The sequence below is a fragment of the Leucoraja erinacea genome, chromosome 19 (assembly GCF_028641065.1).
Source record: "Leucoraja erinacea ecotype New England chromosome 19, Leri_hhj_1, whole genome shotgun sequence".
Classification (NCBI taxonomy): Eukaryota; Metazoa; Chordata; class Chondrichthyes; order Rajiformes; family Rajidae; genus Leucoraja; species Leucoraja erinaceus.
Window position 1 is genome coordinate 26,130,000 of NC_073395.1, and position 144,179 is coordinate 26,274,178.

Below are 144,179 nucleotides of genomic sequence, written 5' to 3' on the forward strand. Positions count from 1 at the left end.
CTCCTCTACTGGATCTCACTTGTCAACTCTTCCCATCATCTCTTTCTATCAGCTATCTCCCCTCTACATCAGCCTACATTAATGGTCCCGGTCCAAAAGGTCTTCTGTCTATATCCCTCCACAGACACTGCCCGACTCACTTAGTTTCCCCAGCAGTTAGTTTTTTAGTTTTTTCTTTAAATATCCACCACTCCGTGGACTTGATTAAACTCAATTGGTGCACATGGGACATCAAAATACCACATGAGCGTAGGCAAAATGCCAATGTATGTCTCTGGACCATACCCAAGCAGTCAATAAATTCGAGAAAGTAAATTGGTGAAATTAAAGGCAGCATCTGGAAAGAAATAACATTAATGACTGAAAGACTTTATAAAATATTTGGCTACCTTTAAATTTATTGATGGGGTAAAAAACAAACCTGTAAGATATTGAATATTAACCTTTAAACTGTGAAGAATATAAATACATGCTCATGACTTATACAAAAGATGTATTTGAAGTGCTGGTACATCCTTGAGGGTGCTTGCATTTGACTTATGCCCCTGTCCCACTTAGGAAACCTGAACAGAAACCTCTGGAGACTTTGCGCCCCACCCAAGGTTTCCGTGCGATTCACGGAGGTTGCAGGTGGTTGCCGGAGGTTGCAGGTAGTAGAAGCAGGTAGGGAGACTGACAAAAACCTCTGGGAACCTCCGGGAACCGCACAGAAACCTTGGGTGGGGCACAAAGTCTCAAGAGGTTTCCGTTCAGGTTTCCTAAGTGGGACAGGGGCTTAACTCTAGTTTTAAGGCAACTTATTGCAGATGGGTTGTCTAAAAGTACAACTAATTACTTTTTACTTCACGAATGGGTGCAACTGATCCTAAAGAAAAACAGAATTGGGTCTCAAAGAAGAAAAAATAAATTTGAGACTAACAATGTTTTGCAACTCTGCTTTCTTTTCATTTCTTTCTGTAAATCTTTAAACATTTTATATAGAATGGGCAGTTAACTGAATTGAACTGTAATTGTACTAATTTTCCTTGTGGGTTTTGGAATGCTCACCAAAATCCTGCTCCAATTAAACATGCTGAGGTCCTGTTTCTCCTTACCTCAAAAAACACACTGGGACCCCATTTTCTATGACTGCTTTAAATATACCAGCATTTCAATTCCCAAACTCCCTTTAAACTCATCGGGGCCGTATATCCTCGTCTATCTTTCAACACATTTGGGCCCTGTTTCCTATGCTACATTCAATCTCACCTTTAGACATTAGAGATACAGCATGGAAACAGGCCCTTCAGTTCACCAAGTCCACGCCGACTAGTGATCAGCCCATACACGTACTATTTTTCACACTAGGGACAATTTACAATTTTTTACCAAACCCAATTAACCTACAAATTAACTCCATTCCGACAGTACCTGTAGTCAGCATCAAACCCGGGTCTCTGGCGCTGGAAGGCAGCAACTCTACCACTGTGCCACTGTTCCCACCTGGAAAGTAATTGGAACATTTATTTTACTACTGTCTAACATCCAAAAAGAATGAATTGAAAGTGTGTTGAGGAATTAATAAAAAATAACATTCATCAGTCCAGGAATTCTGCCCATCCGGCACCACCAATTTCCTGAGGGAGCTGGATTATCACAAACCAGCCTCTCCACTCCCCATCAACTCCATCTCCATGCAGCCTCGGGAAGGCAACCAACATAATCAAGGACTGTTTGCACCTTGGTCATTCTATCTTCTCCCTTTCCAATCATAGTTATGTAGCAGAGAAATAGCCGCTTCAGCCTAATTTGCCCACACTGACCAAGATGCCCCATCTATACTAGTTTCACCTGCCCGTGTTTGGTCCATATTCCTCGAAACCTTTCATATTGATGTACTGTTGTGTCCCCACTGTTATTTCTTTATAATGGAATGTTTAATTGATTCCATTATGAAGAAATATAATTATTGTTTATGTCACCTTGTCATGTTAGTGTAACCCTAGTTTTTGGTGTTGAATTACTCCAGTCACTCAGGGCTGTGGGTAATAATCGGGCTACTGTTGGTTTCTGTACTTTATTCATGGGCAATCACGGTAGCTGGTAACTCAATATACCGTCTCTACATATCCTCCAGGGAACTTCCTGTGCTACACAAAATAAGTCCCCAAAACAATTTCTGGGTTAAATAAAAGTTAATGTGGAGTGAGACTGACTCACAAAAATCCTATACAACAATAATAATACAATTAGTTATAATATAACGGTAACTACAGCAACAGTAATGCTATTAATAAATAATACTGCACAATAAACAACAAAAATGCAATAAACTAAGCTTACATTAATTTAAGGACGACCATATAGAAAGTCCTGGAGACAATTCTTTGCCAAACCATGGGTTGAACTGAATGGTTAATGCCCCTGTCCCACTTAGGAAACGTGAACGGAAACCTCTGGAGACTTTGCGGCCCACCCAAGGTTTCCGTGCGGTTCCCGGAGGTTGCAGGTGGTTGCCGGAGGTTGCAGGTAGTGGAAGCAGGTAGGGAGATTGACAAAAAAAAACCTCCGGGAACCGCACGGAAACCTTGGGTGGGGCGCAAAGTCTCCAGAGGTTTTCGTTCAGGTTTCCTAAGTGGGACAGGGGCATAAGAAGCTTTGGTCTGAGTGAGACAGACACAAAGAGCTGGAGTAACTTAGCAGGTCAGGCAGCATCTCTGGACAAAAAGGACAAAAAGGATGGGTGAAGTTTCATGTTGGGACCCTTCTTCAGGCTGCCGTTAGTTAGCAACAAGCTTTCTTGTTCATGAATGGTGTTTAGTGATGTTTTGCTCATTAGTATTCAAGTCAAGAATGTTTTATTGACATATGTCCCAGATAGAACAATGAAATTCTTACTTGCTACAGCACAACAGAATGCGTAAACATAGTGCACTGTAAACAATATAATTAACGAGAGAAGTGCTGGAGGATCTGCCCATGCCTTGGAATGTGCCCTCAATTCTCCACATTGGAGAGATAACAGGGGAATCAAATCAAAGACTAATTATTGCGCGGCAGAATAAAAATCAAGGCTTCTTCTGCCTGCCAAGATGGATGGTCAAAATCACCCGGCACCAATTTGAATAAAAGGTTATCAAACATTATTAAATTCAGTTGTCTCCTCCTTACTTAATATCAGGCCTTGCTCTTTTTAAATTGGCTGCTGGTTTTTTGTACATAACAATAATGATTTATTAACAATGAAGTTAGCCTTTGACTAGCCTTTGGATGTGAAATCATATTAGAACAGAATGTTCCTACAATTATAAATCATCACAAATAATCCATCAAAACACAGCTATTTATTATTTTTTGACAAAGAAAATAACTATTTAGAATTTTGATCTTCCCGACGTCGTGATCCCTATAAATAATCTTCATATGACCACACATATAGGACTAATAACTGATAGGAGCAGAATTAGACCATTCAGCCCATCAAGTCTACTCCACCATTCAATCCTGGCTGATCTATCTCTCCCTCCTAACCCCATTCTCCTGCCATCTCCCCATAACCCCTGGCACCCACACTAATGAAGAACCTATCTATCTCTACTTTTTAAAAATATCCATTGACTTGGCCTCCACAGCCTTCTGTGGCAAAGAATTCCACAAAAAATTCTTAAATACATTTAAGTCTTCCCTGATAGACACAAAAAGTTGGAGTAACTCAGCCGGACTGGCAGCATCTCTGGAGAGAAGGAATGGGTGACGTTTCAGGTCAAGACCCTCTTCAGACTTCCCTGAATCCATTCCATTGATGTCTATGTGTTATTTGAAGTAAGGAATACTGTAACAAATGTTTATGTCATGCACTTGGAAGCATTTTCCACTCATTTATCCTTGTAAATAAATGCTGAGGGAATTGGAAAGGAGCAAAAGAGCTATTGATCTAAGTCATTTTAACACATTACAGCCGATTTCTGCCAGCTGCTATATTCTTGGCTTAAGTGCCAAGTTCCAAAGTTGTACACACACACACAAGAGGATGAAAGGATCATGCAGATAATTACAGATCATACATCTGACATACTCCATTTTAATATTGTTTATTTGAAATACGCACAATCTAACTTTTAAAGCTTTGACTTGGTCATATGTGTGCTGAATTGTATTCAATATGCCGATTCTGCCTGATGGTTGAATGATGGATGTTGATAGCAAAAGCAGAAACTGCTGCAAATGTTTAACATTTGTGCTCACAATGACTCTTCCATGATATTTTAGGGCAGTTTGATGTTTTCCATAGGTTCACCACAGATTTTCCGGCCACTGATGGTCTGACATCTCCTTTAATCCAGAGAAAATTGTGAGTGCGCATTGTGGCCACTGATGACATTGCATGTGGTGCTCGCTCTATTAGCACGTGTGCCTCTGTCCCGAAAGAGTTTGTTGTTTCTATTATTATTTAGGTTCCCAGCAGTCCATGGTGCTTTATAGACATGGGAGGGGTCTAATTAGAGTGTCAGAGGCGTATTGTTGAATTATTATTGCGTGACCTCTTTTGGACTCACAAAACGGATAATCAGGCAAGGCTCTGGTACCAAGGATGCCGGAAAATCGGTGGTGGATCTGTGTATGTAACATGTATCAATGAATGGTTCTAGTTCCAGTTTTCCCTGGGAAAATGCCTTGCAATTTTCAGAAACTTGTCTTAGTTTAGTTTAGTTTATTGTCACCAAAACCTAATCCGTATCCAGTCTGTTTCATCCATAAACGCTGGACCCATTCATCTACAATGGCAATAACTGTACTTTGAATTTCTTATAATAATAATAATAATAATCTTTATTTATATAGCACTTTTCAACAAAACCAGTATTTGAACCAAAGTGCTTTACAGAGATTGATTAAATTAATTGAACAGATCAAATGCCAATAAATCCATACAAAACAAAAAGAGAAAAAAAGAAAAAAGACACAGAACAGTACACTATAGAAATCAACATGAAACGTCCCCCCACAGCAGAATTCACTGTGAGGGAAGGCACTAAAAATATCCAGTTCTCCCCCTCATAGTCCACCCAAGGTCGGGGTCTATATGTGGCCTCCTCAGCCAACTCGATGTTCTCAGGCCCTCTGCCGCGAAGCTGGATCATCGGCGTCGGGTGTACATTCTTCAGCAGCCTGGACTGAAGCGGCTGCTTCCTCCCTGAAGACTGCAATGTCCAAAGTTATTATCCCTCATAGTCTCTTCACTCCCCCCCCCCCCCCCCCCCCCCCCCCCCCCCCCCAGGTCACAAATTCCAGCTTTTGTGCGGATCACAGATTATCAATAATGCCGTGTTGGTGATTTTATAACCAACTGTGTAAAACCAACATCATGTTAACTTGCATGAAGGTTTGCAGGGCAGCATGGTGGCACAGTGGTGGAGTTGCTGCCTTACAGCGCTTGCAGAGCCAGAGACCGGGTTGGAGCCTGACCACGGGTGCTGTGTGTACGTTCTCCCCATGACTGTGTGGGTTTTCTCCAAGATCTTTGGTTTCCTCCCACACTCCAAAGACCTACAGGTTTGTAGGTTAATTGGCTTGGTATAAGTGTAAATTGTCCTTAGTGTGTGTAGGGTAGGGTTAATATGCAGGGATGCTGTGTGGACTTGGTGAGCTGAAGGGCCTGTTTCTGCTCTGTATCTCTCAACTGAAAATTCACTTATGTGGTTTAGCATCAAATCTTGCTTGACATCATTTCTGTATTGTGCCATTAGATGTATTGGATGTATTGGATGTATTGGGTGTATTGGATGTATTAGATGTATGGATGTATTGGATGTATTGGATGTATTGGATGTATTGGATGTATTTGATGTATTAGATGTATTGGATGTATTGGATGTATTGGATGTATTTGATGTATGTCTTAGATGTATTGTGCCATTAAAAGAATTATATGCTTTTCTATAATGGGTTTATTTTACATTTATTTAAAGTTTTATTTTTGTTTGGTGGTCAAACATAATTTGTGAAAAAGGGTTCTTAATTAAAAAAAATAAAAACAAACATGCTGAAGAACACAGTAGGTAAGTGAAGCAGTACGTGTGGAGAGTGATTCAGTGTCAACTCTTCAGAATTCCAAATCTGACCTAAGGTTGTCAGACTGTGATTAGGAATGCATGAAAATGCTAATACATATAAAAATAAATTGGTGGATTATTTTGAATGCTCGAGTTTCCTCCCACACTCCCAAGACATACAGGTTTTATAGGCTAATTTGCTTAGTAAAATTGTAAATCGTCCCCAGTGTGTGTAGGATAGTGTTAATGTGCAGAGATTGCTGGTCAGTGCAGACCCGGTGGGCTGAAGGGTGTTTTTCCAAACTGTATCTCCAAACTAAAGTAAACTAAGCTAAATCAATATCCAAACAACTAGGAACATTGTAATGTCAGGTTTCATTTATAGAGATTACTGATTGCAGCTTCTGGATGCTTTTTGATTAATTGAGTGATCAATTTAGGAAATTGTTAACAGTCAGAAGACTGAAAAATTCTCAAACTGATACTCTCAAGATAATAGAGTCATAGAGCATGGAAGCAGGCTCTTTGGCTCAACCTATCCAAGCTGACCCCAATGCCCCATCTGAGCCAGTCCCATACCTCTCTAAACCTTCGATAGAAACTTCTTCAGACTGAGAGTCAGGAGAAAGGTGAACAAGAGATAAAGACGGTGATGTAGAGATATACAGTGCCCTCCATAATGTTTGGGACAAAGGCCCATCACTTATTTTTTTGTCTCTGTACTCCACAATTTGAGATTTGTAATAGAGAAAAAGAAATCACATGTGGTTAAAGCGCACATTGTCAGATTTTATTCAAGGGTATTTTTATACATTTTGGTTTCACCATGTGGAAATTACAGCTGTGTTTATACATAGTCCCCCCCATTTTAGGGCATAAACAATTCTCACATTGGTTCACAGGTATTTGTAATTGCTCAGGTGTGTAAACACAGCTGTAATTTCTATGTGGTGAAACCAAAATGATAAAAATGGCCTTTATTAAAATCTGACAATGTGCACTTTAACCGCATGTGTTTTTTTTTCTATTACAAATTTCAAATTGTGGAGTACAGAGGTAAATAAATAAATTATGTGTCTTTGCCCAAAACATTATGAAGGGCACTATAGAACAAATGAATTAAAGATATGCAAAAAAGTAACAATGATAAAAGAAACAGGCCATTGTTAGCTGTATATAGACACAAAAAGCTGGAGTAACTCAGCGGGACAGGCAGCATCTCTGGAGAGATTTCAGGTGACCCAAAATATCACCCATTCCTTCTCTCCAGAAAAGCTGCCTGTCCTGGCTGAGTTACTCCAGCTTTTTGTGTCTACCTTCGGTTTAAACCAGCATTTGCAGTTCCTTCTTACACATTGTTAGCTGTGTGCTAGATGAGAATGAGTATGGACAATGTGACTCAACAAGATGACTTTGAAGCTGATACGACTTTGGTGTGGGAGAGATGTAGAGAGAGGGAATGCAAGGGTTACTTGAAGTTAGAGAAATCAATATGTATATGTGCTACTGGGCTGTAAGCTGCCCAAGCGAAATATGAGGCTGCTCCTGTAATTTGCATTTGGCCTCACTCTGAGAATGGAGGAGGCCTAGGACAGAAGGTCAGTGTGGGAATGTGAAGGGGAATTAAAGTTTTTGGCATTCAGGAGATCAAGTAGGTCCAGGCAGACTGAGTGCAGATTTGGAATTGGCAGATATAATCGCTTGCCCTTTGACTACTACAATTTAGAAATTAAAATCAGCCCGTGGAGTTTATAGCATTGCAACAGCCCATTGCACAAATATTTTGCCTTATTAATGCAGAAATTCCCAAGAAACTGAGGAGCAGAATGGGAGATTTAAAAAAAAGATAAGGGCTTGTTAGCTTCAGACTAAAGTGGGATCAGTAGGGTGGCCATTTTGGAGCAGTCATTGCGAGAGTGAGTATGTTTGGGTTTCAAGTGCAGTGTTTGGATAATAAATAGTTCGAGTAGCGCCACAGTCCCGAGTTCGATTCTGAGTACGGGTGCTGTCTTGAGACCGCCGACCAGGTCCCGACTCAGAGCTCACCCATACAAATTCTCCAGAGATACTGCCTGAACCGCTGGGATGCTGCCTGTCCCGCTGAGTTACTCCAGCATTTTGTGTCTATCCTCGGAGTTACTTCAGCACTTCATGTCCTTCTGTGCAAACCACCGTCTGCAGTTCCTTGGTCCTACAAGAGAATTGGTAAGGCGGAAAAGAATTGGTAAACCCTTTTAATATGAGAGATAGCGGCAATACCAAATACTAAGTGTGTTGGTATATAACAAAGCCACAGAGTGTTGGAGTAACTCAACGGAGCAGGTGGCATATCTGGAGAGCATGGATAGAACATGGGCACATCTGGAGAACATGGATATAACATGGGCACATCTGTAGAACCTGGGCACATCTGGAGAACATGGATAGAATATGGGCACATCTGGAGAACATGGATAGAACATGGGCACATCTGTAGAACATGGGCACATCTGGAGGACATGGATAGAATATGGGCACATCTGGGGAACATGGATAGAATATGGGCACATCTGGGGAACATGGATAGAACATGGGCACATCTGGAGAACATGGATAGAACATGGGCGGGCACATCTGGAGAACATGGTCGGGATCCTTCTTCTTCAATGTAGGATATTCTGGTTTAAGATAGGCATAAAATAAAACTCAGGTCTGAAGAAGGGTTCCGACTCGAAACGTCACCTGTTCCCTTTCTCCAGAGATGCTGCCCGACACGCTGAGTGACTCCAGCGCTTTGTGTCTATCTTACGGGACCCTTCTTCTGACTGGATTCCTTGTATCCGCATTTCTCTGTATTATTATTTCTTTACAAAGCAATGAGTTGCATCTTCCAACAGAGCCGGGATGACTTGCCAGAACTCGGGGGCACCGAACTCCTTTAAGAATGTCACACTAGTTCAGGTCGTATTGGAAGTGTGCCTGGGTCTCTGTGAAGGGTCTGCCTTGAAAGAGTTTGCTTCGATTGGTGGATCCCCGAGTACAGGGCGTGTTCCGTCATTCATGAAACCTGAAACTGTTTGCATGCTGAGTTCACATGGTGGAAATTTCCACTATCTGCTGTTAAATATCTCTGAAATTACAATTCTCCGTTGCTCCCGTTTTTCTTACTTGGTTCACATTGCATTTCCAAGGTGGGTTTAATTTTTTGTTAAACTGTTTATCAATTTAAAAAACATCCATATTGTCTTATTCTCCAATGTATTGTAACGCAGTTTATATGGTTTCAAACTGAGTTGTGTGTTTACGCGGGAAGTTATTGTGGCTTGTTTTTATTTCTGGGTCCGTTGCTGTTAAGAAAATAAGCAGTTTTGTCTTTTATGTAAAGAGTACAAGTGGATGTTCGTAAACAATTGCAAAATCAGGAAACATAACTGGTTAAAGTCATGCTGAACTTATAAATGTGTGCGTTGGCAAAGGGAGAATCATTGAGTCAATATTACATTGGCGTTGTATTTAAAAGCCGGTGATAATGGGGAAATCATCTTGGGACAATCGAGGAGCTTCATTTCACTTCCAACACATCCTTCTCCATGTGTGAAATGCCCCTGGATTGTGTTGCTTTCTTCCCCGGCATCTGAAGAAACCCTTTTTTTTGCATTAATTTCGGCCAGAACAGTTTAATTTGTGAGGAATGTTTCGGCATTGTTACTGTTATCGTTATTATTGCACATGATGACGGGGCGTTGCTTTTACTTAAACAAATTACCCGGTGTCTTCTACCCAGAACGAGAACTGTTCATTGTATCGTGAGCGGTTCTATTGTGGCTTTGAGACAAAGTGCAAGGGTTGCCTGCTGAAGGCGTGGGCTACTAATGTGGCATATCGCACCAGTATTAATCCACTGTATCCGGCTCCAGAAACACTGCAGACTGATTTTACCCCCCCACGATTAATATTTGTCGATGCCGCCCAGCAACTAGCATCCTTGTGTACCTTCCTGGTAGCAGAACTGGTCGCTGGACCGGGTACTATTGTCATTCTAACTCAGGGGTAGGGGAGAGAGGCGAACAGGAAACCCTCCTCTCGACGGATGTCTCAGCCCTCGGGGTCCAAAGAAGGTTACGGGCTTCTGCCTCATTAAAAACAAAGGGACTGCCTGCAAAGCCCAGATGGAAAGGATTAAACGATCAACATGTGTTGACTGAACCCCACTCCCACCCGGATAAGCAACACGCAAAGTCTTCATGCAGGATTTAAATCCCTCTCCTTCGCCACCAACGCCAAGCCCTTCTCCAGTCTTCTCTGGCTATTCCAGTTCTGTTCTCTCCATCCTCTCGTGTAACCCGCAGCATTCTTACCAATTGTCAGGCTTAATGTCCGCCTGTTCCCAGCTTACACCCCAGTGGTATGAATATTAACTTCGTTAACTTCGTGATCCTTGCTCTACCTCTCTCTCCATCCCCCCTCCTAGTTCTCTGGAAACCGGCTGTCCTCGATTACATTTTATTACTGTTTGCTATGTTGTTACCTTCTCCTACCGAACAATGATCTATTCTCCATATTCTTTGATCTCCATCTCCTTTTCTTGTTTTCACACCTTACACTTCTTTATCTCCACATCTCCCTCTCCCCTGACTCAATCTGAAGAAGGGTCTTGACCCAAAACATCACCCATTCCTTCTATTCAGAGATGCTGCCTGTCCTGCTGAGTTACTCCAGCCTTTTGTGTCTATCCTCCGCAGGCCTCTCCATCTTGCTTTGTTCCTTAAAACCAACACCTTCTGATCGGACTGAAGTAGGGTCCTTGTCCATTTCCTCCATAGACACTGCCTGACTCGTTGCGTTCCTCCAGCTCTTCGTGTTCTGCTCACAATTCCAACATTTGCAGTTCCTCCTGTCTGCTTGATCATACTTCTTTTGCCTGCCCTAATATATTTTCAAAGAAAATAAAAATACAAAAGAAAATTGCAATTGCTGCTAATGAGAATTAAACATAGAAAATGGTGCGAACATTCAACATAAGAGAAATAGAACTAATATTTCAAACCCAAAGCCCTTTGGTCAAAATATAGATCTCAGGCCTGAGACATTAGCTCTGTTTTTCTCTCCGTAGATGCTGCCTGACCTGCTGAGTGAGTGTTTCCTACTTTTTTCTGCTAATGCATCTCCATGTCACCTTCAGTCTGAAGATGGGTATTCCAGGTAACAACTTGGTAAATCTCTTCTGCTCTCTTGCTAATGCCACCACATCCTTCCTATAGCGTTGCACCCAGAACTGTGCCTAATTCTCCAAATATGGCAGAACCAAAGAGCATAGAACAGTACAACCTAAGGACAACCAACCAAAGAACAGTACAACCCAAGGACAGTCCCATGGGCCCACAATATCTGTGTCAAACATGATGCCAAGACCAACTCTTATCTGCCATAATCCATATCCCTCCATTTCCTGCATATCCATGTCCAAAAGGCCGCCATCGTATCTTCTTCCACCACCGCACCTGGCAGTGCATTTCAGACACTCAAGAACAAAGGGGGACCTGGTGCGGGGTGTTATTAGCAACTTTGTCAATGTCCTTTAAGGGTGACTATTTGCATACTTTGGGTGTGCAAGCAAAGAATTTCACTGGGACAATAAAGTATTCAATTAAATTCAAAACACTTGCCCCTCTCCTTTAAACCCCATACACCCCTCTCACCTTAAAGCTATGCCCTCTGGTATTTGATATTTCCATACTGAGAAAAAAAGGTTGTGACTTTCTACCTTATCTATACCACTCATACTTTAATATATTTCTGTTAGGTCTCCACTCTGCATTCTGGGGGAAATTATCTGTCTATCCAATCTCTCCCTATAGCTAATCCGGGCATCATTCTGTTAAACCTCCTCTGCACCCTTTTCAAAGCCTTGCATCCTTCCTGTAATGGGGCAATGAGAACTGTACCCAATACACCAAATAAGGCCTAACTAAAGTCTTATGAGGCTGCATCATGACTTTCTGACACTTGTACTCAATGCTTTGTTTTGTATAGATGCAACATGATGTCCCAGCCCTTAAACTCAACGTCTTGTTCTATGTAGGAAATGCATGTCAAATGTCTTCTTTTCTACCCCATACACCTAGATGCTGATTTTCAGGGAACTATGAACTTGCACCCCAAGACTTCTCTATACACCAACACTCCTAAGATCCTTGCCTTTTACTATGTATGGCCTGTCTGTAAACTGCATTATCTCGCATGTCTGGATTAAATTCCACCTGACGCTGCTCTGTTCAATTTACCAGCTGCTCAATATCCTTGTTTATCCTTGGGTAACCTCCTTAAATATCCCTGATCCCACCAACGTTCATGTCCTTGGCAAGTTGACTGATCATACCAGTTGCATCCATGTCATGAACATATCACAATCAATAAAGTTCATATATTTAAATAGATTTTCTGCACGGGAGTCCACTGAGTCCATCGTAATCAAAACACAAATGATCTAAGGCTGGCACGTCAGTAGATTTGTTGGGGTGAGAGATTGCAACCTTCACGTGGTCCGCCCTGTTTCAACGAGTGCAATCAACCTGGCGTGCACAATCAAATAAGATCAAATAGAACAAGTTGTGCTACAACTTTAGGCAGTGCACGCCATACGCAAGAAGAAGAAGTAGATTTGGTGCTTTATAGCATCTGAGACCCGGGTTTGATCCTGACCATGGGTGCTATCTGTACAAAGCTTGTACATTTGCCCTGTGACTCCATGGGTTTTCTCCAGGTGCTCTGGCTCCATCCCAAAGACTGAAGGTTAGTAGATTGATTAGCTTCTGCAAATTGTCCTGAGTGGGTGCAATATATCTAGTATATGAGTGATCACTGGTCAGCCTGGACTTGGTGTGCCAAGTTTCCACACTATATCTGTAAACTAAACTAAACTTCTCCCACTTCCCAGCTCATGGCCATTCAGTTGCAGGGCTTGTTGCACTTCTGCCTTTTTTAAAATGTAGTGAGAATTTCTTCCTCTATCATCCTTTCAAGCAGTGAGTAATACTGACCTTTCCCACCGACCTTTCCACAATTCTTCTTGCTTTGTTCCATTGACTTCTATCCATGGCCATGTCAGAAATAGGGTCACAACCCAAAACATCATCCATCCATTCCCTCCACAGATGTTGCCTGACCTGCTGAGTTCTTCCAGCATTTCTTTCTAGCATCTGCACTTCCTTGTATCTTCAAACCATGTGCATCAGTTATTGACATCTCCGCTAAGGGTATAAGTCTTTCCTGGTCATACTGATGTGGCTCTCATAATTATATATACCTCCATTTTTTTGTATACCTTTGATCCAAAGAAATACATTCCAGCCCAGTTAGTGTCTCCTCATAATTTGCTAAACCTGACAACAGCTACGCTCAGTCCATCAGGGTCGACGTGATCTCCTAGTTGCCAAACAATTTAACTCCCCTTCCCACTCCCATACTGACCTTTCCTTCCTGGGCGTCCTCCACTGTCAGAGTGAGGCCACACGCATATTTCACTTGGGCAGCTTACAACCCAGTGGCATGAATATTGATTTCTCTAACATCAAGTAACCCTTGCATTCCCTCTCCCTCCATCCTTCCCCCAACCTAGTCTTGATAATTTCACCATGTGTATCCTTTCATCATCACCTCTTCCCCAGCCAACAATGGACCATTGTGGGCACCACCTTTCTTGAGTCATCGATGCAGGCTCTGCTTTGCTCTGTACCTTCCATATCTTTAGTTTCCCCCTCCATGATGCTCAGTCTGGTGAAGAGTCTCGACCCAAAACGTCACCTATTCCTTTTATCCAGAGATGCTGCCTGACCTGCTGAGTTACTCCAGAATTTTTTGTCTATCTTCTGTGTAAATGAGCATCTGCAGTTCCTTCGCAAACACTTTTGTAAATCTCTGCATACACTCTAATGCTATCCCATCCTCACAATGTGCTGATCAGACTGTACACACCATAACTGTCATTTTTATTCATCTCATTAAAACTCTTCCCACTCTTCTTGTTGACTCATTGGTTATCACCAATGGGTTGATATCCACTGGGCATTTACCAGAGTAAATTCAAATCTGTTACCAACAGTACAGTGTTCCCCTTCCTTTCCCTAATGCATCTTTTCTCCTGGCAAGCAGATTCTAAATTGATCTAGATTATAGTTCCATCATTTAACTCAAGATGTGAAAAATGTAAGTAGCAATTGGTTTCCACTTCTGCCAGTACCTTTTCCCCCGACACTGGAATCTGAGCACATAACTAGCACATCACTCCATTGGTGGGAAAGTGCTGTCTTGTTGCCGAGGCACTCATTAAGATGAGACATCACATTCTGAAGACAGACACAAAATGCTGGAGTTAAACCCCTATCCCACGGTGAGAGTTCATTCCAAGAGTTCTCCCGAGTTTGCCCTGATTCAAACTCGAAGATTTATGGTAATGGCCACTCGTCGGTACTCGGGGCTCTCGTGGGCATTTTTCATCATGTTGAAAAATCTTCTCGAGTCTTCCCGAGTACCTGCCGTTAGCGCTAAGAGATGTCCCGAGCTCCGACGTACCCGCTACGTTCATTCTCCGTGCTTACCACGAGTTTGATTTTTTTTTAACTCGGGAGAGCTCTTGGGATGAACTTGTACCGTGGGACAGGGCTTTAACTCAGTGGGTCAGGCAGCATCTCTGGAGGAAAGGAATGTGACATTTGGGTCTGAAACCCTTCCTCAGACTGAGAGATGGAGAAGGCCAGAACAAAACAGGGCTGGCAACAGATGACTTCAGGAAGGGTGGGGGAAATTCCGTCTGTCTCTATGGGTGGATATAAAATGTCCCACAGCACAATGCCTACAAGACCAGGAATTGTCTTGGTCTTTCCTGGCTAATATTTTTTTCCAGTCAATAACAAATTCAATTGGTTATATAATGCTGTGGTCATAGCTGACTGTGTGAAAATGATTTGTCATATTTGCTCATATAATAGGAAGTAGTTCCACTTTCAAAATAATTTCGGACATCCTTAGAATTTTGAATAGTGCCCTCGTTTTCTCATTCTGATATTTTGCACAGTGTTGACACTGCTTGTTAACACGATTAAATCCCGCACTCAATGACTGCTATACCTTGATTGCCTATTATACTTCGCTCTTGATACTCATCGCAGCAAATGACTAACAGGAAGCAATGCCCTGGGTGGTAGTTATCATGAGGTGTTGTAGTTCTTCCTGAATGATGCTGGATTAGTTATCGCCAGAAATATCCACCTGTCAAATGCATCAATACCACAATACTCTCAGCTTTCACACAGTTAATTTCCGAATCCCCCCACGAGTAACGAGAATTTTATGGTTAAAGTAGTGCGGGTTTGAAATATTGTGTGGTTTCTTGAATAATACATTAGAAAGTCGCTGATACTGTAGCTCAATAAGATTCTGCCAACTTGCAAAGGAAAGTTTATGTAAGAGTTTAAAATTAACAGTGAATTAAAAGAAGACCTCGGGGGGGAATCATCTCTGATATTAGTGCTAAAAACATGCATAAATATTGACAACTGGTTATGTTCACACATTCACATTCGGTTCCATTGATTTCAGTTGACCAGTGGGAACGAAATGTGTGTAAATAATACAATCCGCTCTTACCTGCTCTCTAATGTGTGCTTTATTTGGACCAGCTATCCTGGAAGTGTCTGTGTATAATCAATACTGTTTTAGTACAATACAGGATTTAAACGGATTTGTTTAGAATGTTATTGAATATTTAAGTATCTTCAGTGCACAGCTCCATATTGGTATCTGCTCTTCCATCATACACTGCTAAACGCTCCCAATGATCACCTAGAGCCGGGATTATGTAACTGCTGTCCCAATGGCTTCTAATACAGGTGCACAACCTTTTATCCGAAAGCCTTGGGACCAGACACTTGTCGGATTTCGGACATTTTCGGATTTCAGAATGGAAGATTTTTAGCGTAGATTAGGTAGGTAGCACGGGCGGCTTGAAAAGTCTGGAGCTGCTGCCTCCTCCCGGGTGACCAGGAGACTCACTGCATAAATGTTAGTCAGTTAGTTTGGAGGGATTTTATGTGGTGGTGGTGGAGTCGGGGTGAAGGGGGAAACTTTAATTCTTAGTCCCCTACCTGGTCGGCGACTCCCAACCTCGCGGAGCTGGGGGCTCCGTCCGGCCGCGGGCGGCGCCGGTTGGAGCTCCGACCCCGGCAACTCTACCCCTGGCTGCGAGGCGCTCCAAATCCAGCGCCGCCCGCGGTCGGACGTCCCAGCTCCGGGAATGTCGGGAGTCGGCGGCGTCGCAGCGCTGGGATACCAGCGGGGAGCGGGCAATGCCTTACCGGGTCGCCGTGCGGCAAGCTCCGGAACGCTGTGGCCGCCGACAGACAACATCGCGGAGCGTCGCTGGATTTGGAGCCGCGGAGTTGGGGGCTCCGTCCGGCCGCGGGCGGCGCCGGTTGGAGCTCCAACCCCGGCAACTCTACCCCTGGCTGCGCGGCTCTAAATCCAGCGACGCTCCGCGATGTTGTGTGTCGGCGGCCACAGCGCTCCGGAGCTTGCCGCACGGCGACCCGGTAAGGCATTGCCCGCTCCCCGCTGGTTTCCCAGCGCTGCGACGCTGCCGACTCCCGACATTTGCGGAGCTGGGACGTCCGGCCGCGGGCCGCGCTGGATTTGGAGCGCCTCGCAGCCAGGGGTAGAGTTGCCGGGGTCGGAGCTACAACTGGCGCCGCCCGCGGCCCCACCGGCCACAGCGCTGCGGAGCTTACTGCACGGCGACCCGGTAAGGCATTGACCGCTCCCCGCCTCTCCGACCAGGTAGGGGACTAAGAATTAAAGTTTACCCCTTCACCCCCCTTCACATAAAAGCCCTCCAAACTAACTGACTAACATTTAAGCAATGATTTACAGATGTTTAAGCGTCTCCCGGTCTCCAGGGAGGAGGCAGCCGCTACAGTAGTACAGACCTGGGTTGATCGTGGGTCGTTTTGGGTCAAGTTTGGCGCCAAACGCGAGCTTTGGTGCGCAGACGACATCTGGAAAAAATGGCCGGTTTTCGGAGCTTTTCGGTTTCTGGAACACCGGATAAAAGGTTGTGCACCTGTACTACACATTCCACCATCTCCATCTCACTAAAAATTCTGCTGCTCTTCCAGCTTCAAGATTTGTCCTCTTAACACTTGCATTCTCCCTGCCCTATGTCACCACAGATTTGAAACCATTGCACTCTTTGCATTCTTTACGTACTGGCTTCTCCTTCTTTAACAATCTACAGCCAATACCTATGGTTAAACATTTTCAGATGTGAATTTACCACTCTCTGAAAAGATGTCTTGAATTCCTTTCAGGCACTGACTCAAAGCATTGCATGACCAATGTGTACGTTTACCTGAATTGTTCTCAATCTTTTCACTTTTTGCACAATCATTTACTTTCATGACATTTCGTTAACATGAATTGCAGTCGTTTTATGTTCAAATTCTTGCAAAGAATTTTGGGTCTGCAATTAAGATATTAAAATTTAAATGTAATATTTAAATGTTTTTTAGGTACAAAAATTCAGTGCAATGCATGAATCTGATGCTCTGTGATTTCTACATTATGAACCTGGTTGGAATTGCAGGCTAGGGAATATGAAAATCAGGGGCAAGTACCCTTCTGTCATGTCCACGTTGCTTAATATTGGCACAGTATAAGTCAAAGATGTGATCACTATAGATGATGTTTTTAAAAAAACACGGTGTAAAATTCTGATTTTTAACAAAAAATGTTATCTGCCTTTGAGAACTGAGTAAGTAATCCATCTGGGATAATGGTTCTGGCTTTTAATGCGCCTATTTTTGCAAGACTGACTAAAATTGACTGACTGATTGAATGTTTCACATTATAAATAAATCGAACCCTAAAACAGTTATACCCTGGTTTTAACACAGGCTGAGGGGACAAGGATTTGATTTCCCCACCGATGTTAGACACAACCCATTCCATGGCAAGGACATCGGACGCAAAAACAAAACCAGTATCTGCCTGAACCTTATGGTGAGCTGTATGCGCCAGAGAACAGGTATCAGCTGGAGGAACTAAGCGGGTCGAGCCGCCTCAGTGGTGAGGGAAAGGAACTGCCAACATTTTGTGTCGAAACCCTGCATCAGGACTACACTGTTTCCGCCATCTTGAGGTAAGGAAGTCCCAAGGATGAATTCTGGATGACTCCTGGGTACCCTTTTGAAAATGTTCAGCAGGAATCTATGACCCAAGGCCCCATGAAATGGCCCAGCATCACACACACACACACACACACACACACACACACACACACACACACACACACACACACACACACACACACACACACACACCACACACCCACACACACACACACACACACACACACACACACACCCCCACCACATACACCACCACCCCCCCCCCCCCACACACACACCCACACCCCCACCCACACCCCCCACACACACACACACACACACACACACACACACACACACACACACACACACACACACACACACACACACACACACACACACACACACACACACACACACACCCTCACACACACACCAATCCTCCACCCTAGTTATGTTATTAATTCCACAGTTCTCCACATTGTATCCCTCTTGAGATCATATTTTCCCAAGCCAACAATGGGGTTACCAGGCACCACCCTGCCTGAGGCCATATGTAGCCAATCCTGGCTGATCCTGGCCTTTTCTTGCCACCAGTTTATTCATTCATTCGTTTGACCCACCATGTCTGTGCTGATCCACCTAACTGTATCCTCACAAACTCTTTCCTGGTACTCCTGCCACAAGGAGTAATTTAACAGCAGCCAATTATCCTATCACCCAACATTTAGTCAGGATTACAGTGTGGAAACAGGCCATTTGGCCCACCAGGTCTGTGCCTATCAACGATCACCTATAGACTAGTGCTATTCTTCACACTAGGGACAATTTACAGAAGCCAATTAATCTGCAAACCTGCACGTCTTTGGAGCGTGGGAAGAAAAAACCCACGGGGAGAATGTACAAACTCCTGGACAGATAGCACCCGTAGTCAGGATCATACTGGGTCTCTGGCATTGTAAAGCAGTACTCTTCTGTGAAGGAGGAGGACGCCATGCCGTAATAGGGAAATTATACAAATTTCACACATATAGCATCGGAGGTCAGGATCAAACCCAGGTCTTTGGAGCTGCAAGTTAGCAACACTAACAATTTAGTTTTGAGATACAGTGTGGAAACAGGCCCTTCGGCCGACCAGCGATCCCCGCACATTAATACTATCCTACACCCACTAGGTGACAATTTTCACAGAAGCTAATTAACTTTTAAACCTGCACGTGTTTGGAATGTGGGAAAAAAATCGGTGCACCCGGAGAAGACCTACACGGTCATAAGGAGAACATCCAAAACTGTAAACATGCACCCACTAGTCAGGATCTTATATTGTGCCACTTTGAGGTGATCTCCTGGCCTTGAAGTATACGATTAGCCAATATCAAATTGCTTTGATTCAGATGGGAGCAGTGATTCCAACAATGAATGTGTGAACACCATTTATCAATTGTTTTGCTCTTTCTAATTTTAGTAGGCTCATTATAGAGTTTACCATGTAAACTTTGGAAAAGCGGTAATGCTCTTTCAAATTCAGTCAAGGATTTCAGTAAATCTAAATCATCTTGTTTTAAAGTTTGATTATCTAGTTTTACAAACAGTTCCCATTTTAACTGCGGTAATTATTTTGCAAAATGTGCTGTAGTTATTCACAAATGTTGGTTACTACATGTGGTTTAGGAAATGTTTTTACAAGCAGACCCCCTCAGGAAGATTTATTATTGAATAGCCTATTCAGATGCCTTGACACGCGGGAGTTACCTTGATTGTCTTTGCTCTTCCTCTCCAAAGTAGTCTCATACGAATTGTGACCTTTTATGTAGAAAGGAATTTCCTACTCTGCTTCTCGGTGTAAATTGTAAAGAAAATGACAGATTGTTTTCCTGTTTTAAGAGATAACTTTCCTTCTCTGACGTCAAAACCTGCCACAGTGCTGCAACAGCTAATGAGGTGCTATTGAACTATTAAAGCATGGTTCATATTGTAATAGGAAACTGGCTGGTCCCTCTTCCTATATTAACAACAGTATAATAACATGCACTTCATCTGTTATGTTGATTGAGAGGTAAATATTTGCCAGGTTTGAAGGAAATATTTCAGATACAAAGCATTTTCCAGTTTTGATATTTTTTGAATAAAATATGGGCATCTCAAGCAAGTGCAGCAATTATTGTTGGAAAGTCATTCCAATAGATTTGTTGTAGACGCAAGGAACTGCATATGCGTGCGGTGTACCAAAAAAATGATACAAAGTACTGGAGTAGATCAGCAGGTCAGGCAGCATTCACTCTCAGCCTGAAGAAGAGTCTCGACCCAAAAAGTAATCTATTTTTCCAGAGATGCTGCCTGTCTCGCTGAGCTTCTCCAGCATTTTGTGTCGTAGGCCAGGCAGCATCTCCTGATTCCTACTGCTCTCCGGGCATGAAGAAGGGTTCCAATCTGAAACATCGCCCTTCCTTTTCCTCCAGGGATGCTGCCTGACCTGCTGAGTTACTCCAGCACTTTGTGGAGTGCTATCTCTGGAGAATATGGATGTTTCGGATAGGGATCTTTCTGCAAATAGTTTTTTTGTGTGTAGGTTTCAAGGATTTAATCTCATTGATGATGAAGGAACCACAATATAAAGATTGGACAGAGTGACTTGGAAGGGAACCTGCAGGTCATGATGTTTTGGTAATAACAACAGTGCCCTTTTTAAATGGTAGACACTGCGGCCACAACACGCTACTGGTGAGGATATATTTGTGTTTTACCCTTTATCCATAGAACAACATTAAAATTATATTAATGGAGGCAGAAAATCTGGGAGAGGCTGGCTTGCATAATGTCAAATGCAACTTAATGAGTAAATATGGAGATAAAATGTATTTGTGCACTGCACAAATGAATAGTCGGTTTACTAGCAGAATGTTTGGACACAAGAGGAAGGTAATTGGAAAGAATGGAATTTGGCAAACTGGTAAAGTGTCTTATTGTTGATTGATGCTTTGTTTCCTTGGCTATCTGCTCAAAGGACTGAGCCAGTTTAAAGTAATGACATAATTGTGTTGCATGTAACAAAAAGCTAAGCCAAAATAATACTATCTGAAGATTTTCATTGCGTTTAAAAGTGTCTGTAGCGATTTAACTTTGTTGTCAGACAAGTGAGGGTGTCAAGAAAAGTTGTGGAAGTTTAGAATTAAGTAGTATTATGGGATGGGTCGGTGACTGACGTTCGTAGTTGTACGACATACACAATGAAGTAAGCTGTCCTGCAGGTGACGTCCGGTCAGGTTCAAGGCTGGGGCTAGGGCTAGGGTTAGGGTTAGGGCTAGGGTAGGGTTTCCTCCCGCACTCCAAAGGCACACAGGTTTGTAGGTTGATGGGTTTGGTGTAAGTTCTAAATTGTCCCTAGCGTGTGTGGGATAGTGTAAGTGTGTGGGGATTGCTGGTCGGTGCGGACTTGGTGGGTCGAAGGGCACTGTATCTCTGAAATATGACACAGGGGCCCCAGGGGTTGGACACGAACCCCCAATGTTCTGCCTGCACCTCATGGGAACTAAACTGTTGGCCACGAGTTGTCCCAGAGGGCAGATCTCTCTTCCAATGTTCTCTCCAAACCCCCAGAGGCAGTGGGCTTTTCAACTGGGTACAGGCAATGTTGTCAATGTACCAGTGCCACCTGCCTGCTCCGACCACTGAGTCTAAATACCCACCGCCCATTTTGAAGCCAGGCGAGGGGGTGGAGAAGGAGGGGGGGGGGGGGGGGGGGGGGGGGGTGGGGGGTGTTGTTCCCAATGTCTGCAGTTATTCCATAGTCAATGTTACTAAAACAGAAGATGTGGCCTTTGTGCAGTACTATTAGTGGGATCTAGCTGTCACAGACTGGGTCCACAAATGGGGGCATCAGAGAAGGGGGGATGGAGAAGGGGATGTGAGGGGTGGGGGGGGAGTGGAGAGGGGGAGAAGAGAGTGGAGCGGGGAGAAGTGAGGAATAGGGGGTAAGGGAAGAATGGCGGGGGGAGGGGAGAAGGGTAGGAGGAGAGGTGCGGGGGGGGGGGGGGGGGGGGGGGGCAGTGGTGCGGGAGGGGAGGGGTGCGGCGGGGAGAGGGGAGTTCAGTCTACATTCACTAAATCCACATTGTAAGACTCTATGACTGTAAATGACTACAGGCCCCACAATAATCAAGAAGCTTGCGACCTTCCATCACAAATCAGCCCATCCTCTGGCAGTCACATTTATTCCCTTCACTGCAAGCACATAATGCCTGCAATGAATACCATCTACAAACTGAAGTGGTCTGAAGAAGAGTCCCAACCTGAAATACCACCTATTCATGTTCACCAGACATGCTGCCAGAACCACGGTCTTACTCCAGCAATCTATCTTTCACTGATCATCTACAAAAAGGTTTGGTGTTCCTCCAGCATCCCCTGATGAGACCAATATTAATAATAATAATAATAACTTTATTTATAAAGCGCTTTTAGACAACATCAGTTACCACAAAGTGCTGTACATGGGAAGTCAACAAAAAGTTATTACAAACTACTAAAACCATTAAGACGACAGGACTATAAAAACAGTAAAAATTAAAAGACATTAAAAGCACTAATACAGGAACAATGTCTCAGCCAGTGTCGAAAGCCAGTGAATAAAAGTGAGTTTTTAGGGAGGATTTAAAGATGGACAGTGAAGCGGCCTGTCTGATCTGCAGCGGCAAGGTGTTCCAGAGTGCCGGGGCAGCAACAGAAAAGGCTCTATCCCCAAGCATAGATCTGTCTCGTTTTGCAGAGCACCTGCACTCTGTCCACGATGGTCGTAATGAGTTTCCATTTGCAGGTCACTTCAACTCCTCTTCCCATTCCCACATTATACATTGCATGGTGAGGCCAAGTGCAAACTTGAAGAAAAGCACCTCATTTTCCATTTGGGTGGCTCAATGGTATGAAGATTAAATTTTACAATATCAAGTAACCCATTCCTCTGATTTTCCTTTCCTAGAGTTATACAGGTCCTTTGGCTCAACTTGCCCATGCCAACCAAGATGCCTCATCTACATAGTCCCACCTGCCCACATGTGGCCTATAATCGTCTGAACCTTTCCAATCCATGTACCTGTCCATGTACCTTTCCCACTCCCACCAGTCCGTTCAGGCACTATCTCCCTTTGTTCACCCTTTACTCCCCTGCCCCTCTCATTTCCAAGGCCCACTACTTTTTTCCAACTGGTTCATCTGCCTCTACCTATCTCTACCTAGGTTTTTTCTCACTTGGTTCACATTTCCTATCCCTTCCTCATCAGGTTCCATCTGCCCATCAATGCTCCCTTATCTGATTCTACCTATCACCTGCCAGTCTATATTTCTCCCCTTCCTTCTCCTCCACCTGATTCCATCCACCCATCATAGCCCTTTTTTCTCCCCCCCCCCCCCCCCCCCCCCCCACATGACACTTGCCAACCCGTGTCTCATCCCTTCCTCATGCTTCTATATACTGGCTATTTTCCCTCTACACGCTCGATCACGCATCATAAATTCATGTTCTACAGATGACACAAAGTGCTGGAGAGACTCAATGGGTCAGGCAGCATCTGTGGCAAGAAATGGACAGACAACCCTTCTTCAATCTGATGGAGTAGAGGGGACGAAGCTGAGAAGAGAGGAAGGAGTGAGGCAAAGCCCCTCAAGTGATAGGAGGAGACAGATGAGGAAGGGTGATTAGCAGATGGGTTGAGATAGGCTGGAAGTGATAAAGGAGACACAAGGATGTTCGATGAGGAAGAAAGAGGAAGAGTGAAATGTAAAACCAGAGGGAGTGATTTGGGTGGAAGGGGGTGGAAGGGGGGGGGGGGGGGGGGGGGGGGGGGGAGTGTGTGTTAAAAGAGAAATGAGGGACTCATAGTGTGTAGTGGTGAGAGATGAATGGAAGGATTAGGCAAAGGAAATGGGTGGTAGGTGTGGCAGGAGAAAAGTGTGTTCGGAGAACCTGTGGAATATGAGGTGCTGTACAGATCTCAGAAGTATCTGGGAGGACGGAGATCTCTGCTGCCTTGTAGTCCATCAGTTCTCTGACAGGTCTAAAGTCCTGATCTTGAAGTGTCCTTTTTCTTAATTGATTAAAGGGCGTGTTGGTGTGTTCAAAGATAAGATTAATTTAATCGTTGATATCAGCCATCACAAAGAAGTCACCCCTGATACTTGGGAAGTGGTCCACATTTCCAAGATCTTGCTATAAAATGTTATTGTTGGGAGACAGTTTTGTAACAGCAGGAGTAAGTTAGTAGAGGACCTTTCTTTAGCAGCTGTTGAGTTTATGACCCATCCTCTCGTATGCCTCAGTGAATGTGTTCATAAGATCTTAGCACTCAGTCTTCAAGCTTGCATAACTGGAGCATGCTATAACTCTACTACTGATGCGTGAATGACCTTGGATCCAGAGTGAAGTCATCGTGGATTCATCAATTTAACGATAGTTGTGAAGATAAGCTCCATTCCCACAAGAGGTTTGTTGAACGTGACATGCAACATTGTAATGAGAATAAATAACAAAATTGTTGGGACAATGGCACAACTTTGTTGCGCACCAGTCTTCACTGAGATAGATCCTGTATTGGTTGCTATCATGCATTGCATCCCATTATGATGCAAGTGCATGAAGGAGAAGGATTTGAGGAGGGTTGTTTATAATGCCATGGAGGTCCTATGTAGCTGCTACTTCTGCCCCCATAATTGTTCTTGCTATTGCCGTTCAGTGAAGATTGAGTCATTGTGCCTCTAGAATAACACGTCCATACCCCTGCGTTCTACGAAGAACTCCTTGGCCAGTAGGAGGAGACAGCTGAGGGGTACTTGACGATAATGTCCCTGTGGCAGAGAACAGGGAGAACCTCTACATAGTTATATTTGACTCCTTCCTTGAAGATGGTCATAATAATGGCATCCATGAGGTCTCCTATTATACAATCCTTTCCTGAGACGTGTACAGTGCCAGTACATCGAGTGCCAACGCACTTTGTAGGCCAACCTCACTTTGAACTTTGAGTAATGGTACCAAAAATAGTGGCGGCAGCATGTGTAATATACGCAAAAAGAATTTCACTGTGCAGTTGCATATGCGATGAATAAACCAAATGTTGAAATTGTGGATTTTTGGCCATAGGTTTTCTCGCTATGTTCTGCTACTGGCCCCTTGTTTTTTTGAGGATGCAGCCTTCTCAACCTTGTGTTGGTTAGGGGTGGCAAGAAATTAAGAGTTTCAGAATATTCCCATTCATTCTGCTGCCAAATATTGGAATTAGCATTCCCAGCTACGATTAAAAGAAAATCCTCCTATTTATATCCAACACTCTCATCCAAGAACACTCTTAACACTTGAGTTGGCGTGGCAAGCAATATGCATAACTATCAAATCTCATGTTGCCCTTGCTATATCAGTAAACATGTGAGAGTATGGACAGCTGCTCTTGGCAATAAACAAATACCTTCAGTAGAGAGAACCAAGGCAGCAGTACTGGTTCATCACTTCAGACGGAGAGAGAGAATTCTTGAAGGCTTGTGTGAAGTTTATCAACAAAAATTATCATTGAGAACTGAACATGTGAGATTGGACCTAATAGATGCACAGGTGAGTCCCTCATTTTGCAGATACTGATTTAGTTTTGGAGAAAGTGACTTTGTCTTGCCGACCAGCGATCTCTGCACACTAACACTATCCTACACACAAGGTACAATTTACAATTTTTACCAAGCCAATTTGTCTAGAAACCTGTACATCTTTGGAGTGTGGGAAAAAACCGGAGCACCCGGAGAAAACCCACGTGGTCACAGGAAGATCGTACACCACTGCGCTACACATGAATATCTCAGAAAAGACTGGTCAAAAATAGACTTGCTTCCTTTCATGTATGAATTACCCCTTTACCTTTGCAGCTTCTTTATTAAGGGACTTAAAGGATCTTTGTAATTGGATATTCTATTGTTACCAGAAGATCGGGGCCTCTTTTTACTCTGCTCTTTCCTGCTATTTGTTGTCGACTGCTTCTTGCCACCCAGCCTGTGGTTCTGTTTGATCTCTTTGGTCTCTGGTGTTGTTCCCCCTCATATTACCCCTAAACTGGGGGGGGGGGGGGGTCATGGTTTGGGGGGGGGGGTTCTCAAAGGGAAAAGCAGCAGGATCAAATTGCTGTGTGATTGAGTGTGAGTGCCAAGGATTTTCATTTGGCTGAACACTCATTAACCAGTTACGTTTTGTGACTCAAAAACTCAACTTTTCGCTCTTTTTGTCAAAGTTCAGCTATGAACCAAACAGAGTAAAACTTGTGGCGGAAGGAGGCGGAGGTTGAAGTAGTCGTGCTATCTGAGATAGGAAAGAAGAAAAAAAAAGGAAGAAACTAATCAGGGTGATCTGCCAATCTATTATTTTTGTCAAAAAGGTAACAATTCCATTTATTTTTGTCATATAATACTACTGTTCAATTACTAACTTGAACAAGGTATTTTTGAGACAAAGATGAAGGTGATCGATGAGGGTAGAGCAATGGATGTTGTCTACATGGATTTTAGTAAAGCATTTGATAAAGTCCCTCATGGTAGGCAGATCCAGAAGATTAAGATGCAAGGAATCATCAATGACTTGATCACATGGAATCCAAACGCTTACTGATGGAAGACAGAGGGTTGTGGTGGAAGGGTAATATTCAGGCTGGAGGTCTGACCAGTGGAGTTCCGTAGGAATTGGTGCTGGAACCTCTGCTGTGGGAAGAAGAAAGGAAGAGGTGGAGACAGTGGGCTGAGGGAGAGCTGTGAAGTGGAGGAGAAAGCAGGGACTACCTGAAATTGGAGGTCAATTTTCATACCGCTGTGGTGTAAACTGCCCAAGCAAAATATGAGGTGCTGCTCCTCCAATTTACGGTGGGCCTCACTCTGGCCATGGAGGAGGCCTAGGACAGAAATGTCGGATTCGGAAAGTGAGGGGGAGTCCAAGTGCTGAGCCACCGGGAGATCAGGTTGGTTATTGCGAACTGAGTGTAGGTGTTGTGCGAAGCGATCGCTAAGCCTGCACTTGGTCTCATTGAGGTTGATCATACGCTGAATAATCCAACCAGAATTTTGTTTGGAAGTGGAAAGAAATAATAGAAATTGCATTCTTTGCAACTTGTAAAAGGAGATGAGATACTGTATTGTAATTTTGCTGCATGTCAGTCTGGTATATATCATGTCTTGATTGGTGAATATGTGTAGTTTGTGACTTTATTTGAAGCAGAAATACTATGTGAATGCTTCATTGACCATAATTCTGACTGGTAACTACGCACTTTGTCCGAGCACATTATCGCACGTGTCATGCAAGCCGTCTTAAATGACCACCTAAACTGTCATTTGGCAACCTAAAAAGCTGCCTAGGTTGCCCGGTTGGCTACAGGGAAAAAAAGTTAAGCGAGAGCCCTGTGTTTGAAAGATGTGCTTTTGTATATGTGTGTGTATATATGTGTGTCACCCATTCCTTCTATTCAGAGATGCTGCCTGTCCTTTTGAGTTACTCCAGCATTTTGTGTCTTTCTTTAGACGTAGATATATTGGTTAGTAAGTTTACAGATGACATCAAGATTGTTGGGGTCGTGAACTGTGAGGAACGCTGTTAAAGTATACCGTAAGATCTGGATCAACTACAGAAATGGGTGGAGAAATGGCACATGGACTATAATCTGAGCAAGTGTGAGGTGTCTCCCTTTGAGAGGTCAAATGTAAGGGGAAAGTATACAATTAATCGCATGACCCCTAACAGTGTTGATGCACAGAGGGATCTTGGGGTACGTTCATAACTTCCCGATTGTGGCAAGTAGATAGAATAGTAAGAAGGTATATGGTATGCTTGCTTTCATAAATGAGGGGATTGAGTATAAGAGTTAGGAAGTCATGGCACAGCTTTATAGGACTTTGATTATGCAACATTTGGAGTATTGTGTGCAGTTCTGGTGGCCCATTAAAGAAAGGATGTTAAGACTTTCAAAAGAGTGCAGTAAAGGTTTAGCAGAATAATACCTGGATTAGGGGGATATTGGACAGACTTGGATTGTTTCTCTGGAATGCTGGAGGATATGGGAAAACTTGTTAGAAGTGTATATAATTATGAGAGGCATAAATAGGATAGATAATCATAACCTTTCCCCCAGGATAGATTAATCAAATACTAGAGGGTGTAGCTTTAAAATGAGAGGGATAATGTTTAAAAGAGATATACAGGGCAAATCTTCTATGCAGAAGGAAGTGGATGCCTGGAACGCACTGCCAGAGTTATGGTGGAGGCAGATACAATAGTGACATATGAGAGACTTTTGGATAGCTATTGCAAGGAATGGAGTGATATGTATCTATTGCAAGGAATGGAATGATATGGATTATGTGCAGGTAGATAAGGGATGATCTTGGTATTTTGTTTGGCCGACACAATGTGGGCCAAAAGCTCTGTTCTTGTGCAGCACTGTCCTATGTTCTAATACAGTGGTTCATTTAATGCACTATTATTGGAAGTAGCATTGACTCGGGAACATGCCTGACATTATAACTAAACCACTGTTTGATTTTCAGATTGTAAAAGTTTATGTTTGTCAGACACCAAAAGATGACAAATACGCTTTGCTTCTTGCTTATAGCAATCCAATAGTATAATATGAAGAAGGGTCGTGACCTGAAACGTCACCCATCCTTCTCTCCAGATATGCTGCCTGTCCTGCTGAGCTACTCCAGCTACTATTCATTACACAGAACAGGGCAAATGAATGCATCTTACCAAGGCAGAGCAACTTGTAATAAGATGACCAGAAGTGTTTAAATTCATTATGTGACCATTTGAGATTGAAACATGGAAAGAGGGTTAACACCTTTCCGATTTTTCTCTCAGTTCTTTCAGTATAGGCAGTAACATATTTTAATTTCCCAGTCTAGATCTGCAAAGCCTTACTTAGTAAGAAAGGTATTGCATTTTAAAAGTATTATTTTATCTGTGATGGTCAGGTCGGGGGAGTTTCGTCTGCCACGGGTACCATGTAATCCCGTGCTACCTACTCCATGGTCTGATAGTCAGCGGCTAAACCGTCTCCCCCACCTGGTTTGCCAGGTGATGAGGGGGCTGTGGACCCCCAGCAGGACCAAAAACAAGACCCGCCAAAGAGCGGATGATCTTCTAGCGAGCCAACGGCCATCCACACTTCAGCAGAAGATGCGATCACTGTCGCACATAACATTGTAAGGAATGATGATAAAGCACACACACCAAAATCCTATACTTCCAGCAGCGGAAATCCGCAGGAACTGGAGGACAGAGATGTGTGGTGCGTCCGTTACCGTTCCCGTTGGATACCAGCACCAATGCGTCGCTAATGTTTTCAACGATGATGAATGAATGAAATGAATTATCTGTGGTTTGGCTGTCACCAGGGAATTCCCATATGATAAGGGAACATTATTTCTAGTTTAGTTTATTATTGTCACGTGCACCAAAGTACAGAGAAAAGCTTTTCTTGCATGCTATTCAATGTAGATGGGACAGCAAGCTACTGTGTTTTATATGGTGGGTGGAAGGGTATGTCATCCAAGATTGGAACAGTTTTGCCAATTATGTTCTAGTAAGAAGCCTTGGATGTGGGTGGGCCACAGTAACAAGCTTGGGTATGCATGTAAATGCACAAAACAAAAGCTGAGGTTATAAAAATATGTTTATCTATATTTTCAATCATAGCTCTCTCTCACATTCAACCCACCTTTCAAACAGATTTTTTTACTGGTTAAATGATGGCCCATCATTTTCAACTTGCTATTGCCTAAAATAGTGGTTCCCAGTTCATGTGCAAGATATTCTATCTCTTTCTATTTCTCCTTCCCCCATCCTGCAATAAATGGGAGTGGCAGGGGCTCTAAAGACTGCAGAGGATACATGGGTTTTTTTATAATGTTGTGGCACTTTAGCTGGTATGTTCCACACAAAGGTAACGATATTTACTCATCACACCGACTTTAGAGTTACTGGTGGTCTTTTGAAGAGTCCCAACTCATTAAAGGGGCTGGGGTTCGGCATCAAGAAGTGGATGTGAGGGGTCACATTTCACCAAGTGTGTGTGGGTAAATGGGACTTTCATTCAGAAATGTTGGGAATCACTGACCTACGGTATTTCTTAAAAAATAACCCCATCCTTGTGAGAAATAATAGTACAGGGTATCTCGGAATGAAATGGAGAATGCAGTCTGTGCAGATACTAACTGTTCTCTGGTTTTTGGTTTATTTGCAGTGTTGTTCTGCATTATAGTTGTTCTGTTTATCACTGGACGTTAGTGTGTCAACGGAACTAAGTTGGAAATTGATTGACATTTAAAAAAAAAATGCTTTCCTCGTATAGTTTGCAAATATCAAATGCAGCGCATTCTTGCATGGCCTTTGTCAGTAGTAGCTGTACCGACTGTTTACTTCACAGCAGTATGGCATCACATTTCCTTTGCATACATTTCTCGAGTATACAATCGGACGAGCTTTTATAGAGGTTTCAGCATCATTTTTTAATAAGAATAAATGTAATCAATTAATACAATAATATGTACAATGCCAAACAAACCCATAATACAAAAACACTCAATTATCTCAAACAAATATTCAAATGTTACACTCCTGATACAATCCTTGTCAAGGATGCAATCCTTGCCCCATGGTGCTCAGCTGTCCCGGAAATCCCCCAGGGCGCCCATGGACAGCGCATAGTCCCTTACTAGTACCACCCAGGCGCAGATGTAAACCCAGAGAAGGGTCAGGCAGCCGGCTCGGGCAGAGCCCTCCTCTGCCTGGCCACATGACCCGCAGATGGCCTGCTTGGCCACAGGTTCCAGCCTCTCTGTGTGCATGGTGGGAGGGTCATAAGCTATGGGTTTTCTCCATTAAGCTTATGTAGAGGCTGCACTAAGATTCAGTGGTCCTGGACTGCAGCACCCCATCAAGCAGCAGATGATCACCAAGCCCTTGGCAACACAGAGGCTGTTTTTCACCAAGTTGTTAGTCCTTGAGCCGCGTGCGGGCGTTTGCCTCTATTTGTGTCCCTGGAAATAGCACAGAAGATAGATACAAAGTGCTGGAGTAACTCAGCGGGTCAGGCAGCATCTCTGGAGAAAAGGTGACGCTTCTGGTTGGAACCCTTCTTCAGACTCTGACCTGACCTGAAATCACCCATCCTCTTTCTCCCGACATGCTTCCTAACTCGCTGAGTTACTCCAGCACTTTGTGTCTATCTTCGGTATATACCAACATCTGCAGTTTCTTTCTACACAGAGAGCAGTCATGTATTGCACAGTTGTTCAGGAATCTCAATGACCAGTGTTTCTCTGACCCGATCCTCCTGGCAAACATGCGTGCAGAAGGAGATGCGCAATGTTGCCATCCCACCGTGGGGGACAATGTGCAGTATGTTGAGAGCCTAGTTGTATAGGAAAGATCTGACCAGAAGAACCTTCCTCAACATCAGCCAAGCAACATGGTGCCTTATGTTACTTTATGTTCAAATCAGTGATAAGATAACTGATCAATCTACTTGCATGCATTAGGTCATTGTTATCTAGTTCTGACTGATGAACGCTGCCAGTGGAGATGTTCATAGTTTATAGTTTTGACTAACTTTCCAGAAAGAATGCATATTTTGGTCTTGATTCATGTCATTGTACCGTTGTCACCCTCTTGTGCATTGCAAAATGCTCCTTATGCAATCTCTGCATAGTTCGAGTTTGTGAGCTGTGTCCCTATTCCAAAATCTGTTGATTTGATCACCAGGATGTTTTCTACTCCATCCCTTCTACCTCTCATCTGCCACTGAAACCTTTATTTGTCCATCTGAGATCCAATTCATTTAATATTCCATGACTAAGCCTGCCATCCACATTTAAAAACATTGTACTCGTTTAAAACGTCATTGTCTTCAGCCAAATCATTGCCAACTCCCACTTGCCGATTATTCAGCCCTTAATTGAATTGAAAGACACAGCATGGAAACAGGCCCTTCAGCCCACCGAGTCCATGCCAGCGATCGATCACCCATTCACATTTGTTCTTTATTATCCCACTTTCTCATCCACTCAAACTAAGAGCAATTTACAGAGGCCAATTAACCGACAAACCTGCACGTCTTTGCGATGCAGGAGGAAGCAGGAGCACCTGGAGGAGACCCAGATGGTCCCAGAGAGAACGTGCAAACACCACACAGACCGCACCCAAGGTCGGGCTCTAACCCGTGTCTCTGGCTCTCTAGGCAGCAGTTCTATCATCTGTGTCACTGATACCCCTTTGCCACAGAAGCTGAGAAACCACCAACACCTGACATTTATGTTTAATATTTTAAAGCTGCTTTTGCTTAATTTATTTTCTATATTTAACATAATAATGACTATAGGTTTCATTTTTTTAAATTATTTTAAAGTTGCTGGATGTCAGTGATATTCAGAATTCTTAAAACAACTGACAGCTGGCAAAGATAGACACAAAATGCTGCAGTAACTCAGCAGGTCAGGCAGCATCTCTGGAAAATGAACAGGTGAAGTTTCGGGTCGGGACCCTTCTTCAGACAGCTGGCAAAGCTGGGGGCAAGACTTTTCTGCTTGTCAAAGTTGTCTAGAATTATAGACCAGGTCTATCCATAGCTTTGTTCAAGGATCTGCAGCTGCTTATTGGTAGGCCTGGGACGTTGGGCTTGATGGTTCCTTTTACCCAGACTTGGTTCAGTTGGGGTACAATTGTGGGTACAGAGTCAATGGCTGCAAAATCCAGGCCAAAATATGATACTGCAATTATATTGCCAAATATATTCAGTATGAAATTTGAGTGAACTGGATTTTGTTTCGTTAACGCTGGTCCTGCAACCAAAAATAAATGTCCATACATTTGGTTATTTGATCATCTTCACTTGCACTCTGCATGTCACTGACTTCAGATGAATAATGAGACGTGTCATATCATTTATCAACCAATAATTCATCACACGAGCTTGGTCAGTTTCCAGTTCTTCTGACATCTGCAATTGGCATTAATCAAGGATTTGAAATCTCAAGAAGTCTAAACAGGATGAAGTCCCTATTAGCCATAGGAAATATTTTAACACTCCAAACTCTTGTTTATTCACGACTGCAATAAGTTGTTGAAAACACTTGACCAAGGGATCCACAGTGACGCAGTGGTAGAGTTGCTGCCTTACAGCGCCACAGACCCAGGTTTGATCACGGCCATTGGTGTTTGTACAGAGTTTGCAAGCTCTCCCTGTGTCCGTGTGGGTTTTCTCCGGGTGGTCTGGTTTGCACCCTCACTCCAAAGACGAGCAGGTTTGTTGGTTAATTGGCCTCTGTAAATTGGAAATTAACCCTAAAATATAAGATAGTGCTAGTGTAAGGAATGATCACTGGTCGGCATGGACTTGGTGGTCCGAAGGGCCTGTTTCAATGCTGTGTCTGTAAAGTCTAACGTAAAGTCTCATGCATTCACCCTTCTTTGACTTTCATTGCATCCTGGTTCACCAATAGCCTGATATTGAACATCCCATTCTTGTGTTCCAATCCATCTAAAGTAGTGTTTGTAACTTCCCCATGCCCTTCAAAGCTCTGATATGCATTTACATTTAGGTCACTTCCTTCACGCTATTATTGACAACTGTGCCTTAATCCAGATTGATTCTCAATGTTATAATTTCTTCCCTTCAGTCTCCCAACTCTTTCCCATCTTTATAAGACTGCTGCTTCAATGACATGCATTTTTTAATTGGATTAAATATGACACTGCAATTATATTGCAAAATATATGGCAAATTGTTGAAATGCCTTGTCTCTCAGTATCTCTACTCATACACTCCACAAAATGTCAGAGGACTACCCAGTAATTGAATCTAACACATGACTTTGTTAAAAAACGTTTTTATATTGATTACTTTGCTGAAACTGGAGATACAAGCGACTGCATATACTGGAATCTTGAACAAAAGAAACAAAGTGGTGGAGGAATTTGGAATGGAAGAAGGGTCCAGACCTGAATCGTCATTTGTCTCTCCCCTCTATAGATGCTTCTGACCCACCAGCACTTTTGTTTTTTTGTTCTTTGCTGAACCTTCTTCATAATAAGTAGGTGTCCTAATAGTGCAGTATCTACAGCACTAATAATGGAATCATAACATAAATCACCATTATAGTTAAAGTGACATTCCTGACCCTTTTGAAAACTGAGATTGGTCAAAGATGTATTAGCAGGACGGGAGGGCTTGAGTTATGAGAAACTCGATAGGTTGGGGCTTTCTTCCTTTCGGTGAAGGAGGATTTGGGGTGAACTTGGCGGATACAACATCATGGGAAGCATAGATAAGGTGAATGGTCCCATTTTTTCCCCTAGGGTTGGACGGTCTAAAACTTGAGTGCATTGATTGAAGATGAATGGGGAAAGGGGATCAGAGGGGCAACATTTTCACATAAAGGGTGGTGAATGTGTGGAACCAGTTGCCAGAGGATTTGGTGTAGGCAATTACAATGTTTAAAAGATATTTGGACAAGTGCATGGATTTTAATGGTTTAGAGAGATATGAGTAAATGCAGCCAATGCTAGCTCATATAGGCAACTTGGCGGGCATTGACAAATTGTTCCAAAGGGGCTGTTTCTTTCTCTATGACCCACGTTGCTGAAGCAGGTTGGTTGTGAGATGGTTTCTCCATCCTGAGAGAGGCGCTTGTGCAAATCTTTCTCTTTCCATCCAGTAGATGTGAGAAATTATTTTTTACTAGGAATGCAGAATTTAATAAGATTAGTTGTTTTTTTATCCCTTTGCTGCATTTCAAATTGAACTGAAGCATATCTATATATTATAGCAATAGTCTTGTCATGTTTGGATGTCTGTCTTTCTGCGTGCGTACGAGCAATCGATCTTAAGGAATTACGCCAAAATTGTACACTATGGTGTGAAACCTTTTGCAAAACATTACTCAGCTTTTTCTACGTCGTCGTTCTTACAAGTTTCCTTCAGATTTTATGTTATATTTCAAAATTTATTGTTATTTAAAGTTAAAAACAAAAGCAAACTTTGAAAATAATAACTGCCTTTGAGAGGGAGAATCTTCCAGCAGCTTCCAGTGATGATGTCACAATGGCATCTCACAGTCGTCCAATCATAATGGGATCTCATTTACATAAGCTGCCGTAAAGATTCAGAAAACCAAAAATGACATCACAATAGGATCTCTGCTGCCTATACACAAGCTATGAGAGTGTTTTTACATTGTTGTAAGGAGAGGGACGTAGTGGGGTAGATTTAACAGTTTTAAAGTGACATTTAAATGTTGTATCTCTTCAAATCTGCACTGGCAGTTAGGCAATTATGACGTCACAATGCCCAACCGGCTACAATGTTTCTATACCAGAACTGAGTCCTTCACAGCAAATGTCCTACAAGGCAAGAATCTGCCAGCCTAACCCAGCACACCAGCACAACAAAGTTTAATGCTTAGATTTGGATAACAAAGGGGAAAAATCTGCCAGCCTTACCCAGCACAGCAAAGTTTAATTATTAGATTTGGATAACAAAAGATGGCCTTGTCGGTGGCACCTACATCACATTAAATGACCTGCAAAGTTGGGGGCTATGTGTGAGTGGTGGAATATTGCATTGGGGGAACGGGTTGTGTTGGGGGAATGGATGAGTGGTGGAATGTTACGTTGGGGAAGGGTTGCTTTGGGGACCAGGCCTCCCATGTGACAGGGACCCAACGGGTGAGTGGTGGATTATTGCCATGGGGCAACGGGTTATGTTTGGGGAACGGGTGAGTGAGGGATTATTGCATTGGGGGACGGGGCCCAACGGGTCCCACATCGCTTAATATATAAAACCCTTTGTCAATAAGCATGATGTCCCAAGTTGTTATGATATTGATTTAAATGAAATTGCAAAAACACTGTGCTTCACCCTTTTTGTTTCAACATGTGATGGTGTTATTGCATTCTTAATTTAATCTACTCTGAAATATCTATGTGCAAATAGTGGTTCTATTGATTGCTTTAGATCAAAGGTGTTGACATTCTGCTTTAGATTTTGCATTTGCTTCAATTGAAGGGAAGCCTGTGGGAGGTGAGCTGCAAATTGAATTGAAAAGTAAGTTGACATCTGTTAAGATAACACTGTTGTAATATGGCAAGATATAATTGGGGAAAGTCATCAAAATATTGCTGGTGTAAACATCCCCAGTTAAAGAAATGGCACATCTGTAAGGATTGCAATGGTTATTAATTAACCTGCAGATATTAGCCCCTTATCATCACAACCGTTGTTAACCCATTGCCAGAAATCTTAAAAGTAATGAGGCATAGTGACACTGCCATTAACGATGGGGTTGTATTGAGCCCAATCGAACTGATTTCAAAGCAACAATTCTTATACATTTGTCATAGAGTCATACAGCGTGGCAACAGGCCCTTCAGTGATAAAGTGAACACTCACAGGTAGGGGATTCCAAAACTAGAGGGCAAATGTGATAGGTAAGAGGAATTTCAAAGCAATCTTTGATTTGGGGATAGTCCATATACGGAATGAGCTGTCAGATGGATATAATTATTGTAGGTACAAAGTATTGCAGATACTGGAATCTTGCGTAGAACACAGTGTGCTGGAGTAACTCAATGGATCAGATAGTATCACTGGACGAAATGGATAGGTGATGTTTTAGGTCTGGACCCTTCAAAATCTATTAGGGGAGAGAGAGCTGGAAAAGAGATGGTGGGAAGGGCAAAACCTGCCAAGTGATAGAAACATAGAAACATAGAAAATAGGTGCAGGAGGAGGCCATTCGGCCCTTCGGCCCTTCGCGCCAATACCGCCATTCATTGTAATCATAGCTGATCGTCCACTATCAATAACCCGTGCCTGCCTTCTCCCCATATCCCTTGACTCCACTAGCCACTAGAGCTCTATCTAACTCTCTTTTAAATCCATCCAGTGATTTGGCCTCCACTACCCTCTGTGGCAGGGAATTCCATAAATTCACAACTCTCAGGGAGAAAATGTTTTTTTTCTCACCTCAGTCTTTAATGACCTCCCCTTTATTCTAAGACTATGGCCCCCGGTTCTGGACTCGCCCAACATTGGGAACATTTTTCCTGCATCTAGCTTGTCTAGTCCTTTTATAATTTTATATGTTTCTATAAGATCCCCCCTCATCCTTCTAAACACCAGGATACTAAGGATACTATTGAGGGTGGGTGGGTTGATTGGCAGATAGTGGGATAAAGCCAGAGATGAGGCCAATGTGGAACAGTGGTGAGGTGGGAGAGTTGCTGCCTTACAGCGGGTCAGGCAACATCTCTGGAGAAAAGGAACAGGTGACGTTTCAGGTCGAGACTCTTCTTCAGATTGATAATCAGGGAGAAGGAAACTAGAGGTCTGAAAAGGTACCGAACAAATCAGCACAGAGGGAGAGCAGCGACAGACTGTGTTACAGAACTCCCGTTGGAGAGAGGAGGAGAACTTCTTCAATGTAGTCAAGTGGGCAAGATTCCAGTAATTGGAGGTGGCCGCCCGAGGTGAGGTTAGGTGCATTCACGGGCTGATGCTGAGGAGGCATCGGAGCGATCGAGTGTTGGAGCGGGCCGCCGGAGGCCCTGACGCAGCCTGGGGCTCAAGTGGATCGGATGCCGCTCCTAGAAGCTGAGAACATAGAATGGATGCAGCCTACAGTGGCATGGAGCGCCGGAGGTCATGAACACACCGCCTGGCCAGGCCGTCTCTTTCAGCTCCAACCCAGTGCCGCTACCAGGACAACAGGGCTTAATGGCCAAGTTAAGACCCAAACATTTTTTAAAACTTCAAACATGAAGGGTACACTCTCCGGAAGTGGCGGCGCTGCCCTGGCAGCAGCGGCTCGCCTGCAGTCCGTTGGTTTTTTACTTTTTTGTATTGTTTTTTTTTCGTTTTTGTCTAGTTATGTTTTTGGTTTTTAGGCTGTGTTTATGTGGGGAGGGGGGTGGGGGGTGAAACGGGGGCTGCTGTCACTCCCTTCGGGGGAATACGACCTTTTTGTCGTGTCCCCCTTCTTTGCCTCCGTCTACGCTGAGGCCTAGCGGAGCCGGCGACCTCGGGACTCTGGAGGCAGCTGACAGGACTCGTCCTGGGCTCGCTCCTGGCCCAGCCCGGGATGGAACGGTGCTCCCGTGAGAGCGGCATGGTGAGGGGCTGGAGTGGCCCAGCCCGAAGGAGGAACGGCACTCCCGTCGGAGTGGCCCAGCCCGAGGGAGGAACGGCACTCCCGTCGGAGTGGCCCAGCCCGAGGGAGGAACGGCACTCCCGCTGGAGTGGCCCAGCCCGAAGGAGGAACGGCACTCCCGTCGGAGTGGCCCAGCCCGAGGGAGGAACGGCACGGCACTCCCGCTGGAGTGGCCCAGCCCGAGGGAGGAACGGCACTCCCGTCGGAGTGGCCCATCCCGAGGGAGGAACGGCACTCCCGCTGGAGTGGCCCAGCCCGAGGGAGGAACGGCACTCCCGTCGGAGTGGCCCAGCCCGAGGGTGGAACGGCACTCACGTGAGGGCGATCCGGTCCGGGGGCTGGGACGGTGCTCCGGTGGCTGGGGCGACGTTCTGGCGGCGGTGTCCAGAGTCCTGGGTTAAGCCGCGGGCCGGCAGCTGTGTGTGCTGGACTGGAGGTGCGGCGGCTTCGACCACCCCGGGCCGCAGTGTTTGAACCGGCCCGTTCGCGGGGTTCGGTGAGCTGCGGGACTGTTTGTACCATCGCCCGGTGGGGAATCGCCTCAGCGCAGAGGGAGAAGAGGGAGAGACTGCAACCCTAAGATTTTTTGCCTCCACCACAGTGAGGAGGTGTTTGGAGGACTCACTGTGGTGGATGTTAATTTGTGTTTATTGTTGTTCATTATTGTATCATTGTATGTATGACTGCAGGCACGAAATTTCGTTCAGACCGTAAGGTCTGAATGACAATAAAGGAAATTCAATTCAATTCAACAAGATGGCATCTGAAACATTGCGCCTCATGTGTACTGGCTCAGTGTGGTGTTCTATCTTCCACTCTTGTACATAGAATGCTTGTGCCTAAAGTGTAGTAGAATCATCACTGAACTATATGAAAAATCATAATTTCACTGTCCTTGTGTACAAGTGACAATAAAATACCATTGAAACGATCAAAGGTGCCATTTGGGTCATCTACAGCTATTTGGACTGTGATTTAATTTCTAACCCAGAGAGTTAAAGGAACCACGTTAATCACTATGGCACCTGTTTATTTTTGTCATCTGGATCTTCCCAACAACCCATCCTTTAATTTTGACAACATCAAAGATGAAATTGCTATCAAGGATAAAAATGTCCTATTGTCAAATAGACATCCTTTGTCTTCCATGTTTTTGGAATTCTGAGCATCTACAGTAACTGTTTTGTAACAGAGACTTCTCAGCTCACTGAGCTGCCCCTTGACCTGACTGCCCTTTCAAAATCATGTGTATCCTTGCTGTACTCTTTGTTACTGCTACATTGAAAATGTTCAATGTAATTTGGGTTCCTTTGATATGCAATCCTGTCTCCATTGCACATTCTCTGGCCCTGTGACATTTTACAGTGTGTACCACCTACAAAATGAACAACCCATCAAGTCATCTTTCAAACATCCATCAAACTTGTAACTTCTACCACATAGAAAGACAAGGGCATGGAAACAATACCAAGTGCAACTTGCTCTCTAAGTTGTGCATCATTCTAAACCAGAAATACATTGTTGTTTCTTCAGCATGCATTATTTCTTTTCGCTATTGTCTACTTCAGGTTTAGGTATTATTGATGAATATACTGAGGTACAATGAAAAGCTTTGTTTTGACAATATCCACTCAAATCGGATAATACTATGCATGAATACAATCAAGCCAAACAGTACAATAGGTCTAGCGAAGGGAAATATACAGAGTGCGGAATATAGTTATCAGCTTTGCATCACAAGTTCCAGAGACAAAGTCCAATGTCTGCAATGAGGTAGAAGATGATCAGATTGTACCCCAGCTTATGGAATAACTGTTCAGAAGTTTGGTAACGGGGGAGAAGAAGCTGTTCGTGAGTCTGGTGGTGCATACTTTCAAGCATCTGTATCTTCTGAATGAAGAAGGTATGGCTTGAGTGCGAAAGCTCTTTGATTATGTTTCCTGAAGTGTAGGTAGAGTCAATGGTGAGGTGTCTGCTGTGTGTGATAGACTGGGCTGCATCCACAACACTCTGCAGCTCCCTTTTGTCTTTGACACATTATTTCTGGAACACCCTAAACAACCACGTTGTGTACATAATTACCCATCCACTTTGTGGGAGTATCATCAGCAGAAATACTCCCTACCTTTCCACACAGTGGAAGTATCTTCACCTGTTCAAGGAAGCAACTGGGCTTCTTCTACTTGGGATACTTTGAGCTAATACAGAAACAGGGAAGTTGTGAATCATTTAATCAGTAGAGCTCAACTCAACAACTCCCTGAAGTATGCATCCATTTAATTTACAAGGAGGGTTTTCTTTTAGCTGTGGTGGAATAGTACGACGTGACATTGGTTTGTAATTTTTTTTTCACCTTTTGACAAAAGGTAGGCTTTATTCTTTATTATTTTAATGCAAAGTGCTTACTGATCATGTGTCTGAATCCTTGGATTTCTCTCACTACATTGGCAGCTATTTTGGATCCTTCCCCCACAATCCCTTCCCAACTTAAAGTCAGAGAGTCATACAACATGGAAACAGGACCTTCAGCCCAACTTGCCCACCCCAACCAAGGTGCCCCATCTATGCTAGTCCTACCTGCCTGCATTTGGTTGATATCCTTGTAAACATTTCCTATCCATGTACCTGTCCAAATGTTATTTAAATGTTGTTATAGTACCCGCACCAACTATCGACCCTAGCAGATCGACACAAAAAGCTGGAGTAACTCAGCGGGACAGGCAGCATCTCTGGAGAGAAAGAACGGGTTGAGACCCTTCTTCAGAGCTTCTCTGACAGCTCGTTCAATGTACCCACCATCCTCTGTGTGGGGGGGAAAAAGTTGCCCTCCGGTTCCTATTAAATCTTTTCCCTCTGAAGCGTATGTTTAAAACTTTGTCCTTGGGTGACCGGTGCAACTGCTAACCTATTTCATTTCCTACATCCGCTGGCCTTAACATCATTCCTGCTAGATTTGTTGCTATAAGACACTGCATTTATTGAAACAAGCTGGGGCTTACTTCATTTCCATTCTCAGGGTTTAGAGTCATAGAGTGATACAGCGTGGAAACAGGCCCTTGGGGCGAAGTTGCCCACACTGGCCAACATGTCGCAGCTACACTAGTCCCACCTGATATACTAATATGACAAGCAATTTGATTATTGTCAAATATTGATCAAAAAAATTTAAAAAAACATAGGCACCTCTGAATCTTCCCAACATTTATTGACAAACTAAACATGAGATGCAAACTTTTTTCACTTTCTGTTGAATGAGTTTTAATTCAGATTTGCAAATTTTACACTGATGGTTTGAGGGCATGATATGAGATTTAACTAAGGAGGTCTTGTACCTGCATTTAATGCCATATGAAGGTTAAAATCTGACAGTCTGCAAAGATTATAAACATTGTGTTGAAGGTCTCGCGTTGGTAAAAGGATAGATTTCCGCTGACAGTATAGAGCCACGTTTGGTATGTGTCTGTGAAGCTTTGCTGTCCTTGACTAGAACATGTTGTGTTGCTTGCTAAGCAATCTGCTGACCTCCATATTGATTTCCAATCTATTCCCAGTGGTGAAAGTTTTTTCAACTCCAGGGCCAGCAGTACCAAACTCATACCTGTCACGTCAAAAACGTTTTCTTTGTCAGAATGCAAACAAACAAACTGTATACAGGAAGAGACCCATTCGTCAGTTCAGATTGTTCCATTTAGTTTATATTAGAGATAAAGAAATGAAAGAGGCCCTTCAGCCCACAGAGTCTACACTGACCATCGATCACCCATTCGCACTACTTCTGTTATCATCCCATTTTCTCATCCTCTCCCTGCACACCAAAGGCAATTTACAGAGACCAATTAAACTACAAACCCACATGTCTTTGGAGGAAAAAGATGACTTCCTAATAATTTACTTTGTTATAATAACGTAACAAAATAAGAGTAGGAAATAGGTTAGGTCCTCCAGCCTACCCTGCCACTGATTATGACTGTAATTGAGGCACCCCTCATCTCATCTCTTGGCCCTTAATGCCATGACTTTTTCAAAATACATCTACTTCCTCATTAAAGGCTTCTAATGATTTTAACTCTACAATCCTCCAGTGGACAACATTCCAAACCTTCACCACCCCCTGTGACAAAACATTCCTATGCACCTCGGGTTTAAATGACTGCCTCCTAATCTCAGTGCTATGTCCCCCCTTTGACATTCTGCCTTCATATAGAATGATCTCAACATCTAACCCTTTCATGTCCCTTCAGAATTTATCTTTCAATAAGATCGTTCCTCATTATTCCAAACTCCAAAGAATGCATTTCAAATGTCTTTAGAATGATGTGATTATTGGACATTGATTCTAGGAATTGGATTGGTGAACCTTTCTTGGGCTGTCCCCATTGCCAGTATGACCTTATCTAACTTTGTGGCTATTTCGTCTTTTCAACCTATTAACCAAAGCAAATTAGCTGCACATCAAATTATCTTCTAATATATTGGTCCAGTTTCCTCGGAATTGTCAGGAATTTTGTGTTTAGCTGCAGCAATCCCAGGTAATTGTCAGAATACTTTAACTGCCCAGGAAACATCGAATTCCGAACTTCCCGAGAGATTCTCAGGGGTAATTTGCCTATTGCATTCCGATATTGGCTTCCTGAGACACAAGAACTGTCATTGTGTGGTTTTTCGGAAGTTACATAGAGATTCTGCCCTTTGAATATGTTTTTTGCACGTGCCCAGTGCAAGTTCAGCAAGTCCATGTATTTGAACGGTTAGGAATGTGTACAAGGTAAAGAGGCAAATGACATGTTTTGAATTGATGAAATTAATTTAAATGTATTCAATTAAAAAACAATTGTTGTTGCATTCTCTGGAGTTTTAAGTGCTTTTATTTCAAGTTTTTTAATTTCAGGAAAATATTTGAATAGCGTAACTAATTACATATTAGAGATGATACAAAATGCTGTAGTAACTCAGCAAGTCAGGCAGCATTTCTGGAGAAAACAGATAGGGGATGTTTCGGGTCGGGACCCTTCTTCAAAGTTTATAATTGTTAAGTAAATATAAATAATTATAATTTTTATTATTATTACATCTTAGTTTTGATTAACTGAAAATGTCAGAGCACAAACATTGAAGCAATTTGACAGCTTTTACGTGGCTGAATCAGCTAAAGAAGCATCTCTGTGGGTTTCCCAGTTGAGGCCCCATGCACCTTTGATGGGCGCCAGCCTCTCGATCGAGGGGGTCATCTCAAGGTAAGAGCAGGTTTACAGGATAGGCAAGCACCGAGCTTCTCCTGAAAATTTTCTAGCCTATGGCAAGCCACATAAACGTATGACTGGACACAAAGTACTGGATCAATTCAGCAGGTCATGCAGCACCTCTAGAGAACATGGGAAGGTGACGTTTTGGATCAAATCCCTTCAAGACACATATGACTAAACCAGCAAATATGAAATCCCTTTTTTTCTCAGCTAATTTCACTAATAGTGCTTCATTATTTATCATCCAATTTGACTTTGCCTCTTTCAATTTCTCAAATCCCACATCCGTGCTGTATTCCCCATGTTAAGCCAGATGACGCCACGGTGACAAGATATTTTATTTCTATTCCCATTCAATTCACTCCAAGTTCCTAGATGGATTATTAAAAAGACGCACATTGTCTGATGGAGGTTGGCTCAGTTCTTTCATCCCATATCTTGACTTTTTACCATGTCCAATCTTTTGTTACTATTTTATTGATATTACCCTAATTAGCATTGTCATGATGATGCTCCTCTGAGTGTTCTTCTTTGTATCCCAAGGCGTCGGGTACAAACTCGGTGCATTGTCTGGCTTGCTGAGTCATTTTGCCTCAGGTCCTCGAATACATTGTCATTCTTCCTTCATGGTATCTCAGGAGTTCAAAAGTTGCTCTCATTTTCTATTCATCATTAAATTCTTGATTAGTACGGGTGTCAGATGTTAAGGGGAGAAGGCAGGAAAATGGGGTTAGCAGGGAGAGATAGATCGGCCATGATTGAATGGTGTAGACTTGATGGGCCGAATGGCCTAATTCTACTCCTATACCTTAGGACTTGCATATTTCCTCAGTAATCTTATTTTTAACTGTCTGTAAGCCTAGTTCTCTCTTCTGCTTTGGGCTTCAGCCTTTCCACGAGAGGTTTATAGTGAAATTAGAATGTGCAAGAAGAGTTTAAATTGTATGACTTCAGTGTAGCATAAACATGGCAAGGTAACTCAAGCAGAAAACGATCATTGAGTTGCATTATAGGAGATCAAAAGCTCGGTTTAAAAAAAGGTGTTTTAGGAATCTCTTATGGAGCAGAAGGAAAATGGAGAAATGCATAGACCGTGGGAGGGAGTTTCAGAGCTTGGGACCTTGGCAGCTGAAGGCATGGTTACCTTTGGTGAAGTGACGTACTTTGGACTCCATAATTGGAGAAGCACATATCTCGGAGGCTATTAGGACCGGTGGTTTTGGGAGCGGAGAAGACATTAGAGTTTGCTTGTGACTGTGGAATAATAATGGTAAGGCTGTATTATATGCAGGAGAATTTTTTTTACATGAGATCTGCACTAAACAATATGTCGGTTGTAGAATTCTGCTGATGGCAGCTTGATAAGATAAACAAAGACCGGCTTAATCCTGATTTTTGGATAAGATGTAGTGTTTTGTATCAATGACGCAAACAGTCCTTAAATGGAGGTGTTGGGTTTGGTGATTTGGTGATTGGCTATCATATGTATACTCCCCTCTTCTTTGGCCATTTGTTCACCTGTCTATGTGATGCAACCAGTTCAAGGTCTTAAGCATAAAAGTAACATAGTTGCTTTTCAGTGTTAACCTCAAAGCAACTGGCTGAAAAGGAATGCGTTAAGGTATAGTTGGTTTATATAACTGAACAAATGTGCATAATGAATATTGTATCTGTAATATTTAATATATATTATTTCTTATTTTTAGTATTTTAGATTATCATAGACTATTCACACATAATGTGCTATTTAATCTCTAGTTATTGGATGTTTATATTAATATTAGAGTTGAAATGTCAGAAAAATCCAATTCTTCAAATTGAAAATTTGAACGTTAGTTAATTTATTTGTGACAGGACTTTTGGGAAATAAAGGCTAATTTCTAAAAGGAAGATTCTATTGAATAAATCATACCCTCAGCAAGAATTTCAAGGAACTTTTGGATTGGGATTTCCTTCAGTTTATATTTTAAGTTGCTTTTACGAAGCAGCCCTTTCATCAAGCAGCACTCATTCGGAATTGTACTGGATAGTTTTCTTTCCTTTATTGTTTGTTGGAAGCATAGGAATGATGGAAATGGATAAGGTGTCAGAATGATGAAATGGATATTATAAATCAGTATATGCTTTTTTGTTATAAACAATAGTTTTGCAGACAGAAATGTATATAAAGGCATTGTTGAAACTATCTTGCACAAGGATGTACAGGTTTTTAGGTTAATTGGCTTGGTGTAAATGCAAAAATTGTCCCTAGTATATGTAGGATAGTGTTAGTGCAGGATCGCTGGTCTGCCGGACTCGATGAGCCAAATGGCCGGTTTTTCCACGTTGTATCTCTAAACTAAACTAAAGGAGGCGAGCACAAGTTCTTTATCTTAGAACACATCTGATAGACCAATACCTGTAATCACTGCATAAGAAGCTGCATGTTGTTTCTTTCACCACCCAGATTTTAGACGTTTATTCTCAAAGTATTTGCTATGGCTTGTCCAAACATTGTGAACCCAGTTGAGCTGGACATTGACATACTCGGCGCCTGTGGAACTGTGCCATAGAAAGAGCCAAAGAGAAAAGGCAGAGGAAGCAAAGAACTTTCATTTATGTGTCATCCTTATGAACACTGGGGAGTTAAAAACTTTCCACACAGCCAGTTCATTGCCTTTGGAATTAAATTACTATTGGAACATACGGAAACATGACAGTCAAAATATTATGCAATGTACACATTATGTTTCCACAAAAGGCCACGGGAGAAATGGACAATTGAACCTTTTATCCCCAGGATGGAAATGTCATAGACTAGAGCTTTACGGAGAGAAGGCCAACATCTAAAAAAGATGAGGGGGGAGGGGGGAGGGGGGGACAATTTTCCAGCAGGGTGCCTGGAACATGCTGGTATGGGTGGTGGTGGAAGCAAATATGATAGTGGCATTTAAGAGACTTTTAGATAAGCCCATCAACATACTGAGAATGGAGGTCTACAGATCACATGTAGGCAGAGGATATTACTTTATCTTGGCATCTTGTTTGTCACAGATGTTGTTTGCCATATACCTATGCTGTACTATTCTATGTTTTGTGAACTGTATCGGTGGTGTTGTGCGAATAATTAACACGGCCTAAGACAGTGGGAGATCTCACAAACTCCTCTTCAAATTATCGAAAATCTTGCTGCAATTCTCCATCAGGACTGTGCTGCTGTACTTTAAAGTGAATTTAGGGTTGAGATAATTCAAGGCTGACACCTTAAGGAAAACCTATCATTTCATTTAATTTAAGCAATTGATTTAAGTAATTTTAATAAATTAGCACAGAATGCTTTGCAGAAATTCACTTGAAATAAACAGCAATGAATGGTCTTCAAAAAGAAAAACTATTTCCTTTCAGCATTGATCTGTCTACAAACAAAATGTTTGTTAGCATCTATTATTAATTGAACTCCAGCAATTTTAAATGTACAGTGCCCTCCATAATGTTTGGGACAAAGACACATCATTTATTTATTTGCCTCTGCACTCCACAATTTGAGATTTGTAATAGAAAAAAAAGCACAATGTGGTTAAAGTGCACATTGTCAGATTTTAATGAAGGCCATTTTTATACTTTTCACTATGTAGAAATTACAGCTGTGTTTCATTGTTCATACCCCCCCCCCCCCCCCCCCCCCCCCCCCCCCCCCCCCCCCCCCATTTCAGGGCACCATAATGTTTGGGGCACATGGCTTCAAAGGCATTTGTAATTGCTCACGTGTGTTTAATTGCCTCCTTAATGCAGGTATAAAATTGCTCTCAGCACCTAGTCTTTCCTCCAGTCTTTCCATCACCTTTGGAAAATGTTATTGCTGTTTATCAAGATGAGGATAAAAGTTGTGCCAATGAAAGTGAAATAAACCATTTTGAAGCTGAGAAAGAAGAATAAAACTGTTAGAGACATCAGCCAAACCTTACGCTTACCAAAATCAATTGTTTGGAACATCATTAAGAAGAAAGAGAGCACTGGTGATCTAACTAATTGCAAAGGGACTGACAGGCCAAGGAAGACCTCCACAGCTGATGACAGAAGAATTCTCTCCATAATAAAGAAAAATCCCCAAATACCTGTCCGACAGATCAGAAACACTCTTCAGGAGTGGATTTGTTGATGACCACTGTCCGCAGAAGACTTCATGAACAAAAATACAGAGGCTACACTGCAAGATGCAAACCACTGATTAGCTGCAAAAATAGGATGGTTACAGTTTGCCAAGAAGTACTTAAACGAGCAACTACAGTTGTGGAAAAAAGGTCTTGTGGACAGATGTGACGAAGATTAACAGACGAAGATGGCAAGTCCAAAGTATGGAGGAGAGAAGAAACTGCCCAAGATCCAAAATACCCCCACCAGGTGGGGTATTATGGGCTGGGCATGCTGAAGGTACTGGCTCACTTATCTTCATTGATGATACAACTGCTGATGGTAGTAGCATAATGAATTGTGAAGTGTATAGTACTATCTGCTCAAGTTTAAACAAATGCCTCAAAACTCATTGGCCGGCGGTTCATTCTGCAGCAAGACAATGAACCCAAACCTACCGCTAAAGCAACAAAGTAGTTTTTCAAAGCTAAAAATGGTCAATTCTTGAGTGGCCCAGTCAATCACCCGATCTGAACTCAATTGAGCATGCCTTTTATATGCTGAAGAGAAAACTAAAGGGGACTAGCCCCCAAAACAAGCATAAGCTAAAGGTGGCTGTAATACAGGCCTGGCAGAGCATCACCAGAGAAGACACCCAGTAACTGGTGATGTCCATGAATCGCAGACTTCAAGCAGTCATTGCATGCAAAGGATATGCAACAAAATACTAAATATGACTACTTTAATTTGCATTACATTGCTGTGTCCCAAACATTATGGTGCCCTAAAATGGGAGGAACTATGTATAAACATTGCTGTCATTTTCTACATGGTGAAACCAAAATGTATGAAAATTGCCTTTATTAAAATCTGATAATGTGCACTTTAACCACATGTGATTTTTTGTTTTCTATTACAAATCACAAATTGTGGAGTACAGAAGCAAATAAATAAATGATGGGTCTTCTTCCCATATTCTAAAAGTATGTGAGTCAGTAGTTTATTTTAACTGCTGTAAATTGTTTGTAGTGCACAGATGAGTGGTAGAATATTGGAGGAGTTGAAGGCTTCCGCTGCTGGACATAGGGGGCACAGTATGGTGGAGACGCCCGTCAAATTAAATTAAGGGAAGGTATCCCACGCCAGGGGGCCACATGAGTGGCATGGGTGGGGGACATTATTTGTGGAAATGAAAATGTCAGATGGAATTTTCGCACTGTAAACACTGTATATATTTATTACTTGGACAGGGGGCACAGAGTGGCACGGGTGGGGGACTGTTTGGTGAAATTTGACAAATGTAAAAAAATTGTACTGAAAAAACTTGTATAGTCTCCGAAAATGGCGGATGAATTTTGTTTGTTTGAATAGTTCAGGAATTGTATATATTTATCAATTGAATAAAGTCTATTTTGAAATTTAAAAAAAAAAATTGAAGGAGGGGAGGCACGGTGGCGCGGCGATAGAGTCGCTGCCTTACAGTGCCAAAGGCCCAGGTTCAGTCCTGACTACGGATGCTGCCTGTACGGAGTTTGCCACCCACATTCTCCCTGTGACCATGAGGGATTTCCTCGGGTGCTCCGGTTTCCTCCCAAATTCCAAAGATGTACTGGTTTGTAGGTTAATTGGCTTTGGTAAAGATTGTAAATTACCCCTTGTGTGTGTAGGAGTCGCTGGTCGGTGCTGACACTATGGGCCGAAGGGCCTGCTTCCGTGCTGTATCTCAAAATTAAACAAAAAAAAAGTGGGGAAAATAAAATGAGATTAGTGTAGGATTAATGTGAGGGGTGATTCATGATTAATGTTTCAGTGGGCTAAAGGTATCGTACCATTCCGTATAACTCTAATTAATGGTCTTCCTAAATCTAGTCTAGACACGTTTTAAATTGTCACGTCTTTTAATTGATATTTAAGTTGTCTGATCTGGATTATTATCCTTTCCAACTGATTAACAAAACTCTCAGGCAAAATATATTTAGACCAAAGTACAAAAAAGTATTTTCTTGAATGTTTTATTTTGAAATTAATGCTTCGGTCATAATTACGCATGTTTGGAGGATACGCAAGTTTAATAACACAAACTGGCATCTTGTTAAATCTATCAAGAATCCATATACCTGCAGTGCACTCTATCAAGGCAGGTATGCTTATGGTGCTGGCAAGAAGCTAGAAATCTATTTCTCTTGCCACAGATGGAGACCTGCGTAATTCCAGCATATTTTGTCTTTATTTTAAATGTAATTAGCCAGGGTTAGAGGTGAAATGTTGAGGGAATCTGAAGTAGAATATGTTCACCCAAAAGGTGATTGGAATCTGAAATGGACTTTCAGAGGGGCTGGTGGAAGCAGGAATACTGTTTAAGAAGTATCTAGATGAACACTTGAATCTTAAAGCCAGGAAAACAATGGAACAAGTGCTGGTAAATGGGCAATACTAGGGTACATGTTAGTTGACATGGTCATACCGAGCCATGGCACCAGTTTCTGTGCTGCCTGGGTTATTAAGTAATATGGGACATCATATGGGCATAAAGTCACAAGAAAAATTCAAGTATATCTGCCTTTAATGTATGTTTTTTTTTTCCACAAGTACTATTTCCACTCCATGCCGTTCTTGTTGGAGCATAGTCATTATTATAATGTGGGAAATGTAATGATGATGATACTCTTATTATGACTTGTACTTAGGTACAGTGAAAGTACACAAATGAGTCACCACAAAGGCAGCAACAAAGATACAAAGAGTACTCATCCCTTTCTCATTGCCACCCACTACCCCCTTCCAGTGGGTTCTTAGTTCTATGGAGAGAAGGATTGGGTGACATTTCAGGTCGAGATCTGAAACATTTCCCATTCCTTCTCTCCAGAGATGCTCCAAAGACACTTTGTCCATTTCTGCAAAGAAAACTCCTGCAAGCATCAATAAGATTGTGATTACCGGTAAGTTGAGTCTACTCTCACTGGAGATTAAAGGGAAAAAAAAGTTATGTTATTAAAGTATACAATGTTCTGATGTGGCTTGCTAGGGTCGTTGCTGAGAAGATATTTGTGGAATCTAGAGCGATGGAGCAAGGTCTTAGAATAATAGGTCACCTATAGTCAAGAAGGAGCAATTTCTCTTCTGGAGGTGATAACTGTTTAGAATTAATGAATGGTTTTCAATCTGAAATATTAATTGTTTCCTTCAATAAATGCTACCTGACGCTATCCAGCATTTCCTGTTTTTATTTTGAGGCCTAGATCAAATTGGTCATAATGTGACCTGATGGCAGAGTTAACCATTCTGTCTTCCCACTAGCATGATGGGTGCACAGAAAAGAGAGAGGGGGCAGGAGAGTATTAACATTTAGAAAATTCATACAGTTGAGTTGTAAGTATTATCTCTTCCTGCTTTCTTAACAGGATTGCCTACAAGTGCAGTTAACATTAAAGTATTTTAAGGTAGAGGACTTTGGAAAAGTTAAAATTCTAACCCCACCTCTTCCTCTTGATTGAATAATTTCTTGTTTTGGAACAGACAGCGAGGAAACATTTTCACCACAACAGCTGAATACGTTAATGCTTCTTGTGTACAGACTTTAAGCCTGGGATCTAATCTCTCCTCACCCCCAACCTGGTGCAGATTCCTCTGGGAGAGTCAGGCACAGAGAGATCGTGTCAAAACTATCCTATTCACCTTCACACGTAGTGCAACGTGGATATCAGCAAGGTTTCTGCTAACCTCCCCCATCACTTCACCTATACATGCACGCACAGTTATTAAGGCATCTGTTATGGTGCTTTAAAACAATGTAAATGTCTGAAGAAGGGTCTCGACCCGAAACGTCACCCATTCCTTCTGTCCAGAGATGCTGCCTGTACCACTGAGTTACTCCAGCTTTTTGTGTTTATCTTTGGTTTAAACCAGCATCTGCAGTTCCTTCCTACACGTAAATGTTGTTACTGCAGGCTGGAATTGGTAAATATTTGTTGAGTTCTTATCTATTGCTTTGAGCAGTGAGTTGTTTTGAGTACTTGGGTGCAGTACGTTCTGGGAACCATAACACTGGTTACAGATTACAATTTAAAATATGCATGAAAGTTCAGATGTTCATTCATTCAATTCAGGTAGTTTATTTCAATGTTAAGAATACCAATCTCCATTCTCTCTACTACATTTAAAAAAAAAGTGGTATAGGCGATTCCCCATTTCCACCGCCTCCCAACAATTCTCTCAATGCCCCTCTCTGTATCCTTCCCCAGCCACCCCGAGCCCATTGCTTCTATAACTGTGTTCCATGTTACATACTGTTGTGTTGCGGCTGTCCATATAACTGAAGCCTTACACCATGATAAAGGTCCAAAGACGTTATTAACGACATAGCACAGGTAACTTCATGCTAGCACGTTGTTCTAATAATGCGGGAGCCTGGCAGGAAGGGTTACTGTAAAGCTAGTGGACGTAACTACAAATACATGACTCATAACATGAGTGACACTGATCTACATCCTCCCTCTTAAAGAATCAACAACAGTACAAACCCATTAATTAAGTCAGGCATGCATAGCAATCGACAATAAACCGGAGATAAACTGGAGGAAAGTCAAACATAGTCAGGGTACTTCACAACCAGTTTACAAACATGACCAGCACGTATACAATAGAGACCATCTCCGGTTCTTTCTCCGTGGGGACAGAGCAGGTGGCTGCACAGGTGAAGGAGACTGAACCAGCATTCCTGGAGACGAAGCAGGAGACTGTGGCACAGGAAAAGCCGTCTTTGGCAGAAGAGCCGTTGCAGACGCGGGTTGTTGTGCTGGCAGAGGCGGAAGACTGCCGCTAGACACAGACGGAAGTGCACTAGTACGGTCTGGATAATACGGAGGAGGAACTGGTTCGTTCACAGGCAGGATATCTTGTCTGTTATGCCTGTAGATGCCGCCACCAGCAATGACAATATACGTGTGGCTCAGAAGCAATTCCAGAAATCGGTCTGTAAACGGATCACCTGCCCCTCGGCCAATGGTGGCAGTGGCCTACTTGTTTTGTCAAACCATTGTTTTTGAATGTTACGTTTCTGTTGTAACCTGGATTGAACCTCCTCAGGTGGAATCACCTGTGAGATCAAAGCCTGATCCACCACAGACACCGTAGCACGGGTCTGTCTCAACAATAAACGTTGAGCGGGTGAACCCAAAATGAGGTCACGGGAGATGTTACGTAAGTTGAGCAGATCCAGGAATACATCGGATTCAGCTTTGTGTGAACGTTCCATGAGCTGTTTGGCACTTTTGACCGCTCGCTCAGCCAGCCCATGAACTATGGATATTCAGGGCTGCTGGTAATGTGGCGAAAATTCCAGCGTCTAGCAAACTTCCGGAAGTGTTTGCTGGTGAATTGACTGCCGTTCAGTTAGCAGACTGCCCGGAGATCCGTTGACTGAAAAATGGCGAGATAACTTCGAAATCACTCCGCTGGAAGTGGGACTGCTAAGAAAATCAATGACAAACCATCCTGAATACGAATCAACGAGTACCAGGTACTGCTTGCCATGCCAATCAAATATGTCAGCTGCCACTGTAGACCACGGGTACTGGATGTGAAAGAAGTGGTTGCTTTTGTTGGAGAGGTGCCAAGCTGTTACACACTGCACAGGATGCCACATTCTCGGTGATGTAGTCGGCCATGCCAGGCCAGTAAAACATGCTTTTTGCCCGTAGGGCAGTAGCATCAGTGCCTGGGTGCCCTGCATGGACAGTGTTAAAATACTGGTTGTGCAGCGAAGCAGGAACCACAGCCTTGTGTCCTTTTAAAACAATGCCATCCTGCAGCACTAGCTCATCACGGACGGCAAAGAAAGGCCGGACTGGCAGCAGAACGTTGTAATGTTTGGCTGGCCAGCCGCACTTAATGACGGAGGTAAGCGATCGTAGGGTGCTGTCTGCAGCTGTGTGGGCAACTAAATCCTCCATACTGGACGAGGGGATAAAAGACACGGCCATTACAATAAAGTCATCATTTGGCAAGGGCGGATACTCGCAGGTTTTCCGGGGCGCGCGAGAGAGTGTGTCAGTCAGGTGCATATCCTTACCGCATTTGTGGATCAGAACAATGTCATATTATTTAAGTTGCAGTAACATCCGCTGAAGGCGCGCTGGAGAGGCGTAGATCGGTTTGTTGAAAACGTTGATCAGAGGTTGGTGGTCAGTTTCAATCGTGACCGTGTGACCAAAGATGAAATCGGTGAATTTCTTGCAGGCGAAAACAACCACCAACAGCTCTTTCTCAATTTGGGAACATCATTGTTCTGTGTCGGTCATGGTGCGCGAGGCATAGGCAACAGGCTTATTGCCGAAGCCATCATTTTGAAGACATGCTGCGCCTAGTCCGTGTTGGGAGGCATCACAAGTCAGTGGAGCCGGTAGTTTAGGATCAAAGTTATCTATAGTAGGAGCACTAGACATCTGCTGCTTAAGAATGTCGAATGCTTACTGTTGTTGCTCGTGCCAAGTCCAAGCAGTGTCTTTGTGTGTAAGTTGGCGCAATGGGGCTGATATTTCGCTGAAATCTGGAATGAATTTGCTCAAATAGTTAACTATGCCAAGGAATCTCTGCAAACCTAGCACGTCTGTGGGTACTGGGAGCTCGTTGATATCACTGGTTTTTGCTGGATCCGTTTTTATGCCATCTTTGGTAAGTATATGGCCTATGTATTTCACCTTATTCATGCTGAATTTGCATTTTTGAGGGATCAGCTTGAGTTGGATGGCCTTGTCACGATCCAAGACCTTTGTCAGATTTGCATTGTGTTCTTCGACTGTTCGTCCAGCAGTGAGGATATCATCCACAACGATGGTGCATGAATAGCCTGCAATTGCTCCATAGCTTGTTGAAATACTTCACTAGCAGAACTTATTCCAAAGGGCATGCAAAGAAATTTATAAGGCCTGAACTGAGTGCTAAAAGTGGTCAACTTGGAGGAGTTATGTTCCAGCGAAATCTGCCAGAATGAACTCTTGGCATCCAACACCGTGAATACAGTTGCCTTGGCCATCTGCGCAGCAATCTCATCCACAGTGCCCATGGGATAGCAGGGTCATTTAATTGCTGTGTTTAAGTCCTTGGGGTTGATACAAATCCGTATCTCGTCATTGTTCTTCTTGGTAGCGACGACCATGGTGGAGACCCAGTCCGAGTGGTCAGTTATGGGAGTAATTACACCGAGAGACACCATTCTGTTAAGTTAACTTTGAACACGGTCCCGCATAGTGTGGGGAATTTTATGAGCAAGACGAACAACTGGAATTACCTCGGGGTCAATGGTTATCTGACAGGCAACCTGCCCAGCTTATCATCAAACAAATCATTGTATTGTGCTGGGATTTGATGGTTAAAGTAATAGTCTGTAGTCAGAGGACAGACAGAAGGGCTGAAAATACTCAGACCCATATCTAGGCATGCGTTGGCGCCCAGTAGAGGTGGTACTTTTTCACGTACCACATAAAAATCCAGGTTATGGACACGTGAGTTAAGACAGCAGCGTAACTCAACTTGACCTATAGGGTGCACTCGACCTCCAGCGAATGGAACAATGGATGCTGTCGTTGGAGAAACAGTCTTAGCTTTTTTCTTAGCCTTTGGAACACAGCCAGGCAAATTACATTGCAGCGAGCACCCAAATCTACTTTCAGATAAAGAGTATTGCCATTAATGAGAAAAGCGACCTTGGGGTCCAGTTGTTTATGCACTAAATCAGACAAAGCATGTAGATCGACATCAACACCTTCACCAGCAGCCTGTAAATCCAGGGGAGCTGGTTGTCAGAATTCTGAGATAGCGTTTTCACAGACAAGCGAATGAACACAGGTGAATTAACACATTTTCAAACAGAGAGTGGTGAATCTCTGGATCTCTCTGCCACAGAGGGTAGTTGAGGACAGTTCATTGGCTATATTTAAGAGGGAGTTAGATGTGGCCCTTGTGGCTAAGGGGATCAGGGGGTATGGAGAGAAGGCAGGTACGGGATACTGAGTTGGATGATCAGCCATGATCATATTGAATGGCGGTGCAGGCTCGAAGGGCCGAATGGCCTACTCTTGCACCTAATTTCTATGTTTCTAACAGATTGTCCTGTTTGAACTCTGTTGTTGCGTGAGCTACAGCACTTAAAAAAATGGTTACTTTTGTTACAGAATCGACATAATTTTCCATTAGCAGGGCAACGGTCATGAACAGTGGCATGTGAACGCCCACAGTTAAAACGATTGTCAATTAGTCTCAACTTGGTATCAGGCACTTGAGAAAAATGAGGAGAGACTTGATAAGACATACCGGCAACATTAACTTCATGAGCAGTAGAGTGCTCCAGAACTATGTGAGCATCAGTCATTTCAGCAATGTGACAGCGGTTTTCAGCAGTCTCTAGGGTAAGGTCAGCATCCCGCAATAGTTGCAGATGCCATGGATCAAACGATCATGAATAAGGCTGTCACATATATCTCTGAAATCGCACCGACTTGCGATGTGCTTCAGTGCACTAATGTATAACTCTCCAGGTTCTCCCTGTCTCTGGCACCATGAAAAAAACAGATGCCGCTCAATACTTAAATTAGCCCGCAACTCACATAATTGTCGGAATTTGCGCAGTAGGAAGTCAGGGTCTCTAATGGATTCAGCAGGAGCAACCTGAACACCAGCATCGTCAAGTCAGCCAGTGCAGAATGAAACCTTCTGGCACGATGAGCAGCTTCTGTGCCTGCCAAATGAAGAAGGATTGAGGCTTGAACACCTGGGTCAGCAATAGGTTAAGCAGCATCAATGTAGATTGAGAAACCTTCTTCAAATACACGCCATTGTTCTGCGAGATCCTCATCAAATACCAAGACCTCTGGTTTTCTGAGAGCAGAAGCCATTGCAAAACAGTTGAAAAACAATAAACTAAAATAAAAGCAATAGAATTAAGCAAGGAGGGAGTTCGTATACTCTGACACCATGTTGTGTTGCGGCTGTCCAAATAACTGAAGCCTTACACCATGATAAAGGTAAAGGTTTATAAACAACATAGCACAGGTAACTTCATGCTAGCATGTTTTTCTAATAATGCGGGAACCAGGCAGGGAGGGGTACTCTAAAGCTAGTGGGCGTAAACTACAAAAACTACATAACATGAGTGACACTGGTCTGCACATATATTCCAGCCATGGAAACAGTTTGGCCCTATCTATCCTTATCACTTCATAATTTTGAGCTCTTCCATTTTTTTTATTTTTCTACGTCAGGGATAGTAATTTCAGTTGCTGTAGTTTCTTCACATAACTTTAATGGCACGTCTCTGATATGGGTCATTTGGCAGCCGTACATTTCAGCTGGAGGTGATCTCTCCAAGACCTGGAGCAGGCATGTGTGAAATTTGGGGTCGAGACCCTTCTTCAGACCTGATTACTCCAGTATTTTGTGTCTATCTTTGGTGTAAACCAGCATCTGCAGTTCCTTCCAACACACAAGGTCCATACCTGTCCCTTGTTTAGATCTATCCTTTTCCAGGAGTTACTCAGTTATCTTTTAAATTGCGCAGTGCAAGTCTCTTGCGAGTATTTGTACAGCCAAGTAACTAGTTAATGGTTCTTAACTAGCCATTGGGAGACCTTTCTTTATTTATATGTTAATTTATAGCTTTAATCCTGAAAATACAATAATGGCTTGGAATTTGGGGTGAAAATGCTCCTACATAAATACCAGGGAATCTAGGATTCCAGTGCATATGTACATAAACAGTGAAGTCGCAAATATACTAGCTACACCTTGCCTTTTCCCAATTGCACTGAATCATTGGACAACCTATAATCCAATTGTGAATAACTGAATGATCAATCGCCTGATATTTACTTGAGAAGCCATTAGAACTGCAAAAACTGCTAAGTCATGTTGAATTTAGTTCGGCCTTTCTAATTGTTTTTTTTATTATTTATTAGAAGTAAGTACAATAATGTGGTACCTTTTTTCAGGTGCCAAATATATATATATATTGGCATGTTATATTTTCTGTACAGCTTCCTTTTTTTAAATTTTAAATGAAAGAGAGAAAGAGAGACTAGATAATAGAGAATAGAAAAACATGTGATGTATAGTGTGTGAAAAAGAAAAAGGAAGAAAGAGAGAAAGTGAGGAAAAGAAGTAAAAAAAAAGAGAAAGAGAAAGAGTAGAAAATAGGAGATAGGAGATGAGTATTTATATTCTTGACCATCTTTCACCCAGTCCTAAAACAGTTGGTTTTTACGTTTTGTTGCACCATATGCTTCCAAGAAGTTAATAAATGGGGACCAACTTGTTAAGAATTGGTCTGGTTTATCTGTTAGGAGGAATCGCATTTCTTCAAGATGTGCTGTGTCCAACATATTTATAATCCACATTTTAAGAGTTGGTATGGGTGTATTTTTCCAAAATTTAAGTATGTTTTTTTGCTATTATTAACCAATAATTAAAAATCGAAAATTTTGAAATGTGTTCAATTTATTCCAATCTCCCATCACTCCAAGTATAATCATTTCAGTGTTAGGCTCCATTTTTATCTTGAATAATTTTGTAAATACAGGTGCACAACCTTTTATCTGACGATCCAAATAACGAAAAGCTCCGAATAGCGGATATTTTTTCGGTCCTTGAAGAAAGGTCCTTGATGACGTTCACCGAGGGCTGCCCGCAGAGGTGACAGCGGAACCTCCGGTCGGTCCTCGAAGAAAGGGGAACTAAATCCCCATTCATGAAAGAGAAGGTGAGGGTATATTGTGCGGGAGGGTTAATAATTTACAATCTGCTGCTGCCTGCCCGCTGAGTTAAAAAGTTCCCACGGTAGACTCACAATACACAGTGTATCGTGAGTCTTGCGTGGGAACTTTTTAACTCAGCGGGCAGGCAGCAGCAAATTGTCGCTCCCTTCAGTTTCACCCCACCTACACCCCTCTGCTTCCCGGCCATATGTGTGACCCCTTCCCTCCCCTCTCCAGCTCCCCACCCATTGCACCGGCGCGGGGGCTTTGCACTGCCTTCACGTCGGAGCCAGTGCCAGTCACCGGAGACGTCAGGACCAACGGGACACCGGCCCCCAGGCCCACTGCAAGCACGGAGATCCCAGAGACCCACAGCCAGCAGCAGCCCAGCCACGTTCCAATTCCAGAGGAACACGCTCCCCGTAGGGACCGAAGCTGATGGTGTGCAAGGTGCGTCTTGGTCTTGAGGTTGCGGATGAGGGGGCGCAGCTCGGGCTGTGACCCCCCTGTACAGGAGCTGAGACTGGGAACTGTGGGGTTGTTTGCAGTTGCAGAGGGAGGGGGCAAGGGCGGTAAAGTTCCCAGTCTCAGCTCCATTCCAGGGGGGTGACCGGAGACGTCAGGACCAACGGGACACCGACTGCAAGCATGGAGATCCCAGAGACTCACAGTCAGCAGCAACTCTAGCCCAGCCCCGCTCCAACTCCAGAGGAAACCGGTTTGCGGATGAGGGGGCGCAGCTCGGGCTGTGGGCGAACTGCCACTTGTCGCTGTAGCGGCGCATCGGGGAGTGGGTTCCTGTTGGTCCTGACGTCTCCGGCCACCCCCCTGGACAGGAGCTGAGAGACGTCAGGACCACCAGAAGCCGCTCCCGGATGCGCCGCTACAGCGACAAGTGGCAGTTCGCCCACAGCCCGAGCTGCGCCCCCTCATCGGGACACCGACCCCCAGGCCCACTGCAAGCACGGAGATCCCAGAGACTCACAGCCAGCAGCAACTCTAGCCCAGCCCCGCTCCAACTCGGGTTGCGGATGAGGGGGCGCAGCTCGGGCTGTGGGCGAACTGCCACTTGTCGCCGTAGCGGCCCATCGGGGAGCGGATTCCTCTGGAGTTGGAGGGACAGGGAGACACAGCGGCTTTTGAGAATGGTGGGCAATCACTTCCAAAGTTCTGCCCACACAGTCAGTACACCTCTCCTACACTTGTCTCCCGCACTAAGATCATCTCGCAGAGAATGATCCCAGCCTAACCCTCCCTATTCTCTCCTATTCTGCAAGAAAAAACTACATTGAAGACTCAAACTCGCGATCGAGTAACTGCCGGGATCGAGGCGCAAACTCGCGACCTTGCGGATATGAGCCAAGCACTCTGCCACTGCGCCAGCCGTTAAAATCTACGCTAAAAATCTTCCATTCCGAAAGCCGAAAAATTCTGAATTACGAAAAGTGTCCGGTCCCAAGGCTTTCGGATAAAAGGTTGTGCACCTGTATATCAAAAATATCGCACCAGAATTTATGGAGTTTGATGCAGGAAACAAAAGAATGTGTTATAGTGGCATTTTGAGATAAACATTTGTCATAAATGGGAGAAGTGTTTGGATAAAATTTATTCAGTCTAGTTTTTGAATAATATAATCTATGTAAAACTTTAAATTGAATTAAGTTATGTCTTACATTAATCGAACATTTATGTATATATATCAAATACTTTTCCCATGTTTCTTTCGTGATTTTTATCATTAGTTCTCATTCCCAATCTTCTCTAAGTGCCTCTGTCGATGGTAGTTCTATATTTAAAATACTATTATATAGATATGATATTAATTGCTGTGAGTCAGCCTTAATATTCATTGTTTATTCCAGTGGGTCTAAAATTATAGTTTGATGTCTTTGTATATGTTTCTTCATGAAATTGCAGATCTGAAGATATTTAAAATATTGGTTATCTTTCAACTTAAATTTTGATTGTAATTGTTGGAATGATAACAGATTTCCCATTTCATACATGTCGCCGATCCTTTTAATTCCCATTCTTTCCCATTGGTTATATGTTTTATCGATAAGGGATGGTTTAAATGAAGGATTATTCACTATTGGCGTTAACACTGATAGGTTTCTTAATTTTAAAGTTAATTTTATTTGTTTCCAAATTCTTATTGTATTATGGATAATTGGATTATTCTTATATATTGTGTTGTTCAGTTTTATCGGGGAGAAGAGGATCGCTCCTATATCACAAGGAGAACAATCCTCTTTCTCCATTCTTATCCATTCTGTCTGTTGGGAAGAGCTGTCCAACCAATAAATTGTTTCTAATTGTTTTTAAATGTTTCAAGTTTTATTGTTTTTAACAATAGTTGTGCCGCAGTAGTGGTGGTGCAACGTTCGAGTTGCTGCCTTACAGTGCCAGAGACCCGGGTTTAATCCTGACTACGGGTGCTCTCTGTACAGAGTTTTTACATTCTCCCAATGACCGTGTGGGTTTCCTCCAGGTGCCCCGATTTGTTCTCACATTGCAAAGACCTGTGGGTTTGTAGTTTAATTGGCTTCTTGAGTGTCCCTAGGGTATATGGTGGAACTAGTGAATGGGTGATTGTTGGTTGGCTTGGGCTCGTTGTGCCAAAGGGCCTATTTCCATGCTGTATCTCAAAACTAAACTAAAGTTTGTGAGGGTTTTTGAATAGTTCATCAAATGTTAATTTTTCAGCTATACATTGGGCAGGGCTTACCCAGCACCCATGAATGATAACGTTTGCATGCGCAAAGGGGATCCATACAGCGCCTTGCCTGGCCAGCACATCTCAGGGTCCTCACTAACATTAAATTCAGACTTGACACTAGGGTTTTCCAAGTGTCCATTATTAGCCGGGACATCCTGCATATTGGGCTAAATTGGTTTGTTCCATATAGGACCACCCTTGTCCCGTATTTGACTGCTACTACTCGGGTCAAGGGGACTGTCAGTTCGGAGCGCCGCGACCGGCCCCGCCTCACCCATCCCGACGTAGTGCAGCCCATGGAGTGCAGCAGCAGCGCCTCGCCTGTGGCCCCGACGGTCGGCAACCTGCTCGACCTTCGGACCTTGGCTTACCGCCGACACCACCACCCCTCCTTCTCACGGTTCATTGGTTCATGAGTTGGATGGGGCGGAGGACTTTGCACACGATGTCACCGACCCGGGCCAAAACTCCTCAGCCGGCCCGCTGGCTGGGCTCTGTGTGCAGTCCAGCACCCGGGCCAACTCGCCATTCACCCATGGCCGAGTCGGTCAACGAATTGCCGGCGGGAATTTGTCCTTTATTTTGACCTTTTGCCCCTTATTTGGGAGTGAGGAAGTTGGTAACCCAACTTGATACACAAGTTAGTGATAAGCATGGGCAGCTCGCCACGTGTAGGAAATTATTGATATTGTCACAATAATGTTGCGTAGGGAAGTTGTTGACGTCAATGGAAAGATCAAGTGTCCTGACAAATATATGGTTGACCCGCTATTGATACTTTACAAAAGGGTAAATAAGTATGAGTAGGTGAGCCAGCTACTACGCAAAGCATATTGACTCAATGTAATCTTTATTTTTTGTTTCACCTGTCTTTTAACAGAACACGCTGTCCAGGAAATCAATACTGAAATTGACAGAATACATCGACTCCCCTAAAATATTTGTGCTGGTTTCTTTTTTCTTACTGACCTTGTTTTGACTGAAGATATGGATCGCATTGAGCTTAGTAAAGTCAACAATGAGGCTGATGATGAGACCATCAGTGATGAAAGTATGGATGAAGGCTATACCAAATTACCAAACGCAGAGAAATCTACAATCAGCAGGTAAACATGCGATGAATTAAGCTAATGTTTTATGGAAATATTACTCTCAATGTCTGAAGATAATTTATTTAATAACATTTAAACTTAAGTTCCTTAAGGGAATTTAAAATTAATTTTAATTGTCCAAAGCAAAAGCCCAATTTCTATCTCAATGTTACTGCTGCAAAATGGCAGTGGTGAAACTTTATATTGAGTTGGACACAATGTGCAGACAGGGGAACAATGGTACATACAGTAAATTCTAACCAAGGCATGGCAGGCTATAGGCCAAGTGCTGAAAGAGTGGATTAGTACAGATGGGTGCCCACTAATCAGCATAGACATGGTGGGCAGAATGACCTGCTTTCATACAGTATGACTCAATTTCTCTATATAATTAATAATAGAGAAATCAATGTACAATGTAAATGAAATCAATGTAAGAATAACATTCTTATCCTATAAGCAATGTTCATAGTAAAAGATTAGACTAAATGGAACAGACAGGGTAAATGCAGGAATAAATAGGATAAATGCACAGTCTTTTACCAAGAGTAGGGGAATCAAGAACCAGAGGTCATAGGTTTAAGGTGAGGGGGAAAAGATTGAATAGAACCCCAAGGGGAAACTTTTTTAAACAAAGGGTGGGAGGTGTATGGAATGTGCTGCTGGAGGAAGCAGTTGAGGCAACGTTAAAAAAAAAACATTTTGGGCAGGTACATGGAAAGGATAGTTTAGAGGGATATGGGTCAAATGCAGATAGGTGGGACAAGTGTAGTGTAAATGGGGCATGTTGGTCGGTGTGGGCAAGTTGGGCCGAAGGGCCCTTTTCCATATTATATGGCTGTATGACTCTAAATAGACTCCACAACATCCACCTACTTCAACATTCACTCCAACAGTACTCTGTGGCTGCAGTGCATGCCATCTCTGTCTTTCAGTCTCTCCCCCAGGTGGCTCCCAGACATAGAAACATAGAAACATAGAAATTAGGTGCAGGAGTAGGCCATTCGGCCCTTCGAGCCTGCACCGCCATTTAATATGATCATGGCTGATCATCCAACTCAGTATCCCGTACCTGCCTTTTCTCCATACCCTCTGATCCCCTTGGCCACAAGGGCCACATCTAACTCCCTCTTAAATATAGCCAATGAACTGGCCTCAACTACCCTCTGTGGCAGAGAGTTCCAGAGATTCACCACTCTCTGTGTGAAAAAAAGTTCTCCTCATCTCGGTTTTAAAGGATTTCCCCCTTATCCTTAAGTTGTGACCCCTTGTCCTGGACTTCCCCAACATCGGAAACAATCTTCCTGCATCTAGCCTGTCCAACCCCTTAAGAATTTTGTAAGTTTCTATAAGATCCCCTCTCAATCTCCTAAACTCTAGAGAGTATAAACCAAGTCTATCCAGTCTTTCTTCATAAGACAGTCCTGACATCCCAGGAATCAGTCTGGTGAACCTTCTCTGCACTCCCTCTATGGCAATAATGTCCTTCCTCAGATTTGGAGACCAAAACTGCACGCAATACTCCAGGTGTGGTCTCACCAAGACCCTATACAACTGCAGTAGAACCTCCCTGCTCCTATACTCAAATCCTCTTGCTATGAAAGCCAACATGCCATTCGCTTTCTTTACTGCCTGCTGCACCTGCATGCCTACCTTCAATGACTGGTGTACCATGACACCCAGGTCTCGCTGCATCTCCCCCTTTCCCAATCGGCCACCGTTTAGATAATAATCTGCTTTCCCGTTTTTGCCACCAAAATGGATAACCTCACATTTATCCACATTAAACTGCATCTGCCAAACATTTGCCCACTCACCCAGCCTATCCAAGTCACCTTGCAGTCTCCTAGCATCCTCCTCACACCTAACACTGCCCCCCAGCTTAGTGTCATCCGCAAACTTGGAGATATTGCCTTCAATTCCCTCATCCAGATCATTAATATATATTGTAAATAGCTGGGGTCCCAGTACTGAGCCTTGCGGTACCCCACTAGTCACTGCCTGCCATTGTGAAAAGGACCCGTTTACTCCTACTCTTTGCTTCCTGTTTGCCAGCCAGTTCTCTATCCACATCAATACTGAACCCCCAATGCCAGAGACTTCTATCACCAAAAAGACAAGAGCAGCAAATTCCTCTGGGTCACACACCATCATGACTTGGAAGTGTGTCACAGTTCCTTCACCATCACTGGTTCTAAATCTAGGAACTCTACAAGCAGGATTATGCAAGTCCTTTCACCAAGCTGGCAGCAGCAGTACATGGTGGCTCACCACTACCACCTCAAGGGCAACTGGAGGTTTGCAATGAAAGCTGTCCTCACCAGCAATGCTCAGATCCCAGAAAATGAATTTTAAATATTACAGATATTTTAATAAACTTTAAATCAATATTTAATGCATTCTGCGGGTTATTAAATCAAGCAAAGTCAAACTGTACAATTAAACCAGTCAATTTAGAGAATATCATGGTCATGACTGAAGGTCTTCTGGTCCAACCACAATGTGCATGCTTCCTCATCCAATGTTTCCTGCAACAAAAGTGGATATGAGTTGTGGCATTTGTGCCACTGGTTAAAAATACAGGGAAGAACTGGGATTATCCATAGAGTTAGACTGAGGAAAAACAAAAATGCCGCCTTCTCCAGATATGCGGTTGAAATTTTTTTATCGGGATGCATCACAGCATGGTTTAGGAACAGCTCCTTCCAAGACCGTAAGAAATTGCAGAGAATTGTGGACGCAGCCCAGACCATCACACAAACACATCACACACCCTTCCATTGACTCAATTTACACTACACGCTGCCTCTGCAAGGCCAGCAGCATAATCAATGACGTATCGCACCCAGACTACTCCTTCTTCTCCCCTCTCCCATTGGGCTAAAGACACAGAAATATGAAAACACACACCTACAGATTCAGGGACAGTTTTTTCCCAATAATTTTCAGGCAACTGAACCATCCTACCAACAACTAGAGAGCAGTCCTGAACTACTATCTACCTCATTGGAAGCCCTCGGACTATCTTTGATCGGACTTAACTGGATTTTATCACATTATTCGCTTTATCATGTATCTGTACACTATGGATGACTTGATTGTAATCATGTGTTGTCTTTCTGCAGACTGCTTAACATGCAACAAAAGCTTTTCGCTGTACCTCGGTACCAATGACAATAAACTAAACTAAACTCGACTCAACTCATGGGTGAGAGTTGATACTACTTTAGACAGGACATTAAACAAAATGGAATTTTATGAGGGATTGTGAGCTCAAACAAGCAAAAGCAGTAGTTCAGGCTGATGTTTGGAACTTTGTCTTCAGGTAAAGGTGATAAACTGGGCTTCTAGGTGGACTGGTGGAAAAAAAATTGAATATGCTAAAATACAATGATGAGAAGTAGATTAATGGTGAGAAATCCATTCCCAGTCTCTAGGACTAAATATTCTTAAGGGGCTGTCCCATTTGGGTGACTTAATTGACGAGTTTAGAAGAGTTTGGAAAAAATGACGTGGAAGACCTCCTTCGACTATGTAGAAGACCTCCTTTGACCTCCTTCAATTATATTGAAGACCAGCTACGACTAGCTACGACTAACTTCGGGAAAATTGGACACTGAATAGTGGATAGTGAAGACGACCTCCATCAATCTCCTTCGACTCCCTTCGACCTCCCTTCGACTATGATGAAGACTATCTATGACTACCTACGGCTAACATGCCGACCTACTACGACCTACTATGACTAAACTTACGAGTAAAAAAAGTATCGATTTTTTCCATGGCGACCTTTTTTTACTCGCGGGCATTTTTTAACATTGAAAAAACCGCCGCGACCTAGCTGAGGCCTCGAGCACACGGAGACCACTCCCGAGCATAAAGGAGAGTTACGAAGACCACCTATGACCTCGTGTCGACCTTGCTGCGAGTATGAGTCGAGGGCAAACTCGCCAGATCTCGCGGATTATGTTGCCCAAGTGGGACAGGCCCTTTACCTTCCACGCCTTCGCGGTCGGCTGTGGGAGCTATCCCCAGGGCACAAAAGTTGAAGGTGGCCAGGCGAGGAGAGGGACGGTGGTTTGCGGGACAACCAGATTGAAATGACACCTGTAATGGGCCTTTATGGCAAGCCTTAGCTGGGACTTTGAAAATGGCACCAACACCTGGCGACTCTTGTATATAGACTCAGAGGGCTGTTTCAATGCATTCTTTCCTTAACCCATAATTGTACTTATGGCAATTATCTTACTGATCTGTGTGAAAAAAAATAATTACCTTGGTACCTTGGTACACATGAGCAGAAAGAACAATTAAATCTATGTAACAGTAGATGCACAATCTGGTCTGCTTTTAAAATGTGGTTCCACAGAAGTCAATGGGAGTGAACTGGAACAAAGAAGAACTACTATCTGATGCAGATGGACCACGGATTAATGTTTGGGCAAATGCTTTCTGATAAAATGGCAAGGTGGGACGAATTACTGTCCTTCTTTGAGTTATCTCGGGGGATGAGGTTGGGACCATTTAGTGTTGATTTTACTTCCTGCAATTGGCCGGAAATTCCAGCATGCCATTGCCTTACTTTGATTTGCTTCCTATCCCCAGTCAATTTGCTGAAGAAGACGACGCTGAAAGTCAGAGGTTTTTAACAAGTGAATATTTAAGGAAAACAAAATATGAAGAATTTCAGGAAGAATGTGTGAGTAACTACATCTGTCACACGTCCAAGTACTTCTAGTTTAGTTTTAATTTAGTTTAGATATACACCACAGGAACAGGCCCTTCAGCCCACCGAGTCCGCACCCACCAACTAACCCCGCGCACTAACACTAGGGACGATTTACCATTTCCACCAAAGCCAATTAACCTACAAATCTGTACGTCTTTGGAGTGTGGGAGGAATCCGAAGCAAACCCTCGCAGTTCATGGAGAGAATGTTACAAACGCGCCCACCAGCAATCCCCGCACACTAACACTTATCCTCCACACACTAGGCACAATTTACAATTTTACCAAGCCAATTTCAACCCTGTACATCTTTTGAGTGTGGGAGGAAACCAGAGCTCCCAAAGAAAACCCATGCAGGGAGAATGTGCAAACTTCATACAGACAGTACCCGTAGTCAGGATCGAACCTGGCGCCATAAGGCAGCAACTCTACTCCTGCGTCACTGTGCACCCCAACACCCTTACTGTTTTTTATAAATCTGCTGATTGTTTCTTGTAACTGTTGAAAAGCATGCTTGTTTTAAATTGTGATATTGCAATGCATCGACTTGTGCATTGTGTTCTTTGCAGCATCCGGGGATGACGTCATTTGGAATGTCAGCATTTAACCTCAGCAATGCCATCATGGGCAGTGGTATCCTTGGCCTGTCCTACGCTATGGCCAACACTGGCATCCTTCTCTTTGTGTGAGTATTGCCCTTAATTTTCTGTCTAAGATTCAGTGGGAATATTATTTCACTGACCAAACCTTGAAGCAAAGCAGCTGGAACTCATTGGGCAGGGACTATCACAATGCTTAAGAGATAGACAGGTACATGGATGGGATAGGTTCAGACGAATATGGGCCAAATGCAGGCAGGTGGGACTCGTGTAGATGGGGCATGTTCATATCAAGTCTACTCTGCCATTCAATCATGGTTAATCTACCTTTCCCTTTTAACCACATTCTCTTGCCTTCTCCCCATTACCCCTGACACCCTTACTAATTAAGAATCTGTCAATCTCCGCCATAAAAATATCCACTGACTTGGCCTCCACAGCCGTCTGTACCAATGCATTCCATAGATTCACCACCCTCTGACGAGATAAATTCCTCCTCATCTCCTTTCTAAAGGTGCGTCCTTTTATTCTGAGGCTATTTCTCCACAATCACATTCATGCTGGTCATCATGGGCAAGTTGGGCTGTATGACTGAATGACTCTGACTTGTAAAACTGGATGACCTATAGAAGTAGAGTCATGGAATATCATGGACCTGTGCTAGTTTGTCCCTAGGATGAAGAAAAATATGTAGTAAATTTCATGATAGTTCAAATGCTCCATCAATGAAACATGACCATGACATATTTCAGTGGTAGTAAAGTACTTTGAAATGTCAGAAGAATTTGTCAATGTAGGAAATAAGATGGATAATTCTGCTCTATGATCTGCTTTGGTGATGGTGGTTGAGAAATAAATATTGCCCAGAGTTCAGGGGATAACTCTTTTGCTTTTCTGGAGCTCCCGGAGAAAACCCATGCAGGGAGAACGTACAAACTCCACACAGACAGCATCTGTAGTTGAACCGGAGTATTTAACGCTGTGAGGCAGCAACTCTACAGCTGTGCCACTGTGCCGCCCACACTTAGAGCATTGTGATGATCGTGGGCATTCATACTGCCTGTCAGAAGATCGAGACTATGGGATGTTTCTGAGATATTGGTGGGAGCGGGTAGGGGCTCAACCTTTTGGGCAGCACAGTAGTGCAGTGGTAGAGTTGCTGCCTCACAGCACCAGAGACCCGGGTTTGATCCTGACTATGGGTGCTGTCTGTACGGAGTTTGTACATTCTCCCTGTAACCGTGCGGGTTTTCTTCAGGTGCACTGGTTTCCTCCCACATTCCAAAAATGTACTGGTTTGTAGGTTCATTGGCTTCTGCAATTTGTAAATTGTCCCTTGTGTGTAGGATAATGCTTGTGTATGGGGTGATCGGCGGGAACTCGGTGGGCCGAAAGGCTTGTTTCTTTAAAAAAAAAGTACTATCCTCCACAACGAGATGATGTTAATCTAAGCAGGTAGGATCCGTGGGTAGAGTGAGATGCACAAGAGGCTTTAGATGCTGGAATCAGGTGGATCCCACTGAGTTAGGCAGCATCTGTGGAAGGGAATGAGCTGACAACAATATGGATCAGAAGGGATCTGACCCAAAGTCTCGTGTGTCCGTTTTCCTCTGGCTGACCCGCTCAGGCCCTCCAATAGTTTGTTGTTTGCTCTGTGGGTAGAGAGATCCTGGTCAAAAAATGTTCACCATAGGACAATGGCATCTGAAGAGTAAATCTCATAATATAAGGGTTGTGTGAACTACGGTGGTGGCAAGATTATACTTCTTGGTTAGAACTGCTTAGAGTATTATGAAGGTTATTCGCTTTCTGAAAAGTAGTGAGCAGATGCTATACGGGACAGGCAAGGAATGGAAATAAGAAATAGCACAGTAAGCAATCCTGCACTATATTAGATGGCACAACTTGATCATCAGCGGCAGCTGACGAACATTTCTATAAAGAGATCTACGATTATATTACTGTATATCAGAGCACTCCAAGATCAGTCCAAGCTAGTCTTTCTAAATACCTATATATGAAATGATTATGAATCATTGTATCTCCTGTTTCCACAAAACTCTCAGAGTGTATATTGGCAGACAGAATGATTAATTTAAGTATTAGAAGCAAATCAAAATATTATTGATTTGATATGCAATCATTTAAGTGTAAAATTAATAGATTTGTTGAAAATCAAAACATTCTCAAATCGGTTTTATAGTTTTGCAGTTCAGCAAATATTAGACAAAACCAAAACATTATGAAACACCAACAACATACAGGTACAGCTAAAGGAATCAAGGGATGTGGTGGAAAAACAGGAACGGGTACTGGTTTTAGATGATCAGCCATGATCATATTGAATGGGGGTGCTCACTCGAAGGGCCAAATGGATTATTCCCGCACCTATTTTTCTATGTTTTTTAACATGGTTTAAAAATGCCAACTCACTAGAGGGGTGACACAGTGACGCAGCGGTAGAGTTGCTGCCTTACAGCACCTTACAGAGACCCGGGTTCAATCCTGACTACAAGTGCTGCCTGTGAGGAGTTTGTACGTTCTCCCTGGTGACCATGTGAGTATTCTCTGGGTGCTCCGGTTTCCTACCACATTCCAAAGACGTACAGGTTTATAGGTTAATTGGCTTTGGTAAAATTGTAAATTTTCCCTAGTGTGTACAATAGAACTTGTGTGCAGATCATATTGGTCGGCGCGGATTCAGTAGGTTGAAGAGCCTGTTCTGCACTGTATCTCTAAACTAAACTAGAACTTGACTTTCGATTGTAAAGTGGTAAATTTTAGCTTAGTTAAGCGCTGCAGCATGGAAACAGCCCTTTAGAAACATAGAAACATAGAAAATAGGTGAAGGAGTAGGCCATTCGGCCCTTCGAGCCTGCACCGCCATTCAATATGATCATGGCTGATCATCCAACTCAGTACCCTGTACCTGCCTTCTCTCCATACCACCTGATCCCATTAGCCACAAGGGCCACATCTAACTCCCTCTTAAATATAGCCAATGAACTGGCCTCAACTACCTTCTGTGGCAGAGAGTTCCAGAGATTCACCACTCTCTGTGGAACCATCAAGTTCAAGCTGACCATCGATCATCTATGCACAAGTTTAATGTAATCATAAGGTCATAAGTCAATAGACAGTAGGTGCAGAAGTAGGCCATTCAGCCCTTCGAGCCAACATGAAAGGAGCAGTATTAGGCCATTTGTTCCATCAAGCCTACCATTCAATCATGGCTGATCTATCTCTCCCTCCTAACCCCATTTTACTGCCTTCTCTCCATAACCCCTGACACCCGCATTCTTATCCTACACATTAGGGGTAATTTACAGAAGTCAATTAAACTACAAACCAACGAGTCTTTGGAGTGTGGGAGAAAACCGAAGCATGCGAGAGACAACCCACACAGTCACAGGGAGAACGTGCAAACTCCGTGCAGACAGCACCTGTAGTCAGTATCAAACCCTGGTCTCTGGCGCTGTGAGGCAGCAGCTCTGCTACTGCGCCACCATGCCACCCTCAGCGGCACCATTGTGTCGGGTTTTGTTGAGGTTTTGAATAATCCTCCGCAAATATAATTTATTCTTTGATTTTATTTGTCTGATTTCAAATAATTCTGTGGTGTTCATAAACAGACTGGAAAATCAACAGCTTTCATGACATATGAACAAATATTGTAATATTTCGAGATTTATTGAATCAATCAACCACAGTGGGATGGCACAGTGGCGCAGCGGTAGAGTTGCTGCCTTACAGCGCCAGCGACCCAGGTTTGATCCTGACCATGGGTGATATCTGTACGGGGTTTGTATGTAGGTGCTCAGGTTTTCTCCCACACTCCAAAGATGTGCAGGTTTGTAGGTCAACTAGCTTGTAAATTGTTCCCTGTGTGTAGGATGTGAAAGTGGGCTAACATGAAAATAGTGTATGGGTGATCGATGGTTGGCTTGGAATCAATGGGCCAATGGGCCTATTTCCACACTGTATCTCTAAATTAAACTAAACTAAACTAAACGTCATTCATTTAAAATATAGGTCAATGCAAGAACCCAAGTAAAATAATGATCTGATGCTGTCCACGTTGTAACACCAGATATAGCCATAAACATTCAAGACAAACTGGAGTATTTGAATGTGACATTAAATTCTAATTATATTCATGGATCAATTATATAAAATAGAGAAATAGTAAGTAAAAATGCAGTTGGCAAATCCAATTGGTGTCAAAAATATTGATCTGAGAGTAATTTAAGAATCCTTGGCACTTAAATTAGCAAAGGGAATGTCTGGAATCTTCGTAAACTTTACATCAGTTCGATCAAATGGCCAATATTGAACTGTGTAATTTATGACCTAGTTTGAAGATACATTTACACTCACGAAAGCATGTGATGCCTAAGCTGCTGCTGGTATTGACTAGTTTTCTATAATGTAACCCGCAGTCCTGAAGGACAGAAAGGGAAGAGAGAAGGCAGTGTTGCAGTTAGTTGTTGCTCTTTCAGCTTGGCACAGATACTGACTGTGACATTTACTGACTACTTTCTTGTTACTTAGACGAGCAATGCTGATGTTTATCTCATTGAAAGGCCTAGCTGGCGTGGATGTTGAGAGGAAGTTTCCAGAAGCGGGAGAATCTTGGACCAGAGGGCACAACTTTGGAATAAAAGAATACATGTTTAAAATAGTGATGGATTTTCTCTAGCCAAAGGTGGTGAATCTGTGGAATTCATTGCCACAGATGGCTGTGGAGGCCAAGTCATTGGGTATTTTTAAAGATGAGATTAATAGGTTCTTGATTAGTAAGAGTGTCAAAGGCTGTGGGGAAAAGTCAGGAGAATGAGGTTGAGAGGGAAAAATAGATCAGCCATCATCGAAGGGCAGAGCAGACTCAATGGGCTGAATGGTCTACTACTGCTCCTATGTGTATGAACTTATGATGATATTGTTAATGAGTATCTAAACTGACATTTTATATACAATGAACACATTTAGGAAATAAAAATCAGCACTGTAAATTGTTTACAAGCTTTACAGAAAATAATATTTGGTATCAGCCATATTTATAGAGACATAGTAATATTGAACATTTTTTGTAAATCTTCTTTTGCTTTTACAGGATCCTATTAGTTGCAGTGGCAATTTTATCCCTGTATTCTGTTCACCTCTTACTAAAGACTGCAAAAGAAGGAGGTATGTGGGTGCCTTGCTGAATGTTACAGAAGGCATTTAACAACATAAACTGAGTTATGGTTGTGGCATTTCACCCTAGGTGCCTGTACTAAATGGCATATTGAATTGTCCCACAATGAGTAACGTGGATTAATTTTCAGAAGTAACAGTAGAAAGAATATTAGCCAAAAATCATAAGTGAGAGATATTCGGTGTCGATCATTTTAATTTACCGCCCATGTCACATCCCAACTCAATAAAAGCCATACAATTATGGTTATCACTTTGTTTAACAATGTTTTTTTGTTTTAAAATAGGCTCTTTGATTTACGAGAAATTAGGAGAGCGAGCATTTGGGTGGCCTGGGAAAATTACAGCTTTCGGCTGTATTACATTGCAAAATATTGGAGGTATTGACTTTTTGGAAAAAAACTACATTCAATATGACATGGTTTTTTTTAATAATTATCCAGACACGTTGTTTATTCTCTTTTTTAACCGACTAACCACTAGATTTATGGATATTGTTCATTTTCTAGATTAAAACGTTATATAGTTTTTTTTAAACATATGTTGTCAATATTGTAAACTGTTGCCATTTATGTTTATACTACTAATGACTATAAGTTTCTGTGATATCCTAAATTTTCTGGTAAAGGTCTGAAAGTTAACTGAATAGAACGCAGGAATAAGAGTTCAGATATTTTTATTTAAATATCACTTTTGATTTCTAAACAATATTGAAATTCCAATTGACAGATTTTCTTAATTCTCCAACATTATTGAATCAAAGTGTCTGATTTTCTGCGCACAATTGATGGAAAATTCTGCGCATTTCCTTAACGGTGTGTGTTCTGTTCTGCCTAATTCTTATTTTTCACAAGCCAGAACAATATAATTTCTGTGGGCCTGAGTCTAAAAAAATAAAACGTCTGTTCCATTGTTTCAGTGTGTTTGACATTCCATTGCACCAACCCTCAGGGAATTTTATGCAATTACTTACAAATACAATCCTGCCCCAGGAATTCTGAATCACGTGGGAATTACCAGGTTGATGTGTGATTAACTTATGCATTAAACATGACTGTGTCTTTCAGAGATCCCCCAGTATATATTTATTTTCTTGCTTTTGGCTATTTTAGAACTCTTTTTCTTCTCCCTGAAGGTATTCTCCCTTTAATTGCAGTAAGATGCTGCTCTGCCTCAGATGAGTATGTCCCAATCCTCTCCGTTAAGAAAATAATGCTGCACATTGAATTTTCCACAAAGTAGCAGAATGCTGCAGGAATATACTATGAAAATACTACTCTTTGCCCCTACGAAGTAGACCAAAATTACCCTGCAATTCTTAAACTGCTAGGCACTCTTTTTTATTTTTTGCTGAAATTGAATTAAATGTATTGTATACTGATAAAACAATTCCTATTACAGCCATGTCAAGTTATCTATTCATTGTGAAATATGAACTACCGGAAGTTATTCGTTCATTTATGGGAATTGAAGAGGTCAGTGGGTATGTATCTTGGCTTAAAAATGAGAAAGATTTTGCTATAAATGATTTTCAAATGCAGTACCATACATGGAATAGTGCAGCGCCCTACACATGAGAGGCAAGTTACAAAATCCAATTAACCTACGATACTACATGTTTTTGGAATGTGGGCATAAACCGGATGAAACCCACACGATCCCGGAGAGAACGTACAAACTCAACACAGAGAGCACCTGTAGTCAGGATCGAACTCGGGTTCCTGGCACTGTCAGGCAGCACTGTGCCCCAGGAGTATCCTGAATTCTAGCTTAGGAGAGGCAGCACATCCTTCTGGATTCCTGCTTCACCCTGCAGAGAATAGTGTTATTCTTGTCTATATGCTGTCCACGGCTTCATTCTTGTGTGGTTTCTACACTTGGCTGGCTTCCTGTACAAATCCCAACCCAACAAGCTCAAACAAACTCAGCTGACCTACTGGATTATCTGCAAAGACTGAGGCTCCCACAATTCTGACCACAGTGTCTCCTTCTGTCGGAATTAACTGCAGGTGCTGGTTTAAACCGAAGATAGCTGGAATAACTCCATGGGTCAGACAGCATCTCTGGCGTAAAGGAATAGGTGACGTTTCGGATCTGAAAAAGGGTCTGGACCTGAAACATCACCTATTCCTTTTCTTCACAGTGTCGGTTTGGCTGCCCGAGCCCACTAACCTAAGCAGGCCCATTCCACTGAATATACGGTCATTTCCTGCAAGTTTATCGTCTGAGGATCCAGGGGGCCTTAAGTTGGTCTTTGATCTGACATTTTTTTGCAGGAAAAATGTAAATAAGGATTTGATAGATGAAATGTTTTTATTTATATGCAGGAAGTTTATAATGATATAATAATGTCTCTTTCAGACTCTGGTATACAAATGGCAATTACCTTGTTGTCATTGTTTCACTGTGCATCATCCTGCCCCTGACATTTTTGAAAAATCTAGGTAAGCTATTTTTCTGATACACCAGCTAGTCTAGTGGTAATGCAGCAAGGTGTGATTCTGCAGAATGTGTTGGTAATATTGGAACAAGTGTTAAATTGATCTGTCAGCATCTTGTGAAATAGAATACGATGTCTCTCCACATTTTCAAAAAACAATTTGCATTTTTCCTGCTGTGTGACATTAAAATCTTATCTTCATGTAATCACAAGTATTGTCTTTCCCTTGTACGGCAATCAAAAATTACGACTTCCTAAATGATATCATGTCGACATTTGATGATTAAGATCTTACTGATAATAACCCCTCAACAAACTAGCAGTGGCGGAGTTCAGAGATTAAATCATTGCTGCATTTTGTTCCACTTCAAATTAGGTACCAAAATCCATATTTTTAATGACCAACTTTCTTAGAATGAAAATAATTATTGACAGAGTATGTTACAGGATGAACTGATTAAATCACCTTTCTATTTAAAAGGGAAGGATAACCGGTGATCAATGAAAGATCTTGACAGAGAGAAAAAGAAAGGGATGGAGCAAGTGTTTTTCTGTCTGTGAAACTCAGCATAGTCGTATGTCTTTAGTTTAAGATAAGTTAGACTTTAGGGATACAGCGTGGAAACAGGCCCTTAAGCCCACCGAGTCCATGCTGACCAGCGATCACATCGTACACTAACACTATCGTACACACTAGGGACAATTTACAATTTTACCAAAGCCAATTACCTTGCAAACCTCTACATCTTTGGAATGTGAAACCCAAGCACCCAGAGAAAACCCACATATAGGGAGAACGTACAAACTCCAGACAGCATTCATAGTCAGGATCGAGCGCAGGTCTCCAACGCTGTAAGGCAGCAACTCTACCGCTGTGCCATTGTGCCACCCAATTGTTACGAAATAAAATAGAGAATCCAGAAGGAAGTTATTTATCCATACAGTGATTGCAGGCAATGGTGTGAATGAATTTCAGGGGAGGTTAGGTAAGTTTAGGAAGGAAAAGGGAATGTAAGGTAATGCCGATGAGAATCAATGGAAGTCCACGTGGGGAATTGATGTCTGGTTGGACCAGAAGGGTTTTCTGCCTGTTACAAATTCAATATAATTTCAGTTAATGTGACTTATCCGAAGCACAGGGAAACAATATGTATTTTATTTACTGGCCATAAATGCGAGGAAAATGTTGATTATGTAATGTTGATTTAAAATATGGTTATCCATGTTATCAAACCAAACCACATTGTTTAATTAACTAATAGTTTCCATCTTCTGAACAGGGTACCTTGGATACACGAGTGGATTTTCTCTTTCTTGTATGGTCTTCTTTGTTGGAGTTGTGAGTATGGGCAGGCTATATAGCAATTGTCGGTACAACAGCAAGTTTTGTGTTAGAACGCAGACTAATCAATCAATTTGCATATTTATCCCCATACAAATATATTTTTTTCTCCAGAAAATACATTTATCTATAAGATGGAATATGAGATAGAGATAATCCAAACTCATCTTCGCATCTGAGTGTCCCAGGCAGAGGAATGTAACGTTCTGATAAGCGGTTGTTAATGTTCGTTACGGCACGAGTTCAGTTTTAACTCCTGCTAATGTTCATTCAGCCCCACATTTGTACTAGAGCAGAAAACTGTTGGGCAGTTATCACTGGGAATTGATAGGCTCTTGTAAGTAAGGGTGCCAAAACGTTACAGGGAGAGGACAGGAAAATGGGGTTCCGAGAGAAATATAGGTCAGTCAGTCATAGGTGGAGCATTAATTAATTTAATTAATTTAAAACATATATTTACCTTGAAATATAAATCTTGCTGCATCTTATCTTTTAAATGAAGGCTCGATTCATTGAAATGAATGCATAGCAAGGTACATGTTGCTCGTGCCAAGCTGAGGGTCCATTTACAAACTATAACCAGCCCCCTCAGCTCAGCAACTTAAAAAAACACCCCTGCCCTCAGTTCAGAGGTGGAGAGAGAGAGGTTGGGTGCATTTATATCCAACCTCCAGCACATTCTGGACATCCATTTTGCAGTGCACAGGCCCAGAATTCTATAACCCATTGCCATGCGCATTGCATCTGTCTGGGGGTTTTCTGTGGCCTTGCCAGCTAGCCATTAGCACACTCCGACATGTTCAGACTGCTTGAGTGGGTAGTTTCCCTCTGTCTTGCAGTATGAAGAATTGTTCTGCATACTAGTTATGCACTGTTTGCACAAAGTGTTAACTTTCTATGATAAAGCTATTATTACATTCTTCTAGGTAATATACAAGAAATCTGAGATCCCCTGCCCATTGCCCGGATACTACTCAGGAAATCTGACCTCGCTGGAAAATACTACAGGGCATATGGGAGCAATGCATCCAATGGCGCTCAACAGATCCACCAACGAAGGTGTAGACTTCAAGATGCCCTTAGTCAATGGACACACCAAAGTTGATTCTCACACCTACACTAATGGCTTCAGTCATGATGCTCATGATGTAGATGACATGTGCAAACCAAAATACTTTATATTCAACTCACAGGTATTCCAAAGGTTAATAGTATTTAAGGAAAATGTGTTTTTAAGATATTTAAGAAGAAATTGGTGCCGGGTGACTATTTGATGCGACTTCTTTCTTATTTTTTAGACTGCCTACACCATTCCCATCTTGGCCTTTGCGTTTGTGTGTCACCCTGAAGTGCTCCCAATCTACAGTGAGCTTAAAGAGTAAGGACGTCATTGCAGATGTTTTTAGGATTGTGACATAACATAATTGTAAAGGTGCCCAGTAAAACTGCACAAAAAAATTAAAGGAAGGTTAACGTGCATTAATTGTTTCTGCTTTTGTTTTAAGAAATTAACTGGAGTCCATTCAGATCATTGTGTTCATGCAAGTCAAAGTTTAGTTTATTGTACTGAGGTACAGTGGAAAACATTTCTGGTGCGTGCTGTCCATTCAGCGTAAAGACTGTACACGTTAGCCGGGAAGTGGTGTTAGGTAAATTGGATGGATTAAAGGCCGATAAATCCCCAGGGCCAGATAAGTTGCATCCCAGAGTACTCAAGGAAGTAGCCGCAGAAATAGTGGATGCATTAGTGATAATTTTTCAAAACTCTTTAGATTCTGGAGTAGTTCCTAGGATTGGAGGGTAGCTAATGTAACCCCACTTTTTAAAAAGGGAGGGAGAGAGAAAACGGGGAATTACAGACCAGTTAGTCTAACATCGGTGGTAGGGGAAATTCTCGAGTCAGTTATTAAAGATGGGATAGCAGCACATTTGGAAAGTGGTGAATTCATTGGACAAAGTCAGCATGGATTTATGAAAGGTAAATCATGCCTGACGAATCTTATAGAATTTTTCGAGGATAGAACTAGGGATAAGGGAGAACTAGTGGATGTGTTATATCTGGACTTTCAGAAGGCTTTCGACAAGGTCCCACATGAGAGATTAGTATACAAACTTAAAGCACATGGTATTGGGGGTACCGCAAGGCTCAGTGCTGAGACCTCAGCTATTTACAATATATATTAATGATGTGGATGAGGGAATTGAATGCAACATCTCCAAGTTTGCGGATGACACGAAGCTGGGGGGCAGTGTTAGCTGTGAGGAGGATGCTAGGAGGCTGCAAGGTGACTTGGATAGGTTGGGTGAGTGGGCATATGCATGGCAGATGCAGTATAATGTGGATAAATGTGAGATTATCCACTTTGGTGGCAAAAACAGGAAAGCAGACTATTATCTGAATGGTGGCCAATTAGGAAAAGGGGAGATGCAACGAGACCTGGGTGTCATGGTACACCAGTCATTGAAAGTAGGAATGCAGGTGCAGCAGGCAGTGAAGAAAGCAAATGGTATGTTAGCATTCATGGCAAAAGGATTTGAGTATAAGAGCAGGGAGGTTCTACTGCAGTTGTACATGGTCTTGGTGAGACCACACCTGGAGTATTGCATACAGTTTTGGTCTCCTAATCTGAGGAAATACATTCTTGCCATAGAGGGAGTACAGAGAAGGTTCACCAGACTGATTCCTGGGATGTCAGGACTTTCATATGAAGAAAGACTGGATAGACTCGGCTTGTACATGCTAGAATTTAGAAGATTGAGGGGGGATCTTATAGAAACTTACAGAATTCTTAAGGGGTGGACAGGCTAGATGCAGGAAGATTGTTCCCGATGTTGGGGAAGTCCAGAACTAGGGGTCACAGTTTGAGGATAAGAGGGAAGTTTTTTAGGACCGGGATGAGAAAATCATTTTTTACACAGAGAGTGGTGAATCTGTGGAATTCTCTGCCACAGAAGGTAGTTGAGGTCAGTTCATTGGCTATATTTAAGAGGGAGTTAGATGTGGCCCTTGTGGCTAAAGGGATCAGGGGGTATGGAGAGAAGGCAGGGATGGGATACTGAGTTGGATGATCAGCCATGATCATATCAAATGGCGGTGCAGGCTCGAAGGGCTGAATGGCCTACTCCTGCACCTAGTTTCTATGTTTTATGTTTCTATTACATGATCACAATCAAGCCGTCCACCGTGTACAGATACGGATGGAAGGGAATGGTGTTTAGTGCCAGATAAAGCCTAGTAAAATCTGATATAAGATAGTCTGAGTGTCTCTAATGAGATGGATGGGTAGTCAGACCGCTCTCTAGTTGGTAATAGGATGTTTCAGTTGCCTGATAATGTCTGGGAAGAAAATAGTACTAATCCCACCTCTCACCAGTTGCTCTGTGGCCCTGCAGGTTATCCCCCTTTAAGTGTTCATCCAAGTTGTCTGGTAGGGTGGTGCAGCTAATAGAGCGCAGCTTGACAGTGCCAGTGACCAGGGTTCAAGCCTGACCCAACTAGTGTCTGTGACACACTTTGCATGTTCTTTCTCTGACCACATGGGGTTCCTCTATACTCTGGTTTCTGCCCACATCCCAGAAAACGGGTGGGTTGGTAGGCCAATAGGCCATTGTAAGTTGCCCTGAGTATGTAGCTGACAGATAGAACCCAGTGAAGTTGTTAGCAATGTTGCAAGAATAGGTAATGGGGGAAATTAGTGGAGGAATATGACTGCTCTGTGAGCCAGCATAGACTCGACGGGCCAAAATGGCTACTTTCCTCAGGGATGCAAGAGGCTACGGATGCTGGGATCTTATGCAAGATACAAGGTGCTAGAGGATCTCAACAGGTCACGCAGCATCTGTGGAGGTAATGGACAGAACATTTTGGGTCATAAACTCTCTCTCTCTAAAGATGGGTCCAGACCTGAAGAGCTGTTTGTCCATTCCCCTCCACAGATGCCACCTGTCCTGAGTTCCCTCATAATAATAATAATAATAATAATAATAATAATAATTTTATTTATAGAGCACTTTAAAAACAAACATAGCTGCAACAAAGTGCTGTACATCACTAATCATTGACAAAAAAGTTAATACACACCAAAAATAACAATCAAAAGAAATAGTGTGAAAGACATGTAAAATTTCTGCTTCAAAATATACAAGTTCATTGCGTTCTTGATGATATCATTGTTTTTCTGCTTAGCTCTTCTGCTTCTTGATGAGTTTTTTTTTTTTCTTAGCTCTTCTTTCTACCAATAACTTTCAGTTTGCGCACCCTGGTTATGGACCCTTCTGCCAAACACATTGGCCAATCTAAACCTCTCGCTGTTACATAAAATCGAATATGATCGTTCCTCTGTTCCAAAGGAAGCGAGCACAGCCTAGCCAATCTTTCCTCGTAACTATAATTTTCCAGTCATTGCAACTTCCTCACTAGTTTCCTCTATACCACTCTTGAAGAAGTTAAATCTTCTTATTGCCAATTTACTGCGGAGATGATATTATCACCCTTAATTTGCATTTGGAGTTCCTCCAACAGCTGTTCGGTAAATAACCACATCCCAAAAATGTGCAGGTTTGTAGGTTAATTGACCTCTTAAAATTCCTCTGATGTGTAGGGAGTAGGCGGGAAACTTGGATAACATAAAACTAGTGTGCAGGTGGCTGATGGTCGGTGTGGACTCGGTGGGCCAAAGGGCCTGTTTTCACTCTGTATCTCTAAACTAAACTAATCTTTTCGGGGAATAGCTAGTTGTAGGTCCCTGGAACAGGAATCTTTTATTTTGTATCATGGTATAAATTGAAAAAAAAAATCTGTTTCGTTTTTCAGTCGATCGCAAAAGAAAATGCAATATGTCTCCAATGTGTCGATTACTGCAATGCTCATCATGTACCTACTGGCCGCTTTATTTGGCTACCTGACCTTTCTTGGTGAGTAAGATTGCAAGCAGCACTGAAGTAAAATCTGCGGGTGTTACTTTTGATCATCTTTGATTATTTTTACAGGCAGCGACGTTGATGATATTTAGTTTTATTGTTTCAATCAATTTAATGCCAGCACAACAGCAGCATAGTGTGCAGCTGGTGGAGTTGTTGACTTGCTGCACGAGAATACTGCATTTGATCCTAACCTTGGGTGCTGTCTATGTGGAGTTTCATTAGGTGACCGCATGGGTTTCCTCTGGGTGCTCGGGTTTCCTCCCATATCCCAAAGACTTGTGGGCTTGTAGGTTAATTGGCCTCTGTAAATCGCCCTTAGTGTGTAGGGATAATCAATGGTTGGCATGGACTTGGTGAACCGAAGTGCCTGTATCTCAGCTAAAGTAAATGTTGAATATTTCAGTTGTAGATTAACAAAATTGAATGTTTATTGCCCTCCAGATGCAGACCAAATTAATTGTGATGGTGTTTTATTTCTCTGCACAGGACAAGTTGAGACGGAATTGCTGCATACCTACACTAGAGTCTACCAATTTGATACCCTGATTTTGTGTGTTCGCGTGGCTGTGTTGGTAGCTGTCACACTGACTGTCCCCATCGTGCTATTCCCGGTAAGTAACAACATGGCTCTTGAGAACTAAATTCTCAAACGTAGATGAGTGTTTTTTAAAAAATTAACTTTTAAAGACGTTCCCAGGTCGACATCCATAGAAAAATCCACAATCCTTTTACCACAGATTGCACTCCAAGACACAGTAGCTACAGTACATCATATCTAGACTGGCAAGAATGCAATTTTCTTTGAGCACTGATGACCATGGAGGTTGGAGCTGACAGATTTATTTAAAGCATTCATAAAAGTAGTGCCTATGCTTCTAAGAATGTGAACATGGCCCATCACTATTATCGTATCATTGGTGAGACCCTAGCTTGTATCTAAAAGCATAGCTGTGTGTGTCAGGTATAAAGATCAAGAAAATAATTTGGGAAATTGTAATTCGTTTCCCAGAAGGGTGTGAGAGTGGATGGATGTCTGGAGTGGGAAAGGAAACGTCTGGAGAGGGAAAGGAAGACTAGAGATACAACGCGGAAACAGACCCTTTGGCCCATACATGCTGACCAGCGATAACCTCGTATACTAGCACTATCCTACACACTGGAGACAATTTGCAATTTACAGCAGCCAATTAATCTACAAACCTGTATGTCTTTGGAGTGTGGGAGGAAACCGGAGCACCTGGAGAAAACCCACGCGATCACACGGAGAATATACATACTCCATCCAGACTGTGGCGATCATGACGTTTCAGACTGATGTAACAATCCATACAATTTTCTATTTTCCCTGAAGGAAGTAAATCGTTGGCCTTATCCATTCTGGCCTATGTGATTGTAGGCCACCGCCAAAGTGGTTGACTCTTAGTCCTCTAGAATGTTTGAGGAAGCCACTAGTTCAGAGCCAATTCGACAAGGGGATTAAATGCTGACTATATCCTTTGAACAATAACAAACAAACTCCTTCATCCAACACAAACCACCTCCAAACAAAAAGCTCTTCTCTGATAGCAATAACTAGCTTGGGTACACTGGTATAAACTATGGTTTGCTCTGCTGGAAAATAAAATATGCTCAGTAAGCTGTCTTCTATAAACAACAATCATGGAAGAAAGGCCATCTGACGTCTTCCATTGCCAACTGTTCATTTTATTCCCATGAAGTAACATAAACAGTCTGAAGTAAGCAATGGAACATGTTTCCTTAAGTGGCAGTAAGGCTGAGCAGGCCTTTGGTGCTGGAAATAAACTAATATTTGGAGGTGAAGGAGAGGTTAGAGGTGGAGTTCCTATTAACACACTCTTAGAAATGTATAGAAGTATGCCTTGACATCATCGTTCAGGTGAGTTTACTGCTTGGTTTCATGCAGCTCACATTGATTTTTAGAGGAACAGTGTGTTCTCCAGAAGGGATCCATTCAATAAATTCCATTCTGAGGTGATCATAAACTGATCAGCCTTTGGACTGGCTTATCTCACCAGCAGCAGGATGTATTAGAGTTGAGTGGCTCTGTCCATTCACATTGTGCAATGTTGAGGACATCATTGTCATTAATGGCACTGCTACAGTCACAATGTTTCCCCTCTTCAACAATCCCTCTGCAGTGGCTGAAATTTACAGGAGTTGCGGAAACATCAATCCATTTCTGCACAGGCTAAACCCACAGTGTTGTAGTATCTGTACAGTAAACATCGTGTAGTTGTAGTATCTGTACAGTAAACATTTTGATTTCATTGGATCCAACTCAAAAATTGAGTATAATGTACACATTGTTAATACATCACACATTCAGCATATTTGAGAGGTTGAATGGACAGACTCTGCCATTGTGAGTCGACTGTAGTATTAAATTAGGGTGGCTGAAGGGGAAGCAAGGCAGGTGCTAGATAAGACATTGCCCATTGTAATACTGTACACAGTTATGGGCATCACCAGGGTTAAAAACTGAGTATATAATATAACAGGGAGACAGGATTCATTTCCCTTCATTTTCATCCTCTTCCCTCGAGTTTAATTTAAGCATCCTGCACCTTGTGCTTTTAGAATGTCAAGCACATTTCCTACCCTTTGTTAAACTGTGAATTATGAAATACATTGATCTCTGTTTCCCTTGACCTTAAACCTGGTGAAATTATATCATTCATTTGCCATTAGCATCGAACTAGTGTTACCTTGTTTATTTGTATGTTGAAGACTTCAAGGAAAAGTAAACAAATGCAAAGAGGCTCCATGTGTTTGATGTTATCGTGGGATGAATCTGACCATGGGCCTAACCCAACTGGTGTTTATTGTGAGTGATCACTTTGGTTTGATTCAACAGGTGTGAAGGGCATTGACTCTTCAGATCTCTTTCTTGGACTTCTTGCCAGTTTGGCCACTGACGTGGCTCGTGTTTTACACACTGGCAGCCTCTGCTTCCTCTTGGGAATTTCCTATCAACCAAGTCCATGTGCTGATGACATGATTATTTTTCCGTTTACTTCAGCTTTAATTTTAACAATGTGTATATTTATAGTTGATTCAATATACAGGTGCACAACATTTTATCTGAAAGCCTTGGGACCAGACACTTTTCGTAATCCAGAATTTGTCGGTCTTCGGAATGGAATTTTTTTTGCGTAGATTTTAATGGCTGGCTCAGTGGTAGAGTGTTCGGCTCATATCCGCAAGGTCGCGAGTTTGCGCCTTGATCCCGGCAGTTACTCGGTCGCGAGTTTGAGTCTTCAATGTCGTTTTTTCTTGCAGAATAAATGTTTGTATGAAATGCAGTGTAGGAGAGGTGTACTGACTGTGTGGGCAGAACTTTGGAAGTGATTGCCCACCAGTCTAAAAAGCCGCTGTGTCTCCCTGTCCCTGGGATAGCAGGGGGCGATCAAACAGCACAATACCCCCCTCCCCCTCCAACTCCAGAGGAATCCGCTCCCCAATGGGCCGCTATGGCGACAAGTGGCAGTTTGCCTACAGCCCGAACTGCGCCACCCCAAGAACACCTTGCACACCATCAGCTTCTGCCCCTACGTGTTCCTCTGGAGTTGGAGCGGGGCTGGGCTGGAGTTGCTGCTGGCTGTGGGTCTCTGGGATATCCGTGCTTGCAGTGGGCCTGGGGGTCGCTGTCCCGTTGGTCCTGACGTCTCCGGCCACCCCCCTGGACTGGAGCTGAGACTGGGAACTGTACCGCCCTTGGCCCCTCCCGCTGCAACTGCAAACAACCCCACTCTCCTGCAAGGGCGGTACAGTTCCCGGAGGATAGCAGGTGGCCGGAGACGTCAGGACCAACAGGAACCCGCTCCCCGATGGGCCCCTGCGACGCCCCGAGCTGCGCCCCGTCATCTGCAACCCAGGTTCCTCTGTAGTTGGAGCGGGGCTGGGCTGGGCTGCTGCTGGCTGTGGGTCTCTGGGTTCTCCGTGCTTGCGGTGGGCCTGGTGGTCGATGTCCAATTGGTCCTGACGTCTCCGGTGACTGCACTGGCCTGCTGCCATCGCGATGTGAAAACAGTGCAAAGCCCCCGCGCCGGTGCAATGAGCGGGGAGCTGGAGAGGGGAGGGATGGGGTCACACACATGGCCGGGGAGCAGAGGGGTGTAGGTGGGGTGAAACTGAAGGGAGCGACAATTTGCTGCTGCCTGCACGCTGAGTTATAAAGTTCCCACGCAAGACTCACGATACACTGTGTATTGTGTCTACCGTGGGAACGTTTTAACTCAACGGGCAGGTAGCAGCATATTGTCAATTATTAACCCTCCCGCGCAATATACCCTCACCTTCTCTTTTATGGATGGGGATTTAGTTCCCCTTTCTTCGAGGACCGACCGGAGGTTCCGCTGTCACGTCTGTGGGCCGCCCTCGGTGAACGTCCTGTCTCCCTGTCCCTGGAATAGTAGGGGGCGATCAAACAGCACAATACCCCTCTCCCCCTCCAACTCCAGAGGAATCCGCTCCCCGATGGGCCGCTATGGCGACAAGTGGCAGTTCGACCACAGCCCGAGCTGCGCGACCCCAAGAACAAGACATAACCCTTGCACACCATCAGCTTCTGCCCATACGGGGAGCGTGTTCCTCTGGAGTTGGAACGGGGCTGGGCTGGAGTTGCTGATCTGGGATCTCCGTGCTTGCTGTGGGCCTGGGGGTCGGTGTCCCGTTGGTCCTGACGTCTCCGGTGACTGGCACTGTGCTGCTAGCATCGCGACGTGAAGACAGTACAAAGCCCCCGCGCCGGTGCAATGAGCGGGGAGCTGGAGAGGGGAGGGATGGGGTCACACACATGGCCGGGAAGCAGAGGGGTGTAGGTGGGGTGAAACTGAAGGGAGCGACAATCTACTGCTGCCTGCACGCTGAGTTAAAAAGTTCCCACGCAAGACTCACGATACACTGTGTATCGTGAGTCTACCGTGGGAACTTTTTAACTCAGCTGGCAGGTAGCAGCGTATTGTCAATTATTAACCCTCCCGCGCAATATACCCTCACCTTCTCTTTTATGAATGGGGATTTAGTTCCCCTTTTTTTCGAGGACCGACCGGAGGTTCCGCTGTCACCTCTGCGGGCCGCCCTCGGTGAACGTTTTCAAGGACCTTTCTTCAAGGACCGAAAAAATGTCGCTATTCGGAGGTTTTCGTTATTTGGATCTTCGGATAAAAGGTTGTGCACCTGTACCTGTCAATGTAAATTGTCAGTGCTGTCACCTGTTCCTTCTCCCCAGAGATGCGGCCTGCCCCGCTGAGTGGCTCCAGAATGTTGTGTCTATCTTCTGCTAAACTATTACTTCCTCTTGATGCAATATTTGGTGAGGTTGTCCATGATTGACTTCGAAGTAGCACTCTAACTTCTGGCTATATTTTTAGCATACTAATAAATTCTGTCAATCGTGGTCTGTTAGAGTAAGTTTTATCATAAGGATATAAGGGGGTGGGGGGGGGGGGGGGTAGTAGAGTTGCTGCCACACAGCGGCAGAGACCCCAGTTTGATCCTGACTATAGGTGCCGTCTGGACAGACTTTGAATGTTCTCCCTGTGACCGCATGGGATTTCTCCAGTTCTCTGATTTCCTTCCACATTCCAAAGATATGCATGTTTGTGGAGTCATAGAGTAATGCAGTGTGGAAACAGGCCTTTCGGCCCAACTTGCCCACACCAGCCAACATGTCCCAGCTACATTAGTCCCACCTGCCTGTGCTTCGTCCATGTAGATCAATTAACATCTGGAAATGGTTTCCAGTGTGTCCTAATCTATTAAAAGATAGCCTCAGAACACTTGAGTGCAATTTTAGCTATGGTTTCAGTAACTTATTTTGTCTGGTAATTGTCTTGTCTCGTTTCGATTAGAGAATCTTACCATAATTTTGCAAATTATACCAACAGGCATTTGCTCCTTAATGAATGAATTCTGCAACTGTTTTTATTACCCCTTCAGAGATCCCTGCTACTTTATCTGCAATACTGTAATGTAATGCTTGTGGAGTTTGTCCACTATTTATGGTTTGTTTAAAACACCAGCACTGGGTGAAGTATCAGAGATTTACTAAAGAATTAAGCTATCCAAATGGCACCCAACGATGGATAATCCAAACCCAACCCAAACCTGAGAGGTTTTGCTGTGTTTGTCCTGGTACCTGATCCTACCTGAATCTGTTTGGGTCAGGTAGTGTAGAAAGGAACTGCAGGTGCTAGTTTATACTGCACATAGATACAAAATGCTGGAGTAATTCAGCAGGACAAGCAGCAGCTCTGGAGCAAAAGGAATAGGAGACCCAGTCTGAAGAAGGGTCTCAACCCGAAATATCACCTATTCCTTTTCTCCAGAGATGCTGCCTGGCCTGCTGAGTTACCCCAGCATTTTGTGTCTCTCTTGGGTCAGATCGCAGCGGGCTCAGGTAAGATATTCGAGACTTGCTCAAAAGTCTGTTCCGTGCTAATTAATGCAGTCTGGGTTAGTACGAAATTTGGATGCAGGCACTCACCGACTTACATAATAGGTGGTTTACGCAAACTCTCATTCATGTAAACAGTTCTTTAAGCCCACTGCTTTATTTACGCATTGCACGTCTCAGTTCTAGTGCGTTACTGCCGTCGCATGCGGCCATTTCCGTAAGCCAGTCAGTTGTTCTCGTGCTCCCACATGGTCTCTGTTTGGGAGCTCCCACGTGGTCTTTCGAATTGCATAACAGCTGACTTACATAAGGGTATGAGGGACGTAACCTTCACATAAGTCGGGGATTGTCTGTATTCCCAAAGGTAAAACTAGCAAAGATTGCAAATCTGAAATGTAAACAGAAAAAGCTGAACGTGCCCAATAGGCCAGGCAGTAACCATCTCAGTAACTTTATATCTGATGAAAAATTATTGACAGAAAATGTTGCTAAGTGTAGTGATGCAGCACAGAAACAGGCCCCACGGCCCACTGAGTCCACGCCGACCAGCGATCCCCACACACTAGCACTATCCTACCCACACTGGGGAAAATTTACAATTTTACCAAGCCGATTACCAAGCAATGGCTCAGTTACAAACTTTAAACCTGTAAGTCTTGTGGGTGTAGAAGGAAACCAGAGCACCTGAAGAAAATCCATGCAGGTCAAGGGAAGAACGTACAAATTCTTTTTTAGACAGTACCCATAGTCAGGATCAATCGTGGGTTTCTGGCATTGTAAGCCAGCAACTCTACCACTGCTCCACCATGCCGTCCTACAAAATATTTGATCTGGTTCTTTCGTCACTGATTCTGCTGTTTCTGCTTAGTATTTCCTGCTTAGATTTTTCCACCTTTTTGGATAGATTTCTGTTTTTGATTCATACCGCATATTCCACTCTTGATTGTGTATAATATTTCCTAAAGCATTGTGCAGATTTGATAAACTACTGTGGTCTGAATTTTGCTTTGAAACAGTCAAGAATCACCATCATTATGCAACGAAACTGAACAACTTTTCTATGCAAACTCAGTTTAATGCTGAAATCTGAGATTCCGTCAGTAATCCACGCTGCCTTGCAGCATTCTCTCTATGATCAAGGGGTTGAAATAATGTTCTAGGCACGTAGGAGTTGGATAAACTGTTCCTATTTACTAAGTAGCTTGCTAAAAGTTGACATATTGCATTGGCTAAATCACTGTAATAATGCAACACATTTTATTACTTATTGTTTGCCAGGGAAAAGTGATTTGAAGCTTTTCTTAGTATCCTGGGTATTATGTTCCTGAAGTATATCACATTGATCATCAATAATCAATTCCAAACACAGCATCCACTCGTATTTGATAAAGAACACTGTGCAAGCTTCATGAGGCAAGGAATGCTCAAGTAAAACATAGACGCCAGCAACTAATTTATGCACATAACAAAGCAATTGCCTGAAACAACACAAAGAACTGCAGATGCTGATTTATACCAAACATAGACAAAAAGTGCTGGAGTAATTCAAGATGGACGATGTTTTGGGTCCGGACCAAAGAAGCCCGTTTTGGTTCAGATCGAGCCTGAAGAAGGGTCCGACCCGAAACGTCACCCATCCTTTTTTCCAGAGATGCTGCCTGACCCGTTGAGTTACTCCAGCACTTTGTGTCTATTTATAATAAGTGAGTTAAGCGAGTTGAGTAAAGGCATGGTGAATAAGCATGGTTGAATGTGGCTCTGTTCTTAAATGTCACTTCTCTAGCCAGCATCTTTCATTCTATTCAGCATAAACTTGAGGCCATTCCATGTGCTAATTTGCAGGCTAATTCATCCCTATACTTGCCAGCATATACAGCTTTGCATATAAGCCATGGCTCAGTTACAAACTTCCATCCTGAGTTCTCAACCCTTCATGGTTTCACCCACCTTACCTCCAGCCCTTGAAGGTTTCTATATTCTTCCTATTCAGACCTCTTGAGTATCTTAACCCTAATTATTGCAGCATCACCAGCCAGTTCAACTACCAGGGCCTAAATATTTCTGTAGAAACCGGGACCTGCAGATGCAGGTTTACAAAAAAGGACGCAAAGTGCTGGAGTAACTCAATGTGGAAACAGGCACTTCGGCCCAACGTGCCCGTACTGACCAGTGATTCCCGTACACTAGCACTATCCTGTACACTAGGGACATTTTATAATCTTTACTCAAGCCAATTAACCTACAAACCTTTACGCCCTTGGAATGTGGGAGTAAAGTGGAGCATCCGGGTTAAACCCATGCAGTCACGGGGAGAACGTACAAACTCCATACAGACAGCACCTTGAGTCAGAATCGTACATAGCTCCCTAGTGCTGAAAGGCAGCAACTCTACCGTTGTGCAACTATGCCATCTTCTCTGGAGAACATGGCTAGGTGACGTTTTGGGTGAGGACCCTGCTTTGGGAACTTTTAAGAACTTTGTGGCTTTTCTGTCTCTCTTCTTATCTCCATTAATATATATATTTCCCTATTGATTTAATATCTTGAAATTTTATTTGATGGTGTTTCAGTGAAACATCTTGATACCTCATTAATCTGTTCAATATCCCATCAAGATATAAATTGGTATTTGCATTTATGGAGTAGGGGGAAATGGATCTAAAGTGTTGAGATTTAAAAAGAGAAACCGAAAACGTAGAGTCATTAAATATATAACATTATTGGAAGGTACAAGTTGTGTTCAAGGCTAGTGTATGTCTTGGAGTGATATCATGAAGAATATTCTTAAAGTTACTCCCATAATTTTTAAATGTATATATTTTTTTCTAACCTAGTTGCATTTACCAAATCCTCTTTGGTTAATGGCTGTATGCAAGTTGGTTAAAGTCATAATAATGGCACATTAGCTTATCACTGTTTAATGCATTTGGATGAAATTCCATTGCATTAAGTTTGCAGAGAGGAAAAATCAAACAATGGTTGCAAGCCTTCACCTTAATACCTGGTCAAAGGAAAAAACTTCACTATTTGGAAATGTAACATAAAATCATGAAATGCTGGAAATATTTGTGGTTGGGTGGTATAAATGAAAAGACAAACAGTTAATGTTTCAGGTCAAGGCCTTCCATTCATTGCATTAGTATTTAGGATTGAAGCATGTATTTAAATAAAGCACTTTTCTTGCATGATGCATAACTTTGAACCATTTTTCTAAGATGGCAGGTTTACACAGAGAAAGCTCTTCAGCTGTTGTATCTTCATTGCCAAATGAAAGATGTTTTAATTTAAACGGAGGCAGATTCAACTGACAAAATTGTTTTGTCAGTTCGCTTTCAAATATTTTTTCCTTCACGTCTCATTTATTGTGATTAGGCCTTTGCACATTGTCTCCTTGTGTAGTCATTCTAACTGTTCCACTCTTCATATCTTCATCTTGCTACTCCTAACATTTTGTAGGAAAGTATTGCTGCATGATTTATGTACTGCGCTCATTGTGCAGCTTTTATTTGAAACAATTTAAAAAAATCACATACAAGCTTTACTCTGTCTTTATAAAGTTACAGGTGTGCTTTCAGTTGAACGTCTTGATTTCCCGTTTTAATTCATTAAAACCATTGGAACAATGGAAGTAGCTTACTGTCATCAATGTAAATCATTTCCTTCAAATGTAGGCACTGAAATATGAAATTCTTTGTTTTGCACACCATACATAAAGTATGCAGAGTCACCACGTACAGGATACCGACAATGTTCCAAAGTGTTCAATGTAGTCCCAATGGTCCACCTCTTTGTTCTCGGCAGTCCCCCTTCACTCCAAGTCCCTCTTTGTTCTCTCGGTGGTGCGTCCTTGACCGTCCACTAGCACCCACCGCGGGCCCTTCCGACCTCCGGCATTATCTCTAGCATTTTCCTGAACTAGCTACAGCGAGAGTCCCGTTAACATTTCTGAGATCAGAAATGCCCAGAGATACATAATTGGTATTTTCAAATGTTTACTATAAATGGAGGCTCAACACCAAGGGGTAGAAAGTCATCCTTAGCCTGCAACGTTACCTGAGCGATATGGTGGAGGCCACTTATTGTACTCCAGCACTGAAATGTTGCCATGATTGCTAGATAATAAATGTGTCACATGTGATCAGGGCTTGCAAATTCTGCTCCTGGAAAACAATTGAAGGAAAGGTTTTTAAATTGGTTGTGAATAAATTGCTTTATTATTATTATGAATATTATAGATTGTGTCTACTGCATTACAAGCACTACGTTCACTTAAACTTCCCATTCTCCTGAGATGCTGCCTGTCCCGCTGAGTTCCTCCAGCATTTTGTGTCTACCCTCATACTGACCATTCTGTCCTGGGCCTCCTCCATTGTCAGAGTGAGGCCACATGCAAATTGGAGGAACAGCACCTCATATTTCACTTGGGCAGCTTACAACCCAGCAGTATGAATATTGATTTATCTAATTTCAAGTAACCCTTGCATTCCCTCTCTTGTTGTCCCTCCCCCACCCTAATCACCCTGCTAGTTATATTGTTCATGTCACCTTATCATCCCCTCCTCCACAGCCAACAATGGACCATTGTGGGCTCTTTGGTCATTGGTGCCGGCTCTGATTTGTTCTGTATCTTTTCAGACCTCCAGTTTCCCACTCCCATGACGATATCTGAAGAAGGGACTCAACCCAAATCGTCACCTTCCCAATGGAAGCCTATTTATTTTCCTCTGAAATGCTTACCAGCGTCTGCCACTAAAAAGAGTTGCAAGTGTAAGGACTTGTTCGTAACCTCGAGATTTACAGAAGCATTTTCCAGCTAGTTGGGTGTATCAAGGGAATTAGGAGAGGGATTGCAAACACAAGGTCTACTTTTAACCAGAGGCCCAGATTACACAGCGGGAGGTTCGATGTCACTGGAACAACCACCGAATGCAACAAATATTGTCCCCAGAACATTAAATGCAATCAGCAGGAAGCTTCTCATTATCAAGAGTTAGTACTTCTGTCAAATACCTGGGGAACTGGGGTAATTTTGAATGATCAGAATGGGCAATGTTGATTGCGGCAGAGGACCTGAAACGTCACCTATTCCTTTTCTCCAGAGATGCTGCCTGACCCACTGAATTACACTGAAGATAGACACAAAATGCTGGAGTAAGCCAGTGTCTGCAGTTCCTTCCGACACAAATATATTTTTTGCTCTTTCACTGACATGATCCTTGTGTATTAGTGGTCAACTGTGATTTTCATTTGCAATTGGCAAGCATTATCAAACTTTTAACAGTCTGCATCAGGTAGAAACCTGTGGCAGGTTAACCTTCCACCATTTCAGAAACATCCCACATTTTCACAATGTAAAGAATAATTAAGATCAGGAAATTGCATGACATATGGATATGACATGTGAATCATAAAATGATTATGATTAGATATTGTGGAAAATATTACATTTTGTTCCAAATTTTAGAAACAATTTCTAATAAAGGCTTCATCTTTACAGATCCGAGCATCAATCCAGGAAATAATGTTTCCAAGGAGGTCATTCAACTGGATACGGCATATTGGAATTGCAGCGATCCTGCTGGTTTTAAACAACCTTCTAGTGATATTCGTTCCAAACATTAGAGATATTTTTGGCTTCATTGGTAAGCTCATGGGCACAACTGATGTTATGCATGTTAAGACCAGACAGGTAGGCATCCATATAATGTTTGTTTTGCATTGTGTTCACATTGCAGGGGCATCTGCAGCTACAATGCTGATCTTCATTCTTCCCTCGGCGTGTTATATCAGGCTTGTAAAGAAAGAATCAATGAGGTCCATGCAGAAGATTGGGGTAAGTAAATAAATGATGTTGTGGCAACATTTTTGTTTAGTTACAATGAAAAGCTTTTTGTTGTGTTCTATCCAGTCAGTGAAAAGACTATACATGATTACAATCCAGTCGTCCACAGCGTACAGATACAGGATATAGGGCATAAAGTTTAGTGCAAGATAAAGTCTGATTAAAGATAGTTCAGTGGTTTCCAACCAGGTAGATAGGAGGTCACTCTCTAGCTGATGAGAGGGCGGTTCAGTTGCCTGATAACAGTTAGTAACGGATGGTATAACAACCAGCCATGAATTAACAAATTACGAGCATTGGATCATTGAATGTACAATACTACAGCTTCGAAATACACACCTTTTGACCACACTCTCCATGATGCCAAGTTAAGCTAACCACCTCTGCCTTCAGGTGACATATCACTCCATTCCCTACATATCCAAGTAGCTATCTAAAAGCTTCTTAAATGCTATTGTATCTCCCTCCACCACCACTGACAGCATGTTTCAGATACCCTCTGCTCTGTGTAAAAATAAAAAAATATTTTCCCCTGCACATCTCCTTTAAACTTTGCCCTTCTCACCTTAAAGTTATGTCCTCTGGTCCATTCTTGACACTTCCATCCTGGGAATTGATTTATTTTACTGACTGGCCACCTAACTGGTTGGTCTGTGTCACACTAGTACTGGAGATCATTCCAACACCAGCAATAATTTGTTATTGCAGAGATATCAGCTGTGATAATTCTGCAGCCCAATTCGGCCTCACAATGACGTTAGCCACATTGGCTGCATTGGCAGGATCAAGGAGGGCAGACAACAGGATGACTTGAGACAGAGTGTGGACACATGTCCTCCCTCCCTCTGAATTTAGCGTCTCTCCATAGCAACCATTTGTCCAGCTCCTGAGGTAGACTTAGAGATGCCTCCTTAAGATTCTAACCCACCTCCCCAGGATCACATTGGCAAAGGCATAGCAACTTGAGACAGTGTCCATTTTAATGCATCAAAATACAGGAACCCTTAAGGGCTTGTCCCACTTAAGCAATTTTTTTTGGCGACTTGTCATAGTTGAAGCAGGTCGCCGAAAATGTTCAAAATGTTGAAAATCCAGCGGCGGCCAGAATAAGGTACGACTCTTTAGGCGACTACTCATGACCAAACAAGTGTCACCCCGCAACATGTCAGGTGCCGGCAAGTTGCCGAAAAAATTGCATAAGTGGGACAGGCCCTTTACTAGTTATTTTCTAACTCATTTTCACCAAGTTATAGCATGTCGTCCGAATGCACTTGAGGGTAAAATGCACAACATATTCAGAGTACCACAAAATGAATGAATGACCTCAATTTTCTAACCATTGGGTAAATAAAACTGTTACATAATTTTAGTCCTGAAAGGCCTGGCTCTAAATTTTTATTCATATCCAACCCTAATCAATAGGGTTGGATATGAACCAAGATATGAATTTTGTTAGCTGGCAATAATTTTCTGAAATTGATAATTAATCCTATGCTCATGGGTATAGAACATTAGAAATAATTTATATCCATCATGTTGGAACATTTCCCCCTAAGGCCAAAGGAACCTAATCAGCTGGATTTATAAGACACTGGAACAGCATTAGGCCATTTGGCTCATTGTGTTTGCTCTACCATTTGATAATGGCAGATCTATTTTTCCCTCTCAACCCCATTCTCTTACCTTCTCCCTGTAACCTTTGACACCCTTCCTAGTTAAGAACCGATCAATCTCTGCTTTAAAAATATCCAATGATTTGGCCTTCACAGCTGTGGAGAGGAATTTCACAGATTCATCAACCTCTGGCTAAAAAAAATCCTACTCATCACCATTATAACGGGATGTAATTTTATTCTGTCCTCCGGTCCTAGACTCTCCCACTACTGGAAACATCCTCTTCACATCCACTCTATCTGGGCCTTTCATTATTCGATGGTGGATTCCTGATGATACATTTGCCAGCCTTTTATGTCTGCAATAATGGATTGCAGGGGTTGTGGTTGAGGGAAGTGGGGATGAGAAGGGGTTGAGTCCCTGCATAACTGGTTGTTAGTTCATATTCCAACAAGTATACTAACCTGGGGTGGCAGTGTGGAGCAGCGGTAGAGTTGGAGACCTGGGTTTGATCATAATGGGTGCTGCCTGAAGGAGATTGTATGTTCTTCCTGTGAACGTATGGGTTTTCTCTCGGTGCTCTGGTTCCCTCCCACATTCCAAAAACGTGCAGGTTTGTTGGTCAATTGGTTTCTGTAAATTGGCACTAGTATACTACCCTCAAAATTTGGATAACTTAGAACAAGCATACAGGTCGGTGCAAACACAGTGGGCCGAAGAGCCTGTTTCCACCCTTTAGCACTAAAACTAAACTAAAGTCAAACATGATCTGAAATCAGCACTGTCCTTTGACCTGCTAATAATGGCACCATTCCTACCTCAGTTCTTCATTCCTTACAGTAATTCCAGGAACTGGACCAATAATTTGATTACTTATGTGTTCAATAATATTTTTAATTCTGCATTAAAATGTACAATTACTATTTGTGATTTTCGGGAAGAAAACAGTTTGTCGGATGAGTGAAGAATGCTAATCTATTTACATCTTGTGTTCTAGGCTACAATTTTTCTCGTGATTGGCATCATTTTTATGGTTGGAAGCTTGACCCTTATTGTCAGTGATTGGATTCACAACCCCCCAGGTTCCGGTGGCCATTAACCTTCTGCTTGATGTTGCTAAATGGAGCCATCAGCTATGCATCCTGTGAATAACCGTGGACACAGAGACTGTGCAAAGTGGATGCTATTCCTCATTTTACTTCAAAAGGCAAGATTCCAGGACTTGAGCATACCTCATGTGAAGGCTCGGCGCCAACTGTAGATAAAAGAAGGCTTGTCCTTACAAGGGATTGTATCAGTTCTTCTTAAGTTAACTTTAGATTTCAGAGGGAAACCGATTAAGGATGGATAACATTTGCAGTGAATGGATACAGGGCAGCACCATGAACACGGACGGCACAGTGGCACAACTGTTAGAGCTGCTGCCTCACAGCGCCAGAGACCCGGGTTCGATACTGACCTCGGGTACTATCTGTGTAGAGTTTGCATGTTCTGTTCTCCCTGTTGTTTTCCTCTTGCGTGCTCCGGTTTCCTACCACATCCCAAAGACGTGCAGGTTTGTAGATTAATTGACCTCTGTAAATTGCCCCCACGTGGATGTGAAAGTGGGATAACATAGAACAAGTGTGAATGAGTGATCGATGGTCTGCGTGGTTTTGGTGGGTCGAAATAGGACCTGTTTCCATGCAGTATCTTTCAATCGACTCAAAATTGTATCACAAGTATAATTGCTTTTTGTAATTAACATGTAATATGTGTCTGCTGCTAGATTACAGGAAAACTGTTATCTTTGATGTTATGATAGCTTGCATATAGTTTTTAAAGTTAAAACCTGGATTTTCAAACATATAGGTCAAGGGAGTTGGCTGATGAATTTGCCTCTCTTTTAAAGTAAAGGGTGGCACAGTGGTAAAGCTGCTGCCTCTAAGCACCATAGACCCAGGTTCAATCCTGATCTTGGGTGTTGTCCGTGTGGAGTTTGCATGTTCGGGTTTGTAGGTTAATTGGCCTCTGTGAATTGCCCGTAGTGTATAGTGGGATAAACAGTGTGAACAGGTGATCAATGTGTGACGTGAACTCGGTGTGCCGACAGGTTTGTTTCTATGCTGTATCTCTAAACTAAACTACAAGGAATGTAGTTTAGCTTGTCTGATCTACTCATCGAATGAGAAGATTGCCACAACCCCTCACCCCACCCCCTACAAATCTCACCTACTCCTTTTAGAGCTCTTTTGCTTTTCAGTTAAAAGATTACCTTTAGAAATAATGCATCACCAGAGATGTTTTGTACATCAGTAAACAAGGACCAGATCCTGTATCCCATCACTGCTAACACGGTCAACCTTTGTTGTCTCCCCAATTCTATGCTATGGTTCTGGCCAAGTTTTTTTTGTTCCTCTTATCCCTAACAAAGAAGCACAAACTATGTGATGCAGTTATGCCACTTCTATTGCCTAGGTAACAGAGTAGCCTTATTTCAATCTGAATTTTAACCTGTTAAGGTATACAGAGACTGGAAACACATCCTTAATGTAACAAGAACATTGGTATAACAACTATTTATTACTTTCCGAAGTCAAAGCTCACGTTTTATCTAAATCACATAAACGGCAGTTTAACTTCAGCTTCCTTCTGTAGCAATGGTGCATCTGTATATATATATATATATTTTTATTACTAAATAAAATCTCTCTTCCGAATGGTGTTTTGAAAGTACTCTGTTGAATGCCATTGAACAAGTGTGGGTTTTATAGTAGCATTGTCTTCCAAATACATGGGAAGGGAGATTCTTGTAATAACCTACATTGAGTTAAGCCAACACTCGCTGTCAAAAATATTCTGCTGCAGCCAACTATAATTTCATCATTGTATATAAATATTAATCTTTTTAACAAGTTGATATAATTGGAATTAAAATGTATAGTACCTTTGTGTTTAGTTATTTTTTTAAGATTCCAGAAAGATGAATTATTCAAATTTATTGTTATAACTAGCCTTGGCTCAGTTCGCCAAAAAAGTTGTTTAATGGGTTGAGTTCTACACCATTTTAACTATGACTTCAATCCAAATCTTCAGTTAGTTGTACACAATGCAATAAGTACACGGACGGCTACTCTGGTGTGTTGTGCTTATTGATCTGATGTTGAAAATAAAATGTTTAAATTAATGGATTAAAATAAACTCATACTTTGCTAGTTTGATGATAATATTCTGGAAGGTTAATACCAATCTATAACAACACAAAAGTGCTGGAGTAACTCAACGGATCAAGCTGCATCAATGGAGACTTCGAAGAAGGATCCCGACCGAAGAAGGATCACGACCTGAAACGTCACCAATCCATGATCTCCAGGGATGCTGCAAAACCCACTGAGTTATTCCAGCACCTTGTATCATTTTTGTGTAAACCAGCTTCTGCAGTTCCTTATTTCTCTATCTCTATGATTTATTTGATACACAGAACTTCAAAGCTACTTTTATTTTTCTCTATTTCCATTTGCTATTTTTCTGCTTTACAAGTAATTTTGTATCATGATGTCAGGGTCTACAGCATTAGAGTGGAGAAGAAATGGCAAGTGGAGTTAATTTTATTTAACTAGTCAAAAGTGGATATTATTTAATGTTATTTTGTGGATCCAAGTGTGTTTGATAAGCAGTTTATCCATGTGTACATGCTTTGAATGATCTTGGGGTGGATTTACTTGAGAATGTTATCTGTTGTAAATAGGAATGTCCAGTGTGAACTTGCGTAAGTCTTAAATGCTGAAACCCTGCAGTGAATCACTCTTGTGAGGGATTACTATCGCGCAAACCTTACGATTGGATTTGGATGAGTTCCTTGTGGCCTTGATAGGTATCAAGGATGAAAATTCCATGGGCAGAGGAATTTGAGAAGGGCAAAGGGCAATATTGTTATTAATGCAAAGAAGTCCCTTTGGACAAAGTTAACTTGTAATACTTAGATGTAGATTGGTCTTTTGGATTGTCTTGCTTTCAAAAATAAAGTTTATTGGTAATAAAAAATATACAAAACAAAACAGTGCAAAATTCTCCAACACATTCTTAGCGTCTGTCTATACATTCAATATTACTAGTTTTATACCCAAATGTGTTAGCATCTTTCTTTTTCCTACTACATTATCACAATGGGGTGATATCCCACCCCTTGCTTGAGGGGTGTCACCACTGGACTCGGCCCATCAATGTCCAGTAGCGATGGACTTTCGATGATGGTCCTTCCCCACAGAGCCTCCATGTTGACTGCATCGAGCTTCAGTGCATCTCTCAGCATGTACTCCTGCAGTCTGGAATGGGCCAGTCGGCAACATTCCCTGACGGACATCTCGATGTGCTGTAAGACCACTGCTTTTCTCTCTGATAATTAAGCTTTTAACTCACATGGATTATTTCATCTTTTCTGTGAGATATTGGACTCTGAGGGTTGCTCCATGTGATGCACTGACAGTGAATGTCCACACAGCCACATGATTTGGCTTTGTTTGGCCTTGGTGAAATTAGGCACATTTACCAACACAAAACTTGGGCAGTAACTGCAAAAGTATTGGAATTGAAGCCCCAGAGGTTTTTTGAGAAACTTTTTTAGACGCCGACTGAGCAGTTTTCTCTGAAGTTCTTTTCAGTATTTTCTTTGTTTATGATTAGTAACTTACACACACACACACACAATGACAAGTTGCCTTTTATTCTGAGCAAAGTTTTTGCAAGTGCATTTTAAAATTTAATTCAGCATCTGTCCTTTTTGATAAAACTGCACCTAAATGGTTGTGTCCTCAAATGTCTTATTATCAGTGTACCTTCAAAACGGTTTGTTTTGCAACATGAATTATTCACTGTATTTGTGAATGACTTGTGTTTATGTCGAGCTAGCTAAAGCTGCTATAGCAAGCTTCAGATTGCATTTTGTGTTCTAGTTTACCAACAAAGATGGTAAAATATTTTTCTGATGTAGCAATGTTTGGAATTTAGGGCTCTTTTGTATCAGGAACTGTTATGAGAAAATGTATAATGCTGAATAAAGTTTTGCAGTATTAAACAAAGGTACATTTGCTCTTCTTGTTGCCAGCCATCAGTGGATAACAAATTGGAAATGAATTTGAACAGCCATTGACAAAATATCACGTGCCTCTGCTTTAAGTGAAACAAATGTAAATAGGGTGGGAAGAGATTTAGCATCTGTAACAAGGTAGGTTTCAAGTCCATTGAATTTGGTCATGGATTAGAAAGTCCATCTGGTCCACTGTCCACATTTATCCACAATTCCTCACGAAGACTGACTTTTCAGTATGTTATGACGGACATTACCAGGAGCTCGTGAGGGATGTAAATACATGTGCAGACCTGCAAGGTGGCACAGCGGTAGAGTTGCTGCCTTACAGCAACTAGACACCAGAGGTGCCACAAGATTGGCAGCCCCGCCAACAGTCTGTCTGTTTATTCATCATTTTTTTGTTATATTTAGTGTGTTTAAAAAGTTTGTGTAAATGTTCTCCGGTTTGTTTTATGTGGGGGAGGGGGGAGGGGGAAACTTTATTTTTCGATCTCTGCCGGAGATGCGATTGTTTTCCGGATCGTATCTCCAATCACTCTGCGCCCTAACATCGTGGACTGACACTGAACCCCACCGCAGGGCATGGACTTAACATCAGAGCCGATTCCTTGCCTGGGATCGCTGCAACCGCGGCCTGCGGACTTTACATCGAGAGCTTGCAGTCTTGGGAGAGGCCGAGTCAGGAGCTCCCAACAACGCAGAGGTTCGACAAGCCCCTACCCGGGGTCCGATCGCCTCTCGTGGGGGAGCTGACATCACCCCGATGCGGGAGCTGATCGCCCCGTCGCAGAGTGCCCAAACCCCGTCGACTATGGGAATCAAGATCGTCCTGTCAACGGAAGGCTCGAGGCCCCTGACTGCGGGAGAACAAAGAAGGGAAGAGATTGAACTTTCTTTCACCTTCCATCACAGTAAGGAATGTGGAGTAGTCACTGTGGTGGATGTTCACGTTAAAATGTATTTTCTGTGTTCCGTTGCTTTTTATTTGTATGACTGACTTGGCAAATGCAATTCCTCGTATGTTGCAAAACATGCTTGGCTAATAAAGTATTATTGTATTACACTGTCAGAGACCCAGGTTCAATCCTGACCTTGGGTGCTGTCTGTACGGAACTTGAACATTCAGGGTTGTGTGTTAATTGGCGTCTGTAAATTGTCCCTAGTGTGGAGGATAGAATTAGTGTCCGGGAATTGCTGGTCGGCGTGGACTCGGTGGGTCAAAGAGCCTGAACAGAACTAAACTAATTTAAACACAACACACGGTGTTCCCAATAACTTTTGAACTCGCCATGGAGAGCCAGAGAAGGACATAATGGCCCTGATGGAAGCTGAAGAATTGATCAAATGCAGCATCCTCACAGATGTCTTGTGGTCATACCAGGAAAGGTTTCCTGCAAAAAGAAAGTGTATATATGGTGTGGAAGATTTATCTCTATAGTTTTGATTTCACATTTTCAACATGGTTCATTTTGCAAACTTTGGGGAGCCCATCTTGAATTGGGCGGCACAGTGGTGCAGCAGTAAAGTTGAGCGGCAGAGACCTCAGTTCAATCCTGACCTCAGGTGCTGTCTGTGCAGAGTTTGTACATTCTTCCTGTGACCGTGTGGGTTTTCTCCGGGTGCCCTGGTTTCCTCCCACACTCCAAAGACGTGCAGGTTTGTGGGTTAATTGGCTTCTGTAAATTGTTCCCAGTGTGTAGGATGCGAAACTGGGATAACATCGAACTAGTGTGTGAGTAATTGTTGGTCAGCATGGACTCTATGGGACGATGGGCCTGTTTCCACACCTGTATCTCTAAAACTAATCTTGGTGCACTTTGCTGCTGCCCTCTCTGACCACATCCAACGTAATGGCACGACAAAGGCAAGGGCCACAGTATGGCAGGAAGCTGCTTCCTAGGACAGCGGAAAGGTGGCACAGCAGTCGGCACAGCTGCCTTTCAGCTACGGGCATCCGCGGGCTCCATTTCCTCATTGTGGGCGGCTGTCAAGTGTTCCAGCTTCCCGTCACATCCCAGGCATGTGTTGCTAGATTAATATCCACGGTAAATTACTCCTTGGTGCAGTTAAGTGGTTTTACAAAGGGGAGTTCATGAGCATGAGACCCGCCCACTCACCCTCATGGCGGTCAATTTGCAGTGAGGACTTAACCCATCAACCTTTGAGGTATGGAACGCCCCCACCGAGAAAATCATCAGGGAGAAGGTGCAAAGTTTGCTTGCTAAAAACGGCTCATGTCATTCGATGAGGTTATACAGCTGAAAAGGGAGAGGATAGACTGGGGTTGTTTTCTTTGGAATAGGACGAAAGTGACCTGATGTACAGAATGATAAGGGGCATAATCAAAAGACAACTTTTTCAGGGGGAGGTTATCTTGCCCATGTTTGATGAGCTTCCATGAGAAATCTTGGAGTCCAGAGTCAAAGTTAGGAATATTGTGATTATTCAATTACTCTGGCAATAAAGGAATGTGTCACACAGTAACTCTTGAGTAAATGTGATTTCTCCCCTGCAGCATAGATGGACCACTGACCTGCGACTTCTCTGTGTCCCATAGTTCCATTCCTCCGAGATAAGACAAGGATGTAGTTCCCTGGTCCTTGTCTTTCAGCCCACCAGCCTCCACATCCAACACATCAATCCCTGTTTCTGCCACATTCAACGTGATCCCCCCACCAGACACATCTTCTTCTGCAGTTGTATGGGGCTGTGGTGAGACCACATCTGGAGTATTGTGTCCAGTTTTGGTCTCCTAATTTGAGGAAGGACATCCTTGTGATTGAGGCAGTGCAGTGTAGGTTCACGAGATTGATCCCTGGGTTGACGGGACTGTCATATGAGGAAACATTGAAAAGACTAGGCTTGTATTCACTGGAGTTTAGAAGGATGAGGGGAGGTCTTATAGAAACACATAAAATTATAAAAGGACTGGACAAGCTAGATGCAGGAAAAATGTTCCCAATGTTGGGCGAGTCCGGAACCAGGGGTCTTAGAATAAAGGGGAAGCCATTTAAGATGAGGTGAGAATTTTTCACCCAGAGAGTTGTGAATTTGTGGAATTCCCTGCCACAGAGGGCAGTGGAGGCCAAGTCGCTGGATGAATTTAAGAGAGAGTTAGATAGAGCTCTAGGGGCTAGTAGAATCAAGGGATATGGGGAGAAGGCAGGCATGGGTTATTGATTGGGGACGGTCAGCCATGATCACAATGAATGGCGGTGCTGGCTTGAAGGGCCGAATGGCCACCTCCTGCACCTATTTTCTATGTGTCTATGTTTCTATGACTTGCCAGGTTTTGTCCTTCCTACCATCTCCCTCCACAACTCCTTGGTTCACTCAACCCTTCCCATACAAACCACCCCCCGCCCCAGGTAGCTTTGGACCGATGGTTTGTTTATCATTCCCATTATTACTTACAGACCTGTTATTATTTACTGGTGTACGATCAAACTACAGCCAGTCACAGAAACAACGGTAAATTATAAGAGATTTAAATCACAGCAAATCTCTGGTAGAACAATTTACCAAAACAAGAATAATATTAAAAAGGTACGAGGCCTCCAGTGTGCAACCTTAGGCCAAATGTCAATACTTTGCTTTTGGAGAGTGAATCTAAAGAAAATATGTTCAAAGCCCTTACATTTTTTTCAAGACTCAAGAGTGTTTTATTCGCACATGTATCAATACAGAACAATTACATTCTTACTTGCAGCAACACACCAGGTTTGTCAACCAGTTGAACCTTTCATCTTAATGGAGTGAAGCTAAAGGACAAAAGACGGGGATTTTGCAGTAAGTGCATTCTGATGCCAGACCCCCTTCCACTGCTCCAGCCTCAAAGCGTTAAGTTAAAGAGATGTGTTTAGTTTCAGCACAGGTTGCAGAGCCTCCAGCTGTTGCCTCTGTCCAGATCATCCAGTGAACTGTTGTCCCTCTCCTCGTCTAGCCACCTTATTCCTTCCGGCCGCACAGCAATCTTGTTTCCCCCCCCCCCCCCCCCCCCCCCGCCCAGTCGAATTAAAGCTTACTAGCCTCAAACATCAACTGTTTTATATTTCCTGTGGCTAGAGACCATTCAGCCCATCAAGTATTTTCCAGCTCCCAGAGCTTGCATAACCATCAACTCTATTCATATTCCTGCTATCCCTATACATTAATTTATAGTAGGCAATGAAGCCATCTGCACTGAGGTTGGAGCACCCAGAGTAAACCTGCTTAGATATGGTCGGATCGTGCAAACTCCATTTAAAAGTACCTGAGGTCAGGGTCGAACCCCTATTTTGCCTGAGCTGAGACAACAGCACCACCTGCTGCACCACTGTACCAGCCACTCCACAGACGCTGAGCTTTCTTGGTTTTGTCTTTGCTTTGCTCGGGCCGGCTCAGCAGCGCAGTGGTTGAGTTGCTGCCATACAGTGCCAGTGACCCGGGTTCGATCCTGACTATGGGTGATATCTGTATGGAGTTTATACATTCTCCCTGTGACCATGTGGGTTTTCCCTGGATGCTCCTGTTTCTTCCCACACTCCAAAGACGTACAGGTTTTGTAGGTTATTTGGCTTTGGTAAAATTGTCCATAGTGCGGGGATCGACAATCGGTGCAGACTTGGTGGGTTGAAGGGCCTGTTTCTGTGCTGTATCTTTAAAGACTAAAGTCTTTCAGATTCCCTTTTTGTTCACATGGAGTAATGTAGATTATGGTTAAGAGGGGACGTTTGGACCAAGGTCACTGATCTAACTGATGGCAGAATGGGTCAGGGTCCTTAAAGTCCTTTTCCCAGGGGGCCAAGTTCAAATCCCCAATGTCCTTATGAAACATTGATCACAAAAATCAGAGTTCAGTCAAATCAGCCTGATTGAATACATTCTGACTTCAGTGTTCAATGCAATGCAGTGAGCTTGGACGTTGTATTTTAGTTTGTCAAAAAACAACCTGATCTTCTCAATGTAAGGTCTTCAAGGTCTTCAGGCGATTCCCCAGAGACACAAAAGGCGGTCAGGCGAGGAGAGGGATGTCGGGCTGTGGGCCTGTTGCAGCCTGGGGCTTTCCTGGATTTGGGGCTCTCCAGTACATCCAGGACGTGGACCGGAACTTTGGAGGCTTTTACTTTGTGAACGGTGCCAAAATATGGCAAAGATAATCAAAAAATGTTGCAGTAACTCAGCGAGTCAGGCAGCAGCTCTGGAGAAAATAAATAGGTGACGAGACCCTCATTTGGACGGCAAAATATGGTGCCTGTGCATTTGTGGGCTGTGCAAAATAATTTTACAAGCATTACCTGATCAAGACCTCTATGCTCGTCCTAGTAAATCCAATGCTTTGTACCATTTACCTCAGTATCTTCACAGTAGCCTGATGCCCTGGTGTTACCTTTCTGTAATAGGCCACTACTTTACTTAAGGATTGCGGTCAGTATTAATTCTTGCAAATCTGTCTATTTTGCACCTTCAGGGAATGTGCTAAAACTGCCATCATCAGCACACAGGAGTTCAGCTCCTCTACCCGACTCGATGGACTTGCAGAGTTTGCTCAGAGTCTGCCAGCAGAAGAAAGCTGATGTGTATATTTTTATTTTTGATATCAGTCGTCATAGCTGCAAATGAGGATTCCAAGCGGTACAGTTCATAACCCAACTAGAAATATTAAGGTGCGCTGCCATTTTAAAGAAAGTAAACCATCAAAAATAAATCTTGATGGCCTTTGTAGAAATTGTTTCACTTAACCGAATACAATCTCCATGCCAACAATAAATGTCGACCATGCAAAATTTATATTTTCATTAATTTTGCTTTGAAATGTACATACATTTGTTTCAGGGCTGTTTCAGGGCTGCACTGGGTTGCACTGGTCACTGACATGATGGTTTGTTAGGGGAGTGAGCACACATTGGACAGAGTCCAGTAGAGAGGAGTAGTAATTAGTCTGCGATCGAATTAAAGTTTGTGACTTTAAAGATACAGCATTGAAACAGGCCCTTCAGCCCACCAAGCACGAAGCGACTAGCGATCACCCCACACATTAGCACTGTCCCCCACATTAAGAACAATTCAAAATTTTACCAAAGCCAATTATAATCCTGTATGTCCTTGGAGAGTGGAAGGAAACCGGAGCACCCGGAGAAAACCCATGCTGTCACAGGAAGAACGTACAAACTCCATACAGAGAGCACCCGTAGTCAGGATCGAACTGGGTCCTGCTAAGTTGCTCCAGCATTTTGTGTCTATCTTTGGTTTAAACCAGCATCTGCAGTCCCTTCCTACATGTTTATTGTTGCAAGATAGATACAAAATGCCGGTGAAACCCAGTGGATCAGGCAGCATGTCTGGAGAAAAGGAATAGGTGACGTTTCTGGTCAGAACCCTTCTTCAGCCTCTATCTTTCAGTCTGAAGATGGTTCTGACCCAAAACATCGCCTATTCCATTTCTCTAGAGATGATGCCTGACCCGTTGAGTTACTGCAGCATTTTGTGTCTATTTTCGGTATAAACCAGCATCGGCAATTCCTCCCTATGCATTGACTGTTGCAGACTGGGATGAAGGCAATTGTCACGAGTACCATGTCAGAAACACACCAGGACATTTTAGCACAGCAAGATCCCACAACCTCCAATGGTCAGTTTTTTTTTGTTTTAGTGATATTGGTTGTGAGGGAAAGTTGACCTGCACACCAATGAGATGTCCTTGCTCCACGTCAGCAAGCATTGATTGAAAGGGTGGACATTACTTGATGGGATAGACATTGGTTGAGAGAATAGGCAGGGCTTCCTTCAGGTTAAAATAATGGTTCTTGTTGGGGGTCTATTAGCCCAGTCCCAGGGTGACAGTTCCAGAGTTATTCAAGGTACATCCTAGGCCTTTGCTCAGTTGCCAAACTGAGTGAGAGGGGAAAGTTTTAATAGAAGTCTTATGGGGCAACATTTTCCACACTATGATATCTGGAATGAGTTTCCAGATGAAGCTGTAGAGGAGAGCACAATGACAATGTTTCAAAAACATTTAGATAGATATGTTCAATAGGAAAGTTTCAGAGGGATATGGGCCAAATGAGAACAGCTCAGGAAGACAACTGGGTCAGCATGGATGAATTGGGCCGAAGGGCATGTTTCCATGCTGTTTAGTTTTGAGATATAGCGTGGAAACAGGCCCTTCGTCTCACCAACTCCACGCCAACCAACAATCATCCGTACACTCATTCTATTCTGCACACTGGGACAATTTACAGCAGCCAAATAACCTATAAATCTGCACTCCTTTGGAAAGTTTGAAGAAAGAAAGAAACATGAACCCACATGGTCACATGGGGGAGTATTCAATATCCATACAGACAGCACCTGTAATCAGGGTTAAACCCAGGCATCTAGCGTTGTATGGTCACAACTCTACCACTGTGCCGACTGTATCCTACCTCCTAAATACAGTAGGTAATTCATGTCTTTCACTTTCTTTCTCTCTTGAAATGCTGTTTACAATCTGATTAATCTTGTGTTTCCCTGCGAATAAATCGTGTCCATTCAGCCCACTGTCCAAAATTGTCACCTGTAGATCCATCCACTTGATCTTACCTGGAGTCGGTGCAGAAGAGCAAAGGAATTGATTCTTAAATTGTGGAGGCAACAGACCAGATGCAGTAAGGTCTGCAGTCTGATTTCCAGAGACATTTAACAACTATTAGTATGTTTTGAACGCCTGGTGAAACCCCACATTACTGCCAGCCTCCCCTCATCGTTAGACCCCCTCCAGTTTGCCTATCGCCCCAACCGTTCTACAGAGGATGACATCTCTACCACGCTGCACACAGTACTCACGCATCTGGAAAACAAAAACACATACGCCAGAATCCTGTACATTGACTTCAGCTCAGCGTTTAACACCATCATCCCACAGAGACTTGTGGAGAAACTAATCCTGCTGGGCCTCAACACCACCCTGTGTCACTGGATCTTGGACTTTCTGACAGAGAGACCGCAGTCAGTCAGTGTTGGCAAGAACACTTCAGGCTCGATCACGCTGAGCACCAGCTCCCCTCAAGGCTGTGTGCTCAGCCCGCTGTTGTTCACATTGCTCACACATGACTGTGCTGCCAGATTCAGGGACAATAAGATCATCAAATTTGCAGATGACACAACAGTGGTGGGACTCATCAGCGGAGATGACGAATCAATGTACTGGGAGGAAGTAAAACAACTAGTGGACTGGTGCGGCAAAAATAATCTAGAATTAAATGTCGACAAAACAAAGGAGATGGTTGTCGACTTCAGGAGGTTTCAGCCAAAGCATACACCCCTCAACATCAGTGGCACCACAGTGGAGAGAGTGGAGAGCATAAAGTTCCTCAGTGTGCAAAGTACAGCCAGTCTCACCTGGTCCAGGAACACCACTGGGACCGTCAAACGGGCCCATCAGCGACTGCACTTCCTGAGGAAACTAAAACAGGCTTCACTCCCCACCAACATCCTCAGGACTTTCTACAGGGGTACGGTGGAGTCTGTACTCACGTCCTGCATAAATACGTGGTACTGCACCTGCAACTGCTCGGACAGGAAGGCTCTGCAGAGGGTAGTGAGGGGAGCAGAGAGGATCATTGGCGTCTCCCTACCCTCGGTACAAGAACTGTTCCAGAGCCGCTGTCTGAAAAAAGCTCAGAGAATTGCTAAGGACAAACTGCACCCCCTCCACATACACCTGGATCTCCTGCCATCAGGCAAGAGATATCGCAGCATCAAAGCCCGGACTACAAGACTGCTAAACAGCTTCCTGCCACAGGCTGTGAGGCTGCTAAACAGTCACTCTGTACTCACAGTCACCTGATTCTGAGGCTTGGCACGGACACTTTAATAACTGGCACTGGCCACTCAAATCAGCTGCCCCGGACATTTTTATGATTGGTTTTACTGTATTTTAACGTTGTTGTTTTACCTGCTTTTAACTATTTATACTGTTCCATCAGGGACTGGATTGTTTTTAGTGTTATTATGTGTGAAATGTTTTAAATTTCATGTGCGATGCTCTGGTATTCCCTGGGAAACGTCTTTTCATTTTGCACTGTACAACTGTTGCTTTGCAAGATGACAATAAAGATTGATTGATTGATTGATTGATTGATTGATTGATTGATTGATTGATTGATTGATTGATTTATTGATTGATTGATTGATTGATTGATTAATTGATTGCTGTAAGTAATTTAAAAACTAAAAAGTAATAATAATGTTCAATGGTTCAATGGGTTTATTTAGTATCACATGTACCTTTATTTAGTGCCTTGTTATCCACCCTATCCATCAGATTAGACCATACATGAATACAATAGATCCTCTTCTGGATCAGCACGCTAAGAGTCGCCATGTTTCGGGGCCATCTTTCAACCTCCAAGTTTCTTAAATATCCAATAGAATGTTGTAAAAATTAAGAAAATTAATTAAAACCACATAAAAAATTCTAGCAAATAATTAAATGCATCCAATGAATTAAATAAAATCTAAGTAATGTGACAGACCTTTTTTCTCCTCATCAACTTAAGAATCTGCATTGAAATAAACAGGGACTTAAATCCCATGCCAGGTTTTCCTGGCATTGGATGAGAGAGAGAGAGAGAGAGAGAGAGATTCGCTGGATTAATATTGAGGAATCCCAGCACAATGGAATTCTTCCATCTAACTTCACGTGGAGATGAATGACAGATGCACCACCATCTGCTGTGCAGTAGATCTATCTGCAGGAGTCTGGGACGTAGGACCCTGAATGATGGCAGGTCCCCTTGGAACCAAGGTACAGCCAGCTCAATCTGGTCCATGATTTGGTACAGACTCAGCGCATTGAGATCACAGACCTGGAAATGAGTTTTTTGTGTTTCTGAATGAGAATCATTTTCAGTAGTAAGGAGATAAGACACATGCCAAAATCAGATTGCTTCCGATAGGCGGCACAGCCGTGGAGTTACTGACTTACAGCGCCGGTGACCCGGGTTCGATCCTGACTACGGATGCTGGCTGAACGGAGTTTGTACATTCTCCCTGTGACCACGCGGGTTGAACTGATTTCCTCCCACTTTCCAAATACGTGCAGGTTTGTAGGTTATTTGGCTTCTGTAAATTGCCCCTGATGTGTAGGATACAAAACTGGGATAACAGATAACTAGTGTACAGGTGATTATTGGTCAGCATGAATCTCTAAACTAAACTAAAGTCTAGCACGATCTGTCTTTTGACAGTGCAGGTTTGTAGATGAATTGGCTTCCATACATTGACCCTAGTGTGTAGGACATAGAACTAGTGTACGGATGATCAATGGTTAGCATGTACTCGGTGGGCCAAAGGCCCTCTTTCCATGCTGTATCTCTAAGCTGAGCTACGCTAATGAAGGGATCAAAAATTAGAGGTTGTTTACATGAAATTCTTTGCATGAAACTTAGCAGAGACAGGGAGAGATATTTCCACACACAATTTGATACGTTGGTCTTTGCCATAAGGGGGAAATTGTAGACATATTCAAGATTAGAGGTGATAGCTGGATGAAGAGAAAAGAATTAGTGATGTAGAATTATCATAAATAAGCCCATCATGTTTCTGTTGGTTGAAAAATATCAACCCATCCATCAGTATCAACCCATATATCAAAATATCAACCCATCCATCAGTAGGTCCATTGCCTGCAGTTCTCCATCCGTACCTAGAGGGACATAGAGAGACACATCGAGAGTCATACAGCGTGGCCCAACTTGCCCACGCCAACCACCCTGCCTCATCTGCACTAGTCCAACCTGCCTGAATTTGGTCCAAATGCTTCTAAACCTTTCCTATCCATGCACCTGTCCAAATGTTTCTGAAATGTTGCGATAGTACCTGCCTCAACTACTTCCTCTGGCAGGTTATTCCATACACCAACCACCCTTTGTGTAAAAAAGTTGCCCCTCAGGTTCCAATTATATTCAGATTCAATTTTAATTGTCATTGTCAGTGTACAGTACAGAGTATCTTCTCCTCCTCACCTATGTGGGATAATTTAGTTTAGTTTAGTTCAGAGATACGGAATGGAACCAGGCCCTTCGGCCAACCAGGTCCACGTCAACCAGCGATCACCCGCACACTAGTTCTATTCTACACACTAGGGGCCATTTACAGAAGACAATTAATCTACAAACCTGCACATCTTTGGAATGTGGGTGAAAACCGGGGCACCCGGAGAAAACACACAAGGTCACAGGGATAACGTGCAAACTCCACACCGACAGCACCTATCAGGATGGAACCCAGGTCTTAGGCACTGGAAGGCACCAACTCTACAGCTGTGTCACTGTGCCACCCTCAGTGTATAGCATGGGCTTGTCAGCAATCTATTTTAAACTGCAGAGCATGAAAAATCATCGTAATTTAAGGAACCGCATTGCCCCATAATTTTGGTGCAGCTTTGAATACTTGATCCTGGTACCTGTCCCTTGAGTGTGCTGTGGTCTAGTTAAACGGTGTAATCCTACCATCTGCTGACGACAATTGGTATTGCATGCACAGCAATGCTCCAATTAGCCGATGGCTGTCTTTATCAAATATCAAATTTGAACTTCTTATATTTTTCATGATGCTACAAAGAATATTTCCAGACTCTTACTTTTCTTGGTAAATCTTTACCTTCAATGATGATTGAATTGTTCAAGGGATTGAAAATGTGTCAAAACCACAGTAAACTGTATACAGTATCTTTTAGATTTTCTGAAGCAGGGTCTTGGAGCAGAATTTTAGTTAAATATTTTCCAGCGTTTTAAGATTAAATTAAATAATATAGATATTATCATAACTTGATTTCAGATGGTTAAACTTTGGTATCTGCAATGCAAAAATATGAGATGAAATATTCTGTGTGGTTCTTGTGTTTCTACTGCAATTAGTTTAGGCTGCTATTTAATCTATGTAAAAAAAAAAATCCTAACACTTCAAGTATATTCTGATGATCCAAAACCAGGAGAGCTGTTCATGGTCCACGATTAATATTGAAATTGCATTGGGACGTCAAGGGTGGTATAGTTGACCAGATAGTACAGCAGCTGTCTCACAACTCCAGCGACTCAGGTTCAATCCTCACCTCTGGTAATAAATGTGTTGAGTTTGCACATTCTCCCTGGGACTGTAAATAGCTCGTTCTAAGCTCCCCCCAGTCTAGTTTCAGTCAAATACTGAATCAAGCACTTTAACAACTAAACATTATTTTGGATAACACAACAACAGTTCCCCTATACAATACCTAACCACCGCGGGTTCGATCCTTCTATCTGCTTGGCCAAGCCCTTCTAGCCTCGTGCAAGCAGAGACACTTCAAAAGGTCACGCAGTCCCAAGCGTTCTTCCAGAAGATCGACATCGGACTTTGTGGGAGCTACCTTTTATAGGTCCCAGAATCTTGAGGGACCGAACCACATGGGGATGGTATCTCTACAATCCAATAACACATATTGGTTAACACAGTACATGATGGACAAAAACCTCCGGGAACCTCTGGGAACCGCACGGAAACCTTGGGTGGGGCGCAAAGTCTCCAGAGGTTTCCGTTCAGGTTTCATAAGTGGGACAGGGGCATTTGTGTACGGGGATTGTTGGTCGGCACGGACTCGGTGGGTCAAAGGGCCTCTTTCCGCACTTTATCTCTAAACAAAACCAAATATAGAAGTGGAGTCTTGCACTTTTCAGAAATTGAAATTATTGGTACATCTCTCTTTCTCTGCAATTTCTTGGAAATATTTCCGCAATTGAATAATGCGAGCAATATTATTTTGAAATGCTAATGTCATGATCCCCTGACAATTAGTAGTCCAGAGATCACAACACCTGCTGTGTACATGACGTATTGCCAGCTGCAAATCTGATTCATAGTTTTTTTTCCAACCAAACCGTTAGGTTCTAGATGTTATCTTGATGTCAGCTTGATCTGCAATAGGCATCCATTGACAGGATAAAAGTGATGGGATAATGACTTTGTTTAATGAGCAAGTTTAGATCAGAGGGTATAGTCTCAGAATAATGAGTGGGGGCACTCCATTTGGACCTAGATGAGAAAGAATGTTTTCTCTTTTAGGATAAACCAGCGAACATAATCAAAGATAGACACAAAATGCTGGAGTAACTTAGCAGGACAGGTAGCATCTCTGGATGGAAGGAATCGGTGACATTTCAGGTCAAGACCCTTCTTCAGTCTCGATCCAAAACGTCACGCATTCCTTCTATCCAGAGCTGCTACCTGTCCCGCTGAGTTACTCCAGCATTTTGTGTCTATCTTTGGCATAAACCAGCAGATGCAGTTCCTGCCTCAAAACATAATCAAAGGCTTGTCCCTTCCTGGTGCATTCCTTTTTCTCTCACTTACATCAGAAGATACAGAAGCTTGAAAGCACACACCACCAGACCCAGGAACAGATTCTTCCCCTCTGTTATCAAGCTTCTGAATGGCCCTTCAATAAACTATGGTACTGTCCAATTCACCGCTACACCATTGTGGACATTTGACTTTGTCTACGAAACTGGTGCACTACAATGCTAAGAACTATATTCTGCATTCTTCCCTTTTGCTCTACCTATTGGACTTGAGTGTGGCTTGACTGTATATACGCATAGTACTATCTGATAAGATTGGATAGAATGCAAAACAAAGTTTTGCACTGTACCTCGGTACACATCTAAACTTAAACCTTTCCCACACAGTTGCAGTGGGCAAATCCTTGAATGTATTCAAAAATGAAATACACAGATTTTTAATCCATACCAAGGGTTGTGTGAATAGGGCAGGAACATGATCTCATTGAGCCAGGCAACTTAATGAAGCTGAATAACCTATTCATAGAAACATAGAAATTAGGTGCAGGAGTAGGCCATTCGGCCCTTCGAGCCTGCACCACCATTCAATATGATCATGGCTGATCATCCAACTCAGTATCCCGTACCTGCCTTCTCTCCATACCCCCTGATCCCCTTAGCCACAAGGGCCACATCTAACTCCCTCTTAAATATAGCCAATGAACTGGCCTCAACTACCCTCTGTGGCAGAGAGTTCCAGAGATTCACCACTCTCTGTGTGAAAAAAGTTCTTCTCATCTCGGTTTTAAAGGATTTCCCCCTTATCCTTAAGCTGTGACCCCTTGTCCTGGACTTCCCTAACATCGGGAACAATCTTCCTGCATCTAGCCTGTCCAACCCCTTAAGAAATTTTATAAGTTTCTATAAGATCCCCTCTCTCTCAATCTCCTAAATTCTAGAGAGTATAGAACCAAGTCTATCCAGTCTTTCTTCATAAGACAGTCCTGACATCCCAGGAATCAGTCTGGTGAACCGTCTCTGCACTCCCTCTATGGCAATAATGTCCTTCCTCAGATTTGGAGACCAAAACTGTACACAATACTCCAGGTGTGGTCTCACCAAGACCCTGTACAACTGCAGTAGAACCTCCCTGCTCCTATACTCAAATCCTTTTGCAATGAAAGCTAACATACCATTCACTTTCTTTACTGCCTGCTGCACCTGCATGCCTACCTTCAATGACTGGTGTACCATGACACCCAGGTCTCGCTGCATCTCCCCCTTTCCCAATCGGCCACCATTTAGATAATAGTCTGCTTTCCCGTTTTTGCCACCAAAATGGATAACCTCACATTTATCCACATTATACTGCATCTGCCAAACATTTGCCCACTCACCCAGCCTATCCAAGTCACCTTGCAGCCTCCTAGCATCCTCCTCGCAGCTGACACTGCCCCCCAGCTTAGTGTCACCCGCAAACTTGGAGATATTGCCTTCAATTCCCTCATCCAGATCATTAATATATATTGTAAATAGCTGGGGTCCCAGCACTGAGCCTTGCGGTACCCCACTAGTCACTGCCTGCCATTGTGAAAAGGACCCGTTTACTCCTACTCTTTGCTTCCTGTTTGCCAGCCAGTTCTCTATCCACATCAATACTGAACCCCCAATGCCATGTGCTTTAAGTTTGTATACTAATCTCTTATGTGGGACCTTGTCGAAAGCCTTCTGGAAGTCCAGATACACCACATCCACTGGTTCTCCCCTATCCACGCTACTAGTTACATCCTCGAAAAATTCTATAAGATTCGTCAGACATGATTTACCTTTCGTAAATCCATGCTGACTTTGTCTAATAATTTCACCACTTTCCAAATGTGCTGCTATCCCATCTTTAATAACTGACTCTAGCAGTTTCCCCACTACCGATGTTAGACTAACTGGTCTGTAATTCCCCATTTTCTCTCTCCCTCCCTTCTTAAAAAGTGGGGTTACGTTTGCTACCCGCCAATCTTCAGGAACTACTCCAGAATCTAAAGAGTTTTGAAAGATTATTACTAATGCATCCACTATTTATGGAGCTACTTCCTTAAGTACTCTGGGATGCAGCCTATCTGGCCCCGGGGATTTATCGGCCTTTAATCCATTCAATTTACCCAACACCACTTCCCGGCTAACCTGGATTTCACTCAATTCCTCCAACTCCTTTGACCCGCGGTCCCCTGCTATTTCCGGCAAATTATTTATGTCTTCCTTAGTGAAGACGGAACCAAAGTAGTTATTCAATTGGTCCGCCATATCCTTGTTCTCCATGATCAACTCACCTGTTTCTGACTGCAAGGGACCTACATTTGTTTTAACTAATCTCTTTCTTTTCACATATCTATAAAAACTTTTGCAGTCAGTTTTTATGGTCCCTGCCAGTTTTCTTTCATAATCTATTTTCCCTTTCCCAATTAAGCCCTTTGTCCTCCTCTGCTGGTCTTTGAATTTCTCCCAGTCCTCCGGTATGCTGCTTTTTCTGGCTAATTTGTACGCATCAACCTTCGCTTTGATCCCTGATTTCCCTTGTTATCCATGGATGCACTACCTTCCCTGATTTATTCTTTTGCCAAACTGGGATGAACAATTTTTGTAGTTCATCCATGCAGTCTTTAAATGTCTTCCATTGCATATCCACCGTCAACCCTTTTAGAATTAATTGCCAGTCAATCTTGGCCAATTCACGTCTCATACCCTCAAAGTTACCTTTCTTTAAGTTCAGAAGCATTGTTTCTGAATTAACAATGTCACTCTCCATCCTAATGAAGAACTCAACCATATTATGGTCACTCTTGCCCAAGGGGGCACGTACAACAAGATTGCTAACTAACCCTTCCTCATTACTCAATACCCAGTCTAAAATAGCCTGCTCTCTCATTGGTTCCTCTACGTTGATTTAGATAACTATCCCGCATACATTCCAAGAAATCCTCTTCCTGTTTCTTATGATCTTATTGTATGTGCCGCCCCAAAAGGTTTTACTTTTCTTAGATTCTTCCCTTTCCTGGATTCATGGAGTTATTGAGTGATACTGTGTGGAAACAGGTTCTACGGCCAAACTTGCCCACGCCAACCATGCCCCCCCTACACTAGTCCCAACTGCTCATGCTTGACCCATATCCCTCTAAACCTATCCTATCCATGTACCTGTCCAAATATCTCTTAAACATTATGATAGTATCTGCCTCAACTACTTCATCCAGCAGCTTGTTCCATATACCCACCACCCTTTGTGTAAAACATACCTCAGGTACCTATTAAACCTATTAAATCTTTCCCCTCTCATCTTTCCCCTGGTTTTCAGTTCCCCTACTCTGTGCAAAAGACTCTGTGCATTTACCCTATCTATTCCTCTCATGATCGTGTGCATCTCTATAAGATCATCCCCTCATCCATCAATGTAAACCAGTGGGAGTGGCGGCGCCTAACGGCAGCGGCTCGACTACAGTCGTCTGTCTTTTTTTATTTTTGTCTTGTTAAATGTATGTCTTTGAGTCAGTTTTTATTATTTTTTTTAGCTGTGTATATGTGGGGGGTGGTGGGGGGGCTGTGGGGGAAACCGTTTAAATCTCTTCCCTGTGCGGGGACCCGACTATTCCCTGTCGGGTCTCGGATGTCGTTGGGCCTAACATTGTGGAGCCGGCGGCGACCTCCGGCCGGGACTAACCTGGGGGCTCCAGTTGCAGAGTCTGCGGAACTGACATCGCGGGGCTGGCCAACTTCGGAGCGGGAAGAGCTGTGGTGGCGCGCAGCTGCGATCCGACTTTTGGAGTTCGGAAGCACCGGCTGCAGACCCGGTGGACGGGAACATCGGGAGCTCCAAGTCCCTGGTGGGAGACCGCTTTTCCGAGCTCCGCTACGGCGACTTCTCCCGCTGGAATCGCGGGTTTAAGGACATGGAGCCGGGGCCTAACATCGCCCGGCGTGGCTTAAACGGCCTCAGGACTTACCATCGCCCGCCGGGGGCTTTAACATCGGAGCTCAGTTCGCCTCAACACTGCATTTGGACTGCTGGACTGCGGGAGAAGGAACAAAGGGAAGAGATAAAGACTTTGCCTTCCATCACAGCGAGGAGATGTTGGAGACTCACTGTGATGGATGCTTATGTAAACTGTGTTAAGTGTGGGTCTTGGATTGTTTTGTAATGTAAAAAACTGTAGAAATGGAATTTCATTCAAACCTAGGTTTGAATGACAATAAATAGCATTCTATTCTATAGGAATATTTTTCAGAAGGAAGGAATGAATTAATTAATTAATTAATTAATTAATTAATTAATTAATTGATTAATACGTTTATTGGCCAAGTATTCACATACACGGAATTTGTCTTGGTGCTCCACCCGCAAGTGACAACATGACATACAGTGACAAATAATAATGATACATAAAACATTAAACATTAATAATAAAACATTATTAATTAAGCATGTGAATTTAATATAATACCAGAGCAAAAGGATTTTTGGTTATTGAGTAGAGCTACTACTCATGGAAAAAAGCTGTTTTTATGTCTGGCTGTGGCAGCTTTGACAGTCTGGAGTCGCCTTCCAGAGGGAAGTGATTGAAATAGTTTGTGGCCAGGGTGTTAGACATGATCTTACCTGCTCGCTTCCTGCCCTTGCAGTGTACAGTTCATCAATGGAGGGAAGGTTGCAGCCAATAACCTTCTCAGCTGATCGGACGATTCGCTGCAGCCTCCGGGTGTCGTGCTTGGTGGCTGAGCCAAACCAGACTATGATGGAGATGGTGAGGACAGACTCTACGATGGCCGTATAGAATTGGATCATGTGGCAGATTGTGCTTCCTCAGCTGCTGCAGGAAGTACATCCTCTGTTGTACCTTTTTGATGGGTAGATCGATGTGCGGTTCAGAATACCGTAGCATTTTGTGTGATTTACGGTTATAAAATAAATCGACTCAGTATTTTCGAATGATAAACACATTCAGTAAAGTAGAGTGAATTTCTGTGATGAGGAAACGATAATCTCAATTTTAAGTCAAGCTTTTTTAGTATTGAAATCGGGGAGATTATCGCCATAGACATTGTAGTGAAAATTTGAAATTCTTATTCCAAAAAACCATTATGATTCAGTGACAGATCAGCAATGCTAAACCCAAAATTAGGGGCCAATGCATAGCACATTGGTTCCAAAGTTCAGTTTATGGATGCTGGGAATAAAATTGTTAAGACTGGGACTAGTAATGATAATTGGGCAAAGGGTACTGCAGAGTTTGATGTCATATGAGTTCAGGTAGAAAATCTAACTCAGTGGTTACTTTCGTTTTTTTCATTTAGAGAAACAGCATGGAAACAGGCCTTTTGGCCCACTGAGTCCACACCAACCAGTGACTACCTACATACTAGTTGTATCCTACACACTTGGGCCAATTTACAGAAGCCAATTAACCAACAAAGCTGCACGTCTTTGGAATGGACAATAACACCTTTAGCTCTACCAGCTAGGCCTTGAGCAGGTCTTTTATGGAATACTGTGCAATGGTTTTCTAAGCCCTGTATAAGCGAATTAGTTTAACTGTCCACTCAAGAAAGGCGATACCATTCCATGTTTGAATCTTAACATCCCAACGTGTTTGACTGGGAAAATTGCCGGATTTATCAATATTTTTTTTTTAAATGATGAATGGCTTTCATTGTAGCAACAATTTAACATTAACATTTCCAAAAGTCGGTACTAGACTTGGTGGTACCAAGATAGACGCAAAATGCTGGAGTAACTGATGCCTCTACCAGCTGCGCCACTATGCTGCTGAATTCTTGGAAATACATCCCTAATCTGTGTCATCTCTCATAATTTAAATTAATGATTTCAATTTACATTTCTCAGCTGTCATTGTAGGATTCAAAGCCGAATTTTTGGATTGATAATCTAGAATTCTGGTTGCAAAGTCCAGAAATGGGATCATTATTCCTGAAGTAAATAAACACAAAAGTTGACATATCCTTCCTACACCCAAAAATCCCCACAATGATTCTGGTGTAGTCCAACAACAGTTTGTACACAAAAGAACACAAAGTGCTTTGTGCAAAGTGGAAAGTACATGGATAGGATAGGTTTAGAGGGATATGGGTCAAACCCAGTCAGGTCGGACTCGTGTGGATGGGAGTGGGCAAGTTGGTCCAAGGGGCCTGTTTCCACACTGTATGACTCTATGACACAATGACTCTCTATGCTGGAGAAACTCAGCAGGTCAAGCAACATCTCATTCTGAAGAAATGCCCCGAGCTGAAAGTCACCCATCCATGTGCTTCAAGAGGTGCTGCCTGACCCGCTGAGTTACTCCAAAAACCTTTTGTTCTTTTGTGCAAATCAGCATCTTCAGTTTGTTGCTTCTACACAGTTAGTATAAGCCCACATAACTTATATCCTTTTGTAATACAATCCCTCATTCTATTAGACTTTTTATTATTTCCTGGACATCCCATGCCAGTTAAATGTTCTCCAAACTCCCTCTATGATCTCCATTGTTTCTAACTTATCATCATTTAGGAACTCTTCTGCTCTGTTCTTTTTATGACCGTAGACAACTTCACACTTGTCTACATTAATATTTATCTGCCACAGTTTGATTCTATTATTTTATGATTCAATATACACTGCCACTTAATGTTGTATCATTAGTTAATTTGGATTTCAATTTGCCATGAAAATTGTTTATACGCATAATAGAGATTTGCAGCTCTAACATAAATCTTTATGAGGTTGCATCATTCATATGAGGCCAATTTGAATGCCTACCCATTATCCACACTCTATGCTCCTTGTTACTCATCCATTTCCCCAGGTCATGACAATAATGTACCTTCAGTTCCATGAGGATCATCTTTAGTTAACCACCGTTTTTAAAGGAATTAAATAAATGGCTTGTTCAACTTGCAACATATAACATCTTGTGCGCTAATTTAAACCAAATTCATCAGGCATGATAAACGCATTATGAATCCAACCTGGCGCTCTGTGATCCATTGAAAAGTATTCAAGCTGTCCGGTCACTAAGTCCTGTGTAATAGACTCCCAACAATAGTTTATAGCTTAACTGATATGTGATTTCCTGATCTGGTTTTCGCGCCTTTTGTAAAAAGAAGTTTGACAGATACATTATTACAATCGTAAGGCAATAGGCAACACAGTGGCGCAGCGGTAGAGTTGCTGCCTTTACAGCGCTTGCAGCGCCGGAGATCCAGGTTCGATCCCAACCACAGGTGCTATCTGTATGGAGTTTGTACGTTCTCCCCGTGACCGTATGGGTTTTCTCCATGATCTTCAGTTTCCTCCCAAACCCCAACGAGGTACAGTTTTGTAGCATTAATTGGCTTGGTATACGTGTAAAAGAAATTTGTCCCTAGTGTGTTTTGGATAGTGTTAATGTGTGTGAGGAGCGCCAGTCAGCACGGACTCGGTGGGCCGAAGGGCCTGTTTCCACACTGTATCTTTAAAAAAAATAGTACTCTGATTGAGGGAACAGTATAACAAGGAGATGTGCAGGTAATAATTTTTTTTAAACATAGAGAGTGGTGGGTGCCAGGAACACGCTGCCAGGATTGGTGGTGCAGGCAGATACATTAGTGGTACTAAGGAGGCGTTTAGATAGGCACATGGATATCCAGGGAATGGAGGGATATGGATCATATACAGGCAGATGAGATTAGTTTATCTTGGCATCATGTTTGGCACAGACATCGTGTGCTGAACGGCCTGTTCCTGTGCTGCACTGTTCTGTATTTTTTGTTTATGTTTTAACTAAGGATGCTCCCATCTTGTCAATTACCTTAAAGCACTGTGATAGAAGGCATCAGGCCACGGAGACTTTTCATACACAGTATTCATTATTTTATTAATTATTATTTTCCTTAAATTGATTTGGTATTTTTTGTATCTGATACAACATTGACTGCTTCAAGACATTCTCTATCTGTTCCTATTTCTCTATTGGCATAAATTAATTATTGAACATGATCGTCATTTGCTTATATTCTTTTCTAATATCAATGTCATTCATATGTATATAACCCATACAAAGATTTTTCTTGACCACTTTCTCTGGTTTACTTTGATACAATATTTTATCAATTAGTTAGCGTCCCTTAAAAAATAAAAGAATCAGCCATTGCTGCATTGAAAATAGAACATAGAATAGTGTGGCACAGGAATGGGCCCTTTGCCCACAATGTTTGTGCTGACCATGATTCAAAGTTAAACTGAACTTATCTGCCTGCATATGATCCATATCTCTCTATTCCTTGCACTTCCATGTGTCTATCTAAAAGCCTCTTAAATGCTACTATCGTATTGACCTCCACCACCACCTCAGGCAACACATCCAGTCCCCCACTTCTCTCTGTGTAAAAAACTTGCCGCATATCTTCATTAAACTTACTTTCCTTATAACCTGAGAAAAGGTTCTGACTGTCTACCCTATCTAAGCCTCTCATAATGTTATTTCTGTCCATCAAGTCTCCCGTCAACCTCCAAAATTCCAGAGAAAACAATTCCAAGTTTATCCAACCTTTCCTTCTAGCTGAAACCTTTTAATCCAGGCAGCATTCTGGTAACTCCTCTGCACCCTCTCCAAAGCATCTACATCCTTCCTGTAATAACAGTAGCTGACATACAAAAGGAATGATTCAAATTTGTAGGAAAGATATACATCTGTAAACTAACCCAAAGCATTTACACCCAATGAGTTCTTTAGAACAGTCTCATTATTTCATTCAGGAAACGCAGCAAGCTCTCTGGACAATGTGCCTCAGTGATCTTGGCTGTATTTGGCGTCTTGGCCAGGATACAAGGAAGAACGTACTTTTGTAACTTGCAGCAAACCCATGGCTTTTTTTAGATTATGCAAAAGGGCAAAGACTTTAATGACTCATCCAACTAAAAAACATGCAGTATTCTTTCAATACTGCACTAAAGTATCTGACTCGATTTTAATATGGGTCTTGAAGCCAGAACTTTCTCTCAGAAAGACAGGAGTGCTAACATGCATGAGATGCCATTATTGTAGATATCTGGAAGAGAATACGTCTATGATTCAAGCATCTTATGTGTGCTACTTTAATGATGGTCCCAGCAGTGAATTCCTGATGTTATTTTAGTCTCGAGTTCAGTCCGATGTACCAGTGTTTGTTCCTCATTCTCTGTGAGAGCAAGTAATACCTTGAATGCAGCAATTTCATATCATTTTCACAGGCACGTTATAAACTAAGACTTGACTCTGAGCTTCATAAAGTGAGTTGCCAAATAACACAGATATGTGCCTTCAGGAGTACCTGAAGAAACCAGAGATGATACATTTTGGGAAATTAAACAAGAAAATAAAGTACATGATAGGTAGGAGCGTAGAAATAAATGTAGAGGAAGAAAGAGATTGCATTGAATACGACTTCCATTTGAGTTTGGCAAAATTAGAACAAATCTCACTGAAACATAAACAATACAATTATGTCAGAGCCTAACAGGCTAGATGCAGGGGAGGGTGGGTGGGGTGGTCTATCATCTGACTGGGATGTCTAGATCCTGAGATCACTGTCTCTGAATGTGATGCGAGTCAGCTAAAACAGAAATGAGACATTATTTCATCACTCAGAGGACAGTGAAACTGTGAAATTCTTAACCATAGAATCAGTGGGAGCCAAGTCACTGAATATAAGTTCTATTTACAGAAGGCATCGAAGGTTTCAAAAGGGCAATGTGGCTTATTCTGTTTCCTATTTTTCTATGTTATTCATTTAGTTTAGTTAGTTTAGTTTTGAGATACAGTGCAAAAACGAGCCCTTCTGCCACAGTTGCCACGCCTCTGGCCACTTGAGCCTTTTCCACACTCCTCCCCTGAGCTATTAGGAGTTACACCTACATTTAATCTGCTCCACTAATCTATCACTGAGATCATCACCAATTGGGTGCTGACTAATCGGTTCTGCATTCTTTTGGTTTGATAGCAGTTCTGAGTTCTGTCGGATCCAGGTCTATATCTTTCAATTCCATTCGTGTTTGATTTTGGGGTTTTTTCAGTACTTCTCGGCGATGCTGCATTCAAGTCCTTTCCGTTGTGAGCCTTCTGATAGATTAGTCGGCCAGTATGGACTCGGCAAGCAATCCTGGTCAGCTCGACCAGAGTTTGGATGCCCCCAGTTCCAGAACTGTAGAGATTTTGGCTCATCTTTACAAGCCTGTTCAACACCAAGGCTCCACTCTGGGCACCCATGAGGTTTGAATAGACCAACTTACTGGTCGAATAGACTAACTTACGTATACCCCCGAGCAGTTAACAACCAGTTCTAATCAGGTCCTGGTGCACCACGCTCCATCGCCAATTCCTCCCGCCTCCACTGATGCCTCGCCGCCTCCGTCCACTTCCAACTGTATCCAGCCCAATCAGGAACCAATTCTTCCCACCCCGGAGAGGTACCATGGTGATCCTTCCACCTGCAGACCATTCCTATCCCAGTGCTCTTTGCTTTTTGAACTTCAACCGTCCCCCTTCTGTGCAGAACACTCCAAATTAGCCAATGCCATCTCCCTGCTGTCAGGACGTGCTTCAGCCTGGGGTACAGCTGCCTGGGAAAGACGGCTAGATTTCTGCCAGGACTTTGCCCGTTTTTTGGCAGAGCTGAGAAAGATTTTTGACCACGCTTTGGTTGGAAGAGAGGCAGCCCAGAGAATGCTGCATCTCTGCCAGGGGGGTACCCTCTGTTGCCGATTACGCTATTGATCTTCGAACCACTGCTTTAGAGAGCGGTTGGTGTGATACCGCTCTGCTCAGTATCTTCATCCATGGCCTCAACAAGAACTTGAAGGATGAGCTGGCCTCTCTGGATCATCCCTCGGATCTGGACCCGCTGATTGATTTAACCATCCGGATAGATAACCGGCTCCGAGAGTGAAAGCAAGACAAGCTATCAGCAGCTCTCGAACAGTGTCCTTACCCATCACACTCTTCCCGTCATTGTGAGCCAGTTGTCTCACTTCCCTTGGGAGGAAGAAGCCCCACGCATCCTGGTCCTGATCCAGTGGAGGGGGAGCTTACGCAGATTGGCTGCACCAGGCCGAGCGCCGGAGACGCATACGGTAGAGGTGTTGTCTATACTGTGGACGTCCCAAACACTTCATCACCGCTCGCTCAGTAAAAGCCAACACTCCCCAGCAAGAGTGGGATTATGGGTGAGCAAGGTTTATTCCCCTCCTATTTCCACCAGACGCACTCCGATTACGGAACACTTTGGAGGCACACTATTGAAACTTAATGCTCTGATTAACTCGGGAGCAGATGATATCTTCATCAAAATCACTGTTGCTTGGAAATTTCTGATTCCCACCGTTAAAGTAGAAGAGCCCCGCCAAGCCAGTGGACTTGATGGAAGAATAATTGGGATGGTTTACTCTCTACTTTCCCTCTAGAACATTGTGCTAATGGAAAGCACCGGGATGGAATTCAGTTGCTCCTGCTAAATTCCTGTCGTTCTGGGTCGGCCGTGGCTGACTTCTCACAACACCACCGTAAACTGGTCCACTGGCAAGGTCTCCACTTGGGGGGAGGATTGTCACATTAATTGTCTCTGCTCCGCTTGTCTTCCCCTCACCTCTGTGTCTGTTGCTCCTAATGACAATCCTGACCTATTCAATGTGCCATCCGAGTATCATGACCTGAAAGAGGTGATCTGCAAGTTCCGAGCCACCACTTTACCTCCTCACCACCCTTACGATTGTGCCATTGACTTATTGTCCGGTACTTCTCCACCCCGCGGTCGTCTGTACTCGCTCTCTGCTCCTGAAACCAACGCCATGGAGAGATACATTTCGGAGTCTCTGGCAGCTGGTTTAATTCGCCCATCCTCCTCTCCCACCTGGATGGGATTTCTCTTTGTGAGTAAGAAGGATGGCGACCTTTGCCCTGGCATTGACTATCGAGGCCTGAATGACATCACTGTCAAATACCGTTTCCCCCGTGACGTTCATCTCCTCTGTCTTCAACTGCCGGTAGCATGCAACATGTTTACCAAGCTGGATCTACGCAATGCCTACCACTTGGTTCGCATCAAGGAAGGAGATGAGTGTAAGACAACCTTCAACACACCCAGTGGGCATTACGAGTACCTCGTACCTCATAATGCCCTTCGGCCTGACCAATGCCCCAGCTCTCTTCCAGGCTCTGGTCAATGATGTGCTCCGGGACATTCTGAACCGGTTTGTCTTCGTTTATCTGGATGGCATCCTTGTCTGCTCTGGCAGTGCATCGGAACATACCCGCCATGTATGTCTCGTCATGCAGCCGCTTCGGGAGAACCAGCTGTTTGTCAAGGCGGAGAAGTACGAGTTCCACCAGTCCATGGTGTCTTTCCTGGGATACATCCTCTCTGCTGGGCATGTCGAGATGTCTCCAGTGAAGGTGAGAGCGGTAGGTGGTAGATTGGCCTGAGCCTACCAGTCGGCGGGAGCTACAACACTTCCTTGGCTTCGCCAGTTTTTACCGTCGCTTTATCTGCAACAACAGCATCCTGGCTGCTCTTCTCACTGCTCTCGTGTCTACCTCCTTCAAGTTTGCCTGGTCCCCTGCTGCTGAGGGGGCATTCCAGGACGTTAAGCAATGCTTCACAGCCGCCCCCATCCTGGAGCATGCTGACCCGGCCCGTCAGTTTGTGGTGGAGGTTCACTCCTCTGATGTTGGAGTTGGGGCGGTGCTTTCCCAACGCTCTTCAAAGGACCATAAGATGCACCCATGTGCCTTCTTCTCTCGCCGCCTCTCCCCGGCTGAGAGGAATTATGACATCGGCCACAGAGAGCTGCTGGCGTTGGAGGAGTGGAGGCATTGGTTGGAGGGTATGGCTGTCCACCCGAGATCTCCCCCTCCGCGTAGAGTCCCGTAGGTTGGTACCCCAGTTTATTGGCCCATTCTCGATTTTCAAGGTCATTAACCACTCTGCCTCGGTCTATGTGGTTTCAACCCACCCCACGTATCCTGGGTTAAGCCTGTATCCTCCAGCTCCCTGTCTCCCGCTACTCTGCTACCTCCATCACCCCGCATCATTGATGGTGGTCCAGTCTACACGTTGAAGCAACTGCTGATGTCCTGGCGTGGCAGAGGGATCCAGTACCTGGTTGACTGGGAGGGCTACAGTCCAGAGGAGAGAAGGTGGATTCTTGCCCGTGGCAGCCTGGACCCCTCCCTGATCCGTGACTTTCATCAGCAGTATCCGGACCAGCCAAAGAGGATGCCAGGGGGCGACTGTGGGAGGGGGACTCCTGTCACACTTGGCACACCCCCAGACACTTCAGCCTCTTTCCATACATCCTCCCCTGACCTATCGGGAGTTACACCTGCATCTAATCTGCTCCTCTAATCTATCACTTGGTTTAAATATCTAAGATCATCACCAATTGGGTTCTGCTTTCTGTCAGTTCGATAGCAGTTCTGAGTTCTGTCAGTTCCAGGTCTATATCTTTCGGTTCCGTTTGCATTTGGATTTTAGGTTTTCTTCCGTACTTCTCCTTGAGCCTGCATTCGAGTCCTTTCCACTTCTGAGCCTTCTGACACCTTCAGCCCATCAAGTCTGCACCAACCAGCGATCGCTGCACACTAAAGGGCCTGCCCAACCAGCATGCGCCTACATGCGGCAAGCGCAACCTAACGTGGTCGCTTTAGCCGTACGGCCTCGCGGGGCCGGTCCCACTTCGATCGCCGGAGCCATATGGAGTTGTGCGGAGCTAGTCCCGACATCGCACGGGGCTCTGAAAAACTGACCGTGTTCAAAAATTCCGCGCGGCAACGGCCTGCCGGTCCGCAGCCGCCTCGACAGCATACGCACCGCCTCGACACCGTACGCCCCCTCGGACTTCGCTCGAACTTCACATCACTCACTCGACCTCCTTGCGTACGGCGTCGAGGCAGCTGCGGGCTTTAGGTCGCGCATGCCGCATGGAGTCGCATGCTCGTGAGACTTAGGCGACTTTTTAGGCAACTGCAGGAGACTATGCAGTCGCCACATGGTCGCCACATGTTCGCGAATGGTTGCCGGGGAGTCACCGTCATGGTCGTGAGGAGTTCCCGCATTCTGGGAACTAGTCGCGGCCTCATTATGGTCGATGCAAATTTTTCAACATGAAGCCACCATGGAGAATAGCGAGAATTCATGTGCCGTAGATGGGTCGCCAGGAGGTCCTCGTGGGTTGAAGGCTCTCTTGGGTTCTCGCAGGTTGTAGCTGGTGCTGACTGGTGAATATCATTGGTAGACAAAGTGTGTGTTCCACTCTGACAGTCACCGTTCCAGTTGCTGGTCATTCGCCTGAAACATCGCCTAAGTGGGACAGGCCTATAAGTCTTCCAAGTAAGTAAAGGCTTTGGAGTGGGTTTTATTTTGCCACAACTTCAGTATGATTGGTGCAGGACAAATTTGTAACTCCTAAGGGCCTGGTCCACTTGCCGATTTTTTTCAGCGACTGACCTATCAGGGTCGCCGAAAGATTTTGAACATTTCAAAATCCAACGGTGACAAAAAAATGTTGCGACACTTGAGGAACAGCGTGCGTCAATACGTCATCACGCCGCGTCATGCCGCGTCACGCTGATACGTCAGTCAATGATGCTGACAGTCGCCAAAAAAATCACCAAGTGGGACAGGCCCTTTAACCATAGATAGTGAGCGGGTGCGTACACTATCCGAGTCCTGACGTCAACAACAAGCTCCTTCTTCTTGCTCACCTTCAGGGAGAGGTTCTTGTTTTGACATCATTTTACTAAACTCTTAATCTTGTAGCCTGTCACATCATTGTTTGAGATCTGGCAAGCCCAGTAAAGTGGTGACATCTGCAAACTTGTAAATGGGGCTAAAGCAGAATTTAGCCACATGGTCATTAATGTATGAGGCCGCCAGCTCATTGGTCAGCGGGACCAGTTACTGGCCCAAAGGCTTGTCGGACGGCACAACCAGGAGGGAGTTGGAGATATCAGGCACGAGGAGCAAAGGCCGGTAGTGAACCAGGATAACGCCTTCAGCGCCTTCAAGCTCGGCTGCAGGATGCGCCCCCGGACACAAAGATGGCCGTGTGAGGAGAGGAGAGGGACCGGTTCACGGGAACTGCCCCAGGTCATTGAGCGCGGAGTCGACCGGACTTTAGACTTCGAATAATAGCGGCAAAAATGGTGGTGTCCGCATGTGTAATGTATTCAAAAATAATTTACAGTGCAGTTGTATATGTGACCAATAAAGCACCATTGAATGTATAGGGCGTATAGTCAGGGGCTGAGAACACATCCTTGTGGGGCACTGATATTGAGAATGATTAAATTATCAAGGTGGATGTTTTGTCGCCTCTCCTCACTGTTTGTGGTCTATGGATTTAGTCGAGGTATCTCACACTGTGATTATGGTTTTACTCAAATTGAAAAGTTGCCAATTCATGCAAATGACGTGGGTTCCAACAGGCCATCTAAATGTTTGAGAGATAAACGTCGTCCAATCAAGTTTATTGTCATTAGAAATTTGAGGGGGGGATCTTATAGAAACTTACAAAATTCTTAAGGGGTTGGGCAGGCTAGATGCAGGAAGATTGTTCCCGATGTTGGGGAAGTCCAGAACAAGGGGTAACAGTTTAAGGATAAGGGGGAAATCTTTTAGGACCGAGATGAGAAAAACATTTTTCACACAGAGAGTGTGGTGAATCTCTGGAATTCTCTGCCACAGAAGGAAGTTGAGGCCAGTTCATTGGCTATATTTAAGAGGGAGTTAGATGTGACCCTTGTGGCTAAGGGGATCAGGGGGTATGGAGAGAAGGCAGGTACGGGATACTGAGTTGGATGATCAGCCATGATCATATTGAATGGCGGGGCAGGCTCGAAGGGCCGAATGGCCTACTCCTGCACCTATTTTCTATGTTTCTATGTCATATGCACATGTTCAGAGACGTGCAGATATTATGAAAATCTTGCTTGCAGCAGTACATAGATTCAGACAGCTCATAAACCATAAGATATAAATAAATTATGCCAATTCAGACTGCAAAAATAAGACATTAGTGCAACGGGGAAAGAGGTATTACTAATCAGGTTTTGAGATTTTCTGTCATGTATCTGCAAGGCTGGAGATTTTGCTGATGGTAAAAAAGCTATTTCCTTCAGTGGGAAAAGATGAAGGCCATTGTTGGTTAAAAAGTATGGTCATAGTAATATTCTGAAGAAGGGTCGACCAAAACATGACCTTTCCAAGTTCTCCAGTGATGTTGCAGGACCCACTGAGTTACTCCAGCACTTTGTGACTTTCCTTGTTTAACTATGACTTTTTGTTGGTTGTTTCAAGTAAATGAATCATTCTCACCAGGAAGCTACTGCTGAAATAGGAAACAGCCCATGGCAACATTGAGTTGACTTACTGGATATGATACCACATTTCAGATTTCTTTATATTTTCCTGATTCCTCTCAGTTTGATTTAAGCACAAAAGAAACTTGCATTGGCTTTGGCTGGCAAAATAAAAGATAGAAGCCTCACAGAATAGAATCTAGGTGGCATTAAAATACCATAAAAACTGCAAGGTTCACACATGCTCTTAATTAGGTACAAATCACCGAGTTATAAAATTAGTTGCCCAAATTGCCTCGCAGCGTCTGTGACCTGGGTTCGATCCTGGTCTCAGACCAGGAGCTGTCTGCATGGAGTTTGCACATAATCCCTGTGACCACGTGGGTTTCTTCCAGGTGCTCCATTTCCTCCCACACCTTAAAGACATGTAGGTAGGTAGATTAATTGACCTTTGTAAATTATCCCCCTATTGTATAGGGAGTGGATGCGAAAATTCATATCCATGTCCTGGTTATCTCCCACCTGAAAATTCCAATGATTTCTGGGGGTTTTACACTTATGCTGCTCTCTCTGAACGAGGCTCTCTTCTCTTTATGCTCTAACGCACATCAAATCCAACATTTCTGTCCTATAATATCTGCCTAGATAAGCCTTGCTTCAATTTTAGGATTCTAAACTCTTGTTCCAAATCCTCTCTAACCTTGTCCCTTCCAATTTCAACAATCTTTCCCAGGCACAACCCTCTGATTTATCGATGTATTTTCAGTTTTGGTTTAATCTCAGCCGCAGGTGAGGTTAAACCAAATTCCTTCAATATTTGCCTTCAGCTGCCAAAGGTCAAAATCCTGACATTCTTCCTCCAAAGCTCTTGTACTCAAACTCGTTTTTCTGCTTTAAGATGGTAATTAAAACTTACCTCTTTGACTAGTCATCTGACTTCATGGTCTTTGCATGGTACAGATTCTTCTGAGGGTTTTAGAATGTAGCACATCCTCCCTGGGATTAGATGGACTGCTCTTATTTACAGAGCAGGCATGAACTCAATTGATGAAATAAGAATAAGCCTATATGTGGGAAGGAAATGCAGATGCTGGTTTACACTGAAGATATACACAAAATGCTAGAGTAACTCAGCGGGACAGGCAGCATCTCTAGACAGAAGGAATGGGTGACGTTTTGGGTTAAGACCCTTCTTTCGACCGTTTTTTTCAATATGTTAAAAAATGCCCGCGAGTTAAAAAAGGTTGCCATGGAAAAATCGATACTTTTTTACTCGTATGTTTAGTCGTAGTAGGTCGTAGTAGGTCGGCATGTTAGTCGTAGGTAATCGAGGGTAGTCGAAGGTGGTCGAAGGTAATCGTAGATAAAGTATTGATTTTTCCACGGCAACCTTTTTTTATTCGCGGGCATTTTTTAACATATTGAAAAGAACGGCGCGACCTAGCTGAGGCCTTGAGTATGCGGAGACCACTCTCGAGCATGAAGGAGTTACGAAGACCTCCTACGACCTCGTGTCGACCATGCTGCGAGTATGAGTCGACGGCAAACTCGCCAGTACTCGCAGATTAGGTGGCCCAAGTGGGACAGCCCCTTTTGTTTACCGTCCCTAAATTGATTAACTCACACTTCAAAATGTATTATTTCTATTTTATTATTTTTTATTATTAATTGGAGAGAATTGAAGGCAATTTCTAAAATTAAATCAAAGTGATAGTTGAATGTATGCAGCTTTTCATTAAATGTTTGCAGCAGATTCATTAAAGCAGGTTGATTCCAGTAAATAAAGACACCCTTGATTAAATGGTTGCACATAACAGGAAATTATAGTCCCTGCTTAATAATATTCATGGCAATAAGGAAGCAATTTCAAAGGAGTGGCTCTTGGAGTTACCATGACTTTATCATGGCACAATAATCTATTTAATGACGTTATCAATTGAGAAAGACGTCAAGGTTCTAGTATACCCTTCACTTTTCACTAGTGAATAACAAGAATGTAAAGAATTCCTGTGAATTGATAGGGAGATATTTGAATCAGAAGAGTGCTGTCTGGTCCCCAAACTCTTGTCAAATTGCAGTGTTGTGAGCTGCTTTCTGAGTTCACACATATCAGGGGCAGCACAGTGGTAGAGCTGCTGCCTTACAGCATCAGAGACCCAGGTTTTATACTGACTATGGCTACTATCTGTACGGAGTTTGTACATTGTAGATTAATTGGCTCTTAAAGTTGCCTCTAGTGTCTAGGATAGAACTAGTGTACAGGTGATCATTGTCGACATGGACTCGGAAGACCAAAGGACCTTTATCCATGCTGTATCTCTAAGCTAAATTAAAATTAAACATGGAGTAAATCAATGATAGACCCAAAGTGCTCGAGTAACTCAGTGGGTCAGGCAGCATCTCTGGAGGAAAAGGAGGGTGACGTTTCTCGTTGGAACCCCTCTTCAGGCTGTAGTTCAGTCCTGACCTGAAATGTCACCCATCCTTTTCCTCCAGAGATGCTGCCTGACCCTCTGAGATACTCCAACACTTTGTGTATATCTGCAGTATATACCAACATCTGCAGTTCCTTTCTACACATGGGGTAAATCAAGCTGTTTGAAGACCAGCTACTGTGGCATTGGGAAGATAAGGAAGAATCCACGGCAGATCATTTTCTCAGCACTGCTGGCTGAACCTGGTTGCTTTAGTCTTACCTGTAGCAGTCACATGCAGGGCCCGGCCAGTGTTGAGGCCATATATGTTCTTCAGCTACTCTTGCCAATCCCCCAAATGGTCACTGTCATTCAGGTCTAGATGTGGCAGGACAGCAGATTGTTGATCTGATCTGTTGGGTGCTTGGCTCTGCCTATTGCATGCTTTTCATCAACTACAGTGAGAAAGTGGGATGACATTGAACTAGAGTGAAGGGGTGATCGATGGTCGGCGTGGACTTGGTGGGCCAAAGGGCCTGGTTCCCTGTAGTTTAGGGTGGCACAGTGGCGCAGCAGTTGAGTTGCTGCCTTGCCTCGCCAGAGACCCAGATTCGATTCTGACTACGGGTGCTATCTGGATGGAATTTACACATTCTCCCTGTGACAGCATGGGTTTTCTCTGGGTGCTCCATTCCTCCCAAACTCCAAAGTCATGCAAGTTTGGAAGTTAATTGGCTTCTGTAAAAAAATGTCCTTAGTGTGTAGGATAGAACTACTGTTTGGGTGATCACTGGTCAGAGTGGACTCAGTGAGCCGAAGGGCCCATTTCCTCACTGGATTGCTAAACTAAACTAAACTAAGCTCATACCTAAGCAGAGTTCCACATTATCAAATACTCATGTTGTAATTGTACTCGAACTGATGGACTAGATGTGCAGTCCTGGGTTACCTTCTACCTTATTAGAGACCCTCGGACTATCTTTGATTGGACTTAACTGGACTTTATCTTGCACTAAACATTATTCACGTTATTCCTTTTATCGTGTATCAGTACACTGTGGATGGCTCGATGGTAATCATGTATTATCTTTCCACTGACTGGTTAACATGCGACAAAAGCTTTTCACTGTTGCTCGGTACATGTGACAATAAACTAAACTCTTTAAAACTCTAGGTTAATCTGGGCGATTTTTCATGTCTATCGGTTTGGAGGTATGTAACTGTTTGGAGGTGTGAGGATGAATCATAGTCAGAAATGCCTGGTGGAAATTCACAAATGGCACAATCCAAGCAGGAAATGGTGACGCAGCAGGAAAAAAAACAATTCGCCTGGATGCAATGTGGAAAAATAATTTCCCCTCTATTAAAAGGATAGGACAGGTTTGGAGGGTTATGGTCAAGAGTCAAGTCAAGAGTGTTTTCTTGTGAAATGTCCCAGATAGAACATGACATTCTTACTTGCTGCAGCACAACAGAATATGTAAACATAGTATACTGTAAACAATATAATAAATGAGAGTGAAGAAAAATGTTAAGTGTGTGTATATATACCCACACTCACAAATACACACACACATATATATATATATATACTAGACCAAGTGCAGACCCGCTATAATAACAATAATAGTCTATTGTAATTCAGAGCTTATTTGAGGTTGTAGTGTTTAATAGCCTGATGGCTGCAGGGTTGAAGCCGTTCCTGAACCTGGACATTATAGTTTTCAGGCTCCTGTCCCTTCTTCCTGCCAACAATCTGCTGCAGGCAGGTGGGACTAGTGTGGCTGGGACATGTTGGTCGATGTGGGCAGGTTGGGCCGAAGGGTCTGTTTCCATACTGCATCACTCTATGGCTCTATGACTGGTGTTCGGCCTCTGAGGTTCTCGACCTCCACTCGTACAATTAATGTTAGGGCCAATGAACTGTGAGGCTGAAATAATATTAGACCAAAACAGACCACTCATATCTCATAGTAAATTAAAAACCATGACTCACAGGATTATGCAATATATAAAATTAAAATATCTTGGTGAGAGTAAACAGTAGCAATTTAATCAGCATTTAGATTACATCATAACCCAATCAAATCGCATCCAAACAGAATGGAAGCCATTCTACTGCAGCTGCATAGGAAATGATAGATGATTTCAAAATCGAATAGGAAATAATTTCTGTTAGCATGAAATGATGAGGAAGTAAAGGCATTATAACTCTACTATAACTGCTGTCATTAATTGGACAAGACTGTCACATTTATTCATGCATGCATTCTTCCTTTAATACACTCCAGATCCATGCATTGCTGGTTAGGCCACTATTTATTTTCGATCCCAAACTGATACTGAATTGAAGAGCTTGCAAGGCCATAGCTTTGGTGAGTTCACAGCCAACCTCATTCTTGTGAGTGGAGAAACATGGAACTGCAGATGCTGGAATCTTGAGCAAAACACAAAGTGCTGGAGGAACTCAGCAGGTCAGGTAGTATCTCTAGAGGTTTAGATTTTAAGTTAAGTCTAGAGACACTGCATACAAACAGGCCCTTCAGCCCACCGAGTCTGTGCCAACCAGAGATCCCCGTACATTAGTACTATTCAACACACTAGGGACAATTTACCATTCATACCGAAGCAAATTAATCTACAAACCTACTTCTTTGGTGTGTGGGTGGAAATCGGAGCACTCGAAGAAAACCCACGTGGTCACGGGAAGGACGTAGAAACTCGATACAGACACCACCCATTGTCAGGATCAAAACGGGGTCTCTAGCACTGTAAGGCAGCAACTCTACCACACTCCGATACATAGCTAGGTGATGTTTTAGGGCAGGACTCTTCTGTAGGATCCTGATCCAAAACATCACCTATCCATGTCCTCCATAGATGCTTCCTGACCTGCTGAGTTTGTGTTTTGCACACTGCTGTGAGTCTTGACTACATACATGCCCCTTGAACTCCTGGAATAGTGATTTTCATGGCTGGAAGTTATTAAAGAACCAGGTGAGTTATCAATAACAAGCGAATGATTCACAGTCACCATCACTGGCATTAGGTTTTACACCAGATGGAATTAATTACACAAATTATCCAGCTGCCATTCAGGCATTTGAAATCATATCTCTAGATCTATTCTATAAACTAGGCTACTAATTTTAGAACCTTGCCACCATAAATCCCCATCGAAGCAACATTGCTGAGGTAAAGTTCGTGGTAAGGTTTATTTTTTGCACAACTTCATATTACACAACAATCTTTGCATCAATCTGCTGTTTTGCATTTGTTGTTGCTCTTTAGTTTAATTTTTTGAACTTTAGATACAATGCGGAAACAGGCCCTATGACCCACCAAGTCCGCACTGATTAGCGATCACCCCAGACACTAGCACTATCCTACACACTCGGGTAATTTACTAGTCTTACCTCAGCCAATTAACTTACAAATCTGTACATACCTATTGCTGTATCTATCATTATCATGTATACTTTGCATGCTTTGAGCTTTATGTGAACAAGGAATTTCTGTTCCCTGGTGTATATGACGATGAACTAATCTGAATCAGACTCTTAATTTGAATGTTTAGTTGAGATCAAGCAATAGTAGTCACCTCCATCCAACTCCATCCAAGACCAAAGAAGTTGCAGAGAATTGTGAGCGTAGCCTGTTGAGTAACTCACACATACGCAGGACCTGGTACAACAGTAATTATTGAGTAACGTATACAACACACGGCAGCATGTTAATCCTACCATGCAGCAGTACCAATTAACAGCACATGTCGGGTTGCGATGATATGAATGGTGTGGTAGTAGGCGGAGCTTACAATAATAAAGCACTACATTGTTTAGTAAGTAATGTAACCAATCTACATAGCCCAGGCCATCACACAAACAAACCCTCCTTCCACTGGCTTCATCCACATTTCACTCTGCCCTGGCAAGGCCACCAGCATGATCAAGGATGAGTCTTATCCCAGTTACTCCCTCTTCTCCCCTCTCCCATCAGGCAAGAGGTACAGAAGTGTGAAAATGCACACCTCCAGTTTCAGGGATAGTTTCCCAGCTTTTATCAGGCAACTGAACCATCCTATCACCAACTAGAGAGCGGCCCTGACCTACCATCTACCTCATTGGAGACCCTCGCATTATCTTTAATCGGTCTTTTCTGGACTTTATCTTGCACTGAACGTTATTCCCTTTATCCTGAATCTGAACACTGTGGATGGCTTGATTGTAATCATGTCTTGTATTTTTGCTGACTGGATAACATGCAACAAAGAAGTTTTTCACTATACCTTGGTACACATGACAATAATAAATTAAACTCTACATAGATACATAGAAAATAGGTGCAGAAGTAGGCCATTCAGCCCTTCGGGCCTGCACCGCCATTCAATATGATCAAGGCTGATCATCCAACTCAGTATCCTGTACCTGCCTTCTCTCCATACCCCCTGATCCTTTTAGCCACAAGGGCCACATCTAACTCCCTCTTAAATACAGCCAAATGAACTGGCCTCAACTACCTTCTGTGGCAGAGAGTTCCACAGCTCTAAACTTGTTGAATTCTCTTGGAACTTAGGTGAAGGATGAACTGTCAAATGAAGTAGCTGAAGCAACAACAGTTAAAATACATTTGGACAGGTACATGGATAGGAAAGGTTCAGATGGATATGGGCCAGGTGCATATAAATGGGACTATCTTGGATGTGGCATCTTGTTTGGCATGGACAGGTTGGGCTGAAAAGATTGTTTCTGTAAGATTCTATAACATCCAATGTTAGATGGAGGATTTCTAGACAAAATTCAAGGTTTCTTTCAGGAAGGAAGACAATTTTGCCCACCATAATTATGTTGAAGTTCCCCTGATTCCCCACAATAGAAACCAATGACACCTGAAAGGTCTGGTAAAGTTCCATTGTCTGGAAGTAAAGCTCATTTTTTGGCCATTCTCGAGTAAATTGATCACAGTTTTGGCTACAATAATGAGTGCCTTAATTCATAACGTCAAATTTACTATCATCCATTTTACTTATCTATATTGACTCCAGTCAGAGAGTGAACATCTCAAGTGACAAAGAAAATGAAGGAGGGAGAGGAGAGGAGGGGAAGTAAAATGAGGTGAAGAAGAGAAAAGGCACAGGGGGTAGAGAATAGGGAAGTGCAGAGGAGGTGGGAGTAGGAGGGGGAAAGAAGGAAGGGGAAGAGGAGAAGGGAGTGACAGAAAACACTAGGTTTGTTGCAATGCACCAGACATTGGAATGAGTGGAAATTACTTTCACTCTGGATTTATATCTTTGCTTGGACTATTCCTATATGTTGTTCTCAACAACAACGTGACTTTTGTGGAGAATGTACAAACTCCGTACAGGCAGCAGCCATTGTCAGGATCAAACCTGGGTCTCTGGTGCTGGAAGGCAGCAACTCTACCACTGCACCACAGCATCACCCTGGTGATAGAACACATTGTTGTGGAGAAAGTAAATGGTGTCAATAGTTAACAAGAAACCAACTGGGCCAGGCAGCATCTATGGAGATGAATGGACAGGCGATGTTTCAGCTCGGGACCCTTCTTCAGACTAATGGAGTAGAGGGGAGCAAGCTGGTAGACTAGATAGGAGGGTCATTCATTTCTGTATGATCATGTACTTTGATTCTAACATCTGCCCTACTTTAAACACAACAGCGCTCATTAGAAGAGGAAAAGCTCCAAATGCATCAATTGGTTAATAAATTGAAATAAATTGCAGCTGATATTGATTGACAAGAGGAAAATTACTTGGGGGAAAAACACATCCGTCTAGACAATTTACAGCCTGCCTTTTCATGGAGGATCTTGTTCAAAAGCTGATATGTGAACAAGCAGAGCACAGCAGGTTGACGGAATTAATTTCAACAACATTTTTATTCATTCCAGATTGAAGGAGATAACATCAGAGAGAGCTGATATTTTGAATATCAAACCTACCAATTCCATTAAGGTATTAACAAGGTTCCCTTTGTAAATTTTGTAAAAAGCCCAATGCTCAAATTATTTTCAGAAATAAATCTTCTAGAATAGGAACGTCTTGAGATTCTGCACAAATGCTACTTTATTTAGATCACATTTTTCTGCTGGGCTGCTATTACAAAGGTTCATGGGGATGATCCAACTGATTAAAAATAAACTTTCCTTTCAAGAATGCAGGAGGCTGTGGGAACAATGCCGGGTCTGTGATGGATCAATTCTATTGTGTTCTTCCTCGGTGGAAATTTCCATAACGGGCAATTATATCAAAAGCAACTCCAGAAACAACCCCCTCTGCATGTTTGTTAAATTCCACGCAAAGAATGTAATCGAGTCAGATCGCTATCTTGCATGTTGTTCTAAAATTTATTGCGTTATTTTATTGTGAATAGCCAAAGGTATCTATTCACAGGATGTTTAAAAAAAATCCACTATCAAAACTAACTGGTACATTTCCATTGCAAATATGACACAATTAGGGAGCATAATTCACAGCGTTAGTCTAGAATGTGTTCTGAAATTCCATGTAATAATATTTTAACATAATCAGTATTAGTGAAACAAAATGAGATTAAAAGAAGAAAAGTTTAGAAAAGGGAAGGCCATGTTAAATATTTTTAATTCTAATGCAAAATGTAACACCAGCAGGAAGTTGTCACTTCAAACTTGTGTCTCAGAATTTAAGTTTCTTTGTATTGTTTCAAAAAAACTTCTGCAAAAAAGGCTTCTTGAATGTCCACTATACTGCGGTTGTTAACTCATTCCTGCTGTGTTACAAGGGTAGGTAGTGGAAATTAACACAAATTTGTTAGTTTATGCATGACAAGATGAAATTGAAACTCTCAAAGTAGATTAACTCCAATTCTTTATCTATTGACCTAACTACCGAACTGATTTATTTATGACCTTCCTTCTTGTGCAAAAGTTTTTTTCAGCTCAGGTAGGGCTGACAAATTATCCCCAGCTCTCTCAGGAAATGTGAACAAACAAGTACACACAACAAGTTCATCTTATTTCTCTTGATTTCAGCAGGTAAACTTGCCGATCTATAACAGAGAGAAACTAAAGGTGTGAACCCATAACTTACTAAATTGCAGCCTCTTACAGTTTTATGGTAAACAAAAATGCTGGAGAAACTCAGCAGGTGTGGCAGCATCTATGGAGCGAAGGAAATAGGCAACGTTTCGAGCCAAAACCCTTCTTCAGACGTTTTAGTTTTATGTTGTGCAAGTAATTGGAGCAATTTGACAACATGTTATTTAAAACTTTACCTAGAGCCCACTAATGGCAGATTACTGACCTCATTAGGTGATTTGTTATGAAAAGAAGATAAAGAGTAATGATAATATGTAATAATGATAATACAATGTGCGGTGAATTGGAAGGCAATAGAATGGTGTCTCATAAGAATTTAGACTGAACGCTCAATACATTTACCCTGTTCAGTAAAATGTTTTAGATAACACAACAGAGGGCCATAAATCCAACTTGTCAAAGACTGGTGTTTATTAATTAGTGTAGATGGGGCCATAAAATTACAGAGCAATATTAATAGTTTAAATTATTGGGTGAACTGTGACAGATATCACTACAGACTGTACAGTGGTGTAACTGGTAGAGCTACTGCTTCACAACGCAAGACCACCAGGTTTGATTCTGACCCCGGTATAGAGTTTGAATTCTCCCTGTGTCTGGATGGATTTCCTCTGGGTGCTTTGGCTTCCCCAAGATGTGCAAGTTTGTAGGTTATTTGGATTCTGTAAATTGCCTCCTGCATGCAAGGCGTGGATGCAAAAATGGGATAACATTGAACTAGTGTGAATGTGTTTGGTTAAGGTTTAGGTTCATTATTGTCACATTGGCTGAGGTACAGTGAAAAGCTTTGTTTTATATACTATCCAAACAGATCAGATATACCACACATAGATAAAATCAATTCAAACTCGCGTACAATAGATGGAGCAAAGTAGAAGATACAGAGTGTAGAATATAGTTCTCATCATTCTAGCTCGTTGCAGCGCATCAGTTCCTTAGAGTCCAATGTCCTCAACAGTGTAGAGGTGAATTGAACAGATCTCTAGCTTAGGGACATTTAGAAGCCTGATAATGAAGGGAAAGGAGCTGTTTCTGAATCTGACGGTGTGCACTTTCAAGCTTCTGTACCTTCTGCCAGGTGAGACCAGGGAGAAGAAGATGGGCATGGGCGGAAATCCCGGGGGTGGGACAGGGGGGGCCACGTTTCCCCCCATGTTTTGAGAGGTGGGGGACAATCCCCCCCCCCCCCATGTTTTGTAATCCGGATTTTAAAACTCGGTGAAAAAAAATTCTATTAAAAATCTCAGCTTTCCGCGAGACAGTGGGGGTGGGACTGATGATCGAGAGTGCCGATTGGACGAGTGAGACGTCGTTCAGCATGCAGTGGGGGGGGGGGGACATGATGATTCAGCACGATGATTGGAGGAGGGAGGTGTCGGTCAGAAGTGGAAGTAGGGGGGTGGAACTGAGGATAGAGCACGGTGACTGGAGGAGGGAGACGTCCTGGTGGAACAAAGCAGAGCTTGAATTGGCCCGTTCGCAGGGCTTTACATCGCCCCGCCCAGTGTAGCTTAAAATCGGCCGCGGGATCTTCCACCGCCCTGCGCTCAAATTGCTGCGTCGAGGCGATCGAGGCTCCCGATGTTGAATCCCCACGATGAAAGGCCCCGCGAACGGGCCGATTGAATCCCCACAATTCGGGGCGGACAAAGCTGCTGTTGCTGGAGTTCGGAGTCGGTCACCAACCAGGTCAGCTCCTGATGTTACCGTCCACAGGGCCCACGGCTGAAGCCTCCAAAGCCTTGCGCGCGTGTGTGTGTGTGCGCATGCGCGAGTGTTTGTGTGTGTGTGTGTGTGTGCACGCGCATGTGCGAGTGTGTGTATGCGCATACGCGCGTGGTGCTAAGAAATTGTGTCCCCCCCTATGTTTTGATAGCGATTTCCGCCTCTGGGGTGGGACATGCCATTGACTATGTTGGCTGCTTTACCAAGGCGGCATGGTGTAGATGGAGTCAATGGTGGGTATTTAGGTCTGTGTGATGGACTGGGCTACATCTTTGACTCTCTGAAATTTCTTTAGACTTTCGACTTCAGAGATACACCAAGGAAATGGGTCCTTTGGCCCGCCAAGTCCGTGCTGACCAGCAATCACTGCATACACTAGCACTATCCTACACCACTGGGGATAATTTACCATTTTACCAAAGACAATTAACCTACAAACCTGTACGTCTTTGGAGTGTAGGAGGAAACCGGAACACCTGGAGAAAACTCACACTGTCACCTGGAGAATGCACAAACTCTGTACACACAGCACCCATAGTCAGGATGTATCTGTACGGAGTTTGTATGGATACAAATGGTCCTGGACAGAGCTGTTCCCAAACCACACTGATGTAACCTGACAGTATGCTTTCCATGGTGCATCTGTAGAGGTTTGTAAGAGTAATTGGAGACACTACAAACTTCCTCTGCCTCCTCAGGGAGTAGAGTAATCGGTGTGCCTTCTTGGCTGTTACATCAATGTGGTTGGTTCAGGTCAGATCATCGGTAATGTTAATAGCAAGGAGGGTCATGTATTCCACCATGCTTCCTGGAGTCAATGACTAGTTCCTTAGTCTTGTGGTGCTCAGGGAGATGTTATTGTTCTGACACCATTTCAATAGGTTCTCTGTCTCCTTCCTGTACTCCATCTCGACATTGTTTGTGACTCCACCCACCTCAGTGGTGTTGTCTGCAAACTTGTAGATGGAATTAGAGCCAAATTTGGCTGTACATTTGCGAGTATTAAGGGAGTGGGTGTTATAGGGGACTGAGAATGCATCCTTGCAGGGCACCAGGGTCGAGAGTTGTTGTGGAGGAGGTGTTGTTACCTATCCTCACTGATTGAGGTCTGTGGCTCAGAAAGTCGAAGGTCCAATGCAGAGGGGAGAACTGATTCCTAGGTCCCAGTGTTTGGAGATGAATTTGAGTGAGATTCTATAGCAGCTCCAGAGTCAATAAGTAGGAGCCTATGTAGGAGCCCTTGTTGTCTTGATGTTCCAGAGATGAGTTTCGGGCTAGGGATATTGTGTCTGCTGTGGAGCTGTTGTGATGGTAAGTAAACTGCAGTGAATAAAGGCTAGCTGGGAGGCTGGAGTTAAAGTGTACCATCACCAGTCTCTCCAGGTACTGCATGATGGTGGATATCAGAGTCACTGGACAGGATTCCTTAAGCCATGCTCTAGACTAGAATCAAAGAACTGCAGATGCTGGTTAATACATTAAAGGAAACAAAGTGTGGAGTAACTTAGCGGGTCAGGCAGCATGTCTGGAAAACATGAATAGGTGATATTTCGGGACGAGATCCTTCTTCAGACTGATTGTAGGGGAGAGAAGGAAGCTAGAAAAGGGAGAGGCAAGACAAAGTGCAGCAAGTTGGCACAGGTGAGGGGACATTTTGCAGGCAGGTGGCTGGAACAAAGGCCAGCGATAAGAACAATAGGTATGAGTCAAGATTGAAGAGTTGCAGATTGTGATACCAGGGAGAGAAAAGTAACGGGAGGAGGAGGTGTGGAGGGGAGTAATTGATGGGAATCCAGATGGGGCCCTGGAGAGGCGGGGTGGGGGAAAGCAAAGCTTTTCAAGCATCCACAGACATTAAGAAATTACTACGTGATCTGACCCTATTTTTATTTGCTGTGTGCCAATATATAATTGCAGTATTGTGCCAATTTTACCCATCTGTGAAAGTTGTACTGGTCTGGCATCACCTAATGTTTGATGAAACAGGATGAATGACAAATCATTTAGCACAGATGCATCTACAGATGTACTGTGAAGTTTCTAAGCTTTCAAACTATAAATGCCAGACTCAAAATCAATTCCATTTAATGCATTTAAAAAAATATTAGTTCAGAATTAACTGTAGATTTGGGAATCTTACACACATCCAGACATTGTGGACCTGATTTTCACACAGAGAGTTGTGAGTCTGTGGAATTCTCTGCCTCGGAGGGCGGTGGAGGCTGGTTCTCTGGATACTTTCAAGAGAGAGCTAGATAGGGCTCTTAAAGATGGCGGAGTCAGTGGATATGGGGAGAAGGCAGGAAAGGGGTACTGATTGGGGATGATCAGCCAAGATCACATTGAATGGTGGTGCTGGCTCGAAGGGCCAAATGGCCTACTTCTGCACCTATTGTCTATGGTGACTGCCAATTAAATGATGCCTGGGGAATAACACTTTCATAAACTGTCACAGTTTAATCCCAAAATTAAAGTGAAAATGCATGTTTTAAATATTCTGCTAGCATAAGTGTAATCCTATATCATAATTAATTGTGCCAGGTTATGGTTACATTTGTTTCATTACCAGGTTGGATGAGCCCTCTTGGCCATTACTGAAAGGTATGTTTCTAGATAATCTTTCAAAAGGAGCATAATTACTTTAGAGATTTATTAGAAATGTAACTTGGTTTCTCACTCTCACATACCACCTTTTAATCTGCATCAAGATTGGTACAATTACAACCTTTTACGTGCTTCACTAGATTTGATACAAGTGCTGAACAATACTGTGCTAAAACTCTGATTAACCAGAGTCCTCAGAACTTGGTGATGGGTTACTGGCAAACTTTTCAGTCTATTGGCTGTCA

At 43.0% G+C, this 144,179-nt stretch overlaps 1 protein-coding gene across 4 annotated transcripts; it reads left to right on the forward strand.

Annotated features, from left to right (window-relative positions):
* Positions 1 to 9,065: 9,065 nt before the first annotated feature.
* Positions 9,066 to 97,798, forward strand: LOC129706403 (sodium-coupled neutral amino acid transporter 4-like). Of its 4 annotated transcripts, XM_055650689.1 has the most exons (17): positions 9,066 to 9,202; positions 17,957 to 18,201; positions 62,087 to 62,312; positions 66,903 to 66,996; positions 67,595 to 67,710; positions 72,738 to 72,811; positions 73,108 to 73,200; positions 74,222 to 74,303; positions 75,182 to 75,264; positions 76,541 to 76,599; positions 77,529 to 77,795; positions 77,901 to 77,980; positions 81,416 to 81,516; positions 82,012 to 82,136; positions 93,441 to 93,585; positions 93,679 to 93,776; positions 96,397 to 97,798. In XM_055650689.1, the coding sequence occupies exons 3-17, from the start codon at positions 62,194 to 62,196 to the stop codon at positions 96,496 to 96,498; spliced, it is 1,638 nt and encodes a 545-aa protein (XP_055506664.1). In that variant the 5' UTR covers positions 9,066 to 9,202; positions 17,957 to 18,201; positions 62,087 to 62,193; the 3' UTR covers positions 96,499 to 97,798. The 4 variants fall into 4 exon arrangements, with proteins under 4 accessions (XP_055506664.1, XP_055506667.1, XP_055506666.1 ...); XM_055650692.1 differs by lacking the exon at positions 17,957 to 18,201 and having other exon boundaries at positions 9,091 to 9,202; XM_055650691.1 differs by lacking the exons at positions 9,066 to 9,202; positions 17,957 to 18,201 and adding an exon at positions 24,190 to 25,766.
* Positions 97,799 to 144,179: the final 46,381 nt, after the last annotated feature.

Bases quoted from the DNA above. Each gene is read 5' to 3' on its own strand.
- LOC129706403 (XM_055650689.1), top strand. From the start codon at position 62,194: ATGGATCGCATTGAGCTTAGTAAAGTCAACAATGAGGCTGATGATGAG. The intron at 76,600-77,528 runs GTGAGTATGGGC...ACATTCTTCTAG, and splicing joins TGGTCTTCTTTGTTGGAGTT to GTAATATACAAGAAATCTGA. The intron at 82,137-93,440 runs GTAAGTAACAAC...TCATCTTTACAG, and splicing joins TCCCCATCGTGCTATTCCCG to ATCCGAGCATCAATCCAGGA.